Genomic DNA, 144,179 nt, shown 5'->3' with positions numbered 1-144,179 from the left:
GAAATGTTCACCCTGCCTGCTTAATAAGTTCAGATGTTGCCTTTGACACCTTTTCTGTCTAGAGAATTTTTTAAAGTTTGCCTATCCCCTGGACCTTCGTGGTTGCCCTTGTGTTTCTAGTGAGATTAGCCAAGAATCCCACTTACAAAACCATTTAAAATATGGACATATTCCCATCTGGAGCTGGCCAAGGACATTCTGGTTTGAGTCCACCTTTCGTTATATTCTTATGTATCAGAAAGGTGCAGTCTATTTCCTCCCTAGATATTTGCTAGTTTTCCAAATTAAACTAGAGCGAGTCTGCGTTTTTTTGGTTTGCGTCAAAATCTGTGTGACAAAATAGCTCCCTAAGGGAAACAAGAGGGTTTTTTTTTGTTTTGTTTCTCAAGATGAAAGAAGGGAACAAAGGGCTACCTTACAATGCAGACTTCTGCATGGAAGAACCATACATTGCCAGAAGGAGGAAAACATAGTGATTCAAACGGATTGAGACAATTGTGCTTGATGAGCTGTGCATTTAAACATGACTGTCTTCAAGCAGAGTCAAAAACCGTGTGAGATACTAGAATTTTAGCACAGTACCCTTCTATATTTTTCATGTGTGTTTCTTTTTTCCTCACCGACTCTCTTCACTCTCAGCTGAAGAATTCGGGATTTTTTTAGAAAGCTGACAATGAGTTACTGTTCCAGTTTGTTACAGAGCACCTCAGAACTATGGGAGACTACATAGGAACACTGTGCTCCTTCTCTTCATGTGGATAACTAACTGCCTCAACTACATTTGAGGTTAGTAATAATATACGTCTAATAATATACGTCCACCAGTAGCAATGAAATTCTTAATTTCCTGCCTGGGTTTGTTCCAGTGTAGGACTGTGGTTTGCTATCCAAAATAGGATATTGTGGTAAGCATGCAGTGTGCCATCTGCCCTCCACGAAGGGGCTGTGTTCAATACTCAATACAATTTTGAAGAACCCAATCCTAGGGAACACTGTCAAAGCCTTTTGCAGGACTGTCCTGTGTCCCAGAGGAAGGGAAATTCATGGTGCCTTTCCTCTTGTCAAGCAAGTTCTTCATCTTGGGAAATCTTTGTAAGAATTTATGACAGCTTGAAACAGTCTCACTTTGGGTGATTTGGTGAGATGATTTATATCTCAGTATGGGTTGAGCACTTCCTGCCTCTGATAGTGTCTAAGCTTTAGTTGGAGATGAGAGAATAATTAAGGTGATCTTTTCCACTCCAGCAATCAAAGCAGCTTTCCAAGCCCTTTTTTGAAGTAGTGTCTGTAAAGCACTTGAAAGCTCATAAACACAGCAAAAAGTTAAAAATAACTACTGTTGTTTCCTTATTGCTTTTTTTCCCAGTGCCTTGAATTGCGTGTTCTAATCTTCTGAATCTCTCCTCATAAGCCCTTCCCACAAATTTCCTTTGCACGCTGTTAAAAATGCAGTCTAATGCTTTACCATCATATCCTCACACCTTGCCGTATATTGGCTCATCTTCATTACAACATCTTTAATTGTCATTTGCAGCTGATCTTTTAGGCTTCCCAGTGGGTTCAAAGACTATTTCCTAACTTTCAAAATAAATTGTTTCCCAAAAGCTTCCTTCCCTTGCTGTGAATTCAATGCCACCATAGTCAGACTGATTTCATAATTAATTTCTTTGTCATTTGGGGGATGGGAGTTCAAGATGATCTATATTGCTTAACTTACAGGTACAAATGGCAATCAGTGTGGACCTACCCTTTGCTTATTATATGGGTGTGTACCTCTGCAGCTGGGAGAATGAGCGGATGTACGGGAACTGAGAAGCTCCTGTTTACTTGTGCCATGCCTTATTTTCAGCATAGGCCTGGACCAAGGATTGACCTGTAGATTAGAAACGTGGTGTCCTGAGGAAAATGCATGTTGTGATGGGAAGAAGGGAGAAATAAGCCATTTCAGCTGAATGGCTTTTTATGTTCTCTGTGTTTACCCGTTGTGCAAAAGGCAGGCAAATCTACCATCTAATCCTCTCTTGAGAGAGATGCACAGAATAAAGATGGGTGTTAGGCTGTGAAGGAAAAGGACAGTGACTTGGATCAATCCAAAAGCATTTACACGCTCCGAACAGCAGAGATAAGAACGAAAATCCCACATCACCTGACATCATCAGGTGTCAGTGGAGGCAAGTCTATGGCCGTGGCAAAAGGCGAGTGCCCTCCTTGCCTACCTTGCCTCCACAGGTGCCTCTGAGCAATAGATATGAAGCCCTAGTGGAATACAGCCGGTCCAATGGGGATGTGGTGGAGAGGCAACCTATATCAGAGGTCTCACCACAGTCAGAAAAACCTGACGGGTGTATAGCTACCTCCTCCACAAGGAAGAAGAGAAGAGTTTTAGTGGTTGGAGACTCCTTCCTAAAGGGAACTGAGGGCCCAATATGCAGAGCTGACCCCCATCACAGGGAGGTCTGCAGCCTGCCTGGAACCCGAATCAGGGATATCACCAGGAAGCTCCCCAACCTGGTGAAGGCCACAGACTACTACCCCCTGCTGATCTTCCAGACAGGTGGGGAAGAAGCTGCATCCCGTAGTCTGAGGGGGATGAAGAAAGACTACAAGGCCCTAGGACGGTTGGTGAAAGAGTCTGGAGCACAAGTTGTTTTCTCCTCCCTCCTTCCATTTTCAGGTGATGAAGTGGGATGGAACAGTAGGGTTCTCTCTATTAACGCCTGGCTACGAGACTGGTGCTACAGGCAGGGCTTTGGGTTCTTTGATAATGGCTGGTTTTATAAGACAACAGGTGTGACAGTGATACATGGGAAAGGTTTATGTCGTAGGGGCAAAAGGGTTCTGGGACAGGAATTAGCAGGGCTCATTCGGAGAGCTTTAAACTAGATTCGAAGGGGGATGGGGTAGTAGCTGGGCTTGCACCACTGGGGCAACGCTCTAGTGTTGAGGTAGACCAGGAGGCCTCCCATCCCCCTGGGGTGAAATCGGTGTGCCCACCTCGCTCCCTGAAATGCCTGTACACCAATGCACGCAGCATGGGGAATAAGCAGGAGGAGTTAGAAATCTGTGTTCGGTCGGGGGGCTATGATCTAGTGGCAATCACAGAGACTTGGTGGGACGCCTCGCATGACTGGAATGTGGTCATGGATGGCTATGTCCTGTTCAGGAAAGACAGGCCGCTAAGGAGAGGTGGTGGAGTTGCTCTTTATGTGAGTGAGCAGCTAGAATGTATTGAGTTCTGTCCAGAGGCGGATCAGGAGCGAGTTGAGAGTTTGTGGGTGCGAATTAAGGGGCAGGCTGGCAGGGGTGATACTGTTGTGGGTGTCTATTACAGGCCACTGGATCAGGATGAGGAGGGTGATGAGGCCTTCTACAGGCAGCTGAGAGCAGTCTCGCAATTACAGGGCCTGGTTGTTGTGGGGGATTTCAACTACCCTGATATTTGCTGGGAGGCCTACTCAGCCAGCCATCCCCAGTCCAGGAGGTTCCTCCAGTGCGTTGATGATAACTTTCTGATGCAAATGGTGGATGAGCCAACTAGGAGAGGAGCGCTGCTGGATCTGATCCTCACTAACAAGGAGGGTCTGGTGGAAGAGGTGAAGGTTGAGGGCAGCCTTGGTTGTAGCGACCATGAGATGGTAGAGTTCAGGATCTCATGTGGCAGGAACAGAATAGCTAGCAGAATCGCAACCCTGAACTTCAGGAGGGCCAACTTTGGCCTTTTCAAGCAATTGCTAGGGGAAATCCCATGGGACAGGGTACTAGAAGGTAAGGGGGCCCAAGATAGTTGGCTAGCATTCAAGGACTGCTTCTTCCGAGCTCAAGATCAGAGCATCCAACAGGTAGGAAGTCAAGGAAGGGTACCAGGAGACCTGCATGGTTGAACAGGGAACTGCTGGGCAAACTCAAGTGGAAGAAGAGGGTGTACAGATCGTGGAAGGAGGGGCTGGCCACTTGGGAGGAATATAAGTCTGTTGTCAGAGGATGTAGGGAGGCAACTAGGAAAGCTAAGGCCTCCTTGGAATTAAACCTTGCAAGAGAGGTCAAGGACAACAGAAAGGGCTTCTTCAAATACATTGCAGGTAAAGCCAACACTAGAGGCAATGTAGGCCCACTGATGAATGAGGTGGGGGTCCTGGAGACAGAGGATAAAAAGAAGGCGGAGTTACTGAATGCCTTCTTTGCCTCTGTCTATACTGTTGGAGGCTGTCCTGAGGAGCCCTGGACCCCTGAGGCCCCAGAAGAAGTCAGGATAGAGGAGGAATCTGTCTTGGTTGATGAGGGCTGGGTCAGGGACCAATTAAGCAATCTGGACGTCCATAAATCCATGGGCCCTGATGGGATGCACCCGCGGGTGCTGAGGGAGCTGGCGGAAGTCATTGCTAGGCCACTCTCCATCATCTTTGCTAAGTCGTGGGCAACGGGAGAGGTGCCTGAGGACTGGAGGAAAGCGAATGTCACTCCAGTCTTCAAAAAGGGCAAGAAGGAGGACCCGGGTAACTATAGACCGGTCAGCCTCACCTCCATCCCCGGAAAGGTGATGGAGCAACTTGTTCTTGGTGCTGTCTCTAGGCACATCAAGGATAGGGGGATCATTAGGGGCACTCAGCATGGCTTCACCAACAGGAAGTCTTGCTCAACTAACTTGATAGCCTTTTATGAGGATGTTACTCGGTGGATAGATGATGGTAAAGCTGTGGATGTGGTCTATCTCGATTTCAGTAAAGCGTTTGACACGGTCTCCCACAGCATCCTCGCAGCTAAACTGGGGAAGTGTGGTCTGGATGATCGGGTAGTGAGGTGGATTGTGAACTGGCTGAAGGAAAGAAGCCAGAGAGTAGTGGTCAGTGGGACAGAGTCCAGTTGGAGGTCTGTGTCTAGCAGAGGTCCGCAAGGGTCGGTTCTGGGACCAGTTCTATTCAATATATTCATTAATGACTTGGATGAGGGATTAGAGTGCGCTGTCAGCAAGTTTGCTAATGACACAAAACTGGGAGGAGTGGCTGATGTGCCGGAAGGCTGTGCAGCCATTCAGAGAGACCTGGACAGGCTGGAGAGTTGGGCGGAGAGAAATTTAATGAAATATAACAAGGGCAAGTGTAGAGTCCTGCATCTGGGCAAGAACAACCCCATGTACCAGTACAAGTTGGGGGGCAGAGCTGTTGGAGACCAGCGTAGGGGAAAGGGACCTGGGGGTCCTAGTGGACAACAGGATGACCATGAGCCAGCAGTGTGCCCTTGTGGCCAAGAAGGCCAATGGCATCCTGGGGTGTATTAGAAGGGGTGTGGTCAGCAGGTCGAGAGAGGTTCTCCTCCCCCTCTACTCTGCCCTGGTGAGGCCGCATCTGGAGTATTGTGTCCAGTTCTGGGCCCCTCAGTTCAAGAAGGACAGGGAACTGCTAGAGAGAGTCCAGCACAGAGCCACGAAGATGATTAAGGGAGTGGAACATCTCCCTTATGAGGAGAGGCTGAGGGAGCTGGGTCTCTTAGCTTAGAGAGAGGAGACTGAGGGGTGACCTCATTAATGTTTATAAATATGTAAAGGGCAAGTGTCAAGAGGATGGAGCCAGGCTCTTCTCAGTGACATCCCTTGACAGGACAAGGGGCAATGGGTGCAAGCTGGAGCACAGGATGTTCCACTTAAATTTGAGGAAAAACTTCTTTACGGTGAGGGTGACTGAACACTGGAACAGGCTGCCCAGAGAGGTTGTGGAGTCTCCTTCTCTGGAGACATTCAAAACCCGCCTGGACGCGTTCCTGTGTGATATGGTCTAGGCAATCCTGCCCCGGCAGGGGGATTGGACTAGATGATCTTTCGAGGTCCCTTCCAATCCCTAACATTCTGTGATTCTGTGATCAACAGCACAATATTAGAAGGATGATTAAGATTATGTACCTAAGGGAATGTGTACGGTGCAATACTGAACATGGAGTACCTAAGTTTCAGACTACCTAGAAAAACTGGCAGACTTGACCGACCTATGCAGGCTCTGTGTAATGCGTTGATGAAATGAAGGACCACAGACTGATAGCCATCGAAGTTGGGATGCTGTGCAGGTAACTGTCTCTAAAGCCTTGCCTCATGCTGGAGCAAGGGCTGGCTGGTGAGGCTGTCTAGCAAGCTGCTCTTGACTAGCCTGGACAGTAATCAATTTGCCTGATGGATAACGGGACAGCCCCGCAGCATGCAACCAAGCGGCAGCAGAAAAAGGACACTGCTTTGGAGTGAAGTAAATTTGGATTTAAGTTTTGACTCTTGGTTGCAAAATGTGCTCTTTGTGGCTGACAGCTCTCCAGTTAATACAAGTCCACATAGTTGGGTTTTTCCCCAAAAATTCTACCCCGTATCTGCACAACATTTTGCTTTGAATGAAGCTGTGCAAATTCTAGTGCCAATTACTACTCATCAACTTCTTAGATCCTTTACACAAATGTGCACATGCCATGTGCTGGTCAGCTCTATAACCGAATGCTGCTGCTTTGTACTGAAATGCTCAGATATGGCAGCCAAGGGAAATTAGCTAATTAATTAATTAGCCAAAGAATTTTTACCTCTGGTGTCTCACACTTCAGCTTTGCTGTTCAAAAAGGTAGCAAGGGAAATTGTTTAGATTTATAAGGAGGCTGGAGTAAAACTGTTCTGAATATCTACTTTCCAGCATTTACTATACACTTGAATGACAAATTGAGGCCAGTTGTCAGGTTTTTCTCCAAAGAGATGACAAAACTGATAAAATTTTATAAGCTCCCACTCCATATTTCTGTTTCTTGTGACTATTCTTAGAATGAAGGGGTTTTTTATGGGTGTTAATTATACCATTAAAATGTCAACTATTCATGTCTTCTCTAAGAAAAATGCTGTAATCCATGCAAACTCACTCACATCTCTTTGGATCCCAACAACGTGTTGGTGGGTAGATGTGACACACAGTGAGTGCACACTTGCTGAATTAAGGAGATCAGACTGAAGGAAAGAGGATGCAAGAAGCTCTCTCCTCCCTTCCTGGCTGACTAGGCTTGAGTACACTCTCAGTGTCAGCACAGGAACCAAGAGGACATTCCCTGAAAGCCCAGTCTGCATGCTGTGATGGAAAGTTTAGAGGTCTCTTGTTGTGCAATAGAGCATGAGTACATGCTAGGGCCACAGCTTGTACAGAGAGACTGAGTTTTACTCTTTCCTCTGTTCTGGATGAAATTATGCACGCAAATATCTTGTTCCTTGCACTACCTCTAAAATCTTGTGCAAAATAACATCCCAGCATCATTAGAAAGGTAGGACATGCTTCCAGTTCTTGGGATTGTTTCAAATAAGCCATGACATTTGGTGTTTCTAACCTAAATGTCATTAGGTCCTGAATTTGAGTCAACTTTCTTGTAGTCACCTACTCTTCAGTCTCTGACCTCAGCTTGACTGTTGAGAACTAAAGACTTTTCTGCAGAACTGTCAAGTAAAATGGGTGATGAAACAATGCCAGATAGATTACCTTAGTGTGGGCCTGAGACGTTTCTACTATTTTGGTAGGCTTAGGATCGAAACCATGATTTGCAACCCTGTTTGTGACACAGATAACCTCTTCAGTTTCTGTTTTTTCTGTTTCTTATGTAGCTTTCCTTGTTCTTACTGGATTTGCAGATAGTCTCCCTTATTTGTGTAGATGGAAACACATGTGAACAAATGCTACATATCGATGTAATGAGGCTAGTCAAAAAGAAGTTATCACCTTCACAAGCCTGAAAGATAATTTGAATTGAGAGGATGAACCCAGAGGAATGTGAGCTCCATTTTTTTAAAACACAGGGAAGTATGTGCAAGGTCTCAGGAGCAAAGAGTCTGAAAGGTAAGCCCATCTTTTAGTGACTCACTGAGAGGTTACATGGCTCAGCGAGGTGGCAGGGAACGGCAAGTTAGTTACAGCATCTGTGTCTCTTGAGAGTGTTTGTGCTTTCTTCTGTGGCAACGATACACAAGCTTGATTTCTTGAAAGCATGAAAAATAATGACTTATTCTATTAGATACATTCATGTAATGATTGCATGTGCTTAATGAGCTGCCTTCTCTTCCCACCTCAGACCTAGAGCAAACAGCAACTCAGCGAGTGATTTGGAGAGGCATGTGGGGGGACAAGTGCATGGCAATTTGCTGTGCAAAGTGGGAGTCAGGCTGTGCTGTTGGCTGTCTGCTACTCCAGCAGCCAGCCTGCCCTCCCAAAGCTGGTGCTGTTTTACATCTAGCCGGCTTTGTGGCTCCTGCAGCACTTTCTGCTGCTGCAATGCCATGTGGTCTCTTGTGTCACAGGCACAAAACAAAGCACTTGCTACTAGAGAAGCATCGAGAAAGAACAGCATTTTGAAACTCTGTGTTGTTAAAAACTGTTCAGCTGCTACCTGGAAAGGTGTAAATGGACCCTGCTCCTAAGGATGAAAAGCAGGCACAAGGGCAGCCTGGAGAGGAGAAATATTGTCTTTCCTTGATGTTCCTGGGTGAGTCATTCCCCCTTGGTCTGACTCAGCACTGAGCACTGCCACACTCCCCAGAACATCTCCCTGCGGACACCAGTCACTGCCCAAGACAAAACATGCTCGATCTGCAGGGCACACCGATGGCTCAGATGGTGACTTTAGCCAAGTGGCTGTGCTGGGGAGTGCGGGATCTGTGGGCTTGACCCTGGCATCCTTCTGCACCTAGCGAAGTCTCACTGACTCATGACTTGCTTTCCTAAGAAAACTTGGAAATGCTTTTCTGAAACCTTCTAATACAAAATCAAAGTTTTTGTATTAGATTTTTTTCTAGGGTTTTCTAGAATTCGCTTGAAATGCTCAACAGCAAAATGCCTAAATGAGAAAGGAAAACCTTTTTTCTGGTGCATAAACATGTTGCTGCTGTTTCCAAGTAGCAATCCAGATCTTTCCCGTTTGCCAAGAGAGGCTGTGTGCATCGTGCTGCGAGCCGCTACCCAGGGGGGCTGCGCCGGCTGCCCAGCTCCTGTACCGCAGGAGCTGCTCTTGCGCTGCAGCAGTGCCGTTGCTATGGCTTTGCCCCAGTGCAAATGAGATCAGAAGCTGGCTCCCTGCCACTGTATATGGGTTTTGTGAGAACTGAACTGAATTATGCTTGTCATTATTTGCTTGGGGTTTTTTTCCTAACATGAGTAACAATAGCACTGCTCACAAAATCCTCAGCTTGAGAAAGGTGTGATGTTGATCTTGCCTTTAAAAGTGAAAAATAAAGGAACTAAAACAAATGAGAGTACCAAACAGTCCCTTAATCTGGACACTGTGACTCCAGGTGTGTTTTCAGTGCTTTCATCTTCAGTGGTGTGTTTAATAACTTTTGTTATTACTTGGCTAAGAAGAGGGCTGGGAGGCAGGAGGTCCAAGATTTGACTCTTCAGATGTGCCACAGAGATTCTGGGTACAGCAGGGTGAATGGCTGAATCTCTTGATGCTATTGCTCCTCTTCCAAAAACCAGAAGTAACTGTATGTAACTTCTGCATTTTGGCTCTTTAGATGGCATTGACGGGGCCCCGGTGTGGCTCTGCAACAGCTCTCTATCAGGAGTATCTGGGGCAAAAATCTGTCTGATTTTTAAATTGGTAAGTGCACGAGTGGAGGTAGGTGATGTAGGTGTAAGTACAGTAGCAAGGAGAGAGACTTGATGCACAAAGAAGTTTTTCCTACCTCCTATCCCATTCTCTTTTGTGGCTGGGAATATTTTTTGGAACAGGGCTTTTCCTTTCTGTTATGTTGTATAGAGTACTTGTGTACTGAATGTGGCTACGTATCATATGTGCAAAGCATTCAGAACTTGTGTGCTATGATATAAATAACTGGGCTGTCTGAACAAAATCCCTTCCTTTAAAATGTTGCGAAGTTTTCTGAAAAAGTTAAAATTAAAATACGTTCATAAATGTTGTGCTTGTAGCCATTATGTGAGGGAGTGTCTTCCTGTAAGGGTTATTTTTTATTTTCACTATCCTTTTATGGAGGTTTAAATTATCTTGTGTTATTCAATAAAACCCACAAAATTGTTTTTATGCAATTACTCAGAGACAACGTTCCAATATGTAACAGTCACGCCACCACATTATGTCCCTTTCATCTTTAACTTTCTGTTACTTTTGCCCACTAAGTGTCTGAGAAGGTAAGACAGGCTTAAAATATTCCAATAGACCATGCTGGCCTGGGTGCTGCTGATGCCAAGGGAGAAAGTCAGCAGATTTCTGCATGGTCCAGAGAGGCATATTTGTTAGGATAAATAATGTGGATGTGCCCCATTGCCCTAAACAGGATTCTCTGGTTTGACTTGCTTTCATAATTTCAGAGCATCTCATTTCTTTTCTATCCTGAGCATTGACCTTCTGAGGGGTGATTTTTCCAGCACTCTGGTATGCAGAAGGTGTGACGATGGTGCCAAGCATTTGAGACAAACTTTTGGCTAAGGACTCAGTGGGTTTTCAGGAACACTTAAAGGTGTGAGTTTGAGGGCCTTGGTTTTGGAGCCTTTTCCTTATTGGTCCTGTGTTCTTCGATGGGTCAGATTCTTTAGTCTCTCTATGCCTCAGTTTCCAGACTACAAAAGGAAGAATTCTTCTCAATCCCAGTGCAGCACTGTGGTCATAAATATGTTAAAAATCATGAAGCACTCCAATGCTATGCTAATGGAGGCTATACAAGAAGGACGGACAGATAGCCAAGAAAGCTTTTTACATATTTCAATTTAGTTTTTCAGATCTGATGAGATTGAGCCAAGTCCTTGATGGTATAAATCAGAAGTTTCACTGACTTTGAGAATCAGGCTGGTTGAAAATTTTGTAGACATTTCTATGCTTAGAGCTTCCTAGACTTACAAACGCATCAGGAGAAGACTTTCCTGTGTGACTGTGAGCATGGTGTTCCAGCAGTAGATTGTCAGAGCTGTTTTTTTCATCCTAGACTCCAGCGAGATGCTCCAATATAGGCACCTGCTGCGCTTGGTCAATAGGAGCTTATAGATTTATTAAGTCTTGAAAAGCCCACAGGAAGGAAAAAAGGTTGAATATGTAACTACCTCTGAAAATATGGTATTTTAACATATATCAAAGCTTTCTTTAAGAAGACAGATTACATTTTAACTTTTTATGTCTGCAGGCTGAACTCTTTTCAGCCTAAGATCCATTAAAGAGCTTTTTGTGCAGAGCTGGCTGAATGAATGGTTTAATGATAAACAGTCAAACACAGCACAAAACCATGAAAAGCTGCAGGTGCAGGTCCCCCGGCAGGGCTCTTTGAAGTCAGACTCAACTCTGAAGTGCTCTTTAGGTTTTACTTTCACCTTCCAGCAAGCCTCCTGGCTAGCAAGGAAGATTTTCTGTCTCAGAGCTGTCTGTAGCCTGGTTAAGAGCTGGTGGGTGGGTGGTGAGGAGATCAGAGCTCTGGGAAGGCTGCAGAAGAGCTGTTCTGGCATCTCAGCTCTTCAGAAAACCTCCAGAGCAGTTTGGAGTAATGTGGCTGTTGAAGTATTTAGTGTCCTTATTATAGCTTCTAAAAAAATTAGGAGATAAAAATAGGTTCTCCCCAATGCACTTAATAGATCAACTTCATTTTGGGGGAGTTTTGGGTTTTGTTTGAAGTTTCCAAAGCATACTGCTCTGTTTAACTGCCTGATTAACCACTGATTGAAAAACAGAGGTTCATGGCTATGTCTACCACCCCTCTTCCTGCAAACCTGTGTCCTTTTAGCATGGCAAAAGCTGACGGACTTTGCTGGGTGTGCCGAACAGCAGCAGACTCATTTGAGCTGTTACAGAGCAAGCAATTCTTTCTGAGAGAGCAGACTTCCTTCCAGGCCCTTCCGCTGATGCTATCACCATGGCATGTGGATCCTGGCTGCTTTGATGCTCTGCTTCATGCAGATGCAACAACAACTGTAGCTGTCTTTGAATAAAACGGTACCTGGGAAAGTGAGTGATGGATGGATATGCAGAGGACAGTAAGAAGCCAGGCAGACATCAGTGTAAATTTTTTTGTTTAGTTCATGCAAATATGTAGTGTGTTTGTCTAATTATCAAAATTTCCAAGGACTGAGACTTCCCATTTAGCACGAGGTTTAATGCATACGTGGGACACTGTGAGCACCATCCAGCACGATATGTGCTCCAGTTGTTGTGTTGCCCCATCAGTGCTGCCATGAATAGAGCTGTGATTTCCATCTCTCCTTTCCCAAGGGTCAGAATTGAGAGATAAATAGGGATAAACAGTTGCATCCATGAACTCTATTTTCTTTCTACTTCCTTTCTGCTACTCAGGTTTCCACTGGAATCCTATTTAAATTCTTTATTTGGTACTCAGCCCATGGAGAAAGTATGAGCCACGTGCGCAGAAGCTGTAGGTTGCTGTGAATTTTCCCAGTCCTCCAACTGGAAATCAGTGCTTGAACCCAGTTACAAAACCTAATTTAGCAGTGGAAAATAATGGGTTAAGAGGGCCAAGGTCATCTTATTTTGTGATTAAGAAGAGTGTGAGATCTGAAGAGGCAGTGGGGGATCTCTCCTGTCCCACATGGAGGCTTTCAGCCATCTGCTTGCAAGAGCTTGTCCTCTGCAGAGCTCCAACAGGGCACCTGCAAGATAAATGGGAGTGGAGGAAAATGCACTTTGTTCCCATTCCCCCATGAAGATATGGCTATTTCCAGCTGGCATATCAAAGGAGAAAATACCATTGCCGATACCTTAGGTGCCTGCAAGCTGAAAACTCGGAGAACTTACTAGTGATAGAGAAAGAAAAAAATGAGGAGATAAAAGGAAAAGCTAGAACTCATGGCGGGGGGATGATTTTGTCCTGCAAATTTATATGCAAACCAGGAATTATTTCTCCCTTGAGCCAAAAATATAAGGAATAAAGTAGGAACGTGTTTTTCTTTTATCAGGATTAAAATGGTGGAAATTATTTCCAAATACGCTCATAGAGAGTGACACTTTTTTTTTAATGTTTCTTGGAAAAAAAAAAAACCAACATATTTTCAGGAGGCTGTGATCAGAACAAAACACTAAGGACAGGCATTATGTTGGATCACATTTACAGGTTTTTCATTCTGTACATAAAACAGGTCTTCGGAGTTTTCCTGCCTGCAGAAAAAGAAGCTCTTGTCTGTCTCTGTCTTGTTCCTTCTTTGCCCGACTCCCCACGAGAGCAGGCGCTGGCTCTGACGCATGTGGCTCTGCAGAGCTCCCTTCCTCCACAGAAACAAAGGTCTGCGAGGGTTACCTGCCATGCACGTGGAGACCCAGGGGATAAACCCAATTTGAAGGCAGGTCCGTTTTCTTGAGTTACTTGCACCCAAATGGAGCTACCTGAGCATGTGCCAGTAACAGATTCCCAGGTGTTAGGCTCTGCCTAGTCTTGTGCATCTTATCCTTATTGCTTCAGTGGTGGCCTGTTTCTTAGGAACAAATATTCACTTTTGACTTTATGTCAAGAATATTCGAAGTCTTGAAACATTCTTTGATGTTGAAACATACGTTAAAGTTAACCTTTAGCATGTTTGATTTTTCCATGAACTTTTTATGTGTAATTACTCATGTTTCCATGTGAGAATACTCACATGTGTAATAAAAGCCATTAGATTCCTTTATTTAATTCAGCAAGAATTCATCTAAAAGTTTAGATTCATATCTTTACATTAGGAGAAAATGGACTTCATAAATTGCAGCCCTTGATATAATCAAGTTTCCAAATGTCTTCAAGATCAAACATACCCAATAAACCATTTAGTCAAGCCTGTCGTTCTTCAATTTGGTGTTGAATGAGCGTGCTTTAATCTACACCCTCTCAGGGCCAGAGTTTTGGTCAGACGCATAAATAAATGCTTGCTCATCTTAAAGCAGAAATGTTTGTCACTGGATAAAAGTTAGACAATGTTAAAATGCAAAACCAAACTAGCAAACAAAAAAAAAACCCACACCAGAAAAGTGTTTTCCTTCCTAATTGTGATTTTATTTGTAATAAAAATTCTGCACATTCTGCAACCCATAATGATAAAAGTATTTGCTCCCACTGAACAGGACAAGCTGGGAGAGTTGGTCATTCCCTATTCCCTACAAGCCAGGTTTGCGAGTTCAGGTCAGCTGCTAGCAGTTAATTATGTCCTGGTGCTGACAGGTAAGCAGAGGAGAGGTGTTTGGAGGTGCAGGCCACTGCGGCCCTTCCCTGAGATGATTATCCCACAGGCAGCAGAGCAGATAATGAAAAACCTGGCAGGGAGGATTGGAAGTGAGAGCAGTGCAGGTTTACCAGTGAGTCACAGTGATTATAATGCTGGTAGCAGCATGGTGCTTGCGTGGTGTGTTTGTGGCAGGATGAGTCAGAGAAAAAAAGATGAAGTTACGGGTTCCTTAAGCTGGCTGTGGTGGTTAGCGCCTGTCTCAATACCCGTATGTGCATGTCCTTTTGCTGGCTCTTTAGAGAGGATGCAGCTGGGGAGTGTTTTGGTTAGGACACTCTGCCTCCAAGCTGACTGGACACGAGCACGCTCTGCGAGGGAAGCGGGTAGCACTGGCTTTAGCTTGGCTCTGTACCTGGGCTGACCACCCTCGGTGTGAGATGTTTCCACTTCAGACCTGATTTGCAGCACAGGCAGAGCCAACTTACATCTGTCTGCAGAGCAGCTGTCAGCTCTTTCCCTGAAAGAAGTGGAAAATTCAGAGCAACACACATCCTGCTTTATCTGTCTGTCAAAATAAAGCTACGGGGAACAGAAAGGCACAAACCTGGGGGGAGGATGATAGAGAAGCAATAACAATGCTGTCCCTCAACCTTCACCACTTCTTTTACAGCCTGGACACCACTTGGTTAGGAATTTGAAGTGACAGTGTTTCTTGCCTGCATTTCTACTTACCTTCTACCCATGGAGATGAGGGATTGCCTCTTTACTCATGCAGCACATCACAAATGCTACTGATTTTCTCTTTACAGCCTCCCTCTCATCAGAAAGGCAAATACTGCTTTTCTAACCAATAAAAGAAATAGCAGTTAAGTGGAGATACAGCAGAAATCGGTGGTAGGAATAGAGCTAGAGCATCTGGGCATCACTTTGACAGCAGTACACCAGAGACCATTGCCCGCTGGCCAGTGAGCAGCACGAGTGATGGTGCAGGATGGGGCTGGGGTCAGGGTATTCTTTCCACACGAAGCTCACAGGGCTGTTTTCAGTGTCCTGAGCCATTCTTCTTGTTTCTCTCTCGCTTAGGCAGAGTGGCTTCTGAGCCCATGTTGAGATGCTCCAGATCTCATCCCCTCCCCACTTTCCTCTTGGCTTCTCTTGTCTCACCCACTGTACCCACGGCCACAAACACCAGAAATCGTCCTTCCCTCCTGCCCCACACCCCGATCCTGCTGGAAATGCTCACCTATTAGTTACGCCTTTGCGGGAAAAGGTAAGTTGGGGAGGCAGGGTACGAGGTGACATGCCACGCAGAGGGACTGGGGCTGCCTCATTAGTGCCTCTGGCTGGAGCCGCTGCTGCTCTGCTTCCCTGTTGCTAAGGAAGGTTTCTATGGCGAAGACCCACCAAGAAAGTGAGAATTAGAGAGAGTTAATGTTCAAAACAGATGAGCTTGACATTGTCGGCAGCTGGCTTCTTCAGGGAAAACAAGCTTCTGGAAGGGAAGACTGGCCATCTAGGATGCTGTGCAGAGTGGGAGGTGCAGCTGGCGTGTTTGCCAGTTTGTCTCATTTTAACGTTGGTAGTTTGTGGTAAATGCAACCTATTAAATTAAATGTTGATTGAGAGATATTCATATAGGTGTGTTCTTGTAGGATGGTGAGCTGCAGACTTCAGCCACACAGGTAGGGATTCAGCCACCTCCCAAAAACTCTTGCTGTCCTGTAGGCATCTCCCTATCAGCTGACGTAGAGAGTGGGGAGGCAAATGTGGCTTGAATCCACTGGGAAAATATACACTGGTCCAACTGGGTCTCCGACTACATGAGAGACACCCAAAAATCCTGGCATTCCTGAGGCCGATGGATACCTAAGACCTGTAGAGCACCTTCCTCAGCAGCCTGGAATGGTCCTATAGTGGTGCTGGTCTATTTTCTGTGTGTGCTGCAGAAACCCAGAGGTACTTATGTCTCATCCCCAGTGCCCTGAGGTACTAATGGTACCACCAGTGTTGCTTTTGGGCATGCCACTCTGGTGTTTGGAGCACTCTGCAGGAGGCAGCTAACCAGATTCTGGCTCTCCCACACCTTCCCAGGGCTGAACACCCAGTACCTCTTCTCAAGAAAGCATTTCACCCTTGTTCCAGGTCAAGTTAATCTGAGAGGGACAGAGCTCCTGCACATGGGACCATGCACTGTTGGCACTGTTAAGTCCCTGGGAACAGGTAACAGAGAACAAAAGGACATTTGGCTGTCTAGATGATGGGCAAGACATTCACCTGGGGTTTGGTCCCACTTTGGAGGAACATTGTGGTCCATCTAAGGCTTGTCTACTGCATTTGCAATTCACTGCAAGGACCTGGTGGTTGATTGTTTGACAAATGGGGTTATACATAGTGGCTGCCTGGGACAGCACAGGACCGGGCTCAGTGCAGGAGGAATCCTCCAGTGCTACAGCCCGCATTGCATGAGACCTCAGACTCCAGCGAGTGTGGTGTGCCCCACCAGTGTCAGTATGCTGGTTGGAGCTCTCTCAGTCCTTTCATTGTTTTATCAGACATTGTTATGTACGGAAAAGGGGCAGATCTGGGTACAGCTTTAGAGACAGGCTTTCACACAGCTGCACAGCCCTTGTAGGCTGGAGCTAAGCCTGTATAAATGGGACTATAGCTTACAGCGCTCTCTCTGGAGTGGGGCTTCTGAGATTGAGGAGAGCTTCTTGACAGAGAGTATGTGAAATCTCATGTTACTGCTACTGGTTTCCCTTCTTCCTTTATTTCTCGATGCTGTCGATCTCCCCACTTTAACAAGCTTTACATTTGCCAGGGAAGAAAAACGCATTAGAAAATGGTATCGGCCTCTTTCTGTGACTGCTCTGCTTGCCTGCAGCCTGCCTGCTCTTTCAGAAAGCTCGAGCTAAGCTGTCAGAAGTTCCCCTCCTCATGTGGTGCTGCTCTGGTGATTTGCTTTCCTTCTGCAAGCCTATGGAAGGTGCTGCTAATTCACTTACAGCGTTAACCTGGCCAGAGGCTGTTCCTCTCCTCTCTCATGGAGGCAGAGTCAGAAGATTAAATTCTTGAGGTTAAATAAGTGACCTGGCAGTTCTGTTCAGTGTTTCTGTCTTGCTCTGTGATGCACGGATGGTGGTTGGCCTTTATGCAGCTGATTAGAAGAAAAGTGGTTAGAGAAAAAGCCTGCATTAAGGTCAGCTGTTATTTTCAGTCCATGTGATGAGAGAAACACCGGCACCACTGCTGTGTCTGCCCTCCAGCTCCCCCGGCCATGGGATGGAGGGAGGCAGGGGTAAGCAGAGCCACGGTATTTTTCCCACCCACCACTGTGGCCTGCAAGTCCCTTGCGCTCTCTGCAAGAAGAAACATCCCTGTAGTTGAGCCCTTGGTCCTGCCCCACCACGCCGGTGTCCCTGCCCCGTGCTGCCAGATTGCATGTTTGGGTTTAGAGGCCTGACTCCCTCCAGTGTCCCACCCCCGTGGTCTCACCACCATACTGTGGACCTAGCTCAGCCCCCGCACACTCTTCAGTAACGCTGCTTTGCTGGAGATGCCTCTCCACCTAACCAGCCTTCATCTCGCTCTCTTCCGTGCTGCTTTCACAGGCTCTGCGGGTGGGCAGCTGGACGGAGGCTGGCTCTGCCTCTGTGCTACCTGGCCTCGCAGGGAGAGGTGCTGGACCAGCATGAGCTGGTACAAAAGGGTGCCCAGTGTTCCTGCTCTCACTGAAATTTAAGGATAGATGCACCATGATGCACTTCACCAGAGTGAGAGTTGTTTGCACTTTAACTTGAAAGCTGAACTAACTGGCCTTTGGTAAATTGTCAACAAACTGGTACTGCTCAGAGGCTTTCTTTCACACACATCTTGCACTGCTGTGGAAATAAATGCACAGACACGAGCGTGGGTTCAGGGACACCAGGCTGAGGGCTTCCTCTTGGCTACAGGGACAGAAAGGAGATCATAGAACCGTTTTGGTTGAAAAGGACATTTAAGATCATCAAGTCCAACCATTAACCTAACACTACCAAGGCCACCACTAAACAATATCTCTAAGCACCACATCTACTTGTTTTTTAAATCCCTCCAGGGATGGTGACTCCACCACTTCCCTGGGCAGCCTGTTCTACTGCTTGACAACCATTTCGGTGAAGAAATATTTCCTGATAATCTAAACATCCCCTGGCACAACTTGAGGCCATTTCCTCTCGTCCTGTCACTTGTTACCTGGGAGAAGAGACTAACACCTTCCTCGCTACAACCTCCTTTCAGGTACTTTCAGACATTGCGTTCATATCACATTGTCTAAAAGTAAGTTACCTTGCTATAAAGTAAGTAAATCTTTGCCTAGAGAAAATAATTTTCTCAAAGTTACAAAGGACTTTCTTAAAATGCACATCCTACTCATTTCTCATACTCTCAGATGCTCAGCTGTAGACTTGGAAGGGGCTTAACTCTCTTCCTAAGTGGAAAAATCGTTGGTGGGAAGCACTTTGCAGCATGTTGGTTTGAAGAGGTGCAATAAACCATTATAACGGGTGCACTGATGCTACAAACTGTTCACAGGATGAGGACAGATACTGCATTCGTGATCTAGGCTCTAATTGTTCTGACAATGTCTTCACCTAGAGATGCTTACCACAACTAAGAGTTATGATTTTTTTAATAGGCATTATTCAAAATTTAAGGATGTAGCTTAAAGACATTACAGACTGCTGCCAGAGTTGTGATGTATGATCTGCAGAGGTTTACTCCCCATTAGATAATACCGTAGAATTGACTTAAATCTCCTCCCTCAGTTAAACAATACTCTAAATGTCATCCCTGTTTACACTACTAGCAGAGCACTCAGTAGCGATGATCTGTACTCTGGCAGTCCACGAGCGTCTACAAGCAGCCAGCAGATTTACACTGTGGTGAAAACTACCTCATTATCTCCAGTAGTAAAATTCCTCTCATAAATAGTCTTGTGTGCTCAAGCTTCAAATGGAGTTTGCGTATACTGTAATGAAATCTATTTCCTAAATGCTTTCCTAAGTGTTTTAACATCCCTAGTTCATTCTCCTTCCTGAAGGCGGGTGCACCCAGGCGACGGAGGCAGCCAGAGGCACAGGTGTGCGGCGCAGGCAGGCGAAGTGTAGAACGGGTGGGTTCATGGCTCTTGTTGTGCTCGTCTCGATGCACCGTAGGTGTACTGGGAATGTAACGGGGAAAAGGGCAGCATGTTGCTACAGCGAAGCAGGACCACGGCCTGTCTGGACAAATGGGTATTTGGCAAATGGGGAGCAACAAGCACCTCCCAGGCAGGCCTGGGGAGCCTTGCTTTCAGCTGTTATGGCTGGTCTGCATTTGTAAGAGGGCTTCTCCTAATCCTGACTGGCTTAAACTGGGGAACATACCATGTTACATCATCGCCACACACACAAGAGCACTAGCTATTAAAACTCTGTTATTCTCCCGCACAGCCCCCTGCCCTCCAGCCCTGTGGGCACACAGGAGATGCTTCACCAAAACGTCCCTTGGGAGTTGCTTCATCTGACAGATGTGTGCACACAGGCGTAGATCTCCCGCAAGTGCTGTAGCGTCAGGTTAGACTCAAGAACATAACATTCTCTGCAGATGCAGTGATCTGGCTTTGTGATTCATTTATCTCATGACTCGGTGCTAGCATCAGAGCTACAGCAATTTCAGGTCTAAGGAAGAACCACCCTATAAATAAAAGAATAATTTGCATTGAAGTAGCTAACTGGCATCTCAGCACTTTAATATATCCACTTACAATCACATTTTGTGTTAGAGCGGATTATGAGAGGTTGCTAATGCCGCTGTCTGCCTTCCTCTTCTCTTTGTGCTTTCTGCAATGGGCAGAAAAAAACACTGCAGAGGGATGGTCCCTGCGAATTACTTGCTAAATTGACTGTATTCTTGAAATGAACTTTAAAAGTCAGCTGAACTGCTCTCCCAACATTGCAAAATTGAAAATTACATCAAATTTCAAATCACAAGTGAAGAAAGCAAGCTGGCTTGTTCTGAGGAACAGAGCTATGGCTGCTATATGCTGTAACCATTAATTATCCCTGACAGACTTTTCTGGAATCACAATACTTTCTTGAAGGGGAGGGTGCTTCACTTTTGATGTAGAGTATTTTGTTTTGGGCTGTCGTGCTGTCTCAACACATTTGTATGATATTTAATTCTTCAATAATTCTCTTGCAAGAAAGAATGCAGAAACCGTGTTATGGATGCTCTTGGCCACAGAAACACCTGGAAAGAAGATCCTGTTTTCTGCTTCCCAGGTTAAAAGAGGTGGATGATCTTTTCTTTTCTTGAAACAAGATATTACTTTTCCTGAAAAATGAAAGTCCCCTTTGAGTAAAGCAGTCTGCAGATTCCTGAAAAGGAAAAAAACCCTCAGAAGCTAAGCAGAAAGGGAATTTTCAGAAAAGAATATACTTCATTTTGAGATGTTTCTTATCTTCAGCTTGTACTTCATTTTTATAGGAGAGCTTTAAACACAACTTCAAGATCTGTATAAAAATTCGTGTTTTGTGAAATGAAGGGTTTGGGTTTTTTTCAATTGGAGTGACTTTGTTTATGTTTTAGTTCATATAAGTGTTGGGGAAAGTGTAACGTAGATTGGCTATAAGCAAATCTGTCCTTAAGTGGCCCCAGCCACTACCTTCTATTTTCCCCAGACTTGGGTAGTCACAAAGCTAATCAGGCTGACGAAGACAGAAACCTTTCAGGGCCGGTGCAGGGGCACTGACCCATGCCAGGGAAGGGTGTGGGGAGCTTTGCCACCACGGCTGGAAGTGACTCTTGTCTCCCGGGAGCTCTCCCCATCTGCACTGCACCCAAGGGTGAGGCTCCCAAACTAAGAGCCCAGGCTTGTCCCGAGGTAACCCAGCTCCCATGGGCTTCAGCAGGAACAGCATGGGGCCCACAGGAGATGGGAGAGTTGGGCCCTACCTGTTCACGCAAGGTGCATAAACACTTAATGAAGTGCATTGATGGGTTTCGAGGAGGCACACGAGCATGTTCCTAGGGTGTCCTCTGTGAAACAGCACTGCGTCTGGTCTTTTCACAGAGGCTGCAGACATTTTCTCCTTTGGCTTTCTTATTTGGGTAAGGGAAGTGTGCTCCTGTCACAGCCATGTCCCCACGCCATGCTGGTCATCTACTGTCTGCTGCTTGCTGGGGCACGGGGAGGATGTGAGCTGTCCCAGGCAGGGACTGATGCTTACCGGAGGTGCTGGATGCACATGCATTTATCACATGCTGAAACACAAATGGACCTGTGGGATAATTTGGCGCTATGTAAATATTTGTTAAGATGGCTCAGTGTGCTCTGTGCTCAATGAAGGCAGCAGAGCTGCAGTAAATTACCCCAGTACACAGTGTGTCTATTTATAAGGAAAGGACAGTGCAAAGCCCAATGGTTTCAACATTTTCTTAGATTTGCCAAGACATAGTGACTTCAAAAGATGAGCTGTTTTAATGTGGATGCCCAGTTTTAGACAGCCAAATTATTTTCCATATCCAAGGGTCATAATACTTTCAGGAGAACGGTATCCGTGGCTGCAGTTTCTTTCAACAGAAACCTGCATAAGTAGTGGAAGCACTGATTAGCCAGGGCTGGTGCCTTCCTTGTGAGAAAGTCAAGCTGAAGACCCATCTCCTGCTGCCCAAGTCAGACCTGATGCCAGACCAGGTTCCCTCATGCCTCATTCCTATCCCATGAATATCAAGCAGGGGCTCGCTTGCTCACTTTCCATCTTTTTTTTTTTTTACTGTCTGTAGCAACAGCTTAACTAAAGCTGTTTTGTATACCCCAACAGCCTTTTTATAACATATGTGTGTATATACACACACGCTACAATTCCTGTGCTCACCCACCAAGAATTGATAAAGCAATGCATTCCTCATTCCTTGGCTTTTGGAAGACGTAAAGTAAGAGTGTAAGCTATAAATCCAACTTTGTAATCATAGGATATGTAAGAGGACAAATAATCATATCTTGTCAGGCAAATGACTGTTTAAATTATTTTTCCATCTCAATACATAGGCAGCCACAGTCACTGAAATGTATGACTCAATAGGTAAAATGTTCAACTAGCTTAGAATTATAGCACATCTATTTTCAGGTGCCACAAAACACATGTTCATCAAGAAGACCATTAAAAAATTCATTTCCTAAGCATTAAATTATTGAGGAGATCAAGTACTGGATAATGAATTGCACAGGCAGAAAAGTGTGCGCTATAAAAGGTGAGCTGCAAGGCAAAGTCATTTCATTAGGAAAAAGGCAAATGTCCCAACAGTCTTGGTGTAAAATAATGAAGTTCTACTCTATCTTTGCAGTTTGATATGTAAAGTATGTATTTTTTAAAAGGTCACATCCTTTATATATTTATAAAATAGGCTGCTGCTTCTTTTGGCTGCTTCTTTGGAAAGGTGCTGTAGCACAGGAGTTAGTTGTAAAAAATATTCACAATCTAAAGGTGAAGTCCCACTTTTTTTTTTCTGTTCTGGATATTTTAGCTGTAGGAGCTGGTCAGCAAGAGCTTTATCAGCAATGAAATAGACTCAGAATTTATGATGAAGATGATCAAGCCAGGCTTACTGAGTCATGCACTGAACTGAGCCAGGAGGACGGTAAATGGAAGAAAAGGAAATGATTAATGAATGAGTTAGCCAAAAAAGTAACCGCCGAGGTGTCAGCTCAGAGATAGAAGGCTCCCCAACGCCTGAGGTTGCCCAGAAGGACTGGGTCCCTCGGCACTCCTGCTGATCCGCAGGCAGCCAACAGTCCAGTTCCCCCAGACAGCTCCATCAGTGTGCGGCATGGTCAGGCTGCCAGTTACCATTGATCTTTTCTGGGGCAGGTGATGGTAGCCAAGTGATAGGGATGGGAGGGCTCCCCAGCCTCATTCATCACCTGGTTTTGGAGAGCACTTTGGTGAGCATCCAGTATTGAGTTAAAAATGTAAATGGTGCCTTTAGCAGGGTTAATGACATAAAGCTAATCTGATTTTCTGGTAGTCTACTTGTAGATTGGGTGGATGGGAAAAGGTGTTTGAGCACAGTATTGATTATATTGATGGCACTTCAGAATTTTCTTGGAAGGCTGCTGTCAAAATATTTTTCCTTAGGGACTCAGTCTGCCTGCCACAATTCATCTTAGCATATTTTTAATGTGCAAACTACTTAACATCCCCTCCGTTCTCTTCTCTGTGCTCGAACAGAGTTTTGTATTTTCCGAGTTGATACTTCAGCCTGTTTGAAGGCAGGCGGGGAGGGCTAAGGGGAATCCATAAATAGCATCTTAGTTTGGAGCCGAGAGATTTGGAGTCTGATGTGGCCATCTATGCATGAAGCAGCGATCAGCTCCACGGAGGGCATGTTAAGCTAACCTTAAAGGAACTTAATGGCCAAAGCAACGCTGAAGAAAATCAGACTTGCTGTGTGGCTCCCCATGTGAAGTGATGTTTTTTAACTACGTGTTAAACTATATGTTTTAGCTATATGCTTGTCGGTGTGTCTCAAATTATTTATACTGGTGTTCCTGATTTTCCCCACACTAGGGAGGGGAAGATGGGGCTGCAAAGATAGCACTGAACATTGGTCTGTCTGTGGTGGAGCCTGGGTTTCCGATTCCTGCCCCCGCATCTTCTCTGGGCTGGGGATGATCTTCAGCTTAAATACGGCCTCGTTACGTGGGACATCACAAAATTTACTGGCATAGAAACACATAGCGCTATACAGAATTACGTGAAGTTGTTAGGCCTACCTGCATTGTGTCAGATATAAATAAGACTGATGTAAAAGGTGTTGCCAAATTGGGAAGCAGCCAGCAGCTTTGAACTCTTGCGTAGGATCAGCAAAGCACAATGTGCTGACTCTGGCAGAGCAGAAACAGCATAAGACTAAAACAAAAACTTGTATTTTTGTAACAAGTAAGAAAGGCATTATAAAGTGGATAAATTTCCTTTAATTTTTTTTTAATTGTTCATAGTTATGGCATTTTCAACAGGGATTTTTTTCTGGAATAAAAATATCCATGAGCTCTTCCCAGCAGTTGAAGGTCCTTTGGATGAAACAACTCCTTTGTTGCAAGGGGGAGGCTCAAAAGTGCAGAAGGCAGAACCTTGTGGCATTAAAGCGGTCACTGTGCCCCAGCCATCCCTAAAGGTTTCTGTGACTGTGGTGGCACCAGCTTCAGACCATGCACTCTGGTGAGGAGGGGGCCAGGGGAGGCTGGATGGTTTTAAATAGAAATTAGAAAGCCAAAAACACGTGTAAACAAAGTTCGACCTGACTATTGCTCCTAGAAAGCAAAGTCCAGGGCCATGGGTGAGACTAAAGGACTTGTGAGTTTGTACAGTAACAACATTTCTGTTGTCTAAATTAACTGGTGGAATATTATGGTGGTTGCAGACTTATATGCAAGTAGATTTTTCAGATTTAATTTTCTTCTTAGTCTCCTTCAGCGTGCTAGTCACTAGTGCAAAGTCTCTACCTTGTTGCACTCATGTTTGTAAGAAGAAAATCAATTGATTTTATGTTGGATCTGAGTAAATTTAACCTTGCGGAAAACAGTTTTCCTGACAGGTTACATTTGCATCCCAAAACTGACTTGTAGGGATTTAACACATCTCCCCTTGTTGTGCCACATGACTGACAAGCAAGGAATGTTAGGTTTATCCCCTTTAATGATTTATCTTTATTTTTGTCTTTTCCATGTCTGTACATAGTGTTCCTGGCCTGGCTCTTACATGCTTAATACCAGGAGTACAAGCACTGGTAGTGTCTAAGTGGTTTGTTGCTCTGCTATGCCATTTATTAGCAGGTGGCAAAACACACAGCCATGGTAGAAAATCTGCTTGCAGAAATCACTTGTTATATCTCATCAAAACAGTCTAACACTTTCTCTCAGGTCAAAGAGGAGAGAGAAGAGTGGGGATGGGAGGTCTCTTTTTGCATTTAGGGACAACAGATTTACAATGTGAACCTAAATGGAATCTAAAATTTGAGCTGGAAAAAAGATCCATTTAAAGGAAGTACGGTTTTGGAAAGAGTTTTAATAGACAATAAAGACAGACCATGTGTTTCACCTAGAGATCTCAACAGACAGGTGCAGTGTGCCTCCTCTTCTGTGTGTTGGCATGAGATTAGGCAAGAGGAAAATAACCCAAAACAGCTTTCCCAAGGTGACCCTGAGCAAAGTTCTGGCAGGAGTGGATCCCACCATCTCCGGTAGATGAGACGCCCCAGTGGGGTGACTGCAGTAAGCAGGGTAGTAGGAGAACTGCCCTGATGTGGGTCACCCACTTGAAAAATACATGCTCAAATTTGCATAAATGCTTAGTTCTCATTTAAGCATTTAAATGGAGTGGTACAAAATGCACCCCACAGCTACACCAGAAGAGATTTACTCTAACTTAAGCATGAAGCCAAACAAATCTGGTGGACTCAAATTTGGTGACATAATTTGGAGCCACAAAGGTGGTATGAAGCTCATTATTTCTTTTAGACCCTGTCCTGGATCCTACTCATCTGACCCAGAGAACTTGGCTGCTCTGTGGCACTCCCACCGAGTCGCCCCGTCAGAGGCTGGCTTTTCTGCCAGGATAAAGCCAGGGGCTCTATTTTTAGGCAGATGCCAGGAAGGTTTTTGGGAAGCATAACACGGAGCAGCAATTGTAGAAGCTGGGAAGCTGCCAAACAACCATTTTCTAGCTCTCCTCTCCAGGCGCAAGGACCTGCATGGCTCATTGTCTGCAGGTTTTTGTCCTAACAGAGGAAGGCAGAGCTCTCTGCGTTGGACTGTTAGTCGTTCCATAGCAGATCTGCTGAATGGTTGTGGTGAATTTAAAATAATTGTACTATAGTTATTCGCCAGTGTACATTACATTTGGAATCAGAGGTCGCTTTTCTTTCTTTAGAAGGGGAAAACATTGTAAGTGAACCTGTAATTTTGAGTATGCTAATTCCAAGACATTTGCAGATACTGAGTGGTTTCCTGGAATAACAGCCTCTCTCAAGAGAAACGTCAAATGCATTTAATCAGCCACATTTAGAGCTCTGCAAGATCTGCAAATGAATTATTAACGATCTCAAATGTTTTCAAATGACCCAAAAGTCAGGAATAACGTGGCTCTTCAGATAATCAGCTCTGATTCAGGGCTTCTCCTTTCCACTTTATGCACTAGAGGCTCTGCACCTGCCTGCTGCTGCTAACTGGAGATCCTTGCAGCTCAGATAAACCTCTCTGGAGGTGCTTGGGTGGCTGAACAAATGCAAAGTGCAGCTGGTGTCCAGCTGTGTCTGTATAGATTTATGCAACATGTAGTAAATAACAACTGACCGGTGCTGTGGATCTTGGGGGGAGGTAAGGGATGCTCCAGGGAACGCAGGTCCCACATGGCTCTCATCACTGCATGTGGCTGTTGTCCACAGAAGTCCTCCAGGCCCACGATGCTATGTTTGACCTGAAGTAATGGAAGATTGGTTTGGGTAAGGTCTGCCCTGAGAAGCAGGTTTGAGTCACGAGTCTTCTCATTAGCTAGCAACAGCAAGAATGGCAGAATAAAGCTGTGAAGCAAAGCCCGGCTCAGGACATCTGGGTTCCAGCCTTGGCTCACCCTTTGCCATGTTAAGAAAATCATAGATGGCTCACGCCACTTCACCTGCAAAACAAGGTATCTTGTAAAGTGCTTTGAGAAATACTAACAACTGTCACATTGTATGTGAGTCAAACCCCTTCCACTGCAGTGTGGAAATACCCTTTCAGGAAAAAATAATTGCAACAATCTAATTTCTTCAGATGAGGTAATGCACTTACATTAATTTTTGAATCAACAAATGTTCTTGTTTAAGAGCCTCAGCTGACAAATTAATGGAGCCATCAAGATGAAGATGTAAACAAAACACTTGCAGTAGCATGTGAATTAATGAAAAAACAAAAAGGTATTAACTCTTATGGATACCAATACAATGAATTCTGGTATATGTACAAAGAACTCCCTCGGGTCTTGAGGAAGGTGTTCAGCAGCTTGTTATATTCAAATGCAGAATTTCTGTTCAATCTGCCTGTTGGGGAGGACCTTAAATACGAGGACACAATGAAGCTTACTGCAGGTTTTAAGAGGAAGTTGTGAGCAGAAATATATTTCTTTGCTGGACAAAACCCACTGATAAACAGAGAGTGCAAACCAGCTGTATCTGGGACGCTGTCAAATCATAGCACAAAAGGAGAATTAAAAATCTACTCCCTCCTTTGCCTGAGTAAAAATTGCAGGGTGGTCACTTTATTTTGCATATAATTATAATAATAAGCTTGATAGTGTATCCGTTATGGATTAAATACTCTCTGTGCATTATTAACAACGTGGCTGTTTGTCCCACTACACTCATAAGGAAAACATAAAACACAGACAGATGAAAGCAGAAGCGGCTGTGGCTATTAAGAACAATTAAGCACTCCACAGCCTCTCTGCAGGGGGCTGCTCTGGAGTGGCTTAATGGAGCAGATCTCCTGTGGTGATGTGCATTTTGATAATGCTGTCTTGCAGATTCAGGTAGAACTATCTGCTCTTCTTCAGGAGCTTCGGTTACATAGCAAGAAGCAGCCCTATCTACAGAGAGGGTGCTGCCTATTTAATATTTGCTCATTTCATTTCATTTCAAAATGGAGTTGGAGACTTGTTTGTTACAAATAAAATACTTCACAGGGAGATTAGCTGTCTGCTTTCTGTGGCTAGAAGAGGAAAGGATATTGATGTCACTTTTTAGCTTGAAATCAGCTTGAAACTTCCACGTAGTTCTGTTATACAGTGTGCAATTCTGTTATTTCAAGCTCAGCATCCCTTTTCTTATTTATGAAGATGAACCACAAACTAAGTCCCTTTCGGCTTGCACACCCTCTAAGTGAGATGATCTTATAAAAAGTGATGTAGTTCCTCGTGCCAAGGTTTGGATTTTCCAAAGCTTATTTTTTTCTTTTACACAGTGTCTGAAAATGTGTTTATGTCAAGCAACTCGCAGGGCTTTGGTCAGCTCGGGAACCTGGGCAGCCCAGGGGAAGGGAGTGCTATGGGCTGTGGTAGGAGGGGAATGAAACTAAGGAACTTAAAAACTACGACCAGTCATGCTTGACCATGTTTCCTTTGTGCAGTGTCTTTTCTAAGTCCACACACCTTGTAAATTAGGTATATTATTGCCTGGTATATGTTCAAGGAATAATGGCTGAAACAGGGACCCATGAACCTCTGTCCTCTCACTGGAATCATTCTTCTGAAAAGAATGAGATCAGCTAAAGAGGTAGGAATAAAAACAACATGCTATATGAACATACCTGTGGAGAAACATCATTGTTTTGATGCAGTCAGCCTTTTACATTGACTTTAAAAAACCCAAACCCCTTTAAACCATAAACCCCACTGCCTGCTGGTTTTGTTTTCCACTTGAAGAGAACATCGAATACACTCTGAGCTAAGTCCCTTAGGAAGCTCTCAGGCTTTCTCACCGTGTGTGTGTGTGTGTGTGTGCGCGTGTGAATAAGGGCAACAAATACAGCCTCCTGTTAAAATATGACCTTGGAAAGCAAGTATAAAATTGTTAAACTTGCTCACTGAAAACAACCACCATTCATTTAGCTCTCAGTGCTCTTGCCTGGACAATGCGCCTTAGTCATATGGTTTAGTCCTGTGTGGAGCAGGGAGTTGGACTTGATGATCCTTATGGGCCCCTTCTAACTTGAAGTATTCTATGAGTCTATGTTTTATAACTCTTCCTCAGTTTTACATATTATGTATTTATGTATTAAATGTTACTGATTTGGCCAAAAGAAAATTGCGGAATTGCTGGAGCAGTATTAGGATCAAGGAGAATAACAGTATTAGGAATTAAGGTCATAAATATTGTTATTTTTTTAAAGCACAATTTTGTTTTGAATCAAATAGTGATTCCAAGTTACCAGTGTCACAAGCAAGTGCATATCAATGGCAACAGGTTTGTCGTTCTTTGCAAAAAGTGAATTTAACTCTGGTATTTTTTCAGCTCTGTGTTTAATGTTTCGACTCATCCAAGCAACAGGAAACTAAAGGATATTGCTGTGCCCAAAGCAAGAACTCTGAATGCCTATCGTCTGCAATTGCTCAGGGTAATAGTGACACTGAAGATGAAGCCTTATTTCTGCAGCCTTTGTACTTTGCTTCATTAGACATTGCCTCGCCAAAAATCATCTCCCCGTGCCCCCCCCCCCCCGCCCCAGCAGAGATGAGTTGCTGAAGAATACCACAGGGAAAACCACTTTTAAACTATAATCCTGGAAGTGCTTGTGCCTGAGCTGGCCTAGTGAAAAACATGTCTGTCTCACAGAATTACACAAGCACATTTCGTTCTGTGAAAGAGCCGTAGCTTTTCCAGAACATCCACTGCAGCTCTTAACAGGAGGTCGAGACATTTCAAGTGTCCAGCCAATGTAGTGACTAATGAAGGTTCTGTGTATAATTATGTATACACATATACATGCTATTTCACAAAATGGGTAATAATATTTTTATTAAACAAAAAAGTGATGGTACCGACAGGGTGAGTTCTCTGCTTGCCGTGCCTTGGAGCCTGTCTCTTTTTGTGGTAGCCATTGTGATAGATGGTGAGGAACCCGTCTGCTTCATCAGAGATTCCCAGACCTGCTGCTACCCACATACAAAGGTCCGATTTTGTATTTTTTTTTAGTGCTTCACCACAGAGTCTGCGTTAGCTGGACAGATCATTTCTCTTCCTCCCACTGCCAAGAGATACATAATCATTAATTTGGGGGGGGGGGGGGGGAATTTTCAAAAAAGGTAATGCAGCTACTGCCCTGGTTGACTTCAGCAAGCTCTTCAGGTACGCACTGCCCTGAAAGATAATGTCAGTTGGTGTTCTTACAGCCCAGAAAATACAGAAGTGTAAGCTACCAACTTATTCTACAGTAAGGTAATAGACTTCAGAAGAATTGTCTGTAGATGTAAAACATACATGTTTCTGTTTCAAATTACTATGACTTTATCAACTGCCACAAAGAAACACAGTCTCTTGTCCAGAAATAATTTATTCATCAACAATAAAACACTGAATAGAAAAAGCCTTTTAAATAAAACTATATATAATGCTTTATTTTTTTATTCGATACTCCACAAAAAACACTACAGACAGTAACAAAATAATCCAATTAATCTTAAAAATTTCAAATTATAATTGTCACTCTTCATTAATCATGTTTTATTAACAATGCAAAGGTCATTTGTTTACATGTTATAGTTTTGCTTGGTTTCATTAAATTGTTTCTTAAAACACTCGAAGCAATTTGTTGTTTGCCCCATAATTTATAACATATATATAAGTATATCAATAAACAATATAACAGCTCTGAGAAAGATACGCAGACTGTTCAATGGTAAGCAGTCTACCATAGGTTGTTTAGTGGGAGAGCGGGAAGAAATCACAACTGAATTGGGATAGAAGTCAACACATTGAAGAGAGATAATATTTGGGGAACAATTACATATTTTCCATTGCCCGTTTATTAATGTGATCTCTTTCAAGCTCTGATTTCTCCTGGTTTAGATACTCTAGCACCTTTGCTAGCATATCCTCATCCAGATACTGCCTGTTTTGTGTGTCATCCGTTTCCCCGGCCAGGGAAAGCCTTTTGCCGAGTGAAGCCAACTTTGCAACCTCCTGTGGTCCCAGCTGGCTTAGGTGCTCCCTGATGGCCTGCTCCAGCCGGTCATCTTCCTGCAAGTCGCTTTCAGAAGCTGGCACTGGGACTCGTTTCATCTGGTTCATATTGATAACTTCAGGATATTTTGCCAACACCTTTGCCAAGTAATCAGCCAGTTCTTCATCCTTCTCGTTCAGTTTCTCATACTCCATTTGTCGCCTTTCCAAATCATTCATCCAGGCACCTTGAGGAAATGGGTGTCCTTTCAATCTTCTGGGAATGTAAGACAGTCTTGGCAAATCATTCTCTTGATTAAGACGATTTAGTAAGTAGGAGGGATTCTGATTAGCTAAATTGTCAGTTCCCAGAAGACTGACAATATCTTCAATATTAAGGTCTTCAGGTAGATTTTCTGGAATAACATTAAGAGGCTGCTTCATGTACCCATTTTTAGAGTTTACATTATTTTTAAATATATCGCTCTGTCCTAGATTAGTTTCAGTGATCTCGTCGAGGTCTTCTGGGAATTCTGCTTCCTGCTCAGCTTCCAACCTTTCACTCTGAAGCTGCTTTTTTTCTCCAGCTTTCAACATGTCTATTAAATCCTCAGGAGGAATTTGTAAATTCCTTGAGATTTCTATCAGCTGAGCTATAGACTGAGGATCGAGTTGCTTATCCAAAAATGTGGGTGCTCTTTTTTCCTCAAGTTCTCCTCCAGTCCTTAATTTCCTATTTGCAGCACTGCCCATCAGCCTCTTGAGGTAATAATTCATTAGCTTTGAAACATCCTCTGACGTTTGGTCTTTATTGTCTTTTCTTATTTCATCTTCAAGGAAGCTGAGTTTCCCTGATCTTTTCATTTCATCATCAATCTCCTCTTCATGTTTATCAATTTCCTCTTTGCTATCTTTTATTTCTTCCTGGGTTTGACTTTCCACTTTTTCCTCTATGGGATTCCAGTCTTCTCCTCCAACCACATCTTCATAGGCAATGTTATTCACTTTATATACATCATCTTCATCATCTGCATACAGTTTCTGGTCCTCATCCAGCCTTTCTTTCTTGTGGTTACTAGGTCCTGCCATCTTCCCCAACTCCTGAAACACAGACTCCAACGTAGCAAGGCTTTGGGGTGTGTATTGCTCTTCAACTATTTCATTAGTACGCTTGAAAGGACTGTCTCTTGAACTCTCTTCGTAGTGCCCAAGTGGCATTTTGAGATATTTCTGCCACCTCTCAGGCCACTTATAAGCCTCGTAATCATCAGTTACTCCAGCTGGAAAGTTGTTATCTGAACTCAGACCGTAAGGTTTATTCTCCTTTGGGCCAACTTTTGACTCTTTCTCAGCTTGCCGCAAGGCTTCCAACATTACCTTAACCCATTGGGACTCATCTTCAGTCAAAGAATCCCTTACATTATCTGGTAGGTGAACCTGATCTTTGCTTTCTTTCTGTTGCAAGAGATACGGGACACTTTGATAAGAGTTGTAATCAGGGCTGCTTTCTCCCTTGTTAGTTTGCTTGCGAAGATCTTCTATGTATTCCAAAGCTTTGATCATATCAGGATTTGGGAACCTTTGTAAGTTTTTCATTACATAGTCTGGATCTTTCTGAAGCAGCTGATGCTGCTGGAAGGAGGCTGCATCAACCCAACAGATTATGACAAAGAAAAAGGTGAGAGCACAGGCTGCTTCAAGCTGGAAGTTTTTAGTTTCTGCCATATTTAAAATATTTCCTTGAAATAAAGAAGAAGAAGAAAAAAGAAGCAATTAACATATGGAGACAGACTTACCAAACTGAGAAGCAAAACAGAGATTGTTATTTTAAACTGGAACTTATCACGAAGGGCACCACCAGTACTACACGTTTTTATTAAGTATGGAAACCTCATATAACTCATACATGAAAGCCATACATTTTGGTGGAAATCTGATATTTTCTGAATCTTTCCTATAATTCATCAGTTATACTGGAAACTATTGGCTTCCTATGCTAGAAATTTCTTATCTCTATGTTCAATGTACTTTATGAACATCAATTTTCCAATGGCAGAACCGAAGTATAAAATACAAATCCTATATAGCTCATGAAACACCCATAGAGGAATCTAGATGTCATTTTGATTATGAAAATGAAGGCTTCAAATGGTAAAATTAGTATATCCATATATTTAAATGCCATTCAAATTATTAAAACTGCATACAGAATTATTTTGTGAGATTGTTCCATAGGGCATCTCATTTCATGCCAGGGAAATACCACTGAATGGTGCTAGACTGCAATAAAATTAATGCAACGAAGTGGAGAACATGGCCTATAAAATGACTTGCAAGTTTGTTTCTGTCATTATTGTTAGTGTTATTACTTCCTTTTTTACCATTTCATTTTAAAAAAATTTATTTGTATTACAGGTGAATTTTAGTTAAGATGCTCTATGAGTGGACCATTTCCAATGGGAAATGATGCCATATATGAAGGCAAAACTATAATTTATCCTAAATGTACAATATAATTTTACTGAATCCTTTAAAACACATCTCAGAATGCGCTCAAATAGGTAGGTTCTGAGTGGTGATTTAATTCATTCATTCACTTCAGCAGAAATTGAATCAGGTCTCAGGACAGGCAGAAACATGACCATTGGCAAACGTGAGCTAAATTCAGTTAGAATAGATCAGTAGAAGTCCATGTCTAGTCAGTCTGCCCAGCTTACGCCAGCCAACAATAAACTCTGGAACAGAAGGGGCAAAAAATATACCTCCAACTGAATTACAAAGATTACAGCACTGCTGTGTACGAGGATACAGCTGCACAAGCCTGGTCCTGCGGGGAGCTGAGCACCCTCCACCCAGCAAAGGGTAAAATTGCTGTCACTTATTTCCTAGGAGATGCTCAGGCACTGATGCACTGGGGCTGTGAGACAGATTAAACTCTTTTCTGATCCAGTTACATAAATGAATAAAGTACAATAATGAGAAAGAAATTATAAAGATAGAAACCACTTTGATTAATTGACCTATTTTGGTTCCTTTGGTTTTTGGCTTGGTAAAAAGGCATCTGTTGAGGACGCTGGTGATTCGTGACAGACTGGAAGAGCTATGTATACCACTATTCACCCACTGCCGTAAGTAGAAAGTGAGCGTGAATATGCTCATTTCAGCTCACTTGTAGATTTTTCCGCTCAGTTTTTGTCGTAACATAATGTGACTTAACTAAATAATTAAAGCAGTATCAGTTCAGAGAGCTGCTTTTTTTCCCCCCTCAGTGAGCCTGGGCAAGCTAGCAGGCATAAGAGCAAACCATTTCCCCAAACATTTCTGACTACTCAAGCCTGGATACCTTTGAGCATTGATTTCATAAAGGATTAGTTCAGAACACTTGATTAGAAGGTCCCACCCTCCAGATCTGAGTTTTCCCTGAAACAAAGCCAACGCATAGCTTTGTTTTCTATCACTGAAATGGTACTAGTCTTATATATAAATGTATATCTCCACAAGAAAAAGGCACTTTGCTACCTATTGTAGCAAATAAATGAAATTAAGGTTTTATTTTCCAGCAGAGAGACTGGTTATTAACAATTAGTTTGATCAGTGCATGAGAAACTCTGCCCTTTCCGAGGGGTGGGGGAAGGGAGAGTTGTTCCATCATTATCTGCCAGGCACCTCCTGCTCACAGAGACCAGGAACTCAGTCTCCTTCCCTGCACACAATTATGTATCGTTACAGCCTTTGTAAGAGTCATCAGCATCCCACTAAAAGCAAAATGCGCTTAGCCAGGTAAAGTTTAGTTTAGTGTTCCACAAGGATACCGCTCAGCTGGATATTTCCTTTGCAGGAATAACAGGTCATTGGCTCCTCTCTGGATATTTTGGGTGTATTTGTCTCTAGAGCAATTTTTCTCTTCTAATTTATTAGTAGATGACACTTGAAAGTTTTGTCAAATGGCTTTGGGGATGATTTCTTTTAAAAGCTTTGAGTTCAGGTCATAAAAACTGTCATTAAATATATTGCATTACCTAGGGTAAGAGGACTCCTCCCCAATCTTTCAGACTTTATTCCTTATTTTTTTGAGAAAAACAGAAGACATTTTAGACTATCTTTAGGATCTATATCAACACATTGTCTTCTGTGCCTCTCAAAGGACAATACGCTAAAATGGCTGTTTTGTCTACTGATGGATAATTGTGAAGCCAGCCTAGATGGGGAGCATATTTTCTCCTCTATTAGCACCTAATAAACAGGAAAATCATTTTTTGGCCAACAAATGTAGAAGTTCCTATTTACAAAATGAGGCAATGGGATTCACATTTAACACGTACAAAGGCAATGCAGACCGACAGAAGCTCCTGAGAACACAGACAAAACAATAAATCTCCTTTCTGGGATGTTTCCATAGTAGCAGTAATTTTCTCTCCCAGTCTCTCTCAGCAGTCACCTCTGATGTGAACGTAATATTTCCAGTGAAAATTTGCTATGAAAACTCATACGCTTTCCTACAGAGGAGTCCCTGCCCTGAGAGTCTGAGGGGGAATCCAACAGCAGTTTTCCATAAGGAAAACAAGGAAATGCATCATGCACTCTTCCTCCCATTTAATTTTGCAATAAATAAAGTGACTGCAGTAAATTTGCTTTTGCTTTAAAGCATCTCCAACCCTTTATGCTCTGCAAGGGACTCAAAACATGAACAAAACAAGAATGGGATGAGGAGAAGGGGAAAAACACAAACCCCAAGCAGTTCTGAAAATACAGTGCCTGTTTGGATACATCTGGAGAGTCAGTCAGATTGTGCTTGCGTCCAAGGTAACCCCTCATCCTGTATTTTGACGCGGATGAAGTGCCAGGTCGGCAAGCCAGCGTGACTGAACGCAATCGCAAACAGAAACGTTATATGTCCAGGCTTCTGCCACGACCGAGGCTGATAATACATATTATATATAAAATATATATAAAATTTAGGTCTATATTTTAGGGACGTACTTCATCAGCTACGACCCCACCACCCCTCTGCCGTAACTTGCGGTTTACCCGAATCTCCTTTTTTTCCCCCGGTTGATTCCTCCTGCCGAGCCCCACCGGGCACCGAGGGAACACGGCACAAGGGCTCCCCAGTCCCCCGCCCCTGGAACCCTCTGCGGACCCCGGCGCAGCCCCTACCTGCCCGCGCCGCTCCCGCCGCCGCCGCCGCCGCCGCCGCCGCCGTTCAGCACCCGGACAGCGCCCGCTTATACCGCCCTCGCCGCGCCTGACGTCACCGCGCTGCCCCGCCCCGCCCGCGCCGCGCCGGCGGAGACACGGGACGCGGGCACCGGCACCCTCCGCGGGGCAGGGTGGGGAGCCAGCCCCGCGCTCCCCGCAAAGGGGCGGGTAGGCAAAAAAGGAAATAAAAAAGGGGGGGAAAGAGAAAAAAAAAAGATATAAAAGGAAAAAGAAAAAAGGAAAAAAGGGAAAAGAGGGGGGAGGAAGAAAGAGGGGGAAAAGGAAACAAGGGGTAAAAAGAAAATAAAACAGGGAGACAGGGTTCCCACAGACCGGGGGGTGGTGAGCAGGGAGGGGGGGGCTTTATTAAGGTGACCGACATGTCGGGGGTGCAGGCGAGGGCCCGGGCAGCAGCAGGGGCACAGGCCTGGGTCTGCGGGGAGGAGCGCAGCTGGGGGCACGCAGGTACGGTTAGCGGGGCCGGAGGGGAGCCTGACGCTGCGAGGAGGACCATGTGCCGGGGGAGCACAGTGCAAAGGTCCGTGTCGCATGTGTGTGCACCGAACTGTGGCCATGCCTGCTGCAGGAGCTACAGCTACAGTCTGAGCGGATTTATTTTTTTTTTTTTTTTTAAGCCTTTGAATGAGCCGTTGTAGCAGAGTTCTGGCTTTGTGACAGGGTAGGGACAATTCATAGCATCCATGATCTCTTCATCAAGCATGGGAGGCCCAGGAGCTTGGGCCAACTAGAGCATCCCGCTGAGGGCTGGGTGCTCTCGGGGGGGGCTGAGTGGGGGATGACACCCCTCCATTGTATGCCAGACACAGATGGAAAAACTGACACAGGTCGGGGAACAATAAGGCAGAAGGATCCCCCCACGGTAGCTCCCTGCCCCCCCTGTGGGCAGCAGTGCAGGAGGGGACCAGCACCCCAGCCCTGCAGGGCTCTGCCGGTGGCTGCGGTGTGGGACCAGGGCCAGGCTGCCATGCTCCCGGCTTTGACCCCGCTCCCCCGGGTGGGGACGCAGCCAGAGAGGGACTGCCCTCCCGTGGCACCGCTGCCAGGCACTGCTGGCGAGGCCCTTGCAGCCCTAACTCCATCCTCAGCCCTCCCCGTGCGCCTGCACGATAGCTCACTGGCGTGAGTAAATACCACTGTGCCGTAAATCAGAAAGCATGAAAAGTAACACGTCGCTTCAGCTGCTGCTCTGGGGTTTAGCTCATTCCTTCTGCTTCCTTTCTATTCCGGAAAGGTTGTTTTACTTTGGCTTTTAAATAAGAACTCCTTTTCCCCAAAAATAAATCTTTCCTGACAATTTTGACCTTTTACAGCACAAAATGCAAAAAACTAGGATGAATGTGCCTTCCAAACCAATAAATGTTACAAAATTAAATTGTCATAAGAACAGCAAGGTAGAAATAATTGCAGCCATGAACACAGACAAAAGGACTATCCTTGCTGCATTTGTTGTAGTTGAAATGGAGATCTGGAAGCCTCTTGCTTCAACTCACATAGAGTTATGAGTAAAATATAGGACCAGTTTTTCTCCTGAAACTCTACATCAGCAGCTTTATTCAGGCCCCAGATACAACCCAAAATGCTCTCTTTCATCCCCGGACCAGGAAGAAAAGAGCCAAAAGACAAATTACATTAGGACCCATGATCGTATTTCTGAAGAAGGGAAACAAAGGCGTCTGCTGCAGTAAGCAGAAAGCAAGGTCCAAGTTCCCCCTGAGCAGCTGGAAACTGTATTGCTGAACACCAAATCCCCCTTGAGCAATGCCCACAAAACATATGGTTGCAGACGCTGCTATCACTAATACACCTTAGTCCATGGAGAAAATAGTCATCATCACCAAAACAAACAAAAAAAAACCAACAACAAAAAAACCCAAGAAGAAAAATGCTCAATTCAGATTTTTCAGGAATTTTCTCCTGCCTCTGCACGTATTTCCAAGAGACTCTTCTTTTGTGCATTCTGCCACCAAACATCTATCTAGAAAATCCTTTTCCATGAAATCACCCTGCTGTGTTCCCCCCCCCCCCATCCGTCTATCCCTGATCTTCAGCATCGATGCGTATTTCAGGCAACCCAGATTAATTGGCAAATCAGCACAATTCCTTCCTCTGGTCCTTAATCGCTCACTTGAGATTTAGAGCGTGTGAAGTCAGGCAGACACTTGGCTTAGGTCTCTGCCGTGGCTATTTTGGGTTCAGTGGATAAAATTTACCAAAGGGTATCCACAATTCAGCTGTTGATTTTACTCCACATCAAAAAGCGTTGCTTGGACTTTGTGCTTGCGATCATTGATTGCATCGGCACAGTCCTATAAGGAGGGCCTTAGCGAATGTACTTGGATTTTTGGCATATCGAGTGAATGGCATTCTTTTCCTCAGAATGAGTCATGCAACAGAGAATTTGATCTGGTCTGTCATGAGAAGTTCCACAGCATTTTGTGCAAGAGTAAGATCACATCAGAGCATCTCTGAATTTTAGGAAATTGCATTAGAACTAGCTCAATATCAACTGTTTAACCAGAGGAGCTTGGTAATCTTGTTTTTCTGAGCGCATTTTGACCACGCTGCATCCTTTTGTGGGTCCTGGGAACAGACCAGGAATAAACATAATGGTTTCTCTTACCCTGTCACCTGCTCTACTTTACATAGTTATGCATCATGAGAAGCTAAAAGTTCATCAATCAATCAACCCTGCATTTTGCATGCTAACTTCAGACTAAGTAAAGCTTCAAAGAGACTTTTTTTTTTTTCATTTCATATACGAAAGAGGGCATGGGGTGGGTGGGGGAACTTCACCGCAGCAATCAGAGGCAAGAGGACTCCAGCCCACTGTGCCATACCCAGCTGGAAGATCATCATCCCTGAAGTTAAAGGAGAAAGAGAAGTCAGACACCTTGACTTCAGGAGGTAGCAAGGTCTGAAGTGGGGCTTGGTGTCATTGCCCTTGTGCCCAGTCCCCAGGACAGCACCAGCACTGGTGGGTTGATGGTGGCAAGAACCACCACTGTTCACAGACTGCATTGGTCTCCTGGTGAGACCTGCCTCCCACCACATGTCCAGCTTGCATGAGAGGCTGAAGCAGTGATCGTGATAGTACGGCCATCCCAGCAGCAACACGCAGCAGCAGGTAGCACATTTGTCTGGCTGTTGTGGCTCTTTTCTAAATACCAAAATAGTTTGCAGTTTGTGCAGTTCGCTTCAGCTCTAGCTCTCGCCTCCTCTAATTGGTGTCACCAAAGATCAGTACTGCTTAAAAATAAAGCGGGGTTGTGTCAATATTGATTATTTTTCCCCCCGCCTTCCTCTGTTTGTTTCCAGTGGCAACTAAAAATAACTTAGAATTCATTACAGACGTGGCACTTCTTGCAGAATAAGTGCCATTGTCACATATAAAATTCAGTCCGTATCTGACTTGAATATCTGCATTTATTCTGTATGTAATGAGAAGGGGGAGGTATTCTGTCCTCAGAAGAAGTTCATCTGCCATCAGAGATATAGATCCTTTTAAATTATTTTGATTTTAAAATACTTGAACTCTGCTTGGGTCCCACATTAGATTTGTTATTTTGTGCTTATTTTGCATGCTTGGAAGATCAAACATGTTTGTATGCAAATATTTTTGGCCTCCCTAAATTTAATACATAATAAATGGCTCAAATTTCATTACCAAAGCTGTAAGGGGAGGGAAAAATATAACATTGTAAGGAAAAGTGAAGGCTTTGCAGTTTGTAACCGCAGTCCTTTAAGAGCATGGATGTCAAGGGAAGCGTCTGGTGGCTGTAGATCACTGGGCTTTATGCCACGATGGAATGAGATTAAGTAGGTTCAACACCAGCTTGACCAACACACCTCCCTGAAGGTTTGCTGCTTGCTCCATAGGGACATTTCAAGAACAGATTTTGCTAAGAACAAAAAAAAAAAAAAAAAAACCAAACCAAAAAACCACCACCAAATCCTGACTTTCACCCCCCCATTTACATGTTCAGGATTTCATGCTGCCTGCATTTAAAAAAAAATTAAATAGTAAGAGAAGCCTTAGGGCAAGACTTGACTTCTACCTCTGAGACATGGGTGTATGTCCATTTTGCAATGTGGACATACCAACAACCTTGCGAGTGTCCCTATTATTTCAGCACAAGCCTCTCATGCCACAGGTAGGGTTTCCCTCACCCTCCTTGTGCCATCTGAGAGCCGGGTGCTCCGTATGCCTGAGCCTCCTTTACACCAGGGAGGGGTGAGCGGCCCCTCTGCAGGAGCCTGTGCGGGTGCCTGGCCACAGGCAGTGGCCAAGACAGCGGCAGCCTCGCTGAGGGCACTTTGCATCTTCTCCCTCTGTGCACACTCACCAGCCTGCCTACAGGATCTACCCTGGCCTGGCTGCTCAGCCTGGAGCACAGCTGCTTACGGCCAACTAAAATTGGTAGTGGTTTGTAATGGAAAACACTGCTCAGCCTTCCTGCACCAGGGCTGGGGTCACCTAAGTAAGTTTGCAGGTGACACCAAGTTAGGTGAGAGTGTTGATCTGCTGGAGAGTAGGAAGGCTCTGCAGAGGGATCTGGACAGGCTGGATCGATGGGCCAAGGCCAACTGTATGAGATTCAACAAGGCCAAGTGTTGGGTCCTGCACGTGGGGCACAACAACCCCGTGCAATGCTACAGGCTTGGGGAAGAGTGGCTGGAAAGCTGCCTGGTGGAAAAGGACCTCGGGGTGTTGATCGATAGCTGGCTGAATACGAACCAGCAGCGTGCCCAGGTGGCCAAGAAGGCCAACAGCATCCTGGCTTGTATCAGAAATAGTGTGGCCAGCAGGACAAGGGCAGTGGTCATCCCCCTGTACTCGGCTCTGGTGAGGCCGCACCTTGAATACTGTGGTCAGTTTTGGGCCCCTCACTACAAGAAAGACATTGAGGTGCTGGAGAGAGTCCAAAGAAGGGCAACGAAGCTGGTGAAGGGTCTAGAGAACAAGTCTTATGAGGAGTGGCTGAGGGAACTGGGGTTGTTTAGCCTGAAGGAAAGGAGGCTGAGGGAAGACCTTATTGCTCTCTACAAGTCTCTGAAAGGAGGTTTTAAGGGGGTGTGGGTCGGTCTCTTCTCCCAGGTAACAAGCGATAGGATGAGCAGAAACGGCCTCAAGTTGTGCCAGGGGAGGTTTCGATTGGATATCAGGGAATATTTCTTCACTGAAAGTGTTCTCAAGCATTGGAACAGGCTGCCCAGGGAAGTGGTGGAGTCACCGTCCCCGGAGGGATTTAAAAGACGAGTAGATGTGGTGCTTAGGGATATAGTTTAGTGGTGGACTTGGTAGTGTTCGGTTAATGGCTGGACTTGATGATCTTAAAGGTCCTTTCCAACCCAAACAATTCTATGATTCTATGATTCTAAGGCTCAGCTGTGCCATGCCTGCTTGAGTCCTACCCCAGGGCTTTTTCACCTCTGGAAGCGCCTCTTGTTTTCTCCAGCAACTGCTGGAGGAGCCCAGACCTGCTGCCTCGCTGTTCCTACCTCCCTGCCCAGTGACCTACACTTGCTATAGGATGCCTCGAGCTTGGGGCAATTGGGGTCCACCACATAGCACAGACCCTATGCTCATAGGAGGTGGATGGGATGGCTCAACTCAGCTAGGGCTGGAGGAGGAGAGAAGCCTCCGCTGGAAGGAGCATGTAAAAGTAGCAGATGCATCAACCCAGAGACAGTTTACTTTTATACTTGTTCCAGTGCAGCCTCCAGTTTGAGTACCACGAACAGGAATAGCAAAACACCAAGAGATTAAGGAATATATCTCTTCTCATATAACAACCAAATTATTTTTACCTCCAGGCCTCCTCCACATACGTACTCACATATTTTCTCCCATGGAGTTTCAAGGCTCTTCACAAGCCTGTGACATCTGCTTACCAACATTTGGTGTAAAAATATCAATATCTGCTCTGCATAGCTGTTCTGAATGCTACATTTACCAGCCAGTAAAGATCAAGAGCCTCCTGGGAGCTGGCTGGATCAAACTGTCATGATTTCAGCACTGCTTTGCGTCAGACGGCAGAATTTAAAGTCAAAACACAGATAGTTTAGGGAGGAAGACAATGCGAAGCCCTGAGTCATACCCTGCTGAGGGTGAGGAGAACAGATTAATAGACAGCAAACATGAATGAAACCGAACGGCTCATTTTAGTCATGCGGCTGCTTCTGAAACCCATAACAGGATTTCTTTTTAGTCGTTGAGCATGTAAAGAGGATTTCTTTGCACCTTACCAAGGAGAAGTTGAGAATAGAGTTTTAATTAGCATGGAGCAGGTGCCCCTTTCCTTGACCCCCGGAGGAGCTCAGCAGCGGGGCTCGCTGTGCGCAGGGAAGGTTTGCTGCTCACAAGCTGCTTTAACGATGTGTCACCCATGAGACTTCGCATGACCCGGCAACTTTTAGCATCGTTTGGATACAGAAGATGCAGCCCATACTCCAGCCCCAGCCAACTTTCTTTTGACAAAGTTGAGTCAAAAAAAAAGATGATGATTGCTTACAACCAGGTTGTATCTTTCTGAGGAGCTGCGCTGCTCCCCACTGCTGGCTCACAGTGGAAGGAGACAAAGCAACCATGGCTTGGCAGTTAGAGAAACTGCACAGGTTCACCCAAAATCATTGGAGATTACTTAACTGAAACCTCTGAGCCCTTCAGAGCAGCTGTGGCAACAACCAGCAACAGCAGACAGCAAAACCGGTTTGCCTCTGCTTTCCAGGGCGAGTGCCATCTGCCCGTGTCAAGCTCCTTGGGTGGTGTGAGGGTCTGACCTGGAGTATTGGCCATCTTAGGGTATTTGGGTCAGCCAAGATTGACCTTCAGTGATGTTTTTTCATGAGAGAACACAAAGGTTTTACATGGGAGTGAAAAAAGTTGGCTCAACAGTGATCTGTACACACATTTATGTGCTTTTTTGTTTTAAATGAATGGATAGAAGTGATTTCACAGCTGTGCATAGGGTTAGTTACATTATTTAGTCCTCTGCTAAACCATTTCAGCAATTCTGCCTTGCAGAAACTTCATGATCTTGGGGCAAAGCCGTTTCAATCCCTTACTTACATTAAAGCCTCATTAATTTTCACATTAATCACTCATAAACATGAAAAAGCTCAGTGATTTTGGATCTCCCTGTCTCTGGCAGAAAACCTCTGCTTTGCTGTCTGCTGCCTTGTCTGACAATACAGCATAGGACTCAGAATAGCAAAATTGCCACTCCAAAATTAACACTCCTGTTCTTACTCTTTTTTTTTTTTTTTGACAACCCAAGCATTCTCCAACCACGAACTCGCACGCTTGCGTTACTTCACATAGGCAAACGTTCTTCCATCCCCAAGCCATTAGGGCAATAGGTGCTTTAGCAACGCAGCATGCGAGAATCTATCTGCTAAAACTAGGAGGGCAAGAAGCCGTTCTCTGTTTCCTTGCCATAAGACGTTATCACAATTTGTCTCTCACATTGTCTTTGTTAGTGTCATTAGTTTCACCGGTGACATTACAGCATTTTTTTGTGGCCATAGGTTTGTCGTTCTTTGCTTAGTATGTGCCTACATAGGTGTAAACCCTATTGCTACAGTATCTTATATAGATCTGGGTCAAAACCAAATTTAGCATTTGGTCATGAACACAACAAAAATAGAAGAAAGAGACTCAGTGCAACGCACAGCACAGAGCCAACGTTATAGAGTTTCTTCCTGGAGACAACTTCTACCAAGAAGAGGGCAAACAGTTCGATTTGGTAGCTTGTGTGGACAAGGCAGAACCACTTTGTCATGTCCTTTTTTTAAAATGTACACTAAATTAAAAGTTAATTCAACATAAACGTGAGTGATTGCATCAAAACAAGAGCACAAATGCATATCGTCCCATGTGGTTAAAGGTATTAACATTTGCTACATCAGCATTAAAGTGGAGAGTTTATATTTTTAGGGGTGAACGATACTGACTTTAAATTTCAGGATATACGGCCAGGGAGAGTTGGCTGGCTTCAATGGCAGCTTCGCTAGTGTAGTAATTGTAGGATCAAGGCAAGTCCAGAACCTTGGTGCAAAAAGCAGAAGAGATACAGGGTTAATGATTTCCCCCCCAGCCTTGCAGCAGCCTCCTGCCTGGCCAGCCTCGCTGCTCCAAGCAGCCAGGCTGTGGTCAGGCGTGCTCCACGGCTCATAGAGTTGAGCAGAACTCCAGCACGGCCCATTTATCAACTGGCAGAGACGATCCCCGGATGGTGAGGATTTAATGCCATCGCCCAGATGTGCAGGAGCCATATTCTGAACAGCAAGAGACAGAGCAATCAAGAATGTAGTCTGGGAGCAGCGAGCTGTCTTGCTGCATAGATGCACATGGACAAGCCACCGTGCTCCATCCAACATGGGATGGGGTGGGAGGCAGAGGGTGGGTACAGCTGGGGACATGGCACAATGTGTCCATCCACTGAGAAGATTAAGAGCTCTGTTGACATCTGTATTTGCTTTTTCTTATCACTCAATCCTGAAAAGCTCTCTTGGGCTAGGGAAAAAGTTCTAGCCGGGCTACGCCCTTCTCTAGCAAAAGTCAAAATGTAAGCGGTGACACCGTTTCTCCAAACAGGCTGTAATCTACATGACAACTAGTAACACCTCTGCAAGCTGGGAAGAACATTTGCTTGGACCTCCAAACCGTTTTAAATAGCAGCCTTGCATCTCTCAGCTATCAATCAGAGACATGACTGGCAAGTAAAATCCGTATAATCAGGAGAAAATGTAGTGATTTTCCCCTAAGGCAAATACTTTCTGTCCAATACACCTTGCTGGTATCAGGTGCCCGAGAAGGGCTGAGTGCCCTTCCCAGCCCCGAGGCTCCTGCTTCTCTCTTCTTCCAAACGCTGGGCCAATCTGCCCAGCCACCCACCAGCTCGGTTGTATGGAAACCTGCTCCAGGCTGAGATCCACCACTGGGTGAAGGCAGATGTGCCAATCTACTCACCCATTTTTCCAAACAGGAGGAAAGCCAAAGAGGAGGAGATGTCTTGTGGTCTTCCAGTAGCAGTGCCCGGGTCTCTCGCTCCCAGCCTTTCCTGCAGCCTGTGTCAGGATGAGCCCTGTGGGGCTGGGAAAGCTGTAGGTTATAATTCAGGTAGGAAAATGGTACCATAACAAGTAAGTTGCGGAAAGGACAAATACCCAATGATAAAGTAGCCCATCCACTGTCTTGTCTGAATATTAGTCCAAACAGCTTATGGCTACAGGCATCTGCTGAGCACTCCCAGCTTAAGCACAAGATAGGACTGTGTGATATAAGATCATTTTTTTCCTGCCTCAGAATGAAAGAATTGAGCAAAAAACTGGATACGTGTTGAAGAATAGATGGAGAGCATAGATTCTGCACCAGCAAAGACAAAATACACAGCCTCTTTTTATAAAATATTAAACATTACCTATTTTTCCAATCGAATGAAATGTACTCAAAACAAGCCATTTGTATCCAGGGATTCCTGCAGGTGACAGAAGGCTTGTCATGAAAACAGCTGCTTGAGTGCTGGGCTCATAATTCAGATTCAATAGGATTCGAATCTGAAAGTAAACAGACACATTATTGTATCTCACCCCAAATCTGCAGCAGCCTTACTCTGGAAATTTTCTCCCGGATACATTTAAAAACCTAGCATGAACTCTATAGACACCGTTTACTCCTCTCTGGTCAGCCAGAATCTGCAGGCAGGGCCGTGGCTGCAGGAGATGCGCTTTCCCAGCAGGATGGGATGGAGTTATTGGCTCCCGTTTGCAAGTGCTCGCACTGAGAACACCCTCTTACTTTCACACAGTGCTTTTCAACTGAGTGGGGAAAACGGACTTTGGTTGCCATATGCATCACATGAGTATTGTGACGACTGAGATAGATAATATTATTTTGTCTTTGTCTGATGGTAGCAACACGGATTTACGTGGTGTTGGCAGTAGCTTCCGCAGTGCTGTCCTCATTCCACATCTCACGGCTTCAAGACTGAGCAGACTTCCCAGGCACAGGGACACTGCATAGGGCCAGATCCAGGGCTGCTCGTGAGCCTCAGGTCTGTTCATTTTTACTGTTAATGCTGTAATTTTTCTACCTCTTCACCTGTCCCTAAAACCAACACAAATTTCAGTGATGCTCTCCCCTGTACAAGGCAATGTGGTGGGGAAAGGTCTGGATCAGCATGATCTGTTTTCCACCAGACTTGGAGCTCTTAACTTTATTTTGAAGCAGTCCTGCTGCTGCTCTGCCATTATGCTGCAAACCATCACCTCTGGTCCATCCCACCAGCAGCAGGTCTGCACTCACAGGAAAGCACAGCCCAGGAGCTGCTCACAAACACAAGCTGCGTCCCCCAAGGACTCAGTGGCCATCTCCCAAAAAATGGCAGGTGTTCTGTCATCTGTATCTACTGCGTTTGGCGTGATGCTGGATCCCATAGAAGTGCCCTGGTACACCCAAAAGAATTGTTTGAAATTCAAGGCAAAAGCAATTCATTGCACCTGTTTAAAATCAGGTCACAAAGCACCGCAATGAATTACTGTCAGCCTTACAAGCGTGGCTTGCGTATGCTCCTGCGTAGATGTGGGGGTCAACAGGGAGGGTTTTTTGGCTAGCTGTGGTTTTCCACTAGTGTATCTCAAAGCTGAATCAAAAGGCCAGATACTACATCTGGCACTGGAGCTCTTGTCTGAAGAACTAAATGGATTACTTGCCCATGCAGGGAGGTTTTCACCATCTGTTGCAGATGTAATGTTGATGAGGTTCTCAATGTTACATAAATGTTTCACAATATTATTGTATGAAAAACAAACAAACAAAACAAATACAACCCTTCTGGGTTGATGTTTCTTGCTTTTAATTAGGAAGTCATGACCATATATGTGTGTTGAAGTGGTATCTTCTCAGCTTCTCCTGATGTGCTGTTGCCTGTTGCAGTGGCTGTACATCATGCTCCACACAGCATCGTACTGCTGCTTGGCTGCTCTCAGACTATGGCCACGGAAACAGTCCCAGCTCACTGGCTGTTTGCACAAGCCTCCACTGGCTGGTTTTCACCCTGGCACACAAAGGGCCTTTTCTCATTCCTCATCCTCTCTTCTGCAAGGACCCGGCAGTGGCTGGTGGGTACAGACCTGGTCCTGTGTACAAGCAGTCCTCCCTGAGCTCCCGTGGAAGGATTTCCTTTCTCCCTGCCAGGCACTGTGAAGGTTGTCAATTCCCATCTTATTGTATTTTTCGTAGAACAGAGGTATTCTGTACAGAACAGGAAGGCATGGGAAGGAAGAACTGTAACACGTGAGGAGACACAGCAGAAACTGGGAAACAAAAGAAACAGTTCAGTTGTCAGTGATGCAGCTGCGGTACGTGAGCCAGCACAGCTGAGAAGACGTATGCTCCTCTGGAGACCTCGGCCAGAGGCCCTGAGCTGGCAAGAGCAGATGGTGCAGGAGCTGAGGCAGGAATACTGAGTCTCTCTTTCAGGGTCTGTGCCACAGAGGTGGGACCAAAGGGTAATTAGGCTGATGAACAGTGATATTAAATGTATGAAGTGAGGCTTACAATAGAAGAGAAACCTCAGGAAAAATAAGTTGAAGTGAGAATCATAACACAGCAAATCCCAGCACATTTAACCTGCAGGGAAGCAGAAATACAGAACCTGCTCCCAAAATAAATCCATATATCCAACTGCAGTTATGTTCCCCAGTTTTTACCCACCAAGTACATATATGAATTACAGCCATTTATTTGCTTTTAAAAAAGCAAAATAGAATTCAAAATATATGCTTTGGTTGTAATAAGACCAAATAAATTTGGAATATGCACAAAACTAAAAACATACCTAAGTGCTTTGAGCAGCAGTCAGTGTTTGCTGAATGAGAGCCCTTAACCATAATTTTTAATTACTATTGACAACTCTTAATTCTAAGTTTATGTTGCTACTTCTCACAGCTGCTCAGACAGCCAGAGCGCAGAGACAATCTATTGACAGCGGCACCGAGACACAGTTAACTTGGAAACCAAAAAGAACTGCAGAGGCTTTTCTGTGCCAGGAGCATCAGACAAAACCAAACCAACCCTCCCTTTTATAATCATTACAACCAAGTCCAACTACTCCTGTTACCAACAATGACACTTTAAGAGAAAAGATCCCAAGAAACAAACAAACAAACAATGATTTTCAGGCAAACATCATAAAACAAACACACAAATTTGATTGCTACACTGAGCATTGAAAGCAACCTCTGCAAATGTGCCCACAATCCACTGATAAACATGGTGTCTTCCCCATGGCTATATTGCTTATTATCTGAAGACTTAACTGACCTGCGGAGTAGCTGTTGAATTCATACTTTGCATTGTGCTGATGTAAGTCCTGAATTCGTAAAGGAACATGGATTTTAATAATGCTGAGCAAGTCTTGCCTGACATATCAGCTGCATTAGCTTAAAAAAGATGGATCATCAAATACCACATGTGCAGAAAATTATACACACCCCAGAGGGGCTGTTTTATTAGGTTTTTTAGACAGAAAAGCAAAGCAAAGCAATTCAGCTATGCAATTTTCTAAGTCCCTGAATCCTTGGATACTGCCGACAAAAGTTCTGAGATGACCCCGTCTCTCAATGAAGTCTCAAAGTATTTCTAGTGTTATAAATCATTCCTCTCCAAAACTTATTTTCAAGTGTCTTGTGAATGTAGAGCTGTCTTGCAAAGTAGTTGCCATTCCTACACATTCCTTTCTGCCTTATTTAGAGGTTACCAACAGCCCTTAAAAAATCTGGAACAGCTGTGATATGAAAACAAATCCAGCTCTAAAATAGCATACTAGAAAGAACCAGGAGTCCTTGTTTTGCTTGGTTATAGCAAGTATATCCACTCCATTGTACAGATAGAGTGGGTAGACATGACTGTAATTAGGAACAAGGGTAGCACTTGCATGGGGGGCGGTTAAATTAACATTTCACAGACCACCTTAATGCTGACACTTCCTAAAGTCTGTTTTCCCTCCAATCTTAACTCTCCTTCGTGTTTTTGTAGTATTCTCTACTGTGTCCAACAGAATGAAACCCTGGTTGGGACCAGCAGAATCTGCTGTGAATTATTTATATTCCAGTGTTGCTGTTGCACAAGGATTAAGCCATTACACTAGTCTGTGGGAACATATATCGTCTTTTAGCCTCATTTTCTTCTGGTCTGACTTAGTTCAGATTAGAGAATAGAACCTGCATCTGTAAATAGGAACCTGTCCCACTGTTTCTTTCATCCTGATTTGTGGCACTTAACAGCATCCTACTACAATATGGCGTAAGTCTCCCTGTAGAACTACTTGCAGAGAAGAAAGGAAAAAAGCAACTTCCCTTGCAATTTTCTTACCAACCTTTCTGTGATCTTCTTGTAGACCTTCTTGTGAGCAGTCCAAGGCATAAGTCAAAGTCTTGGTGGCCTAGCTGCCGATTAACAGTAACTCTGGGACCATCCTATTAATATTATAAGAACAAAAGTTGTAAGATATTTGCCAGTATATTTTACCGTGAGGCATTTTGAATAGCTACCTTCACAGAAAAGTTGTATTACAGATACAAGAACATTTCCTTGACTGTTTGCTATTCTCTAGTGCAATGCTGAAATATTTTAGGGAGCTTTGCTTACTACTCAAGAAAGCAAAAAATAAATACATAAGAAAAAAAGGAAAGATTTTCATCAGAATCAAACATTTTGCAATTGATGCAGTCAGCTGACATTCATGACCTCTGGCGCTATTTTAAAACCTATATTAAAGGTGCACAAGACAAAGGTAGAAAGACAGCTAACTTGCAAGACTGATGAGTGAAATAGAAGTTTCTAAAACTTAAGTGTTCATTTTTGTACTGACGCATCGGCAGCAGAGAATTAGTCAGACAGCCAGAGAGTTTTCACCTAATATAGGTATATCAGCATGCAGCGCCTGACTACATTGTGATTTGAAGCTAAGCAAGGCCGGCTCATTCTTTCCAGCCAGTCAGACTGATGCATTCTCCCAAAAATCACACCGTACAGAAAAATACCCATGAAATATTAATAATTTCCTATTTAGAGCTACAACTGTCGCAAATTGTGTAGCGCTCTCATGTACAACCTCTGGCTGCAAAACTGCATAAGGACTGCAGCAAACATTGACTGCTAAACGGGCAGGGACAAAGCCTGGGCTGGATGAGTACGCACAAAGCTTTGTCTGAAGACAAGCAGCTGATTACCTTACAGACTAGGCAGCGTTCCCATTCCTTGCCAGTAATAAAACAAACATCGACAAGAACACGGTATGGAAGAGGAAAGCATGGCAAATGGGTTTTCATCCGGGTTTATGCTCAGAGCATGCATACAGCCCTGTTGAAAGCTCCATGTGAGTTTGGAAGCTGTTCATTCAGGGATCAGACTCAATGCCCCGTGACTTGCAAGGCCTGTCATTCAGCTGAAATAACAAATAATGAGAAATAATTTCTCTGAATAGCTGATAGGCAATCCAGAGTATGAAACCTATTTGCATAAAACAGTCATTGTCATTTCACACATGCAGATCTCCAGCAGTCAAAACCTCACAGTAGATCATTCAGGGACTGAGGGAAAGAAATTAAATCAGTTGTTTGCTACAAATAACTCATGCAGTTGTATCTGACATGGTACTGCCTCGTTACTGGATATCATCAATGCTCCGAGCTGTGACCTATAGCCAGGATCCCAGGACATAAAACCCTGTGTGACATCTTAAGATACACTCTTTGCTATTACTTGCTGCTGCAAATGGGCCAGGAAAATCAAATTGTTCACATGGGACAGAGGGGAAATTGTTCACATGGGACAGAGGGGAAAATGCACTCCCAAACTAACGGTAATGTTCATCAGACGGAATCGGGTGATCCAGATCACAAGAAGTGCACTGAATGTCTGTAACTGGGACACTTTTGGTTTCGATGACCATCTTTGCCTACTATCAAATACACTTTCAGTCATATATTTCTTGGGTATCTTCTGATCTTTCTCAATAACAATTGTATCTTTTGTCTGCAAACAAAGCCACCTTTTCATAATACAGCATTTGTTATATATGTGCTTTCCTGGAACTATCTGATTCTGTAGCATTTTCTCCCTCTTGATGCTATGGAAACTAGTTTTTAGACAGAATCAAAACATTCAGCTATTACCTCTGTTACCATCACCAGGAACTTCTTGGAGCCAGAGGGGGAAGCCATTTTAATGGAGCTGGCTTCAGTACCCGTAAAACGGTACCTAACTTTCAGTTTGAGTAATGGTTGTAAAACACTATCTTCAGCCATGCATTGCAACACCATCCAAGTTTATTGGGCTGGAAAACTTTGAAGTACTTGCTAGGACAACTACCAGTTGCTCTCTGATGTTTGAAGGCAAAGCATGGAGCTGTTCTCCATCAACACTCACCCATGTCCCAGCCAAGGGATTCAGACTGGACGGAGACTTTGAAGAAACTAAGCAGCGATTATAGCCCTTCTGCCTGTACAGAGCGCCTGTGAGTGTAAGGTCCAACAGATAGTCTTGAATACCTACAACCATCCTGCCCCAGTTATCTCCATCTCAGGAGAGAGAAACACTGCTAAGAGTTGCTCTTGCTAGGTCTCTGCTAACACTTGACAGTCTACAAGAAGAAGAGCCTAGACAGAGAGCAGGTTCTTCTTTGTAACAAAAACCACAGCAATACGTTTACCCAATCAGTGAAAATAAAACTGATGAAGTTTTTCAGACACAATGAAAGTTTGCTGTTTCCAAAGTGAGATTATGACGGGGCTCCAGGTTCTGCTCCTTTTTTTGCTGGCTGTGAGAGTGCAGCAGCAGGCTGTCATGTTACTGTGCTGGCTGCAGAGGCTGCAGGGGCACCCAGGGTATCTCTAACAGGGGGGAAAAGAGGCCACTCTGTCACTATTGCACTGTATCTGAAGGCACATCTGCCTGCAGTCGTGGGGTTTCTCTTTCCAGAATTTGCTGCATTTTGGTTGGGCATGGGGCTTGTTCCCAGTACCAGAGAGCCATGCTTTCAGCAGAAGGGATGCTTAACACACAAGTCCAAATAGCCTGTTTGAGAGCAAGGCTGGCCACGTGGGCTAGCAGGGCAGCCAAGAGCACATCTTCCCTGATCTGCCACGGATTTCCTGCGGGGACTTCAGCAGCTCACTCAGCTTCTCTGTTCCCAGTCTCTTTCTCTGAAGAACAGGTAAGTTTCCCTGCCCATCACAGCATTAAGCATTCAAGACTGGGAGGCCCCTTTGGTATGAAAAATGTTATAAAATTTTCAGTAGGTTTTGAGGGGGGTAGGAAGGGAAAGAACTCACAGGTTAGAAAACTGCTCAAAATAAACCACAAAAAATGAGAAATGTGACAGAACAGCCCCCTGTACTGTGCCTGAAAACAGTTTTCAATGGTTTTGTACGGAAGTCACCTGTAAAAATTCCCGTGTTCTATAGCATTGTGGCATTAAGGTTCACTCTAGCTCTGAAGCACGATGAATGTAAAGCAGTTTAAAATATGGCAGTTCACAGTATAACTAAAGAACTTCTGATCATCTCGTATCACGGGCTTTACATTTTAAGCTATACCATTAAACTCCAATGGTGAGAAAAGGCCAGGTTCAGCTGTTCAGAGCAGTGAATCTTTTTCTCCTGATGTGCCGTACAGTTAAAGGCATCAACACGGTAACGACTATTAAGAAACCTGTCACTAGCTGTCAGCTGACTGGAAAGAACAAACTCCCCAGGGCTCACAGTTGACAGCACTGAAAGAAACAGCCTCACCTGGAATCATGTATTAATTCATCCCCGTGAACTCTTCAGTGCAGCCCTTGCACTTCAGATACGGTCGACAGGCTGCCTTCTGCACTAATTAGAGGATGTTAAAATGAGATCGCCCACTCCTTATTGCCTGTCGCACATCTTGTGTTTGCAGATGTGTTCAAGCACAGTTAAGGGTAGCTAAATATTAACCAAGAACAAGTTTAAAACAAAAATCCGGACTTTCTAGATTAGTTGCCTTTTATTTCCCCATTCTAGTAACTAGCATTTCATGTGCCATTTTTTAATTCACCATTCACGTGGCTGAAGAATCCCTGGACCTAATGAATATCTGCACATCCAGATTTTTCCCCTAAATTAAAGATTTTGTGGGATATGGAGAATTTGATCCCTGCGGGCAGGTACAGAGTGTTTGCTGAGCAGCAGATCCAGCACGGTTCTAACAGCTCTGTGGACGCTGGACCAGAGGTGTGACCCAGGTCCACCCAACCTGGAGGGCACAGAGACAGGCAGGGGCAGGTTCCAGCATGCTCTCAGGTGCTAATATGCCCCTCACTCCTCACCAGGATGTTTGAGCTTGCTCTGCTCCACGGTACTCCTTCCCTGGTGCGGCGGGGAAGGGCGGGAGGGGAGAGGACAGCACTTTGCACATAGCCATGGCGTCACAGAGAGCCTAAGCCCCACGTACCCGATGTGCTCACGTGGGATGTCTGCGGGGGACACAGAGCTGATCCTAGTCTACCCTAAGCCCACGGAAGCATCCTAGCCCCTGGACTGCCCTTCACTCTGAAAGTCACATACCCCCAGGATGCACCGTGTGCTGTTACGGTTCAGTATCAAAGTTGCAGCATTTTTGACGCGCAGACTCTCCTACACAGACAAAACCACACAGCTCCTCAAAATCACGAGGCCTTCAGCTGCACACAAAACCTGAATCAGAAAGGTACAAAAAATCCCAAGCGCTTCCCCAATGGCAACCAGACTCATCCACACCTATTACTTTGCTACGGCCCTGCTGCCCACAAAAGTTCTGGCTTTACTTTGTTTCTCTTATGAGCATATTATTAAGTTGCAGGTGTGAACCCTTGCTGCCTCCCGGTGTGCTCATCAGTCTGGAGCAATGCCAGGGATCTGATTTCCCACCTCAGTGAGCAGGCAACGGGAGAGGAGCGGAGAGGCAGACGCTGCCCTCTCCCCATGGCTCAGCAGAGAGCTTGGGCACTGGTGCTTCAGCCCGTCCCTCCCCAGCCCCAGGAGCAGCACCGTACTTCTTGTTTCTCCTCTGGAGCACACACGGGACTGCTGGACTTGTTGTACATGAGCACTTATGTTACGGTTTCCCAGGCTGGTCTCTGCCCAGAAGTGAAGCTGGAAGCCCAAGTGCAGGATTACTTGCTCATGACAACCACCGCAACTCGCACGATTAACGCATGCAGGAGAGGTACAGAGCTGGGCTGATGATACATGCTGTCCCCACCGCGTGACACGGCATCCAGCACAGCACAACATAAATGGGTATTTCCTCTGATAGGCACCAACAGAAATCGTATTTCAGACAAGCCAAATCCATCCATTCTAGTGAAATGCCAAAACATCCCAGTTTGCCAGCTCCATCTCCTTACTGACAGCAGCAAAAGAAAACAGCTCAGATACCGGTGGCACAAGTTTCTTTTTGCTGCCAGTGAGTTAAGAAATCGTGTTCAAAACAGCAGTAAATAATCTGCCTAGTAATTCAGAAGTATCTGCATTGGTTCGTGCCTCTGTTACAGCATTAATCCCCCTTGAGATCTTTCTGTGGAATGGAGACCCACATGAAAAGCAGTAGTGCAAACACCACGTGGCACACAGTCAGCTTGTTTATCACACGGGCTGCTCTCTGGAGCTGAAAGTCGTAAACGCATCAGGAGAAGACATTTGGGAAGCAGAATCTCCAGCAGTTTCTGTATTCGCCTGATAGGAGCACACATAATATTACTGAATAAAGACCAAATAAGAAATGCAGGAACTACATTCGGGTATGTCATAGGAAAGGTTGTATTCACAGCAAGTTGTCATCTGGATTGATTCTAATGTCTTACAAGTCTCTGTTAAGGTCACAGAGTTAACCCACCTACAAACAAGAGAACACAATCTCAACACTACCAAAGTATTTCTAGCTCAGATAGTCTTCTCTATTGATGACAGCAGAGACACAAATGTGCTCAGGATGCTGCTGCACAGAGATTCCTGTGGATGCAGCAGCTGTTCTCCGCAGTCAACAGCCCCAACCCACTCTCCAGCTACCAGCATTGAGGGCCAATAGTTACAGAAACTAATTGCTGCTGCTGGAACACTGTGAGGGGGAGAGGTGAAACCCAGAGTGTTTCTTGCTCCAGGGGAATTCTTGCCTTTATTACCAGCCAATTTCACAAAGAGAGGCCATTGCAATTTAAGATCCTCTATCTATGCTTTAACCTCTATTCCCATGTGAGGTTTTTTTCCACTGCTGCAACTGAAAACCATGCTGCTCTGTCCCTGTTATTAAGCAGCATACCAAACTCTAGGAAGTCAGCCTTGTGGAAGTAACGCTACACAAGACACCACTAAAACCAGAGGGCTGGGCTCTTCTCACCCAGCACTCGCTGTAGGCTGGAGTGTCATAGTCTTTCCAGGCTGCCTTCAAAAGATGGCAAACCAGGGCAGTTCAGCCCACCCAAGGGTATGTTTGAAAGAGATGTAATGAATGACCCATCAATCAGAATTGCTCCTCTTGCTCTGACTGTAAATGGTTAGACTGACTCCACATCAGATTTTAAGACAGCTCAAGCTGGATGAGGTGAACACCATCCAAAATGATCATATTTGAAAAAAAGATATCAACCCAAGTGCTGGAATGTATTAGTAACACTATATGGAAAATTTCTGCACCGTAGTATCTGCAAAAGGGCGACACCAGGTAAAACCCAACACACCCACACGTTCTTGCTTATTAACACTTGCTGAATTTCAGGCACCTTTTAAAGAAGAAAATTGTCAGTGTTCGCGAGAGGGCACGGAGATACTGCACACAGACCAATATGATCATTAAGCAGATCTCGTTTATTTACGTATCTGAGGGTACATTTATACTATTCTATTGAGGGTACATTTATACTATTCTATTTTTGTACACACTCTGTGTACATGTCATTTCTATTATGATTGGTTAGTATGCTTTGTTCATATGCCTCTATATTAGTTTTGATTGGCTTATGCTAAAAAGTTATATTTTGCAGGTGCAGCATTCTTTCTTATTTTTCAACTTCCCCCATATCTTGTTGGTCTCATAGCCAAGGCCCTTGTTCTGTATTATGATTGGCTAGTTCATTACCACCCCATTACCACCCTCTGGACATGCCTGGATATAGCTCGTTCAGTACCTCGTTCCCACCATTGTCCCGTGGGAACCCCACAGAAAATTGAAATTTTGCAGCCCATCAACCTCAGAGATTAATTCAATTTTTAATTAAAAGGAGTGTTTTTAGACTGAAATGGCCTTTATGATTTCCCCATTGCACTGGAAGGAGATGAGAGGCGAAGAACTTCCTTAACTACAGTTGCTACCAAACTCTGCTTTAAGGCACTCTGTGCAAGAGCAATGTCAATACATGGACTCAGCCTTTAAACCTAGCAGAAGTTTTAGAAATACTTGAGTTCATATGAAGAAATAGCAGCAGCAGCATTAACCACCATCATCCCCAAATTATTTTTAATCACTTCTTACTCCATCTTTACTGTAATTATATGAGCCTTCCTTTGCAATAATTGCATGTCATACTATGGAGGAATGACTTTTGATTAAGCCATCTCCTTCAGTAACTAATGGTAAGATTAAGACGGTCCTTCATTTAACATTAATGATTAATAAAATCAATACATCCAGTAGCTAAAGATATTAGTTTCTTCATATTCAATTATTGTCCACAAAGATGCCTGAGGAGAGCTTCTGTACAAATATTGGGCAGCGCTGGGAAAGGGTTAATCATCTTTCACGAGTCACTAAGCAACGGGATTCTGCTCTTACGGCATGTTTTGCCAGCCAGAGCTGTGGCAATGATGCAACCTCTCTGCATCTGACCCACAGAGTTTTCTGAAAACTTGTCTGCAAGAACAGCAAACCCCTAGGCTGGTCGCAGGCTTAAATTTAGCGCCTGATAGCTGTTAGTTTTCAAATTGCTTTGATACCTTTAATTTTCTGTTCCAAAACATACATTGTATTTTAACATGACTTAAATGATGGAAAACAGGACTAACTAAAATCCAGCTATAGAACCAAATGAAGAAGCCCCAGTATTCAGTGTTATTCAATGCCCCACAACTAAGTCCCTTCATGAGGTGTCTCAAATACAAACAATAAAAGCAAACTTAAGAGAGTGCAGAAATTCAGAAGCCAGGTTCAGCCTTCAGAGATGGTCCTTTCCCCCTCCCAGAGGGGAAGGAGAGCCTCAAGGAAGGTACAAGCTCCAAGCAGCTCCACTGGAGATACAACCCAAACCACGCCAAGGCTGCATCGATCATCAGGGCTTACTGCAGGCTGGTAACTCATAAATCAATATCTCAGTTATTTGTGCTTATCTGACCATACATATCTCATAAACATGTTAATCAGGAGAGAAGGATGCATCCTCTAATGAGCAAAGCCAAACAACAGGGATTTAAAAATCCGTGAGCTCTGGGAAAATACATTACCAACCTTTGAAAGTTATTTTTCAGGGACTTGCTTCTGCAAAGTCTTTGGGAACATTTAAACTTGCACATGAACATCAAGATCATTTTGGACAGAGCACAAGCATACACGTCAATCCTTGCTCAGCTTCAGTCATTTAGTCTCAGCCAATCTCTGTGAAACAACACAAATAAAATCTTTGTGTTGCCAGCATTTTCTAGCAAAAACTACTAATCAGATTTTATGGAGCCAGGTTTTGCTTTGTCTTTTCCTAATTTCTTAGCTGTCTCACATAATGGGCCTACTTATGGTAATATTCTGGTCTGTGTGTTTATTACCAGGGGAATGTATCAACTTAACAGGGTAAACAAAGGTCTCAGCCCAAGCTCCTGGTCGCTGCCACTATCAGCCACAGCTGTGCAGCTGGTCAGGCACAAGCCCCAGCAGTGCAGGACAAGGAAGGCAGCAGCTCGGCAGCGGGTCTGACTCTCTTTCGGTCACTTTGAATGTTCAGTAGATCTTAACAAAGTCAAAAGAAAATATTCTGGACTAACAGTTGGGTTGATGAATGCTGCCAGGTATAGGGAGGGGGGTCAACAACTCTCATGACTAGGATTTCTTTTACTTGGGAGCAGAAAGCACATCTACATGAAGCAGGCCTCTGAATAACGAGGTTGCCTTCTGGCAGGTTGCTCTGAGCAGGGTGGGAGGTCTCCTTGGGAACTACTGGAACTAAATTCCAGGTCTGAGTGAATGAATGTTACATTGTGTCACATCACTATGTAAGGATTACATTAGATAACCAAATCACAAGAAAAAGGATGAAAACGTATGAATTTGGGGGGTTGGCTAGCCTAAAGTTACTGAAAAATAAATGATGCATCTAGCCTCACTTCAGTCTGTTAACGCTTCTGCTGGTATTTGTTCCCTGGGATTTATGAAGAGGTTTAACCAAGTGAGCCATTTTATCAGAATACTGGGATTTACTGGGGTAAATTAGTTTCCATCTCAAAAGAGAAAAATCTAAACTTCTTAAAACAGGATTAACTTAATACTGATAAAGAAAAAAAAAATCTCTGAGTGAAGAAAGAAAAAGAATCCTTAAAATAAACACAAGCATTTGTTTCAGAAAATTCTCTATTTTGCAATGAACTGTGTTGGCTTATAAAGCATCTTGGATCCCTTGCCACGTATGGATCACTTTACGTGGGCCAGAAGGAGAGGCTGAGCAGGCTCAGCCCCGAGACCACATCAGCACCTGGACTTACAGCAGGACCAGGGAGACTTGTGGGACGCAGCCAACGTGAGCAAAACCCCACAGCAGAGACAAACTTGTGGGGAGCAGGCAGCAGAGAGAGCAGGCAGAGGAGAGCTGCCAGGCTGCCAAACACGCAGGGTGGAGGCGTTCCAGGTGGCTCTTCCCCTCCTGCACAGAGGCACGAGCACAAAGGCGTGTGAACTACGGCTGGGCGCAGCTGGTAGGCCTAGGTCAAGGTCCTTGCTTGACGGTACACTTGAACTTGGTACTTGACTTACAAGACTGACAGTATTTAAAATCCAGATCTGAGTTCTGCTCTGCTCTGGAAACAAGCCCAAGCTACGAAACAGAATTTCAGCTCTAGCTCAGATTTGAGCCCCTTTGAAGTCTTTGTATTTGTGGTTCAGTCCTTTTCTAGCAACCACCTACCAGCCAAAGAAAACCTGTACACGTTTAAGCCAGGCTTTCACACACGCTTGCTAAACCTCTACCTATAACAACACAGTTCCTGGTGTTTTGGAGAAGGTGACAAACCCCCATGTCTTTAAGTGCCTCCCTCCACGTCTAAAGTCAGACATAACACCAAGTGCCCAGGAATCCATTCAGACTTCTTCAGGTAGTTTTTAGCAATAAGGACTGGCAGTGACTCAGTGACCGAGGAGAGGAAATGAGTCACAAAGCAGCAATTCTCGTTCCTGAGCTGGAGTGTCCTACGCTGAGCCAGGGCCTCTGAACGCCAAAGTGATTGGATTATATTGCTGCTGTGTTATTATCTGAAAAGAGCTAATGAGATAAAGCTGGAGGGGAGAGCTCTGAATGCCACCCTTGCAAAGGCAGGGCTCTCTGCACGCTGCCAGGGCGACTCTTTCGCACTGGGGTAAACAGCCTGCATCAGTGATGTTCACTGCTGGGGCCACCCGCTTCCTTGAAACTATAGAAAATAGAGCTGGCATGGGCCTCTGGAGGTCAGACGGTCCTCCTCCCTCCTGCACAATATTATTTGAAATAATTAATTAATATAATCTAAATTATTTCTTTGGGACCAGGAAAAGCAAGCAGACATCCTGAAAAACACAGGAAATCTCAAATAATGCTCTCTTGCATAAGGCATGTAGGTCACTCCCCTCTACCCCCCGCACCAAGCATGTTGCAATACAGAGAGAGAAGAATTTGGGGCACAATCTTTCTCTATACTCTGAAAAAATCCAAGCAAAACTGACAACAGCACGCATTTACTTGGGAACAGTAAGTTAGTCTTTCTGTGTCCAATTAATCCACCTGTACTCTCTCTAGCCACATTACCCATGCGTCGCAGTCAATCTCATGTGTTAGCACCCAGATCGGATCTGGTTTAGTTCACATTTCCTCAGAACCCAACAAAACCTCTCTGCTGGGGCAGAGGGCTCAGAATATATCAAGCTCTTCTTGTGCAGTTTCCTCCAGTCATCTTCCACTGAAAACCTTCCCCAGGAGGGAGTGGGATAATCTGTCACCTGCCAGCTTAGCTTAGTTTAAAGGATGACTATTGAAGATAAAGCAAAATAAGAACTTAAAGTGTTGAACAATTTTTTTTTTGGAAAAAATTGGTCATATTTTCAGCAGCTCTAAATTCTCCTAAGCCTGTAATTTGCTACTATACTTATAAATCCACATATAGCTGCATTTGATATTTATGTATAGTCAGGCTCCATTTAGCAGGGAAATGCCACTACATGGAAGGAAACCATCTGTTCCAAAACAACCACATTGACCTTGTTTTCCAGTAGGCTGGGATCTAAAAGAAAGGCACATCTTTGTCTCCCTGAGGAGATGAAGTGCCATGCTCTCGAAACACAGAACAGCTTTACAGGGACACTCAGAATCCCTGTTGCAATGCATGGAAGGACAGTGCTCATGAGAGGCAAGATCAGGCTGCCAGAGCAGGGGGTGCAACAGGTATTTCCACCTTCATGAGCATCGACTCAAGCTGTGACCAATTCTGAGGATGCCTGCTAGCCGCTTCTGAGGAGCAGGGAGTAGTTAATAACTGCACCAAGTCAGAACTACTCTTTTGCCTTTGGTACCATACCTGTGAGAACAGCTTATAGCTGATGCATTGGGAGTCAGCTGATGCGTCGGCTTACACAGGACACAGCCCTTTGCAAATCATGTGGTGTTGGGTCAAAGATGGAAGTTGGAAGAGAAACTTATTCCTGACCTTAGAGGAAAACAAACCTATCCTTCAGGTGTGGGAGAACAGGCATCTCTTTAAGGTTTTAAATTTTTTAAGTTTAACTCTAGAAACTATTCTTTTTCTTACAAAAGAAACAAAGAACAGAAATGTTACAATCCAACTTTTGAGTGCTCTGTCAATAATTAATAATGACTGTCATGGTTTAAAGCTGGGCCGGCTATTAAACCGGTGGCAGATGCTCTCTATTAACCCTGCCCCCCCCACCCAGAAAGGAAAGGGAAAAGGGAGAGAGACTTCCAGGTTGGAAAGTTAAAACAGTTTTAATAAACTATAATAACGAAAAAAAGAGTATAATAATAATATTGGAATAATCAAATATATACAAAGATATACAAAACCAAGATCGAGCTCCCCCGATGTCAGCCACATCACCACCGGCACTGCAGGGCAGGCTCCGGGAAGGCCCAGGCTGGGCCCAGCGATGGTCGAGAGCTGGATTCAGGAATGCATGGCTCGGGATCGGGGGCAGCAGGAAAATGGACAGAGTCCTCTTCGGACACCGGCCATAGCAGAAGGACGAGAGGGGAGAAGAAAGTGCCGAAGGCTCAAGCTGCCCGAAGGCTCAAGCAGCAGAAGCAGGCCAAAGCAGGAGAAGCCGAGACCCTCGTGATCCCCCCGCTTTATACCGAGAATGACGTGTATGGGATGGAATACCTTTGTTGGTCAATTTTGGGTCACCTGCCCTGTCCGCTCCTCCCTGCAGGTGCGACCCCCCTTCAGCTCTTCACTCGTAAGCAGTGAGGTATTTAGCAGTGACCGTGGGTTCTCTAAGAATAAGTACAGCAAGAGCCTTTCTGCATAACATCCCTACCGGTGCCTCAGTGATAACTACAAACTTCGAGCTTTATCAGTCCTGGAAGCAGACACTGTCTGCAAAACATGCACTTAGTTTCAGAAAGTGCAGTTACTTAGAAGAGACTTAGCTGAAAGTAAAATCACTGAAAGGAAAATTGGCCTGGTTTAGGCCAAACCAGGACAATGACATATCTAACGTTAACAGGCTATGGCATTACAAGAACTCCCTAATTCTTTGCCGTGTGAGTAAGTCGTTGACTGTAGCCCTGGAGAGCCAGCAGGTTCAACAAGTCCAGATGAGCTCTCCCGAGCCCAAATTGAAAGGCCAGAAGCGAGGGAAGAAATCCGATTATTTGACCAGCAACCAGTTGTGCTTTTTCCTACACCACCACACTGCGATCCCTAATGAGCGCCAAGGCAGGCAAGCATCATGCTTGTGCTCTGATGGGAGAGCCTGAGGGAGGAAACACCCACCCTTTAATGTCATAGGGCTGATACCTCCCCCTAGACACTGGCCCGAGACCACAATTTATGTCAAAACCCACTGGACAATTTCTGGTTACTGTTGACCTAGGCTGGTGAAATGTTCCAGAGCCCATCATTTAATCGCAGATAGTTTTGGTCCCTTGTGTTAATATTTCTCCAATTATTATTTTTCTAAACAAACTCACACTTTTTTGCTGGGTACAGAGAGCAAGAGATTAAATGGCTGGCTGAATCAATTATTTAAAAAAAAAAAAACAACAAACTATACTTGCTTGCAATTAAGAGAAAAAAATGTAGCTGGAGAATAGGGAAAATTTTCAAACTTGTTTTTAAACCTGCCAGTCCTTCCCACGGAGAATGCCTCCAGCCATAGAAATGCTGCAGCAAGGGCCATCGGCTTCACCCGCATGGCGCGGCCTCGGGGAGAGAGAGATCAGAGGCTCCCAGGTGCTCAGGATTACGTGCAGACTTAGGCTTTGGTGTCCCAGAAGATTTCTTGTTGCTGATGGCTTCTCAGTTTTGTAATACACCTCACATGGCCAGTTTTTCTGGGTGACTTAATAACCTCTTCAGGTTTTATTGCTTTCTTGCATCCACATCTTTCCAGAAATCCTTTTCTTTTTACTATCATATTTGACTACACAATGCATCTGATTTCTCAGGGAACAATAACTCTTCAGTAGGATCCTTTTTAATGAGCAACTGAAAAAAAGCATCTTTTGTAGAATCAACATTTGACATGAGGCCTCAGAAACGCTCAGAAACAGTGTTCTTTTTAGATTTTAACTGCTTTTCTCCCTTTTATTTTGTTTTATTCTGCTACTTCATAAATTCCTGCTTGATTTCCTCTATTTTCGATACTCCTCAACTTTTCAATAGCAACTTTGCTCTGAAAGATGACATTCATTATTATTGTATGCCATACAAAATATGCTCCATCTGCCAGCATCACGATTTGCTTTGCTGAGACCTTTTCCCCTGCTAGTATAAAAAACCACCCTAAGCTGTACGTCCCAGACTCGGTGGCTCGTGATGCTGAAGAATTCAAATCTCACAATATCTGGAGTTATTAGTAAAGCTAGGTATACTTATAATGTCATTAATTTATTAGAATCACAGCTTTCAATATTTAAGTTTCTCCAGGCCTTGAAATTAATAGGAACTCGAACATAGGAATCTCAAAGGCTCAGAAGGGAGAAGTCAAACAAGGAGAGCTCCAGGAAGGATGTGCCACAGGACCAAAGTTACAAATCAACCGCCCTTTGGCATCCTTTTTCTCAGGCTGTGATTCTATAGGGAAGAAAGACACTTCGGTTGATGATCTCCAATCGCTTGGGACAGGGTATATACAGAACCTCTCCCTGTCAACATCTGTAAATCGAGCTCTACCACTGCCAAAATCAATGCAAACCCCATTTCCTTCTGATCAAACCTTTCATGGGTTTGCATGGACAACACTACCCACTACAGCATGGCAGTGATCTGAAAAGCTAGATACAATCTGTTCACTTACAATTTCTTCAGTGCTTCTGTTCTGCCACGTGAAGTCCAAAATTTTCCCTCCCATATCCCCTGGTAGATACCAGGTCACCCTTCTGAAAACGGCGGAGCATTATTGGTTTTCCCATCCTGCTCTCCCACTTCAGCCCCAGTTTGTTCCCAGTCTCTCCGTAGCTAGTCTCCTGTGCTGTGCGATGACCCAGGTACACTCACCATCTCTCAACTACTTACAGACAGCACACAAACCTTAACAACCCCAAACTCACCACACTGACACATCAGCTATCCTGGTACCAGCGCCTACTACTTCTCTGGCTCATCTCTGGTTCTCTTGGGAAAGAGCCAGTCCAGCAGCCCTCTGAACTCCTCAGCGGGGACCTCCTGCTTTCTCCACCAACACCGGTTCCTACAGGTCTGCAGAGAAGCCTTTCCAATGTTCCTCTGCCCTTCGTTTATCCCTACTGCTGCTGCTCTTCAGAAGAGCTACAGCTCAGCTGCTTATTTAGCCCACCACTCTCCCCATCCTTCTGGCTCTGGTTTCCCAGCTCAGGACAGTCAGCCTGTTGCTGGCATCCCAGATTTCAGCCCATTCCAATGAAATCCCCTGCTGCCTCCGAAAGATTTCACATATCATCTCTGCTGGTCCTTCACTGTCCCCTCTAAATATATAAATAGCCACCCCACTCTCCTACCCCACCAGGAGGCAAGTACCTGCTCAGGGAGTGAGGCCAGCTCTTCTGAAAGGGTCCAGACTAGCCATCATATCTGCAGACTGAGAAGTGGGCTCTGGAAATCATCTAATTACAGAAATGGCAAATCATCAGCTACTGCATTTCTAGGACAACTCTCTCTTTCACAGTGATAATGTCTGGTTTCATCTATCAACATTTTTTTTCCATCTATCAAGAATAGTGTAGCTCATTGAATAAGTGCATTTTACTGTGGTAAGAAGCTTTAGAATTTGGGGCTAACGTGCATATGGAGAAGTTAAACTTTTCTACTAATCAATTAAAGAAGGTAAATCCACAGTAAATCGGCCACAGTGCTGAAAGAAAAAAAAACATATTCCATTTTCAACAAATCATTTAAAAGTTTGCTCTTTCAATAGCTGCAGCTAATGAGGTTCTGCCTACACATTGGTGGGATATCATAAATCCATGAAAACAATGCCCAAAGACAGAAAGGTTCTTCAGACTCAAATGGTTTCATAGTGTGGGCATTTGTTTTTTTTTTCATTATTCCTCTGTCAGCCAGAATAACAACTTTCTACTCACATCGTATAGGTAATTAAAGGAAATGTTTGTAAGCAATCCCACTCCCCTAACAGTCCCAGCACTCCAACTGTGTAGATGAAGCTAAATCTAACCTTTTGTCAAAGCCAAGCGGCATGCTTCTGTCCTAAGGCAGCTTCAGCTGACCACTTACAGGATGGGATTGCTTTGGGAGTAAAACTGCTGATCTTATTCTACCTCCAGGTAAAAGGCAGCAGCTCTTGTCTAAGACGCTTATCCTAGAAGAGGAAGAGCTGAGCAGTGAATAATTCACCATGTAGGAATTTATCCAGTTTGGACCTTGGCTGAAATACCAGTCCTACTCATCCAAAGCAGAGTCTGATGAACTCTCTGATCATTGCATACTGGCAACTGAAGTTTAAAGCTCATCACAATAAGGATGAGCGCAACATTATCTTGCCAAGATACTGATTCAGCGTTAACTCAAAATGATGGAGTCATTCCCAGAAGGTGTTTATGAGCAGGAGAACCATCAGTGAGCAAACCTGGACAACTCCGCTTCCTTCAAGAATACATAACTTTAGGCTATGAGATATGCCAGATCTTCAGCCTTCCAGTAGAATCCACATCTTGCCCTATCAAGGGCATTTACTACCCCAAGAACTCTCTTCTAGAAAATATGGGTACGGTTGAAATCGTTGCAGCAAGTGAGATGTAGCTGACAGTCAGAGCCATATTACATAAGCTTTGCATGAAATTGTTAAATCATGTATATGCTTGACTGTCACCGATGACTATCCAAAAGCTATTTATAGTAGTATCAATAAACCAGTGAGATCATTGCCCTCCTCCCTCACTTCCCAATACCTGGATTCTAGCAGATCCAGGCAAATCAACTGCGTCTTCATCATCAAAACAGAAATTTAATTATTCACAAGCATTCCCCTTGAGCTTTCTCTGGGCTTTTTGTGAATGATTAACAGAGCAGCTGCTCCAGACAGCACTCTCAGTCCCTGCTTGCTGGCCTGTTAAAAGCAGTGACTCATCAGCACCTGACGTCAAACCCTCCTCTCCTCTGAAATGGCAGGAAGGAGGTTTCATTAAAAAGATAAAAAAAGGTATCAACATTAACAGCCTGAACTTCCTCCCAAACACACGGGGTTTGGGCAGGGGTCATCTCTGCCGCTGCCTGAAGAGTTACACCATGCGTGCGCACCAACGGCTCCTTCAAAGCGTAGACTTTTCTGTTGAATACTAAAAGCATAAAACATACCTCCTCGGGAAAGCTGATTTATTAGATACTGACTCAAAACTCAAACCCCAAACCCCAGCATTAGGCCTTTTAGTAAACCCTGCTTGTGCATCTCGCAGGAACGCTTCCCCGCTCAGCAGAGCTCAGCAGGGCGCTGGGCACCCCGTCTGACCTCTCCCCTCGCTCATAGCGAGGTGGGAGTACTTTCACAAGATGTTCACACAACCCAAAGTCCTTGAAATTGCCCAAATAATAATTCCTGTTAACACCTGATAAGGATGCCCAAACAGACATGCAGAGAAGCATCCACAAGTCCAGTGCTGCCAAATGCAAGACCCAGACCCTCCCTTGCCTCCACACCTTGCTAAGGTTGTGCCGAAATGTGCAGACATGAAAAAAATCATACGTGAACGCAGCAATGCTTCCGTATCTTTGTGGAGAAACCTGGGCCCAGTGCCATGAAAGTCAGCAGCAGCAGAAGTAATCTAGAAAGGGTCTGTTTCTCTGTAGTTAAAATTCAGATTTTTACTCCAGACGACAAGTCTTTCTGTCGCACAGACAACAGCATTTTACCCAGAAAAATCTGCAAAGCAACGGAGAGGGGAACGAGCAGGGTAATTTGAGGTTTAGCTCTTACATGAGATTAATTACTAACATCTGTGATACTGTATTTCCTCGGCTCGCTTTAGGCTGCAAAGCCAAGCCTCAGCCTCCTCTGAGCCCAGCTCCGTGGCAGCACATCCCAGACAGCAGCTGCTTGCTCTTTAGCTGCGAAAGGCCGTGGCAGGGCACAGGAGATAAATATATGTGTATATCTCTCCGTTCCCGGCTGCCTGGAGGGCAGCATCGCTTACAGCCCATGACTCCCGACTTCCCCCGGCGTGGTGCTGGAAGCAGAAATGCTGCTGTTAGCTCAATCTCTTCACAAAAGGCAGTCAATTAGGGCGTGAAGCAGAGGTTTGGAAAGAGAGCGTGGCAACGTGGGGGCCGTTCGCACACGCGGGGTTTGTGCCAGAGCTGGAGAATGCTGCTTGGGTACGGCTGCGCTCCCACCTGCACCCCTTCCCCCCGACGTGGCCAGGCCACAGATACCGTATGAAAGCCCAAGGATGGCTGAAATGACTGATCAGACATAAGTAACATAGAAGGTGCTGGATATTCCATGAGCGCAAGAAACAGAGTGTTACATACAGGCCAAGAGTTGCCATGACATAAGCCTCTGCCCAACACATTTTACTATTAAAAAAAATAATCAACATTACGCCCCTTTGCAGAGCTGGGTTTACTGCCTGACCTTTTGGCTCTGTTAGTGTTCCTAGCCTTAACTTGGTTTGACTGCTTATTTTTCTGTGGGGTCTCTGTCTATCTGCAGTCTGAGTCAGAGTTTGTGTTCTCACATAGATATGCAGCAGAGAGATGGAAAGTTCACAGCTAACGTGGCCCCTGGGTGTCCGAGTTAACAGAGCACTCCAAAATGGGAGTGGAAATACTCTTATTGCTTATCTTTCTAGAATCAATTAGCAATGAAGCGCTAACGGACTTGAATTTTGCACGTGCCTCATAATCTCGAGTTTAGACCCGAAATACCATTTCCATTTGAAAAAGCACCCGGCTGCCATCTTACCCAGTGGCAGGAAGGCGCTACACAGAACATTGCTGCGTGGCAAAAACTCATCCGAGCTAGACTGAGCGCTGTAATTACTGAAGAAGGAGAACCGGGAAATACAATACCAGACACGTGGGCATTCCTCAACCAGGGCTTTCCAAAAGAGTTTGCATTCTTGACAGAACCAGAGAAAGGAAAAGAGAGGAAAAGGTCGAAGAAGTGCCGGGGGCCGGAGCTGAGGGCTGGGCAGGATACGGCTCCTGGGCTCCACCGCTCTCCCTTCCCTGGTGAGACAGACCCTTCCTTTCCCCCTGCAGAAAGTCAGTCAAAAGTGAGTAAAGGAAGAGACGGGAGATCAAGGGGATTTTACACAAGAGCAGACAGCAGGAAAAGGAAAGGAAGGAAAACAAGGTTGGAGAAAACAGGGAAGGGTTGTAAAAAAGTGGTAATGAGAGTGTGGGGAGGGCAGCCCATGCAGAAATGGAAAGCAGGAGTTGAAAGCTGTGGATAACACTGCTGAAACTATTCCTCTCCAAATGGTGCGGAGACTGCATCTGGAAGGACCTCTTTCTTATTCCTCCCTCTTGCAAAAAAAACCCTCCCTCCCTCCCATAGGGTGGCTGACCCTCTCTTCGCCCCGCTCCCTGCTCCCGCCGGGGCGCTGGAAGCAGGAGAGGCTGCCGGCATTCCCGACACCAGCGGGCACAAGGACTTCTCTAATGCTCTTGGCAGCCATCCCTGGCTGAGAGATCTCCTGCTTCCCCAAGCTGTGCCAAGAGGAAGCTGCATGCCAGAGCCTGGAGGTCCTCCCTCCTCCTCCTGGCCAGGATCACCTTGGAGCAGAAAGGGAGCAGTAAGCACTTTCACTGCCGTTTACTTGTGCCGCACTATTAGTGCTTGGCCTCACATACACAGCCTTCTGCAGCTGCAAACAGTAACTATTTAAAAAAATGACAAGAAACTCCTCAACAACCATATATTTGCCATCAGTACCTTCTTATAAGCAAATACGGTCCTTGTATCTTCATTAAGGAACAGAAGGAAAACTGAGGCTCTCATCCCTCTCCAAGCACCCCTTTGCTTTTCTGTTAGTTTTTCCTTTTACCTGAGCAATCTGCAAATGTTTGGGGTCTCAGATTTCTCCCATTCTTTAGGAGAGAACTTGATGCTCCAACTTGGCTATAATATTGGGGGCAACTTTATTAGCACAGGATGCAAAGGCTGCTCTGCTTCTTAGCACATGGCAGGACAAGTCAACCAACAGCAAAGCCTCGTGTCTCCCAGCCCGCTTCTCCACTCCTCCTGCTGTCCCAAAGGCCTTGGTCTCCATTTCTTCTGGAAGTCATCATAGCAGCTGGGGACACTGGGCACTTATCCGCTGATTGGGACTGACCTGACCACCACGCTCTCTCAGAGATCAGCTGTCTACGTGTGCTCTTAGCCCTTCCCACGCAGTGAAACACTAACAATTTAGAGTAAAAGCATTTTATATTGATATATTTTTTCAAAGCTGAGTCCTACACGAAGCATGGCCATGTCTTACTAAACCGCATGCCTGAGCTCCAGCCCAGCCCTCACTGCCATTGCAGAAGCCACAGCGAGTTAGACGTGAAGCTTTTGCACTTCCTAGCTGACCCCGGCGGTGTAAGCACAGGGACGAAGGACGAGCACGAGCGACTCCTGACCAGGCCTGCCGGGCAGCAAGCTAACCTGCACTGCATTTTCAGGGTCTGTCACAGGCTGAGCGCTGGCCCTGTCCGCAGGTACAGCTGTGCCCAGCCGTGCCGAAGCACATCACCAGCAGCCCCAGCCCTGCCTCCAGCACTGCCAACCCCAGCACCTGGCAGAGAAGCCAGGCAAGGCAGAAATCACCCCTTTTGGAATGTTTCACTTCACTGCTTGCCTTGGTTTCAACACATACCCAGTCTCGTATTTGAAGTTCCCCCGCTCCAGAAGAGCCCTGCCTGTGGGAGGTGAGCTCTCCTGCTGCTTTCCAGCTGGAAAATGATGTGCAGGAACCTCACACCTGCAGCCATCACCTGTTAGAATGTAAGCAAACTTTATTTCTCATTTATTTTATTTTAAAGCGTGACTCCAGACTTGTAATAGTGAAGAGAACTCCCCTTTTCTACATCTGAAAAGAAATAGCTGTTCCCACAGTGCGGAGCCAGCAAGGCAGGGGGCTTCCTTTAAACTTCAAAAATGCACGTGGCCCCGTTAAAGCAGTCTGAGCTTTCTTACATGCGTGTAACAGAGGACACCCCAAAGTACTTTGCTGAGTCCAGGCCTCATGCACAGTTTTTATGAGCAGTTACAGAGTGTAAGAAAATAGGAGAAAGGAATTGTGCTTCTGGTTTTCATCAATATAGCTGTTATTTAAATTTTCTGACCAGTTACCAATGAGCCACAACTGAATATGGTTCACGCAACAGAATCAAGGTTAAAACCACCCAATATCCCCATACTGAAGGCACAGTGATCCTTGTACTCCATTGCTCCCTAAGCATTAGCTGGGAGTTAGACAGTAAAAGAGAGAACCCCTTAAAAGGTTGCTTCAAAGAGAAAGGTAATAAAGTGATTTCTGCCCCTATGCTTGATACCACAAGTAGTACTGGGCTTATGAGGCAATCAGGAAGCTGGAGGTGTCACTAGGAAGAGCGTTTCAACTGAGAGGGGGAGTTTAGTTTCAAGGCAGACTGTCCCAAGAACATTTTGGCATCTCCACCACAGGCTGATTTAAAGAAGTTAGAAAACCACCACAGATACAATTTAAGTGCAACTAACCCTGCCTGGGACTGAAGGATGAACAAGACAATTTCTTGAGGCCCTAGGCTTTCCACTTTTATGCATGGCTTAAACATAGATGTTAGAATATACATTACTACATAACATTTTTGACATATTAATTATTTTTATCATCATTCAGACAGAACTGTCATACTAAATGTTGCGGTTTTCCCCATATTAACCCAACCAGAATGAATCAATGTTTTATCACTGTATTTAAAAATAATTTATAATATTTCATTGCCCTTGGCAGTACCTTTTTTTGCCAGCAGAACATTCTTGTCATTGCCAACATAACACTCTGTGTCAGTCCTTGCCAAACAAGAATGATAACCCAAGCCAGTTTTTTCTCTGAGAACAAGGACCACCTTGTCACTGACGACAGACACCAGAAAAAAATCCTCCTTCACCCCAAATGCAGCTGTCAGCTTACAAACCTAACCAGTTCTTTGTTCTTTTTCCTAGAATATTCCTTTCTTGCCACATTGTCAGATTGTTCTTTCAGAGCTGTTATCCAGCATAATACTCAACTAAAGCCCGCTCGAGAAATAAAAAAGAACATATTCTTTCACCTGAAACTTCTGTGAAGATGTTCCTCTCTGAAGATGTTCCTCTGATTTGTCATTGTCGGCTCTGCTCAGCTAAGACTGACTTCTCCCTGTTAGCTTCCAGAAGGACCCCAAATTGTGATCTCCACGAGGGAGGGAGACTTACACAGCTGCTGACAATTTATTCATGCAAGATCCTGGTCCAGAGAGCAGCTGAAATCCTCAGCAAGCCGTAATGAATTTGTCACCCTGTGTCACTAGGGATTCTACATTCAGCATTGTTTTTTTACAACAGACATACAAAATTCACCTTCGCAGGAAAAAAACAGCAGCACTCTATTCTCCATTGCAGGATCTGGTGTGTAATGATACATATTGGGTGTGGAGCAGGAAGCTCCAGAAGAGAGGAGCATTCTCAGCAGGAATTTTAAAAGGAGATGACAGAAGGGTCAAGTTTGAGATACCTTCTGTATGTTTCCCCCACTAAGTTTCCTTTCAGCATTAGAGAGCAGCAATCTTACCACACTGATAAACAGGGGCAACTGGATTTTTTTATATGGATATGTACACAGAAGTGTTCCCTACCTCATATACCTGGACTGTCTTTAAAACATACAGCTACAACCAAAGGCAAAAATCCTCAGCTAAACTGCTAACTGTCCCCTGGCTTACTGGGGCATTCCAGACCAGCCACAGGTTTGTTTTCAGTGTGTCCTTTCCACAAAAGTTGGACAAATTTTGTAGTGTACTGGGAAAGACGAATGCAAATAAGATGCTGTTTATTTCTAGAAGGCCAAAGGATTAGCTTTGAACTATTTTATAGCATTCTTTGTATGAAAAAGTGGTTACAAGAGCTGTTAAATAAGTAAATAAAAAGAAAAGGTTAAGTGGACTAGACAATAGAACTTGAAATAACTATAATTTATGATAATGTATATTGCTGGTCTTCCTTAGGGTTTGCTGAACAGTAATTTCAAGAATAGCTTCTTCCTTTCCCTTACCCTGGGTCTCATTAGTCATGTTCCAAGGCAACAGGTTTCCATGACAGCAAACATTAAGTCTCTTGCAGCACAGCCCGTTATTTCTGCTATAAACACTAAGCTTTCACTACTATACTTCAACCTAGACCAGCTATCTTAATGAAAAAAAATCCCTGAAAAAATCTAATAGATATTTAAATCGATAGCTATATTTTATTTGTACTACGTTCTTGCTAAGGAACACGCACGCTATTGAATTCAGTAGGAATGTCGTCAAATTCCCCAGAAGGATGTTTTTACCTGGTCTGAGCTCACAAGTTCTTGGCAGCCATCTAAAACAAAAATATAATGATGTAAGATGATGATGCAGACTCCATGCTCATAAAGGCATCAGACAAAATTAACAAAAACCCCACCATAGGGATTAACTGCAGAATTGTGACCTTTGGGTTTAGTCATCTTATGCAGGGCGAGAGCAACGTCCCCCTCACGCAGGAGCTGTGCTAACAGAAATATCTTCAAATGCATTTTTAGTGGAGCAGAACGTCATGGACAGGCACAGATAGTTGTTTTCTCTCTCCATGAACTGTACTGAGCCTTGTTATTTTGGGGGGACTGTTGATTGAATGTCTCTGGGTATCTTTGAAAGCCTCACTCACACTGTTAAACTCTTCTGATCTTTCCTCATAAACCAATCCCTCCTGACCCCTAATGTGCCATCACTGCATGTTGTATCACTCCAACACAGCACAGTGCTAAGCAGAGGATAAAAAATGTGTTATCTATTGAAAGGACTGCAAAATAAATGAAAAAAATAGTAATTCATCCTTTCATAACCACAGCATCGCTCTGTCCAACATAAATTCAGACACAGAACCATACCTAAACTTTACAGTAAGTTTCCCACCTGGGTTTCTGAAAGCACAGGGATTTTTTTGTAGGAGCAGCCAAGGGGAGGTGTTGAAGATTCACTTTCAGTGGCTTTTTGTTAAACAAAGGATGACAGGAGGTAACCTAAATGTCAGTTTTCCTATAGTCATTTGTAACAGTTGACACCTTTTAATGAGCCACAACACTCAGAAATGCATAATGAAAAAAGAAACAGAAATTATATGAATTCATGAATCCTGTGAGATCCTGCCACTCCTGCCTCTCACTCATGATGATTTGTCATACTTTTAATACTCCTTTTGACATTAATACACTTATTTTTATCCCAGTCTACTGTCTGTCTCTCTCCTTTTAATTGCCATGATATGTTCAAAGATGTCATAACTCATGAGTTGCAAATAGTTTCATGACAGAGAACCAGTCCTGTCAGAACTGGTAAGCAGTAAGATCTCAGTAAGAATCCTCCAGGCAGAGATGCTAACAGGAAAATCAAGAAGCTTTTTGCTAGGTGCAGCTGGAGAAAGCAAGGCAGGGAATCTAGGCTAGCAACATGACCATGATTAATGGTTTTTTTAGTAAATGCAATTTTGCAAACTAGGACATATGTGCTTGAAGCTTGTCAGCAAGGTGAGAGTTCAGATAACAGCAAAGGATGTTAACAGCAAAAGATGTGAGTGAGATTGGGAAGACTTAAAGAACCTGCTTTCTAATATGTTTTTGATAATTTCATAAAGTGATCTCAGAAAACTTTACATTGAGCATTTCCTAGAATAGTCAAGCAGGGTGGAAAGAGAAACATCAACTGCAAACACAAATTAAACGGGCAATGCTTCAGAGAGATTTGTGAATATATACGAAGATATATGTATCTCCTGCTTCAAAAAAAATCAAAGAACTAAGATATCAAGAGAGATGTAAATCTTCTGATGAGCTATATCTACATAGAGTCCTGTTGATGGCAATGGAGTTCCACAAAGATGGAGGCACAGGCATTCTGACACAGTCAGCTAAAGGTAACCTGACAATAACTGCATTTCACTTGGGTTTTTTCCCTTTGGAGAAAGAGTTGAGTTGAGCTGAATGCCATTGTAACACCAGTTAGGTGAAGGACCCCTTTCTCACTGAAGGTTCTAAAAAGTAAAAATACAAGTTTTATGTTTCAAACCAATCTGTTCTTAATATGCTATACATACAGAGTGACACTTGCAGACGTCACATTAAGTAACACTCACCTGCCTACTTTGTGTAGCCCATTTATAGGCAAAACAAGCAGGAATCTGTAGATGCTTCTTAGAGTACAAATATAATTTAGCAGTTCTTTACAGTGCTTAACACATACTTTCCATCCAACTTTGTAGCACAAAGGCAGTTGGCACAACAGGCACACCATATTCCAATGACCTCTTGCACTAGGGCAAGGGAACCATACTAATTCCTTCACACTTCTCAAGATGGATACATCACTTTGGCAATGCTATTTATTTCAGGTGCTATATTGGTATGGCTGGCATAAGTACCCCTAGCTAATGTATTATTTTTTTCCATAAGGAATTCTTCTTCATTTGAAATGAGAGAGAAAGAAGTCCTACAGCTCTTCTTAGAATGACTGAGGAGACAGGCTTATGATATCCTTATTCATACAAAGGAATCTTCTTTTTGCAACTCCTATTTTGATATACTCCAGAATTCAAGCAACGTGTCAGTTCCAAGAGACAGAGAATCACAGCATGGCTCCAAAAAGGAGTAAAGGCAAATGAAGCTACTGATGATTTCACTGAATATAAGTCACTTATAAAAGTAAAGAGCAGGAAGAGCCTCTTTGCACATTCTGAAGTGGCTTCTTAATCAATTAAACACTCTACTTTAAAAAACTTCATTTCAAACCATGAGAAAATAATATACAACTCATACAATTTCATTAATTTACTATTGAACTGAATGCCTTCAGAGCTATTAAAAAGCCCTTCAGCAATTTCACTATTTTTTCAATGCTGAAAGTATGCCTTTGACATCAATACAGAGAAAACAGATGGATAAAGTAATTATAAAAAGAGCAGCATGAGCTATGAACCAACTTGTTACAGTTTTACTAACAGACTAGAAAACAGGCAGAAAAGTGGGCTGACAATTAGCAAAGTTGTCATCTTGTGTCAGAGTGCTCCCACCCTCCAAAAAACCCCCCAAAACCCCTCCCCAGGAAGATACAAACAGACTGGGAAGGAAGGAGTAGTGAAAAAATTAGAATAAGGATGCAAAGAAAAAATTAGAATAAGCATGCAGGACATTTAAAAATTAGAAAAATCCCTGAAGGAAAATACTGACTGTACATCCCAGAAATCAAAGAAAATATATGTTGAAGGAAAATGCAGATCAATGCTTGGATCATTCTGGCATATTCATCTGATAACTCACATAATTTTTGTATAGGATAATTTCATGATTTGACAGAGACAAAACATCTAGCTCTGAGTTATGGGCTAAGATAAATAGAATTTCTCTGAGCTTTGAATTCTGTTAAAGGAGGAAATAATCTCTCTAAGGAAGCCAGTTCAATCAGTTTATAGAGTCCAAATTGCACTGACAGAAAGACAGGCAAGTTAACACTCCTGGCTCCCCACACACAGCTACAATGTCTTATAACACACAGTAAGATGCACAGCCCAGCTGATTCTTCTCCTCTCTACTATTTTACCCTTTTTCCCCTTGGGCAGCTTGCAGAGTTATAAAAGGTTGATGAAATTGTCCAACCTTCACAAAAACTGACGATATTCAACAACTAGAGAGCTGATCATCCCAATAGGTGTGTGAATTTGGGACTGGAAAACTCTACTGGCAAAGATGGTTATTGGTGGATACCAGAACATATACGAGATTATCTTCACCCTGAAATCCCAAGGACTAATCTCTTTTCTTCAGGATATCTCCTGCTCTCAAGGTGCACACTGCCAAAGGTTGTCCAGGTCCAGAGGATCTAGGAAGGGATGGGGAAATGAGAAGAAAGACAGAAACAGGCCATCTGCATGCAGCGACAAAAAGGATTCATTAAACCTGTAAGAAGCCTACCTCAACTCAGAACAGTCTTCCAGATTAAATGGAGGTGTGCAGTGTGCTATAGTAGCAGTTGGAGCAGTCTTATTAGCAGACCAGAGAAGAAAATAGAAGTAAGACAGTGAAAGAAAGGGGCTGGTCCAAAGAGAAGCATATTTCTTCTTGTACTAGATGGGTTAATCTTTTCAAAACAAGCTTGTGAAATTAGGGCCCATAACAATTTGGCTTTTAGAAAAAAAATTATTATTAGAGCAGAATAATCATTACATTTAAAATAATGGACATTTGTACAAAAGTAGAGTCATATGGTCAGCAGTGGACAAAAACTAGTAAAAATACCTCTTCAAAGTACTGTCAGAGTAACATTTTATAACGACAAAACCCGTAGCTAAAAGACATGGTACAAAACAAGTGCTTAGTCCAGCAAGAAGAGGAGAAACTAGATAAGAGTAATAACAACTCTAAGAAACTCATATGCAGAGTAATGCAAGTACAGAATTGTTAAACCCTGTGCTACATTAGCTGACCTTCATCTTCACCATTATACAAACAAACCGCTTTAAGTTATTGGTTTTTGGTATTTCTCTGAGGGTCTGGCACATTGGGACACAACTTCAGGAGGTACAGCAGTTCTCTCTCCAGGTAGTTTCAACATTAAAATGCAGGCTTGTTCATGTACTCTTCCACTGTCTGGGGAAAAAAAAAAAAAAAGAAAGAAACAACTGATGCATTACAGAGCGGTATAGTAATATTCAAACAAACTCTCTTGTCCTCTTTGAAGACAGTTGTAGTTTTGCATGGAATTAATCAGATTAATTAGAATGTAGAAATAATTCTGCGTTAAAAACCTTTAAGAGCATTTTAGGATCTGATCTTCAAATCTCGACGTACCATGGTTGTGGCTAAACTCATCACATCTAGCTGGCCTTTGTACATAGCTGGCTTAGTTTCATCTGCAAATGCCAGACCGCTGTGATAAACTGTTCTACTCACATAACGTGTCCCTAGCTAGTTCTACCAGCATGCTGTTTCCTTCAGTATTACAATGGATCCTTCACTACCTAGGAAAAAATGAAGTAAATCCATTACATTCAACTGCTTTTGCCATTCCTGGCTCAACGGTACGTGTTACACAAGAGAATTCCTGCAGGGTTCTGAATAAAGGTTACATATCTGTGCCCTGCCCAAAAACTACACAGGTGTTTATGAATGAAAGTGGAGTTTGCCAGCAGATAATCTTTCCAATTTTAAATGCTAATAGTAGGTCATCTGTTTCCAATATTTTAGTGAAACAGAATAGATTTTTCTGTGTTTATATATACACATATGTATACATAAAATATAATCTTAGATTATGGTCTTATATTATATAAATATCTTAGCTACATCTTAAACTGTTTCTTAATATAGTATCTGAGAAACTCTAGCAGTTGAACTGCAAGAGAGCAACAGCAGTACATAAAGAGCCTCCAGATGATTCTGCAAGGTGCCAGAGGGTTGAATTGAAAGCTTATGTAACTGCTACCTGAACTGCATTGTTGTACCTATTGAAACTGAATGTAAGACACATTTGGATAATTAAGTACCAGAAGTGCTTAGCTGTATTTTAAGCTCCTGTCAAACAAGGAAGATGTAGGAAGATCAGGTGTTTGCCTTTTGTCTTCCTCTGCCTTACCTCCTGCAACATGTCAGCGTCTTCTATGGCTTTCACTGCAGACCTCTTTGAAGTTTCTAGTACTTCTCCACCAATTATAAACTCATCAAGAATAAAATAAGCTTTTTCAAAATTAAAGATAATATCCAGCTCGCATACCTGCCAGAACAAAAGGACATCCTACATTTAAATCACTTTTACAGCATTATAGGCACTACTGGGCCAAAAGTTACGATGATCAAATGTATTCAACATATGCACTCTTGGGGCAGGCAGCAGGGTGAAGACAGACAATGCATATTATCTAACATTGCAGCTTCTGCACCTATTCTCTTCACATATATAGCCTAGACTTACAGCAAAGATATTCCACTTATTATATTTTATATAATATACTACACTCATACTGGTTTTCAGAGAACAAAGCTGACTTCCTAGCCTACTAACCTTGTAATACGTCTTGTATAACACTTGTAATATGGGTTACATACATTCACACACAGTTTCACAGAGGAAGACAAATTCCCTGTTGTAGTGACCTTACAGTCACCAACTGCTTTTTTGTTTTGAGGCAGTACAAACATAAGTCATGGCACAGTGATTTAAATAAGAGATGAATTAACATAGTGGGAACAATTTCAAACATATTCATGGAAAAGATGCGTCTCTTACAGTCTTTAAAGACTTACTGAAAGACTTACTTGGACTTTCTTCAGGTCTTTTCTTTAAAAAAAAACCCAATACTTTTACCTTTTTCCTCTTTATATGTCCTTAATTGTTACACTACATTATAAAACAAACAAAACCAGTGTATCTGAAGATGTCAGGAGAGAGAATTAAAGTACTGTCACACAGGGGTTTTTTAAGTAATTTTCCTCAACCTTTCCCCTCAAATTCTACTCCAAGACAGACACACAAAGCATCAAGATTAATTTTAGGGGGAGCGAGAAAGGATGGAAAACCAGTCTTGGATAGTTTCAGCACTATTTTATAATTATTCTAATAATGAATTTCACGCTGGATTGCGAGAGTCTACAGGGCAAGTAGTGCAGTGTCCTGGTTTGGCCTAAACCAGGCCGATTTTCCTTTCAGTGATTTTTGCTTTCAGCTAAGTCTCCTCTAAGTAACTGCACTTTCTGAAACTAACTGCATGTTTGCAGACAGTGTCTGCTTCCAGGACTGATAACGCTCGAAGTTTGTAGTTATCACTGAGGCACCGGTAGGGATGTTGTGCAGTAAGGCTCTTGCTGTACTTATTCTTAGAGAAACCAAGGTCACTGCTGAATTCCTCACTGCTTACAAGTGAAGAGCCGAAGGGGGGTTGCAGCTGCAGCAGGGAGCAGACAGGGCAGGTGACCCAAAATTGACCAACGAGGGTATTCCATCCCACACACGTCATTCTTGGTATAAAGCGGGGGGATTACAAGGGTCTCGCTCTCTTTCTGCTATGGCCGGTGTCCAAGGAGGACTCCGTCTGTTTTCCTGCTGCCCCTGATCCCGATCCGTGCATCCCTGAATCCAGCTCTCAACCGTCGCTAGGCCCAGCCTGGGCCTTCCCGGAGCCTGCCCTGCAGTGCCGGTGGTGACGTGGCTGACTTCAGGGGAGCTCAATCTTGGTTTTGTATATATATTTGTATATATTTGATTATCTCTATTATTATTATTATATTCTTTTTCATTATTATAGTGTATTAAAACTGTTTTAACTTTCCAACCTGGAAGTCTCTCTCCCTTTTCCCTTTCCCTTTTCCTTTGGGGGGAGGGGAGGGGATAACAGAGGGCATCTGCCACAGGTTTAATAGCTGGCCCAGCTTTAAACCGCGACATGCAGATAGAAACACAAAGCAAAACAGCTTCAGATAACTGTTTGTTTACCAGACAGCCAGGAATGTGGCTCATGGGAGAAAGTGAAACCTACGTTTCCAAAGTATCTGTCCAGCAGCTCTACGTATCGATGAACGACCTCTAGTGTCAGGAGCTCATTATCCTGGTCTTCTATTGCACAGCAGAAATACAAACTAGCATACCTAGGTAAACAAAGGCAAAAACGTGAGAGTGAACAGCTGTGAGTGAACACTTTAAAAGATCAGATAATTTAAACAAATTGTTAACTTAGTTAGTTAGAAAAAAACCCTCCACCCTTGGCAAAGTGAGATCCCTCCAACACTGGTTTTAATGAAACAAACAGTAAATCCATAGTACTTTAAGGTCTCCTTCACCTGCTGCAATAGCACAACAGTAAGTGGGGTTAATTAAACTGTAGAATGATAACTGCTCTTTATTAAAAAATAAAATAAAGGCAAAAATAAAGGTGGGAGGAGTTACACCTCAGCAAGCCTGCTGGCTATCAAATCACTGACAGTTTTTTACACAGGGCCAGAAAGCATGAAACTGCTTAGACCAAACAATCTTCATAACTAACTTGCAGCAAAACTTTATGTTTAAATCAGCCCAAGATGGGAGTAACGATCTACCTCAACTCTCTGGTGCTGTGGCTGGAGGCCTAACTTGTCACAGCATCTGGGCAGATGTTTACATCCATCGCTTCACAGCATGACTCAATTTTGGCTGAATGGGAGATCCTGCTTAATTTGTACAGCGTGCTATACCCTAAGGCTGCTTTTGTTTGCTACAACTTTACAAGAATTAACAGGCAGTTAATGCTAACCATCGTGTAACTGGGGAGCAGTGATTTGGTTGGGAAAGGAAATGGCAATTAACACTTCCCAGAGCAACAAATATTTCAAAGACAAAATCTGACAAAATGTTAAAGTGCCTCAGAACAGTTCCTGCAACCTCCCAAAGAGCCTGATAAAGCCCGACACACGTCTCAGCAGGCTACCTGGGGGAATTAGAAGGAGCAGTGAAGCCTAAAGCCTTCTAACAGAATTTCAACCACTAATACTTATTAGGTTACTCCCATTTTTCTCATTTGACAGATTGTACGAGGATTTTTCACCCCACAATTTACCCTGTCAATTTATCCAGGGACACTGTGCTGTTATACGCAGTCAGGTTGCTGATGGCAGGCTCCTACCTAGCTTAGTCTAGCACTTAGGGCTTTGTTCACTGTTTTTCTTAAAGTAAGCCTTTATTTTTCCTCTTCTAGCACGTGTGACTTATATGAATAGTAATTATACGTTCTCATAAAATTACTCACACCTTTTGTAAACAAGCTTGAGGTCTTTCCAGTCAACAAAACTACTTGTTTTTTGATTGCGAGACAAAATAATCTGAACAATTTCTCGAATGATCTTTTTCTTCTCTTTATCAGGTAGTGTCGTATACCATTTCTGAAGCCTTAATTTCCCCTGCCGACTGAACAGCAGTATAAAGTGTATCTAGAATAAACAAAGCAACATGGTTAATGCCAGGGCCCCAGCCAGAGAAGAGCATTCCTCTGCCTGACACTGGCAATCTGTGAGATCTTAGTGAAGGCGTCTCCAGCCCTGGCGTGACATTTGGACATGGCGTCAGTGAGGTCTGGGGGAGGCTGAGCGTGGGAGCAGAGATCCCTCCCCTCTCCTGTTTCTTCCCCCAGCAGCTCTCCCCTCCCTGTGGGACCTCTCCCCTTGGGCATCCCCTTTGCGTCCTCTCCCACCCGTCCTCCCCTATCTTGTGCAAACAGCAGCTTTGCTTCCTATTCTGCCACTTCCTTGGGGAAGAGGAGGAGCATCACCACTTTGGAGTGGTGAGAAGAGTGCCCGGGCCTCTCCTCCAGCAAGATCAGACACCTCAGTGAAGGGAATAAAGACTTACATACAGCAGGGTCAGGGTGATCAAGGATGCAGCATGGCACAAAACAAGAAATACGAATACCCAGATAGTAATCATTATCACTAACAATTCTGGTATTGCACTACTTCAGGTCACAAACAAAGCAGCATGTTCCTAGAAGAGGCTATAAGGAGCAGAAGAAACCAATTGCTTTGGAGAGGGAGCTTGACTAGTTTTACTAAAGAAATCACCAGATTATGAAAACACAGATGACTGTGATGACAAAGGACAGACCTCAGTGACCGAGGATATTATGTTAAATAGAGCACGACATGTACACTGTTCTAAAATTTCAATTTTAAAGCTATTCGTAATTTTACATGGTTTGACCCATGTTTTTTTCATGCTTAGCATTAGCAGTATTACTGAACTACAGAAGTGCTGGCTTTTAAATGCCAGTGGGCCTTTAAGAGAAAAGTATCAATTCACATTTATACAAATACTTCTATTAGCAGATTAAAATAACTGACCATACTAAGTCTTTAAGCAGTACAGTAAGTCATCTACCCACAGCATGGAAATGGCTTTAAGAACGCAGGAAATCTATTTGAGGATGACATCCAACTCAACGGGAATGGAAAAAAACCCCACCACTCGCAGGGACAGAGATGCTTCCAATGGCTGAAGACACCGCGAACTGCCCTGTTCTTGACAGGCATCCCCATCGCTCTTCTCACCAGACCAATGCTTGGAGGCCAGGGACTTGCAGGACGGATGTCTAACCGTAGTCACAGCCATGTGCACGATGACAGGCACACTGCCACTTGCTTACACAGAGACAAGGCTTCCCCTGATGCTGGGAGGACCAGGGAGAAGCATAGGAGACTCATTTTCCTCACTTGCTCCCAATCCTTGCAAACTCCCAACAGAAGAGCTGGCAGGTCCCTTGCCACATCCCCATTCCCATTAGCCTAGCCTTACCCTTCCCGATAGCTTCTCAATCTACCCCCTAATCCCTTCTCCCTCTTGTTTTCTATTCCAGTTTATTGCTGTACATATACTTCCCCATCCCTCCATCTCCCCAGTGAGGATTAAAGTTAATGTTCACAATTACTATCAGGATTACAATGCAGATTTCTGTAAAGACAAAATCATTCTACGCTCTGGTGAAGTCCAAGCAGAGAAGTGCACCAGAGAAGCTTCTACATAAAAGAAAAAAAAAAAAGCTACTGGATTTTAAACCAAGCATTCATTCATAATTCAGAACCATTCTCTAGCTATTAAGTCTCATAGTTGTTGAGTAATTCAGAGATAAGAGTTCTGACTGTATTGAGAAAGACTTCAAACGTGGGACCATTTTAGGGAAAGGTGGACTGTTTTATTCATATCTGCCCGTGGCAGGATCTTCTGCTGGAAATATGGCTCTTGCTATCATTAGTCTAATGTACTTGATAAAATTACAAGGGTTTTGTAGCTGCCTTGTGTTGAGTCCTGTAATACTCTCCAGACGAGCTTGCTAAATAAAAACAATTATGCTGCTGGCAGTACACATGGCCTGATTACAGTGAAGATCAAAGCACCATCCTCTTGCCTTTCTCTGTTCATATTACCAGCTGGGTTTTGACATGGTAATATTCCAGCTGTCAGGGTTGCCTCCTCCCAGTAGATGAAGGGACACGACTTATTGTCCATACACTTGTCTGCTGAGAGGAGCTGGATGAATGAAAGACTATTTTGCTTGCTGCACAGCACATTAACTCCAAAGCCTTGGTAAAGATGAGTGCATTTTGAAAAGCAGAGCATAGGTTCTGCAGATAGGAACAGCAGGTCATCACACGTCCATTTAAAAGCAATCAGGCACAGGTAGCAGCTATTTGATAAACAAATTTCTAAAAACACGGTGAATCAGATAGGAGAGGATGATCAGATTCGATTGAAAATACAGGGAATTAGTCAATGAATCCCTAGCAAAAGCTGACAGCATGTTCAGCATAACAAGATAGTGCTGTTTGAGACATCCTCAGGAAGAAAGAGATTTGCCTGCAGTGCTTCAATAGGGAAAGATAATGAAAGGGTATTCTGGTTTAGGTTCAGCTCTTGGACCCAACAGACCTTAAATCTGAGGTAAGTAACCTGCAAGTAATACATATATCTCCAGGAGAGCAACCTTACGCCTCGAAAAGGTTAAATACCAACAAGCCAGGGAATTACTGTGAATATTACCATCATTTTCTGCTCATTAATTTACTTCAGGATGTTATGCTTCACCCATAGAAAAGTGAGCTACTCTCCATTTAAAACTGCTTTGAAAACATCACTGTTTCTTATAAAGATGCAGTTGATGTTTCACCACCACTTTCATGAGCAGAGGCAACATTCTTTGCAATCAGAAAATATCCATTAACGCTCTTAAATACATCAAGATCCATACAGAAGCTTCAAAAATCCTATCTTTTGGGTCTCCCATCCCACACTGTTTCATATGCAGAATATAACTGCATACCTCATAAGGCAATTTTACTGTTATAGAAATATATATGGCTAGAAAATAAGTAAAAGCCTCTACTGTAGTCCATTTCTAATTTTATTGTCTGCAGCAAAAATAGCATACCCTCAAGCCCAGGTATGTATTATGGGCCGGCTGAGAGCTCCTGTAACAACATATTAGAAAGCTGCAGATACTTAGAAGAGAAAATATTGTGGGTTTTTTTCCTGTTTTTTGACTCCTTCCTTTTTCTAATTCTAAAGTCCATTCAATTTGGGGAACTGTCTAGGAGGTAAATAATATTACATTCTCAAGAGGTTACATGGCTTAATTCCTATAAGCGTAAGCATCCAATTGCTATAGATGTTGTTTCATGCAGTTCAGCTTTGCTCTGCCGAGCCACACTGGCCATGACCGAACACATTGCTCACCCATATCTCTGTTCATTACAGCTCACTGGAAAGATTCTGATGCATCAACAAACCTGGAAGTGTTAAAGTACTGCACAAACACAAATCTAACAGCTCATCTGTTCCTTGCTCCTTGACTGTGAAAACATATTTGCCTTCTTATAGTGCTAACGACAAGACAGATGTTGATTAAGGAATTTTTGGCTGGTTTTCATCAGCCAAACTACAAAAAGACTTGGATTATCCCGCAATGTTTTACTCATGTTTAAAAGTTCTAATTCAGAGGAAAACAAAGGGAAATTACTTGCTTCAAGCAAAATACCTCTGAAGCAGGGTGCTCGGTTTCCTTTCCTACCGTTCTAGGTGACTAACAATCACCAGACCCAGGGGCGATGCCAGAGGGAATTTTTAGGTCCAAGCCTGAGTGGGTAGGGATGAGGAGTGCAGTTCCCATGAGAGCATTGGCTGCCTTCACATGCAGAGTCTGTAGGAGACAAGCTCTGATCTGGGAGCAGAGTGTAATTTTATTAGCTTGTTTTACTGAATCAGACTCAATCACCTACAGCAGTGTGCAAAATGATCTCCATAAACGTCAGTAAGTAGCCCAAATGACCACATTTTATATTTATAGGCCATTATTTTCTAGTTGGAAAAATAGGAGTCTTTTTAAGTCAAGCATTTAAACCAGATTTCTAAATCTGAACTCCATCCCCTTTCTCAAGCATCTCTGAAGCCATTGCAGCTGTCAGTTATATAACAGGTCAGAAAGTTACGGGGCCTTGTGTTTTATCGAGATCTACAAAACCGTACCAGGATAACAAACACCCTGAGTTTCAGGGCCACGAAAAATCAAATGGTAGACTTTGACATGAAATAATTTAACAGTAAATACAAGAGACATCAAAAATACAAAATACAGAAGGTTTACATGTTCACAAACAGCAAATGTAAGTGAAATATGTAAAACCAACGCACACTGTGATTTTTTTCCACCTTCCTTGGGAGACCTTTCCCTCCTTTTGCTAATGGGCTGTCATGATCTGATAAGCAGCTCACCCAAGCTTGTCTCCTGGACCGTTCCCTGCCAAGACTGGAGGTCCCACTCAGTGCAGCCTTCCCCAGTGTTTGGCCGTTTCACACTCCAGACCGATCAAACACTTTACAGTTGGCTCACTGGTTTCAAACTCAGGTCATTTTTTGCTTTTACAGATGTTTTAAAACTTAACCTAACCTGTACTGCAACGTTTAGTACAACTGTCTGAAGGACTCCAGTCTATATTCTATTACATACAGAACAAAGACCTGTAGGGATATCAAATAAAGACGACTACACTGGAAGACAAAGCTGCTTCCCCGACTCCCAGGGTCATTTCTCCAGTTCACTGTCCAATGACATAAACATGTAAAGGATGCCACATTTCCTCCCGCGAAGTGAACTCCAGGGACCAACGCAGGAGGTTCTAATTCACCCCACTGTGAGAAGAACGTGCGCTAGAAATGCTTCTCCCCCTCCCATAATGCAACCTGCATAACATTTGCCAACTGGTTTCAAACCTGTTTGGTGGCGCCTGGCTGCTCCAGGTCCCTTGGTGGGAGAGGAGGACAGGGAAACAGGAGGACTCCAATGAGCCTAAGGGGAGGGAAGGCAGAAGAGGAGATGGTGGCTGCAAGACTGCGAAAAGCAAGCATCCTTCTCTTTCCTGGGTGCTTGGTTTGTGCAAGGATTTGCTCAGCCAGGCAGCCCTATCACTCCAGCAGCACTGGGTTTAGACTCTGCTTCAGCTGTAACCTTTCCGAATTCAATTAAGAGCCCTCCCAAATCAAAGTCACTTTTATAAAACCGAAAGGTACCTGAAATTCACAAGTTAACTAAAATTTGCAGATTACGAATTACTATCCTAAAACAGACAGCCTGGCAGGACTCAGAAACTCTAAGTTTTCCTTAAAAACTTTCCATTTAAGCCTGCTGCTGCTGGTGCGGCAACAGGCAATACATGACATGCTAATAAAGAAAAACTCACAGACCAGGTAAAAAGGGAAATGGGATGAAAAAAGCCACACCTTTGGCTGCTGACATGGCAACGGCTGCTGACAGAAGCCTGGGGAAAACCAGACTGACTTGCTGTACCTGGTTGAAAGGAAGCCACTTTTTATCATAAAGTTCTCTTTTAACTTATTCTGACTTCCTTTAAGTCTGCTTGATCTTCTGACATTGTTTTAGCCTAGCTGAGTTAGTATTCTGCTTATCTTTTAACTATTTGTCCTGCTTTCCTCCCATATGAAAGAATGTCCTTGCCAACACAGACAGCTGTCCAGAATTATTTTAGTACTTATTTTTACATCACGTCTGAAAATGAAACAAACCTACTGTCATTAAAATGTTTCTTTTAAAAAGTATTAGCATCCAAATTATTCTAGTCATTAGCTGATTTTTTTTTTTTGATCCAAAACGTTTGAAGAATAAAGAATTCCTTTTAGTTTTTGCTTTGTTTATAGAGTTTTTTTTGAAGGGAGAAGAGGAAATATTGAAATATTTCCAAGAAAAATGAATAGCTACTCTGAGCACACAGATGGTTCGGAATGCCAGGCCTTTAAGGTGAAATGAGAAAGACGTACCAAACAGACAACTATTGAACTAACATGGTAACAATCTAGCCACGCCAGGAAGAGACAGAATAACAACACACTAAAGTACAGGTATTTTGGTATTCTGCTGCTGTACAAAGTCCCCAGCTGGTCACTGACCTTTAATACATACCTTTGGGGATTTTAGGGACTTTTAAAGCAATTCTGTAAAATCCAAGAAACAGGCTACTTGACTAAAAATACTAATTTCCTTACTTGTTTACTCTGTTACTAAAACTTTTATTCACAGCAGCACAGAAGCTGACAGGTATGTTTGTGAAATACTGCGGAATCTCAGCTTTAAAATTTAAAACACATATTTAGTCTGTATGATGTAAGCAAATAAGAAAAAGAATATTAAGTGAAAAACAGCAACACAAAAATAACGAAGTAGCATATTGCTGCCTAACTGGCACAGAATTCTTTCTCGCTTAATCTCCATTAGGAACATTTCTGAACAATCTCCCCTAAACAATATATCCAAAGTCCGTGCAATAAAAGCAGTGCCAGATCATTATAGGCACACATGACTATAGTTACACATTGATTTTATGCTTTTCATGATGCAGAAGTCACCCTTATCCTATTACTGAAGATTTTAAATTGACCAGCATACTAGCATTTAAAGGATATTTACACCATATAGTACTGATCCAGCCAAGAACCTTCTTGATAGCCTCACTTGAGTTAAATAGAACTATAATCAAAACAGTACAGCTGAGCTCAAGTTCTGAACCAAAAACATCTTGAAGCTCCTCACTTATCATCCCTACCTAAGGATCAGAAAACAAAGCTCAAGGAAGCTGTAAGTGCCCCCCCCAAGCTCCCTCCAGCTCACTCCTGCTTATCCCTGCAGGTCTAGCCCTTCTGACCTTGGCTCATTTCTCATAAACCAGTAGCATTCCTTCAACAACGTCCTCCCTACATACAGGCATGCTCGTGCCTCCTCCTCGAAGGCTGCTGGGCATCCCACCAACAATGAAGCTGGGTTTCCAGCACCTCTCCGGGGAGGAGAGACAGCACAGCTTTTCAAGATAGCTCCTAAAATGTAGATGCAGGCAATGACATCCAGTTTTTACAGAAGATAATTATTTTCTGTTTTCTTAAATCAGTGCTTTTTTATTCCTGGAAGCGGAATTACTGCAGTTTCTAGGCAATAAGCAAGAACAAATCCAGGCAGGGCGTTTGCATGAAACCTGCCTTGAAGTCTGCAATTTGAGAGCAGGCCAGTGACTGCAGCACAGCCGAGTGAACCAGAGAGACGGCACTCACACCTCCAGCCCCGGCTCCAGGGACAGCTGCAGGGATGCTAGCTGGCTGCCCTTACAGAAAGCGGCACAATTTGAAGAGATGCAAAACAATTATTAACTAGGTAATCACATCCCTTCTGCCTCCTGGGCTGGGCTCTCAGCAGTGTTTTTATTTGTTTATACAGTTTTGGGAGGCAGTGGAAATCTTCATTAGGTTACTATGAGGAGACCAGGGGAGAGCTGAACAAGCTGCTGAGAGCTACCCCTAATTCACTATAGCCCCACTGTGCTTTACAGTCACAAGAAGCCATTTTCCCAGTCTGTTCCTTGAACACCTGGTGAAGAAACAGAGTTGAAATCTAGCCCAATGGACTGTGGCAAAAGTTGCAGCCTCTTTTATTCTCATTTCCAATTTGTCTTATCAGGTATTTGCAAAGCCCTGCTACATGAAGGCACTGCAGTGCCCTTCCCTTGCCTCTGACCTTTCAAGGAGCAAAGTTAAAAAGCTTTGCTATGGGAGGGGGCAGGCACGCCAGAAGGTGATGAGTTTCCCCTGGCTCCTCAGCCAGCTGACAGATAGTGCTTCAGCCCGGGGATGCCCGTGCCTGGTGGAGCAGGAACACCGCAGGTCCACAGCAGCCTCACACCCATTCCTCCAGCCCCCAACAAAGATGCTCAAAGAAAGCCTGAGCTCTGGAAGGACCGAAGATACACGTGAGTTAGGACCACATTTGTGAATGACTCTGAAAGAGCATGGAAGTAATTTTTTGGAAACACTGAAACATTTCATTTAGGCATTTTCAATAGAGACAGTCTCAGTTTTCCCTTTTAAAATGGTATTTTTTCATTAAGGTAAAAAACCAACATGGATTTAATAACCCGAAGATAAAAGAAGGAACCGTTTTTTACTGAAGGGCCAGAGCACAGAATCTCACAAAATGCTTTCTGTTGGCCCAAAATTTAACCTCCAGAATGAAAAAGTAGACCAAAAATTAATTCTGCTATTCATCCGGGTCTTGTCATGAGACTTGGAGGAAAGGAAATGCCTAAGGTACTGCCCCTTCCTCATCTCCTGAGCCCGGTGGCTGTTCAGCTGTGACAGTTTCATGTAGCCATTCCCACCGCTGCTCTGGAGCTCTGAGCAGACAGGCAGGCACTCACCCAACACTTCATGTGTCTCCTTCCAGCGTGCAGCGGTGCAAGACAATGCCACAACATGGTAAATTTCTGCATTTTCTTCAAACAAAAATGATTCGATTTCTCATCTCCTTGCGGTTTGTGTCTATTGCTCGCCTCAGGGGACTAAGCAGAGGGCGATGACCATACAGGAGTACCTGCGCTGGTTAATGAGCCATCGAGAGCTGCAAGTGTCTGAGCAAAACTACCTTCAAGCTCCAACGGCAAGTAGCAAGGCAACAACAGGCACTTACTGGCTGGTGAAGGGGGATTTAATGCCCTCTCTTCTCAGGTCTGAACAGAGGACAGCAGGTGGACACCCTACACAAACTCAGCAAGTTACAGAAGAAAAAAAGAAAAAAGACTGGTGCATAGAGTACCTGGGGTTACATCTGTGATACTGAGAAACACAAATCCAGGACATACTAGGCCAGAAAGACATGTCTGGCCAGAAAGGCATGTCAAGCTTGCCTTCGAACACACAAATGTAAATTTTAGTTTCCCACGCTACCCCTGTGGCTCTGCATGCCATATTCCTACTCACAAGTTAAATACCATTTGTGCATGACTGGATCTTGCACCTCTCATCTGCAAAAAAGCAAAGGCCCAGGGGCAGCTACTCAAGAAAGCATAGACCCAAAGCAGCCACGTAAATGCAGATGACAGCCTGTAGGAATAGGACAGTAGGGAAATGAATGGGCAGGGATGGTAATTAGTAGCTGTGCATATGCGATACAGAAAGAATTCTTTTCACAGCAGTATGGTTTTAATTTAGGCATCACTGGAAAGACTACAACTGGCTCACATAAATGCCTGATGTGTATGTCGAAGCATAAATCTTGTAAGTACTTCAGGGAGGAGCAGCTCCACCTGCCCTTCCTGACACATCAGTTTCCTCAGTACTTGAATAATTTTGTCCCTTTGCTGCTCTTGCACATAACTGATGCCTTCAGAAGGCAGAAGGTCTATGGGATGGTTTATAAAGCATGGAGTTTTGAAGTAATTAAAGATACAGAAAAGCAGCACAAATTTTACATGGTCCACATGCTTGGCAGCATTTTCTTGCCTCCTCATAGCCCTGACTGCCCATTACCCCTCAAGCACTCTTCCTGCATTTGCCTACCCCAGATGCCATGGCTTTCTCCAAAGCCATCCAGGTACTCCACATCGTAGTAACTCCTGGCTTTGAGACATGCCTATAATTTCCTTATTTGTGAGTGCAAATAGAAAAAAAATTACTTAAGGCAAGAATCAGCAGATGACCTATCATAACATTTCTTTTGCTTTCTGGAAATGAGCTTATTATGCAGAGATAGCGAAGTGAGCATCGCAATTACTGCACAGCCAGCCAGTCCAGAGCGGTCTCTAGTATAACAGTGACAATCTATAATGATAGTGAGTACTTGGGAAAGAATATCCAAAACTGGAAGAGGATCACATCAACAGTTGGAGATTACAGACTTCCTGAAAAGAACCCTAAAAAACATTTTTCCTAGCAAATCCCACAAAATAGTATTCAAAAGTCCAACCAAACGACAGGGAATGACTATCAGATTCCGGATCATCCCCTGAGCAGTACTTTGATCTGAGCAGCTTCCAGAAGGGGAGAGCATAAGTAACAGGGCATCTGTAAAATCATTCTGGTAGTCTTGTCTCTAGGAATCACAGGTTTAAGGATTCAGGGCCAAAAACTGCATCCAGACAACCCACCTGTGGACCCATCCTCTATGAACTGCCTAACTACGAGGGCACGCACAGCACCCTTGGGAGTGGATTAAAAACATTCATCTATGCTGTGTGGAAAAGCATTCCCTTTTGTTTTCTTTACATTTAGTGCCTAAAAATTTCACAGGATGTACCCTGACTCTTCTTGTAGCAACCATTCTTTATAGCGTTCATGATTTCATGCACTTCTATCACTGTAGTCATCTCTTTCCAAGCTGAAAAGCCTATCTACTCAGGATCTTCTAAAAAAGATGCCATTCCACTACCATTATCTACTCCCACACTAATAGTTCACTACAAGATAAATAAACAAAGAAATACCACATGGACTTCTTTTTTTTTTATTATTTTTTCATGTGGAACATTGCCGCAAACAAGAAGAATCATTTATTTGTAATTTTCCCTCCTCCTCTCATCTATTCTAATCTGCTGCCCTTCTTGTCTTTCAGAGGCAAATGCCTAGAGGCAAAGTTCGCTGTCTTTGCTAGGCCAATACACAGCTGTATCACAGAGTGGAAAAAAACAGCTATTCTTGAAACTGTAGATAGCAAATTCTGTGTAGCACTGGAAACATCTTTTGCAGATCTGTGTCTATTTTAACAATTAAGGGCATTGAGACTGTTGACGAGGTCAATATTCAGAATGGCTGAGAGTTCATTTCCAAACACCAGGCAGGTGTCAGCAGCTGCAGTCATTTTAACTAATATTTCCACCCAAGCTTCTAGATCAGTGACTGGTATCAAATGTCTTGTTAAGTGGAAAGAGTGCTTGCCAACTCCTTTTCTATTCAGGCCAAGTACATTTTTAGAGCCCCTGTGCTCAACGGGATTCTTTTGGTCTTTCTCCAGGGTTTCAGATCATGCCCGCAAGTACTAATTTTTCTCACTGTACTGATGAGCAGCACAGGTAGGAGGGAAGCAGGCCCTTTACTGTGCAGGCACCAATTCTGCACTCAAAGCTATGCAAGCAGAGCCACGTACTGTCATGAAAGCAACACTGACAACACTGAGGTGGCAGCAGGATCAAGGTGCTGCAACGCTTCCAGGCATGGTTAGCTTTGCTAAATGGACTCTTTCCTGAAACTTCCTTGGAAATCCGCAACCGAGCAAACAAGCGAAACAACCCTCTTGCTAAAACATGGTACCATTTGCACAAGTACCTTCCATTCAGATCTCAAAACACAGAAAAAAGGTGGCAAGCACAACCATGTCATTCCAAACCAGAGGGACCGATCTACAGAGAGTTTAAATGACCTGTTCAAAGTTCTTTGCTTATGAGCCTGAATAAGGCTTACTCTTGGTTTGTAACCCAGTAACCCTTATTTCTTGATGCATGACCCAGTGTCACAACCCCTTCACGGAGACTGGACGACAGACAGAGGAATTTTAAGCGAAAGAGTACCCTGACAAAAGCACCCTTTCATCAGCACTGATCCCACAACAGAACGGGGTAAGGCTGACAGCACTAGTTAATGTAATAACGCCAGCACGGGTTTGTACTAGGACCTCAGAAAAGGAAAAAAAAATTATTAATTGTAAGAATGCATGCTCACCTTATAAAATTATAACAATCAATAGAGCAGACAGTCTCCAAATTGTCAATGAGCAGTGCTGTTGTAAGCAGCGCTCCCCTGGGACCATCGTGAGTGCTTTGAAAACTGGTCTTTGTGAAGTGCATCAGGGAGAGTTCCGAGATCAGCTTCCCTGAAATCAGCTCCCATATTTACCGGCCTTCAAGGGCAAAATAGGAACTCCAGTTGTTTACATAAGCTTTACCCGAGGGACGTGGATATGTAGGGCTGTCTCAGGGTGTGACCAGAAAGATTATATCTATATGGGGACTTAAGGTGTGGAGACTGCATTGCCATCTGTAAATTCATTACTGTGCATATTCTGTTTGCAAATGTAATGACAGGTACACCTTTCTAAATACATTAGACTAACACATATTTAGCATTCTGGCTAAACCACTGAAAAGAAACAACATACCTCTGCCTTTGAGGATATAGACAACAGAACTTGGCCTCTGATGAAGGAGTCGAGAGACTTCTGTTCAGCTGCACTGCCAGTAACTGATATTACAGACACACACAATAGGCAAACTGTGCAAGACAGCAGCTAGGGGCATGCTCGCAGAACCTGCCCCCAGTCTGAATTATCAAGCAGCGAGATGGTTTCTCAATTAAGAGCCACCACTGACCATCTTATTGCTTGAGAGCCCACAGTCCTCCTTGGGGAAAATCTAGCCGTTGTTCTGAGGATATTGGTCACCACGCTTAACAAAAGAGAATAACCACGGCAACCTTTTCTGATCCCAGCAAACCACCACCCAGCACAGCACTGTAGAGCCACAGGGCCTCCCTCCCAGGATCCTGCCTGTCAGCCCTTTAACCGGACGGGCTGCAGCCCCCTTCCAAGCTAACACAAGCCACTGCTGCCGCCTCTACCCAGCCATGCAGCAGAGTTGCACACGTAGACTGGCTGCTAACAGGCAACGTACAAGAAACAGAACCAGACCCATACGCCCTCTCACAGCCACATCACTTGAAGGAAGGGCAAAGCTAAGTTCCTACAACCCCGCTGAGACCAGGCAGTTGAGCAGAGGCGCAGAGTTGGAGGCAAGGCTGACGCCTGAGCTCTCCACTTACCCGGCACCCCGCAATACACGTGGGGAAAAGCTCTTCCCGATGCTCCCATCACAAGACAACCCACTGCCCAACACTGCCCCAACTTTGAGACCCGAGCCAGCCAAAAAACACAGATCCATATGACACCACATTCGATCCTTCTCGAGGCACTGCAGTAGATTTGAACCTCAGCTCCTCAAGTTTCAGGAAGACTTTATAAAAGCTCTCTGTAACAGCCTTGTTTTCCTGGTTGGCTACGAAAGGCTGTCAGCATGACCTGAGCTCACCCCAAGGGTCAGAAGAGAGAAAGAAAAAGAATTTAACTTTCATTTCCTCCAAACAGGTGCAAACCTTGTTCAAGCCTGTTTGGAAACAGCATTTCTGCTTCTCGGAGCAGCCGGCACAGCCCTAGCAGGCAGGCTGGCATGCACTTTGCAAAGAACACGTTTTACCTCTACTTAAAGCCAACTCGGATTATTCCAGCAGAATGATTCTTCAAAAGAACCCAAGTTTCTTTTTCCCAAGCACAAATGAGCCGCTGGCGCACCACTTCGGGGCCTGCCCTCTCCCCAGGCACGCCAGGACAGGGGCATGCAGGCGGCAGAGGGTTCGAGCCCTGCTCCCCGGGGACTTCGCTTGTCCAGGCAGCGCACAAACGTTTCTGTTTGCTTTGGGCCTTGGAAAAGCAACGTCCCGGCCGGCCCCGCGGAGGGTCTCCTCCGGCCAAGCCCCGGCTCTCGGCTCCGCGTCCCGCGGGTCTAAGGGGCACGGGGGCCGCCCCGCTCCGCCCGGCCTCCAGCCGGCCCCGGCGGGGAAGCCCAGAGAACGCGCCCGTCGAGCGGGGCTCCGCCGCCGGCCGGGCCGGGCCCAGCCCCGGGGGGGTAGAAGGAGTCTGCGGCGGGGCAGGGGGCGGCTGCTCCCGCCCGGCCCCGGCGAGGTCCGGCGGCCCCGACCCACTTACCATGGTGCAGCGGCGGCGGCGGCTGGGAGCCGGCCCGGCCCGGCTGGGTGCCGGCCGTCCCTCCTGCCCTGCCTCCCTCCCCGCCCCGCACAGGTGAGGCCCCGGCCGCATCGCGCCTTCCCACAATGCCCCGACAGGGAACTCCCCGGGCGCCTCCTCCCGGGGGCTCCCGGCGGGGCAGACGGAGGCTGCCGCGGGGTCGGGACGGGCGGGCAGCGGCGAGCCGGCCCGAGGGCCAGCGTGGAGTGTGAGAGGCAGCGGGCTGCCCGCGCTCTTCCCGCCGGCACGGTGGGCAGGCGGCGGCCCCGCGCCCTCCCGGCCTGGGGGTGAGCGACGGCCGGGGGCAGCTGTGCGGACCGCACCGCTCCCCGTGTGCGCTGCCGGGAGCCGGGGGCAGAGCGCGGGCAGAAGGGCAGGTCTGGGCAGAGCCAGGGCAGCTCCGCGCCAGCCAGCGCGGCCTCCGCGCACGGCCGGCCCCCAGACCGCCCGCTTCTGGGGAGCGAGGGTGCCGGCGGCGGGCGGGGGTGCAGAGGCCCTGTCCGCACACGGGGTGACCCAGCTGTCGCCCTGTACGCGCCTTCGCCGCTGAAAGGGCGCCTTTCTCGCCCCAGCGAAACTGTAGTTAAATAAAAACGCAGCTCACGTCCTCCACTGGCTCTAGCTACTCCCCTTCCAAGCATTCATACCCTAAAGACACTCTGACAGAGCTGCAGGCATGATTGCTCTGCAGCCCATCTCCATCCAAATGAAACCCAGATAGTTTAAATACCTTAAACGGCTGGGCTCTGCTAACCTGTGCTGCTTGACAAGCTGGATGAGAGAGCAAGACATGAGCAGCTCTGCCAGTAGATCAGCAAATCCCTGTAACCTCTGGCAGGGATTTGCTGATAAGCAGCTGGTGCTAAAAGAATGTGCAACATCCACAGAGTCAGCACTTGAATCAAAACCTCTAAATCCAGGCCTAAGGCTTCTCAAGCTCTTACCAGGAGTCTGATCCAGGTGCAAACTACCACATGAGCATAAAAATGAGAAGACTTAGGACTTTTAAGTCCCGTGTTTGTAGTCTAAAGGAGAGACATTCCCCAGCACTCAGCATGCATCTAGCCTGGAGCGAGGTGTGTCTGGATTCAGGATACGGCTCCCACCTGCTCTGGGCAGAGCTCTGCCCTGCTCTGGCATGCAGCGCTAGATGCATCTGAGCCATCGGTGAGAAGGGGAAATCCAAAGGAGCTCAGGGATTCCAGGGGACACTGTGGTGTCAATGGCTGACACCAGCGGACCCCCTCTTCATCCTCTGGCTTCAGCAAAGGGGGAAGGTCCCTCAGTCAAAAGCAATTGTGCGTGCATGGCTGAGAGGGCAACTGGGCTGAAATCCGCTCCCAGTTGGAAATGCTTGTTTGCAAGAGCAGAAAGCATATGCAAGGGCGTGCTCCTTGCGCTCATTTAACAGTGTGGAGGTAATTTCTAGATTTCCCTAAGCAGGCATGACCCTACTCCTCTCTGCCCTCCAGACGCTTCGATTTGGTCTATATAGACACTCTGTTCATAGAGCCCTTCGCTGCTGCTTGCTCAGTTCTGGTTTCTGTATGTTCCAAACCTGTCCCGCCAAGCAGCACGATGTATGCTGTGCTGTGATGCTGCCAGCTGCCGAGTGCTCTGGTTTCACTTCCAGAGTGCACAACACAAGAAGTACGAGTCCCAGCTGCCTACAGATCTCACTGATGCTTCATCTGCTCGCTTGCCCCTGGCCTCTGTCACTTCCTGAGTACACATCCTGGGCCCATAAAGCAGCACTATCAACAGACTGCAAGAACATCCTCGCCCTTTACTGCACAGCTGTGGTGTGGCACACACTGTGTCACGCTGCCAGACAGCACTGGCCTCACTGTTTTTTTGCTGAGGCACTGTTTTGCCTTCAGTGAGCCTGCCAAATAACTGCTTACTGCTATCAGCATCTGTTAAAGTAGACCAAAACCTTTTGCTAGATTCTCCGAAAGATAACCGGGATGAGTAAAGAGGCCACACGAAGTGCCACAGTACCCGTGCTGCCTTCCCCAGGAGGTATACATCTGGCTTCCCCACAACCATGGCCATGCTCCTGTCCCTTGCAGCCCCCAGCTCTACCTACTGTGGCCTATGCAGAACAACAGGGAGCTGGCTGTGCACTTAAACCCCAAACATTCCTCACTGTTGGTGAACAGGGAGTGTCCATAGATACCACTGCAGCATCGGGAAAGCCACGTCACTGTGAACACACAGAATTGGATTTGCGTAACATGCGAGAATGTGGACACCACAGTGCAGCTGTACTACAGATGTGGGGCATCAACACTTTCATCTCCAAAACGAATTTGAAATTATGGGATAAACATTCCCCTCACACCCCCCACCCCTCCACCCCCCCAAAAAAAAACCCCCAAAGTTTCATGAAAACAGCTCTGTTCAGCTGCCTACATTTTACCTAGCTATGTAGTTTACTCCCTTGATGGACAATAATATTTTTTTACTTAACAACCGTTTCCCAATAATCTTACTTCTCCATGCAAAGACATTACCTAATTATGCCCATGAACCCAAGAGAACTAGCCTGCTGCTTTTGTGTTTTCACAAGTACATCAGAAAAAAAGCAGCAGCAGCAAACACATTGTGCATACAGTGCACATTAACAGCAGTGGCCAACGTCAACCCATTATGGCCAATCTTGCAGGTTAGCAGAGAGAATAATTTCCTGCCCTACAGAAACAAGGCTGCAGATATAGGATCATGCCTAAATTAGATGCTTTCCAGTACAGAAAGCCACGCTGTACTTAATGACTGTCTAACTAGAAGCAGTAAGGAGTTGGAATTCTCCCCTCCCTGCCCCTCTGCCACTAGCACTGTGTGCCTGCATAGTGTTGTGATAAAGAAGGTAGCTCAAACTTCCCAGGTAGGAACTACTGATGGTTATCAGTGTCACACAGCAATGGGAGCAGGGGGAGGCAGCTGTGGCACACAGTTGTGCCAGGTGAAATGATGGGGTGATCTTATGCCAGAAAAATGCCGTACCATGGACTCCTTTGGGTCCTTCCCTTAGGCCCAGTTAAGTAATCTGAACACAAAAGCTTGCAAAGTAATGCAAATTTATTTCTCTAACTCAAAACAGGCTGCAAAAGGCTTTGAGACTCTTCTCTTTTGGCTTCTGTCTCTGCCTGGAAGGAAATGCTCATATTCCTTTCTTGAGAGCCCTTTGAGAAGGCTTTTAAGTGAGGCAAACAGCTTTTTACTGCTACTGGATATTCCATCCTCTTTGCTTATTTTCGACTCTTCTAGCAGCCCATCACATTCAGAAGTAGAAAATGTTCACACCAAGAGTTATAGTGGATTCGGTGAGCCTGTGTGCCTACAGCTGCTGGTAAAAGCTTCTCTAGCTCCTAGGTAAAAGTTTTGGTGACTTTGGACATTACTTATTTGAAAAGAAGTCATTGCTAAAATATCAGATGCCATGGACTGATGGAGTCCTAAACCCACAACAAGCTTTGTCTTAGGCCCTCCTAATCTCTGCAAGCTTTATAGACTGCAGAAGCTAATCCTGGACCATATAGGTAAAGCTATATGTTCACTAATGATTTACAATTGATTGGGAAGTTATATTCACATACATTTCCAGGGAAACAAACAAATCCTGACAGCTCCAATTAAGAGACACAAACCACTGTCTAAAGAACCGAGGGAAAGAACAAAATATAACATTCTTACTTCCTTCTAAAAAAACTGCAAAAAATTTCGTTCTGGAAAAACCCCACCTTTTTATTGCAGGAAGAAGCCTTTTTACTGACATTGAGTACCACGGACAAATAAAGCAGAACACCGGCCATTTACACTGACTCTAGCCAGCACACGCCTTGGTGTCATTTTTCAGCACCTCACCTGAGCTGCTGCCAGGACACAGCCACAGACTACTTCAGGTGAGTAGCCCTGTGCGAACCAAGGAGTTCAGGCTGATGCACGCTTCACCTGGTGATTTTACAGGAGACCTGCTGTGCCGTTTTTTTTCCACTTGATACTAGGTCCGTAGGGGAAAGAGAAAACTTTAAAAGCCCAATCTAAATTCAGCTGCAGGAGGTAGCTTTTAATTGCACTTTGGATCAATAGAGAAGCAGTCTAACACTTGCTCTTGGTTACTAGGCAGGGGTTTGTACTTTTCCAGACAATTTTCCCCTGCTTTTCATATGTTCCCTTTTCCTTATTTGCTCACACAATCTGGAGTCTCCATAATTTAAGTGCAGAACAAAGCATTCATATCTCTAGAGAACATATCAAATTATATATCTGTGCCACAGATTTTGGTACCTTATCAGCAGCAAAAGCATGTTCAGTAAGTAGTCCCAACATTTAAGCAGTTTAAAGTACCAGAAAAGTGTTTAAAATAGCAGTTTCAAATCCTTATAGCCTATACTGAAGTGCTAGGTGTATACAAGTACTTAAAGGGTGTCAAGTAGCATTTTGTTTCATTTGCCAGCTGGATAAAACCAAGAGCAGGCCAAAAGGTAGACAGACATTAATAAAGCTCCATCCAGAATTCTATCAAGAGAAAATGTGTTATTGTAGCCCTCTTGTGTTCAGTAGGATTAACAGCTATTGGATCCATAGTGTCCTTCCTTGTGACCCCTTAAATCAAGGCTCTGCATGCTTTAACCACACTCCCATTCAGTTTGTCTCTTCACCTTCCCTCAGTTTCTTTCACGTTTTTCCTCCTTCCATCCTGGTTGTAAAATCTAAGCATATTCAGACCATGCTTCTGAAACAGCAGAGTGCTCAGCTGGTATATCCACACCGTAAAACAAGGGAACTGCTGTTTTGGAGTAGAAGGACTAAAACACCCCTCATTACCTATAAGCATGCTTATATTCCCAGCATTTTTTCTCCATAAAAGGACTGTAATGAATGCAATTTACAGCCTTGTTTCCCTCTTTTAGATAATGCCTATGAGATCAAGTTTTAAACTGAGTGTCCCCCAGACACCATTTAGACACATGCAACATTTCTCTACTCTTACAGAAATCATCCTGACATTCTCCAAAACCTCTAAGTACTATTGACAGTCCTGTTGATCCCCGACCTTCCCTACCAGTTACCAAGATTAAAATCTCTGGTGTCCACCACTTAGCTGGGACACTGCACAGTGAGGGTTGTAAGAGGTAGCGGCATTTACAGTATTCTCTTCCAACCTGCAAAGGCTGTAGCAAACAGCAAGTTATGGCTGCATTGCTATGGGTGCTTAATGGGATGGAGTCTTATAACTGAGGATGAGGTAATGGGTTGTTTCCTAAAAGACACTCACCTTCTACGTCTTCTGTCTCAGTCATCCTTAATTCGGCCACTGCAAGACCAGCTCACTCTTACAGATCAGGAGGCTCAGGCAAGCAGTTCAGTTGTGCTTCAAGAGCTGCTGTCACCTGTCTCAAGGAGCCGAACTCCAACATGGACGTGCTGCTGCGGAAGAAACCTGGAGAAGGAGCCATAGACTAAGAAAGAAAGAAGGAGAAATGAATGAGAACAGAGAAAAGACAAAGGACAGTACTAGAACAGAAAAATAGCTACAGCTTAGCAGCAACAACAAGGAGTACTAGCAAGCAGTGCCCGCTTGTGATCAGCAACACATGGGTGCACTTCAGTTCATGAAAACTTGAAGAGTTTTGACAGATACGTGCATATTGATTTTGAGAGCAGCTGAAACCATAAGGAAAACAGCCTTCAGAAGGAAAAATCAGTATAGATAGTGAGAGTCATGGTATCTTCTTTATGTGAAAGACAGCTATAGTAGCAAAGCTCAGAGCAAGATAAACCCTATTCTGTGTCTTTCCCTATAAACAAGGTAAAGGGGAGAAAAGCATGCACCTCCGTAACATTTGTTATTCCAAGCCAGCTTGCTGAAGAACAGGGTAACAGAAAGCATTTCAGAGGAAAAATTGAAAGATCACATATAAAAATACAGATGGGAAGTCCTACAGTCAGCCTGTATTTCTACATAAATTTATGTTGGTTTTGAGCTGGATAAATGCTAAGACATACCTAAGCCCCTGGGTGTCTCACAGAAAGCAAGATTTATAGCACACCAGGGTCTTTGTAAACAAAATTGACAGGGGTTACTTAGTAGTTCAGTTATAACAGCTAGATGTAAGGCAACCCATGGCATCTTTGTGACAAAAAGCCATTTAGGAATGAATGAACCAAATATTCTGCAGACAAGCCAGTCAATCCCACCCAAATTAGTATAACACCTTGAGAGTAAGTCAAAGAATGTGGTTCCACTTCTCTGTGTGAGCACAGATTATAGAGTAAAATGGGTAAGAGACCCTGGGTGCACAAGTGAGTTGGAGAACAATTAGTTATAGCAATCCTGAGCTGCCTGTATGTTGGGGGGAAAAAGGCTCACGCTATAGAAGTGGAAAGCAAAGTTTCTAATGACCCCATATATTCCAGTTTATTATTTGATAAAATATTTTATATTTAATTTTATTAAAAATAAATTGTATAGATTTTATTACTGGTATTATTTTGATACTTTCTTCCATTGCTGAAGTGGTAAGACCAATAACACTGTTTTTGAATCTGTTCGACTCTTAGCTTTTACATATCAATAGAGTTTAGTAGACCACACAGCTACGTAGAGACCATGCCCTTACTTCCTCCAAAGGGGAAAAAACTTTGCGGGATCATTTGGTAGCAGTTACCTAAGAGACTGTTGAGGCGGCTTGCCTTGCACCCACGAGAGAAGCAGAGAAAGCCTTCAAAGACTATGTTGCAACTCACCGAAAGATGGTTAGCTGATGACAAAAAAGTTTTTTAAATATGAAGCTGGCAGAAAGTCATCATTTTCTGTAGAGTTTGATCATGGATTTCACTGTTAGCCAGGCCACTCAGCACTGAGGACTTCATCTACAGAGACAAAAAGCCTTGGAGAGCTTTCCTTCCTAAGTATGTAGCAGTAAATCTGATCAATATAGAAATCTGTCCCTTTCCTACATCTAGCATATTCTAAACCTCTCCAATGAGTAAGATCAACACCACACCAAAAGACTCATTGCTAAGACCTGCCACACAGCTCATTTGAATTTTATGTGAAATTTGCAACATAAGGAACATGAGAAGTGATCAACTATGCACTCATTTAGAAAACCAATACCTGTATTTTAGTGCTTTCACTACAAGGACACCATTGGCAGTTCTCAAACATTTTCAAACTTATCTAGAGTTCATATGCCTTATTTAAAACATTCTATAAGATAGTCTACACAGACATCTAAACAGGCTTTTCTGACCACAGATCAGTAAGAGCTTCATTGTTTCCAGTCAGTTTTTGTTGGAACTAGAAAACAGGATATTTTGCCTTGGGAAAGGTGAGAAGTTTAAGCAGATCACAATGAGACATGTCTTGTTAAAAAAAAATACAGTATTATATACCACATGGGCTACTCAGCCACCCTTCAGAGGTAGAGTTTGTGAAACCTTTTCAGGTTCCTTCTATAGCTCCCGCATATCCTAGGGAGCAGTGAGCTACACCACATTAACAGGCCAACATTCAGGCATTCCAAGCGTTACAAAGCCAGCCAGTGCTGGTTTTGAGTCTGTGGAGGCTGTGAGTAGCTGTGATAAGGATGCTTCCCAGCTTGTCCCCATCCTTTCTTTTAAAGAAGGAAAAACTTCTTTACGGTGAGGGTGACTGAACACTGGAACAGGCTGCCCAGAGAGGTTGTGGAGTCTCCTTCTCTGGAGACATTCAAAACCCGCCTGGACGCGTTCCTGTGTGATATGGTCTAGGCAATCCTGCCCCGGCAGGGGGATTGGACTAGATGATCTTTCGAGGTCCCTTCCAATCCCTAACATTCTGTGATTCTGTGATTCTCTGTGAGAAAGTATCATGAGATAAGTGTAACCACCTCCTGCGGCTGCAAGTTTGTGTCCTCTGTATATATCAGATTGTAAACTCCGCTCATCCCATCCAGCATAAATTTTGTTTAATGTTGTAAGAACCTTTGCAGACCTCTGAAGGGGAACCAGAGAAGAGGTCTATACAAGCTGGCATGAAGGACACAGGATAGGGTTATACATCCCTGGCTGGGACCACAGAACAGTTGTTTGTCTTTCAGCACACTGGTTCACCACGGGCCTTTAACACCACTGCTGCAGCTCATTCAGGTCCAATGTAACACATCTGACAAGCTCTCCCTCCAACCTAGAATTTGGACATGGGCCATGTAAAGGAGGAGCCAGAGCATACAATGGGGGTTATGTATTCATGGAACGGAAAAAAAAGATGGATCATCCAAATAGACTAAGTGAATATCAAGAAATATTTTATTGTACATGTAATCAAAGTTTAAAAAACAGACAAGAAGGAGCAAGGGACAGATTTATCTAGCATCTCTTAACTATGCAGGGTACAGAAATACAACTAGTAAAGAATTAGCACATATTAGTACCCTTTGCTCCCCTTCCCTGCCCCAGTGAAGGAGTTTATACAAGTGAGATTAGTAATGCTTCAAATCAAGCCTTCTGAGTAATTGCACACTTGAGCTGACATAGTATGTTCAGTTTCATGAGAGAGCATATGCCTTCAAAATAGTTGTTTATAAACAAAAACACTATCTCTTTAGTGGTTTGTAAGCATTACTCATTCAACACCATGGGTATACTTAAATGACTAATGATTTAGCAGCCATAACTGTCTTGTTATATCTGAACTGACACTATCTTTACGTATATCAATTATAGAAAATAGATTCCTTAGGTTTAACAATGTGCAGTAGAGAATATATTATCTAGTGGCAAAACCGTAATGTAAAGAAGCAGAGGAAGTATTCACAGGGAAGGGGGGGAGCTTCATGCTGAGCAGGGGGCACGTTAACTAATCAGAACTAAAAAAGCTGAAGATCAGGAGTGCTAGCTGCAAAGGAGTTACACCTCAGTATCATTGGTGTAGTTTCAGAACATCTGGTTTGAAAAATAGACTATTCATCCCACATCTACATCAATCTCCCAGCTTAATTCATGACCCTAGATCCTCCTTACCTACCACAGTAGGATCTTAAACAGTTCTAGAAATGTAACTCATGTTCTGCCTTACACGCTGCGAGGAAGGCGGCTTCCATTCTCTTCCAGAGCCAGACAGGAAGAAGTCTGGAAGTGAATGCAGAGCATTATCAGGGCTTATTCACCCCTTCAACCACTCAGTTTTCTTCCTAATTTACAAGGGTAAAGGCCTTGAGAGCAGAAAGCTGCAACTTTTTTCCAGTACAAACTGATTTTCTCTCAACAGCTTAGAAATAAGCCTTTACAAAAAACATAAGCTATACAGTATGTAGCAAGGGGTGAACCAAATCAGTGTGACACGCGCTAAATCTAAAATTGAAGGCAAGACAAGATTTGGGATTCCCACAAAAAGAGGGATTTGTTTATTCTTCAGTGGCTCAATAAGCCTAGCAAATCAAAAGACTCTTCGCAAAACTTCCAGAGAAGGCCCATGGAAAGGTAGACAAACCCAGATCCAAAATAACAGTAACTAATATATTCTGGATTCTAATGCCCTTCGGAGACTATCAGCTTTTTGGCTTAAAATACAAGTGAATCGTGACGTATTAACGATACCATGATCTTCACCTATTTCAGCCTACAGCATGGTCCAGTGGAGATTATTAGTGTCAAGTTACACACCTAGGACTTGAATTCACTAACACTCATAGCACCACTTGATTGTTGCTGTAAATAAAGACAGGCTAACCCTTAAGTCCTCTGTCAAAAAGAGCCTATTACTTTTGACAGTTGTGCAACACCACCTATGCTGGGCCAGCTGACCTACCCACATTTTTTGTCCTCACACATAGGCATCTGTTTTCAGAAAACTCTAAAGAGCTCCACGCTTAAAACTGTGACATGTTACCTTAGCTTTCAATGTTTCAAAATAAGTTCTCCTTACAGTGTTCAAATGTAGGAAATTCACACAACTGACAGACCAATTTATTGACAATATCTCACTAGTTATTTCCTGTATGTGCCAACTGCAGTCACAAAAGCCTCCCAGCTCTTCTTACTTCTCAGCTATGAAACAGGAAAGGACCAACATAGATATCTCAGGATTAACAGACCTAGGTGCAGGGAAAAAAGCAGCTGTTCTGTGCCTCAGTAATTATTGCTCAGTATTTATCTGTTTTAAGCAACACCAAGGCAGTATTTGAATTTATGCTGCACTTTAGCAGAGACAGGTTCCCTATCATTAAAGAAACATCAGTCTTTCCACAGGAAAAAGTCTCTAAAATTTAGCTGGCCATTTTTCCTTAGCCATTACTTTTAACAGGGCAGTTTTGTTTAGCTTCCCATTCTAACAGCATTATAGAGTTGTCAAAGTATATGGCTCACACCTCCGGCCTGTCTTTAGAGTACCTGGACTGCACATTTTCGTAAGAACTACAGAAGTTTATTAGCTATGCTAAAAAACTACTTAAAGAGCCTAGAACTGTTCGAAGACTCACCAGCTACCTGAACAGTTGTCCCACAAAAGCGATTCCACTAATAACTAAACTTGAAGATAAACACTACAAGAAAGCCAATATAGGAAATCTTGTGTGCTCAAAAGTTCTCTTACTATCTCATCTGAAAACTACCTGCCACTTTGAAGTATCTCCTCCTTCCATAGGAATAACCAACATACCTTTTGGAGGCAGTTTAGACAGCGACCGCTCAAAAGTATTTCTGCAGAACTGCTTTTTGGAAGAGAGAATAAGTTATCTTACTATTTGCACAAATTGAATTTACTATGCTTATTTTACTCTGATAATGTTTTAGCTACAAGGTATCTGTACAAGATAGATCAGCAGAGATAGCACATTGATAACACTACATATGTAAACTGAGAAACAACAGGTCCTTTCATCAAGGTGTCATATTGCAGGTAAGCCATTTTACGTTAGTCCAAGAGGCTGCGAAACTGCATTTCTGCACCAAGGAGATTCCTGGTAAGCCCAACAGACAAGCCGTGCTCTACAAAGGTGACTGTCCATCCTGGAACAGCAGCAGGAGAAGAATCAAGCAACCAGTGTTTGCAGTAATATTCTTAAGAAGGATTCCATTCATTCGGTGCATATTGCTGTACATAAGGTGCATAAACCTGTCAGGTATGAGATCAGCGCGAAGAGAAGCCAGTTGCAAGGCTGCAACCAACTACTGGAGTCATGTCCCAGATCTGGAAGAAAATATTGTGGAGAATTACATAGCATTACCGTAAGACCTAAGAGGTATGTATGTATTTCTGTGAGAGGCATAGAAGCAAACATAAAGACCTCCCTGGACACAAGGTAACAAATCCTGTACTATACTTGAGGAAAATGTTATGAAGAGTTATACTGGCCTTACAAACCAAAAGCCAAACTTAGGGCTCAAGAGAGTCTTCTAACAGTTCTCTGTAGGTCTGTTTTAAAAAGTGCTGTGCAGTTTGTTATAAGCATGCTTACAGAAAAACAAGGACAGACTGGAACAGTCTCAGTTCTGACATGCATGGCGGATGTGGAACTTGAGCACAGCAAGATTCTACATCAGTCTGATTTCCATGTCACTGTCTCATAACCAGGGCTCTTAGGGGCTATGCTCCAAGAAGCCAGGGAGCTTGAGTAAAGGAAGCCTGCACATTTCATCGTGTCTGTGTCTTTAAGGCCAGTGGCAGATTCTCCTATTGCTGATGCCTGCTACTGAGGACACCAATAGTAACCAGTTCTGATAGCAAGACTCCATACAGTGGAGTTACAGGTCATTTCCTCATTCCGCTGTAGGAAGAACAGTCTGTAACAAATACGATTCTTGCTGCCCACAACAGTTAGCTTTATAGCAACAGTTGTCAGAAAGAAAAAAGTATATACAAACATTAGTTCTCTATTAAATATATCTCATAAATGCAGAAAAGAGGTACATGAGTACCTTCACAATCCGGTCGCTCCCGCAAGTCACCATTAGTCCTCTGGAGATGTCCATGGACATGTGTGAAATGTTGTGTTTTCCTTCATGAAAGGTTGCCAAGGAAGTACGGCTGCACAAGAACAATTCAAATGAAAGGCAGCCATCAGATGAAGCTTGATGGCATTATTATAGCAGCACAAAATAAACTTACAAGAAAATTAAGTTCCTCAAGTACTAATAAATCAGTCCTGAGAACTGCAGTGCCATATTAAAGGAGACAGAATTAAATTAGCAAGTCATGCTAAGGCATTGCTTGTGTAGTTACACAGGTGTGACATCTCCTGGCTTTCTGCAGCCTGACTGTTAATAATACTAGAGCAGAAGTGGGACACTGCATTAGTAAATAATTCTGCTCTTGGTTATAAAGTCAAGCTCAGCTACATTTTTTCCTGCTGGCTATAGTGAGTCAACGAGGGCACAGCACAGCACCTCCCTTTTTCAAAAAAACCCAGACAAACAAAAAACCCCCCCCCCACCAACAACAAAAAATCCCTAACAACCCCCAAATCGGCATCTGATTACTTTGGTCCTTTAGCACTCAAGGTGTCCAAGGAGGTGACAAGACAGTGAACAGTGAAGTGCTGTTCATACCAAGATAAAAAGGGGGTTCTCCTTCATTGCTAAGAAGAGTTTAATGAGACAGCAAATGACGCTTAACCCAATTTGCTTGCATGGGGAAAATAATGTTGGGCTGTGAAGAATACTCCTGTAGGAACAGTTTTCAGTAACCGTACATGAACATATACATCCTGGCAGCTGTGCTGCGTTGTCAGGTGCCCATTTAGCAATTTTAAGTGCAATCAGTAGCCTTTACCTAAACAGAAATCTTGAGACAAATATGTTTCAACTCCAGATCTGGGCTCATGGAGAAGAAATAAAATGGATAAAAAAGTTGTAATACCACAACCGATCCAGATCAGCTTGCAGAGCCAGTTGAGGGATCTCTGCCGTTGTAGTGCTTTGAGTGCCCAAGGCAAAGGTGGCCTATTAGCACAGTCAGCTTGGCATGTTTGTGTAGCACTGTGTGTGGATGTGGAGTAAGCCCAAGTGTTTCTGCACCTCAGCAGGATTACTTTATTATTCCCTAATACTCACTCTTCATCCTTGATTGACTCAAAACAGGAATCACAGACTCGGACCTGGAACTCAAATCCCATGATTGGGTAACTTGACCGTTTGGTACTGCACTTGCCACACACTGCTTGCCCACATTTTCTGCAATGATGCTTCATGAAGGAAGAAGAAAACAAACAAATCACTATGTTGTGCCACTTGATCACCTTATCAAGTGTTCACTTAAGAACAACAACAACAACGCTTCTGTTTTGCACCCTGTTAGGAAGCAATCTGTTAGGAAGTCATCTGTTACTTCAACCAAAGACCAAGAACTCTGGAGGTCTGAACTGTCATCTTGGCCATTAATGGGTTTACCTCCATATTCTCCCTGTCCATTCTCTTCCCCTTTTGTAAGCTCCTCCTGGGAGCAGAGGAAAAAGAGGGTTGAACAAGCAACCAAGGAAGTAACAGTCTAAGAAAGCCAGAAACAGATGAGTGTCTTGGCACCTGTCCAGTCCCTCCAAAAAGAAAGCTAACCGGAAAGCTTTCACATTCTAGCCCAGTAAGAGCAGGGCCATCACTGCTTCACGGAACTGAGTACCCTACAACATGTTAGGCTGCAATTTGCTCAGTTACGCAACATTGTGCGCCACTTTATACAAGACTTGAGGATTAGCTGTCCACAGCTCCAGTGCATAGAAATATTCAGAGAAATCCAACAGAGCACTCCCCACACAGCCTGCTTTGCCCCATGATACAAGTTTGATGCAACATTTCCCATAGACTTTGGAAATTTCTTAGCACTGCCTAGAAGCTGTAAACTCTCAATAAACCCCCACTTCAAAGCAGCAAAAATACCAACAGTTTAAAACATTTAACAGCTTTAGTGGTTTTCTGTTTGCATTTTTGCTTAAGTGCTTAAGTACAGCTAAGCACTCAAACCAACGATCTCACCTGTCTCAACCCTAATGTCTTTGTGTCCCACATTTGCTTTATATTCCAGAAGAAAGGTTGTTCACACTTCTGACAGGAATCACTTTCTAGCCATTGAGGAGCCTACAAAAGAGCAAGAGATGCAAGCAATCAGAATTATTTTTCCTCATACAACAGCCAAGGAAGTTTGTTTTAAGAACCCAAAGTAAAGTTTTACTTGGAAAGATGCCCTGTCTCAGCTCTGGACATTACAATAGATTGCCTAGGGTACAACACATAGGAAGTTTAGTACAAAAACCCCCAAACCCAAGACTGCAGTTATTTGTTACTTACACACCTCCTATACTTTTTAAGCCCAGAGCAGTATGTTATGTTACTGCCTTAATAAGAAACTAATTCAAACATCTAAGTTATTAAACTTGCTCCAGGCATTCAAAGACTGCTGCTCTGGTTACCTCAATGATTTTTAAGGGCTAGTGTAATCCAAGTTGTAGAAGCTATGAGGCAGTCATCCCCTCTAAGAGGTGGGGACCAGAACTAAATTCTGGACATAAATATATTTTCTGCTTCCCTAGGATTGCAGTTTGAAATAATGAAGAACTCATCTGCATTTTCCATCCTGCCCACATCTTCATTAAGCATCCCTTCTCCCACCCACATATTCTTCCTGCCATACATGGACTAGCCAAATGAAAATAGCTAGAGCTTTCACACATTTCAACACTCCCATACTTCAACTGAGCATTCTTGTAAGGGATAGAAAGAGGCACAATATTTGTAGTACATAGACTTGAATTAGAACATGTATATTCTATACAACTTTATACATCTGATGGGGGAGTCTCCCTGAAACCCGACAGGAAGAAAGCTGGAACAAAGAAGCTTTTCTCCTCAATTCACTTCCACCCATTGTTGACAGTAATAAAACAATCGTATTGTCAGTTGCACCACCATCTCACCATGAATATTTATTAATACCAGATGTCCAGTTCCTACATCTTCAACCTTGATTGCATTCCCTTCCTTCCCCCATTCTAGTAGAAAATATTATAAAGGATAGTAACATGTCCAGTGTGGGGAGGAGAGCAGAGGAAACGAGTCGTCTCTCCACCAAGTGAGATGTTCCATATTGCTTCTTTCAGTTACTTACAACAGCAGTTTTCACTTAGTAGCATTTTTGAGAAGACACTCTACTTTCTGGCTCCCTCTAATAGAAAAACAGGATATCTTCCTATTCTTTTCATCTTAATTTTAGGCATTAAATAGGAGGTAAAAACCCACCAACACTACCAACACTATTATCAATATACAAGTTGGAACTGCCCAAGATCAATAGTACAGCTGTCAGTGGAGTTACCATTCCTTCTAATCAAAAATGTCTGTCTTCCAGTCTTATGTGCATTAGTGCATATTTGAAGATACCTTATAACGTGACTCTCTAGCTAATGCTTCAGAAGCAGTATGTTCATCATTCTTCAAACATTTAGTTTCTTTGCTTTTGGATTGGGCTTGATTATGTTTTTCTAATGAGTTCTGAGACATCATGTCTGTTCTAAGTTAACCATATTATTTTAATTGTATTAAAACTGTCTATTATTTAGAAGATCCCTTAATTATTGCGCGGAGATCCAGAATAGAAACGGCCACGTCTTGTTTTCCCAACTGTATTATAAGTCAGTTGCTTGCAACTACACAGTTTCACAATACCACAGAAGTTTTGAAGAGAGATCATCATGCTGAAAATGTTAGGAGCATCCCATACAGCATTTCAGTGTGTTTAAGGTGACAGCTCAATACATGTCAGAAAGCAGTTCTTAATCATGACACTTGCATTTAAGGAAAAGCAACAGGGCAAGGAAGGCTGAGCCTTAAATGCTGCTTTATGGGGGCAACCAAAACTAACTCCTATAATTATGGTTTAACCAAAGATAGTAGTAATAGACATCTTTTTCAATTCCTACGATGGACTTGAACTGATGCAGAAAGAATGTGCATGGCAGGCTCAGTTGCTGTGTACTGAGGTCTTTAAAAAAAAAAATATTGTCTGGCAACTGAATCTCTACATTCTGAACTGCATCTCAAAACCAGCATCTCACTTCTTTACCTGCTCTGACATCAGTTGAGAACTTATTTCAAGACTGTTGAAGCACAGTCCATTGGTTTCTTTACTCAAAAGCTTGCCTGCTTTAGTGTTCCAGCAGCAAGGGCTGTAGGCGTTCCAGTGACCATGTTGTCTCATTGAGATAAGACTATAAGCAGTCCCAAGCCTGTCCTGCACTTCTCCTGTCCTGGGAATCTATCTACTACTATGCAGTATGGACAGCCACTAGAACAGAGCAGGTTTTAATAATATCATTCAGCCTTAAAGTTTCAGCCATGTGAGGAAAACAGCCTGCAGAAGTGACTAAGCAGAGCCACATCAACCTCTGAAAAGAGAAAAAAAAATTTTTTAAATCTTCGAGCTAGGATATGTTCTTACCTCTTCTCGGCTGATATCCATGTTCCAAACAGCAATTCCCCCATCAGCTGAACAAGATACCAGCTGTCGTGTCAGCTGGATGTAACAGATAGCCTGCACCTTGTCACTGCAAACAAAGTAGACAGTATTTACCCACAGGTATTTAAACAAAGCTTAGTTTCCAGCAAACCCCGATTTATCCTTGTAAAGCTACTTAGAAAGCCAAAACTGATTTCCAAACACTTTGCTAAGTCTACTAAGCAGAGCTATGAAGATGAGTGAACAGATGCTGTCACCTAAGCACTACCCTAGCATCAGGTTGGTGCCTAGAACAGTGTTCTTACAGGCTTGACCGGAATACCAGAGGTACAGTTCCATGTTAACATCTGATGGCAGTAAGCACCGACTGTGAGCTGAGCGTCAAATTGCTCAGAGTGTGTGTGTAAATACTCTTCGGTGTTGGCAAGGAGAGCAAGTTATCAAAACAGAGACAACAGCAAAATTAAAGAGAAATATTTGTTTCAAGATACAGCTAGGAAGCAGACAGAGCTTCCACTTTTGCTAACAAATCACAGTAAGTCTGTAGCTGCAAAGCATGTATTTACCAATAAGACAGTTTAATCCAAAATAAAGTCATGGCAAAATAAAAGTATAGCCTAAGAAACTAAACAAAGGATCTCAACATTGTTAGACTGCTTTGCAACATCTAAGTTGAATTAAAAAAGCCATTCTGCCTCTCAGAAGAGCTTACTTTCCCATGCAGTAGGAAGTTTGATGCTAAGTGTGATGTTTGAAGAGAAACTAACAGTGTTATAAGTCTTCACCAGGACACATGACGCAGCGGTAACAGTAGTGTAAAGTCCTCAGTCACTGACTTCAGTTACACTTTTGTAACCAGTACGCTATTATTAGTCCTTTAGACATAAAACTAAATCCTCAAGATTTAACAAGAGTTCTAGGACTAAGGCTATCAGTCTTGATCAAAGGTGGATGGAGGCATCTATGGAATTAGACAAGAGGAGAATGCACTATACAAATACATCTTTAAACATAAACAAGATCTCTACCACCACTGCATTTCTAAATAGAATATATCTGCAGTGGTGAACTGCCTGTCAGACTAAATTAAGGCCATAGATTTAAAAATGGCAGCTAGTGTTGTGTCTCTGTAAAAATAAAGAGTTGATTAAATACAGACAACTAACTACCTAATCCACAGAACAGTGGAGATGTGACATGCTTTACTGAAGTCAAGAGATCACCCCTGTAATTTAGCCAATCAATTTATCACCTTGCTGATAGAAAGAGACAGAGAACAGGAACATATTGAAGCTTATTCTACATGGGTACACAAACATGCTTATACATTAAGTTTCTAGCCCCACTCTCACAGGTAACTCAGTGACCTATTTGCAGAAGCATGCAACTTTTGCATAAAGTCCAAGCAAGATGATTTAGGATTTTTACCCACCTCTTTCTATAACCTACTTTTATATTATGTTCTCATTACCCATAGTTTAGAAGTATCAAACATGAGCAAAAAAAAAGATTTATCAGCAATGCTTTCCTAGTACTGATTATCCTTCTTCCTCCTCAAAGTCCTCAGAGTTCTGCAAAAAGTTATTTTCTCCCATTATTCACAAAGACTCAAATATCTTGCTATGACGTTTAGTCTTCCTGGGACTCTGTGTTCACTACAGAACATGTAGGAAAAATAAAACACCATTACATACTGATGTCCCTGGAGCAGCAGTGTTCGCCCCTTCCTTCCACCAATATCCCACATGATAATGCTGTGATCAGAGGCACCTGAGAAGAGCAGTCGTTGAACAGGGTCCCACCACAGGGAAGTAATACTTCCTAGGAAAGAAGATTCTGCAGTTAGATCTAAGGGAGCCACTCCCCAACACAATGATGCTCTTCTGGGTCATTAAAGTGAAACCTGAGGTACTCCCTGACTACAGTAACAGATATTGAAATCCTTAAGACAAAGGACAGCATGCAACAGCAAGATACAGTCCTGCTAAAGAGGCAAAGAGCATTTGACAGAACAAAACATCCTTAAGAAGAAAGTCAGATGCAAAGCATAAGCCAGAAAGTTCAAGTTACTAGCTTTCTGCCTCTTGTATTTAGGTAGTTGGTTTTAAGAGTTGGCACGCTGCTATGCAATCTTTGGAAGATGAAAAGTATTAAAACTTGTCAAGCAGAGACTAGTATCTACAATACAGTAAGGTGCTTGGTCAGTGGCTGCAGGACAGCATGCAGTGTTCACAGGTAAACCAACTCCCTTATATAACCATTTACAACCTTAAAATAGTTGGAATAAGAAACTAAGTGACAGTTTCACTGCTCTTAGCAAATCTGGCCACTACATACTAAATTACAAAACTAGATTTCAGAAGACCCAAACCTGGCTGTGCTTCTCACTAGTCAGACATAGAAAGAAACGAGCCATCTGACAGTAGCAGCCTTATACTAAACCCACATGCATGGTTTTGTAGACAGGACACTAAAGAAGTAATTTTGTCACTCATGCCACCCATAGTTTTGAAGTTGCAGGAACATTTTACTCCTTTACAGACATTCTTCCCTTTAAAGCATCCTTCCATTCCTCAGTTGTCAAAAGCCTTGTTAGTCCGAAAGCAAGAAGAATGGTAATTACAGCCCAAATCAGTCTTTTCCAGCTCTCTGGAGCAAGAGATTTTTCTTGCCTACTTCAGGGCTACACCATTTTCAGACTGACCCATTTGGGAATAGTTGTCTCAGAGAACAGTGAGCATCTGCACCATAAAAGGCAGTTTGAGTATTATCTCAGCATTACACAGAGTAGGCTGTTAAATATGGAAAATTCTGGAAACTGATTGTTGAAGGACAAGCTCTAAACCCATTTAAACTGCAAAGCAAACACTTCTTCCTTATGAAGTCACAGTAAGGCAAGAGCTAGAAAGGAAACAAAATGAAGTCAGATTTTTGAAGACTGGCAAACACAGCTGCACTCAGAGAGGAATTAGATGCCATTTAAGTTTAGAGTTACCAGGCCTTGAGGGTATTACACAAACACTGTGGAGGAAACAAAGGTTACACGTAATCGAGTTTGCTTTAAAAAAAAAAGGAAAAAAGATGAAGTAGCTACTATTACACCAATTGAAGAAAAAACTGTTTCTGCCCCTCAAATTTAATCATCTTTTATACTAGATCAGTTCTTGATTTAAGGATCACAATCCCCTCAGGGAACTTATATATAAGCCAAAGTTGTCTGCTATGTGGACAGCACTGCTGAAGTTGGTGCTTGGAAGCCCACCGCAACTCAATAGACCAAATACGCTCTATATGTAGTGCCACGTCGAGACATACTGCTTTCAGACTAACAATAATATATATCAAGGAGTTGCATTTGAATACAGACTAGTGCAAAAGCATACAGAGGTAAAGGAGTCTCTAGGCTCAGAAGAATTATTTTGCTCTTAACTGAAACAACCTGAAATTCTGCTTGAAAGCAGAAGAGACATTTATCATTTGAAAATCTCAACTTGCCTCCTGCATTCACAACCAGCTTTATCATTTTACAGTCATCTGTAAATCAGGAGTCTACCCAGCTTTAACAAAGTCTACTCTATACTTACAGCTATTAAACAAGGCAGCCTTTTCCAGTGGGTCAGAGACTCATGACCCAGTAATTGAGCTCTACCCAAACGCAAACTAGTCAGCTGATTTGAAAGTTGCCAGGTACCACATAGGAAGAGGCATTAACTCTTGTTTATTTCTCTCAGCATATTATTAAATTACACATTCTTCTGTGATTTGCATTCTTTCCTTACTCGTTACAGCAGACAGCAGCTCTATATCATGTTACAGACTATCTGGTTCTTCATTTGATATAAGGACTTCATCTGTACTACACAGGATGAGACATTTGTCTTTGACTAGAGAGTTTTGATTCTAAAAGGCACTCTAGATTTCTTGCATATAGCTTAGTTTCAGCTAAACATAGAAAACTGAATTAGTTTCATAAAGACTGATCAGAACAGCAAAGTCTGCACTGGGAAGAATTAAGTGGCTTTTTAGAATCTAGACTGGGGGTTGCTAAAGCTGCTCTAGGTATTATTATAGTACTACAAGGTCTCCAGAAAAAAAAAAAAAAGTAACACATTCTTGTCCTTTCTTTTCAATGTTAAGGAGACAAAAGTTTTTAAAGGTGGCCATCTAGTGGATAACTTGTGTTTAACTGAATACATGTATTTACCTTTATTTTTCATCCATAATAAAAATATTTGTCAGTATTTATAAGGCTAAGATTTCCCCTCAGCAAGAACATGTCTGTTCTTTAAAAGACAGTCATATGTACAGCTTTGAACAGCTTTTGATAACTACTACCCTGCATTAGTTGTTTATCCAATATCTATCCTTAAGAGGTAGATCTCCAACTGAACATCTCATCCCAATTTACAAAGAAATACTATAATCTGGGTCAAGTGGAATTAAGAGGAAGAGTTACTTTACCTTCATGTCCTTTGAATGTTGTGATAACTGAGCATGTATTCTGCTCAAGCTTCAGGAGAGTGATCTGTCCAGAATAATCACCAACAAATGCATGCCGAGTTTCATGATCATATCTGAACACCAGTCAAGGAGCAGCCTCATTTGCTCTTAAGAGAATTTTACAGGACTGAAACAGATTGCTATCTGTCAGCTCAGAGTCTAAACAAATTGGAAAAGAACATTTTAATATGCCAGATAAATATTTACATAACTACATCTAAAGAGGTTGGAGACTGTAATAGTTAGACCTTTTTCAATCCTCTCGTCTCCTCACACTTCCCTATACGTGTAAGTAAGACAGTATGGAAAACAAATGAGAAAAGTTTTAGAAAGCCACTGGAGAAGCCATGAGATAATCCATCCCCTAGTTTAAGGCAAGCCAAGTAGATTTAGACCATTTCTAGCAGATATTTACAGAACACACTCATGATCTTCTGCAAGAGATGCCAGAACTTCTCGGGCTACTTGTTGCAGTATAGAGCTACCATAAGGAGCATCTCACTGGACACTGGGTGGCATTCAGTCTTACCTGTAAACTCTTAGCTTTCTAGTATGTTGTATCAGTTGATGCCCCCCAGGATAGGAAAACTAAGATACAAGGATGTTGACCCTCTATAGCTAGTTTACCTTACAGTGGAAGTATACTCCCAATGTTCTAGCTACTGAGAAGGTGAGATCATCTGATTTCTTGTTCTGTTCTCTGCACTTTCAAGTTTACTGATGCAGGGCCTTGAGCACAATATCAAAGACTGAACTGTATTTCAGAAAGGGTTCTGTCATTTAACACTGACATAAAAGCCACACCACATGCTAACACGGGATCTATTAACAAGGTGGCATGTTTGGCAAAAGCATTATAAATCATACCGGTTTTCTGATATTCAGTTTTTGTCACTATGTAACTACTGTAACTACTTTTTTAAGAAAAGACTGGACATGGCACTTAGTGCCATGGTCTAGTTGACATGGTGGCGTCAGGGCAATGGTTGGACCTGATGATCCCAGAGGTCTCTTCCAACCTGATTTATTCTGTGATTCTGTGATACTGTGATACTGTCTCCAGAAACTAAAGCATAGCAAGCTGGATGGAACGAGATGATTTCCTGCCTTTAGAAGACTTTTGCTGTTCAGGATATAAGCAAGAGCTACAAAAAAAACCCATACAGCTGACACCACACAACCCAAGAGCTGCATATAAACTCACCTGTCCTCTTGGAGCCACACAAAAACACAAGCAGCACCTAGCAAAGTAGCCTATTCTACGCAGCAGAAAAGACTAACTTTAAAAAGTCAATGTACCAAAAAGCCCACCTCCGTAAGTGAAAAAACAGAGGTTTTGCCATCTGATGACATTCTGAAATCTCTTAAGCCTTCAGAATCTTGAGGTGAACAATTCTCTTTCATCAAATCCATTAAGTCCCTGAATACGTGATCCTTTCCTCATCTTGGAAGTTCAGGCTAGCATTATCCCCACTAATCCAGTAAAGAATAGGCACTCTGCTGTGTTTTTCAGAAGCTTACACATAGGATCATTAACAAATAACTCCTAAAGAACCTCCTGATATGGAGACCAAGCACCTAGTACACACACCAGAAAGCTAGTTCTTCCAAACACAAGTCCAAAGGCAGGATCAATTACAATGCATTTTCAAATGCCATGGAAAATACCAGTGGAAATTTATTTTTATCTTGATAGAAAGGTCATATTCTTTTCTCCATTTTCATAAAAATTGTCCCATTATTTGTAATAGCATTAGCTACAGAACCCACTGAATTCAAACAGTGAGCCTCAGAGGCACTGGACTGTTCTGTGAGCTAGTCTCCTAGTACACACACACACCTCCCATATTAACCCTGTGCTGCATTCAGCTGAGGCGAGTTGTACATGAAGTGTTTTGTTGGACACAACCCCCCAAACTCTAAAACAAGGACAGCAAAAAAATGCAACAGTACAACAATACAAACCTGTCAGTGCTTCAGACAGTAAGGCAGTGTCTGCACAGATGGGAGACCTCAGAAGGCTAGACATGCTGCTGGCAACCAAGCAGTTAGCTTTCTTCCTTGTTTCTTAGCACTACACAGGTGTATAGCAATTCTAGAGAGGTCTATATTATTTCAAGAGATGTAGTTGACCTCTCTAACCTTTTGAATCATGCCACTTCTACAACATTACTGCCATTAATCCTCATACACCAACCAGTACCTCCAGCTGCTGTCCAGCCACATCTAAACTGACACCATTAACAAGTGCTAAAAACTAGTTTTAAAATTTAAAGTATTTAACTCGTGTTCAAAAGTTTTGATACATGAACTACATTTTAATCTACTGGGTTTGTAAGTCTTACATAGGACAAAGAATGCCCTGAAGTACTTACAGCTGAATAGACAACCAGAGTTCTTAAGCTACAAATGCTGCAGTTAAAAGCAATCTGCAGGAAAGAAAACTGCATACAGACAAATTACTACCAGTAATGAATAGTTTCAACGTACCCCATAGCTTAAAGATAGAAAAGATTAACATGAGCTAAGACAGAAAAATTAAAGCAGTCCAAAGGGTTTTCATGACGTTTTATGCTCTAGAAGGACTCAAATGCTCACTGGCATCTGTTGAACAAAGTGACTTGCCTAGGAAGTATACAGGCCAGGCTATAGATACAGTTACTAGTCACTTCCATAAGATGTTACAGACAAACATCTCAAAATTAGGAACTCTTACACACTGTGATTTCTGTAACTCAAGGTCACAACATCCCCTTCTACTATCTAACAACAGCTAACAGAAATAAAGCTATTAAACATCTAATCAGAATAAGGGTTTGCAGACTTGCAAGAGATTTCACTCTGGCTTTTTACATGAAAAGGAGGGAACAAATTGAGCTAAAGGAACAAAATATTCTTCCAGTTTCAGGGCAGCAATCATTTTTCAAAGAATACTGTAGACATGAAGCCCAAGAGGTGAAGTAGTGTCTCCCCAGCATACTCCCACTCCTGGTGCACATCCAGCTGATACACTTGTCGTGACCAGTGCTGATAACCCACTCTGATGTCAGGCAGAAAGTAATAGCAGACACTCGATTCTGATGAGCTGTGGGAAGGAAAAGATTCTGGTTAGTTTTTCTTAAAAATCAAAGTGATGTGTTCTTATGTTCTAATTCAGAGAGACATAGGTTGAAGATTATATCTAAGCGATGCCCCAGGGAGACATTTTTACCATCATATTATACTTGCCTCTAGGCTGAATTAAAAGGTTAGCATTGTTCTGTTTGGTATTTGCCTTCCGAATAGCTTAAGTGAACCAAACACATCAGTCAGCTAATTTAAGCCTTTCTCCCACAGAGAAAGATGCAGAGTTCAGCCCAGATACCCAAGATGCTCTGGTTAAGGAGCAGGCAAACCCTCAGCTTCCTCTAGTTAGGCCAGGACTTCTGAGGAGTAATGTAACACATCTAAAAACCTTAATTGCTTTCTTAAAGTGCCTCTTTTCCTGACCCCAGGGGAGCTATACTCAGAGTCATGCTTTTAAGCACCCGAAAGCCTATCTAGTCCGGCATTCAAACCGCTACCTGCAACAGCAACCAAATCCCACCCAGCTTTGTTTAGAATGCTGCCACTAAGCAAGAAGTTACATGAGCATTAGGAAGAAGCTCCCTCTGCCCCACAACATGCAAGTACTTCCCTTGACCGAGTTGTCAAGTCATCTTTCTTAGGATAAAGGGGGGTTTTGTTGCTTTAAGAACAACGTCTTTTTCTCCTAAGCAAGATCATTGCTTCTATCAGTGCCAGGGAGTCATAAGACAAACTGCACTTTGTTTCACTACATAATCTGCCATCTTTAAGAGTCTCCTTCAGGCCTTTCACATTAATATTCCAATTTTAACCAGCAATTGAGTATTGTATTTCTTTTAAGGATGTGCAGACAAATGCTGAAATTAGCATCTCCATAAATATTAGAACAATCCCTATTCCCAATGTACCAGAAAAATAAGATGTTTCATCCATACTGCTCTTCTAAGATGACAGAGAAGGCAAGGACTCTTATCTTTAGCTAGAAGTAACCAAGCCCAGTGATTACAGAAAGTAAGGATGGAAATTGCAAATACCAAAATGCACCTTTAGAAAGCTCTTACCCTAACATCCATGCAGTATAACTACTCCACTTGAAGAGCAAAATCGGAACTCACTAGTTCTGGCACATTACACTCAGAGGCTAATGATGTACTGAACTTCATGATAATGACTAGAACTCAGACTCAGCTGACTGAGGATTACTCAATAACAGAACATTTATCTTATGGCAGTTATCCCCAACTAAGTGACAACTAGAAGGTCACTCAGATTTAAAGCATATTTGGACTTGATTAATCTGTGACAGTGTCCAGTTTCCCAAGCATTTTAGATGCCTCCCCTTCACACGAATGTTAGCGTAGACACTGGTTAACAGTTTACCTGGATAGGTCTTCACAAAGTTCATCTTATTAAAGTCCTCTGAAATATGAAACTCCTAAAAGTAAAGTGGAACCGTTAGAAAAGATACCACAGTGACATAAGCAATATTGATACCCAAAAAAGAGCAGTAACCTCACAGGCCAAAATTTGCATAGCAACAATATATCTCACTAAAAACTAGCAGTTTCTCAGGCTGGAGCACAGCACACTGACACACTCACTGTAAATTAAGGTTATTAGTGAACTACATTTTCAACAGGGAGCATCCCTTCAGAACCGAGTATGCTGAAGGGAGATTATAGGAAGAGAGAAGATCTCATTTGTCCCCAGCAGGAACAAATAAAACTGTATCTTGTAGTATTTAGGACTTAAGTCATAATGGACATAAGTGAGAGTATTCTCTATTTGATCCTTTAGGCTTACTTTAAAATTTAAAAGTCTCAGTTTACAATTTCAAGTAATTCTCACTAGAGTCACTATTCTGTGTAGTTCTGTGTAGGCTATTCACAGTAGGTATCAGCAGAATCACTATTTATGACACTCATGCAGTACCCTGGCTCATTATAGAACAGTTATTATTTTGACGTTCTTTTCATAGAGAAAGGAAACCACTAAAGCATCTGAGAGTCACAAGATTCCTCTCCTTTGCCAAGAAAAGAAGGGAAGAATACAGACCCACTTTCTGTTCTGCCATATGTATCTGCTCTCCAGGAGAGGGACAGCAATTACAGCAAGAGTATAGAAAGATAGAGGAAAGAAAGAAAAGAAACCAACTCTCCCTCTTGAATTTTAGAGCTAGTGTTGAAATTTCCACATCATAAAAAGATCTGCAGCAAGAAAATCCAGAGATACATGCATGGCGAGACACCAGCAGTCCCATACTTCTAGCCAGATGCAACCCCTGCCCAGCTTAATGTACTCAAAATAATTGCTTGACAAACTGTAATTGTTTGGGTCCACTGCTACACTAATGGCTCAATGACTTCTTGAGGCTAGCTGGCTCACATCTAGCCAGAAGAACCCTTGCTTATTTACAGTCCTCCCATGTACATCTCAGGTGAACTGCCAAGAAGTTCAGCCATTTAGTAGTAGCTGCATTCCAAAATAGAAGGGAAAGAAAACAAATTATCAGCTGCCAGCAACACCTGGTGCTCACAGGCAATCTAAGCAATTCTAATCTACATTCTGAAGAAAAGTCACAGCAGCTTACCATGATAGCTCCATTATCCTGGCCTACAAATATTCGTCTGCAATCATGATGATATGCCATGGCTGAACACGGCGCTGTCAAAAAAAGCAAGCACATCAGGGTTATTGAAACAGAGGTAGTAGGATACACATGACTTTTAATAAAAACATTTTTTTCACTCAGGACAAAAGCTGTTTAAGATAAAGTAGCTTGATAGAAATTAGTCTGCATAGATAATGCCCCTTGGTAAGACAGTTAAATTCCCATATGTGAAGCTGAGGAAAGGTACACTACCACAGTAACTCAGATATACCATATCGTTAGAGAGAATAAAGTGCTAGACAGAAATACGTAATTGCACATCAACTTCAAATGGAATCATGTCTCAACATCTGCAACTCTAAGGAGATGTGCGTTTTTGAGATTACACGCAATCTTTTGGCAGAAAACCTCTGAAGACCTACTTCCCTTTTTGAAATTAAGAGCTAAAAAAAGATGTGAAAAGCAACCACAACAAAACTACAATAAAGTGTCCTAATGAGAACTTCACAAAAAAATTTCACTGAAGAATGTCCTCATTAAACTTGCAAATTACAAGGATGAGAAGGATACAGTGTTCTAACTAATACCTTCTTCTCAAAGACCCTCAGAAAATGTGGCCTTGAAGGTGTTTTTAGAAATTTAAAGCCAGGAAGGACAGTCTGGAATATCACAGTGGTCGTACTACATAAGGACAAGTCCATCCCCTGGAACTACCTACAGGCACACTTTATTTTGTATAAACCTTTTTAGAGCACAATTTGAATAGTCTATTTAGAAAATTGATAAATGGAGCAACTGCTGTAATTTAGACCTACTATTAAGAAAAAAAAGATTACAGTTGGAATTTCTAATCTAGATCCTCAGCTACTCAGCCTGCAGCTGAAAAGACACAGAACATCAGAGAGTCCAATCCTTTGGTCTTCATTTAACATTTGTATACAACTTACTGCAGAAATTGTCATTCCAAAGACTATCCATTGTTTGTATGACATTTCATTTTGTCGTTATATTACCTCTTTCTATATGCGGTATGTGTCTAGGTAGTAACTCTACATTAAAGAAGTTAGAGCAAAGCACCCAGGCTGAGTGATATTTCGAAATCAAAAAAGCACACTGACACTCAAGATCTACTCAACACTGAAGCCGCTATTCAGCATTGCTTTCTTAGTAATCTAAATGCTGGAAAAAAAAAAATGCACACTTTGGAAAGCAGAGAATATTCTTATGTCTGAACCTTCAGCTATTGGTTTGAAAAGCTCACTTACTCGGCAAGACTAGTTATTTGCCAGCATTTGAGACATCTACAGCTGCAGATCCACACAGTGACTTACCTAGTGAAGGATCTGGTTCTGGCAGAATGCTGCCTTAGATCTCACCCACTATGCAGCTAGTTTCAAATTAAAGTCTGAGCTAGAGTTGCTGCAAAGTTCCAAATTCAAGATCATCAAGTGCATCCAGCGCTTGGGGAAACGGAAAGTAGGTATTCCCACACATAGCATAGGTATGAAACCCATGCTATGCTTGGCCATCACTTACCCTCTCCAGCATTGTACTTACACGACATGGTGTGATAGATGCTGGGCCAGTATTGTCCACTGTCTCTCTTCAGCCATACTCGTATTGTTCTGTGCCATGGGAAAAATGGGAAGAAGACAGTTGTAAGGAAGTGCATCATCCCTTGCATCTGAACCAGTTCATTACTTATATATCAGCTCCAAACCTCTCAGCTTTTGTGCTACTCAAACATAATAGTTAGAGGAACAACATAACAGAAATAATAGTACTCTAACATAACAAGAATAGTAGTACTAAGAATAGCTACTCTGGTATTCCAAAGAGTTTTCTTCAAAACTATTTATACATTGAGTTTCAATAAATACAAAATGGAAGTAACTACTTCAGCTCATCTCAGAAATTGCTACATATTGCATCCCTTTAATTCCTTCTCTTTGGCTGATTTAAGTCAAATTCAAGTTGCAGGAACTTACCAGCTTTGGCAGAGCAAACCATAGCTTGTTTTATAGCAGATTAAGTGTTTGATATGTTTAAAAAAAAAGAATTGCAAATCATTCCATTGTGGAAGTCTGAACTTTTGAATATTTACAGCTTCTCTGTGCAACGCATCCTTCAGCAAGCCAGATACTGAATATTAGTAACAGAAGCACCTCATCTTCCAGACCAGCACATTACTGACACCTTCATTCCCAAATACTGATGTAAGGATCCACAAAGGACATAATATCTAGTTCAGTATTATTTCCACTAAGCCATGCCTCTACTCCCTCATGTACAAACACAAAGGACAAGCAACAATAGTAGCACTGTTACTTTGCACTGCTCCTCTGGCCTAAATATTAACAGGATTGATTAGCCAGTCAAATGGGAATTGAAAGTTGACAAGACAACTTGGACAGCATGCTAAGGCTCTTTATAAAATTGTTTTTAGTTTGTAACTTTCCAGAATCAGGCCTTGGAAGGAAAGGAAAAATGATCTCGAGAACATTTAGCATTATATCACTCTCATGACTGTCAAATACTGGGAGGAGGGATACAAGAGAACCAGTAAGGAAGTGGGAAGTTATTGTCAATTAAACATTCCTACAAGAGGCACAGTTGAAGGGAATCTACATCAAGAAATTAAGAGCACACATGTAGACAGTGTCAAGGTTATTTTAGGTCTACTTGAAATTTCCTCTCCAAACCATTGTTTGCCTTCTCGTTACTGTTTAAATCCAACTTCCTCATTCCTAAATGGAAACTTAAATGATCTGTAAATATGTGTACCTGGAAACACTGTCAACAGACTTCATTGAGATGAGTTGTTCTATTTATTTTTAGCTTAAAAAAAAGGCCTGGTATTTAGAATTTTTTAGAAAAAAAAACCCTAGGGGATAGATTTCCTAAACATCATATAGGATTGCCAGTAAGAGTTTAAGAAAAAGAGCACAGGAGGGAACTGGTACCTTGCATCAGAACTAGAACTTTTCAGCTTGAAGATATAAAGGTAGAATTCCAATTTTGTAATCAATTTAAGGGCTTTTCTTTAAAAGACCACTCAAAAATAAAGCAGACAACACCCACTCTTACTTTCCTCTTCTAAAACTTGAAATCAATACAGCTGAGTACACACTGCCTCAAAACAATGATTTTCAGCTTTTGAATCAAGTAAAGTTTTCCACCAGTTCAGCAGCAAATGCACATTACTCCAGTCCATTAACTATTTTTGCATTAAGACTGTCTCTTAAAAGCTATCACTTCCTCTTTACCATAATCGAAACCCTGCCTCATGGTCAGAAAGTTAACACTTCAGAAGAGCAGTTGCTATTTCGTGGTAACAGGAAAAAACAAAAACAACGCTTCCAAGTCATTCTTTTGATGCAAATGCCAGTGGTAGCACAGGTTAGCACCTATGCATTTTTAACGGCTTTTTAATCTGCTTTTTGAAGCAGCTCCATCATACTCAAACTGTTCTGAACGTTTCAGATGGTAGCTTCCACCCTTACTAATTCAACTCTTTCACTTCTAGCCAAAACCACGTAATTATTTTTGACATAAAAAGACTAGGAGTTATGGTAGATTATGCATTGAGATTATGCATTGCTGATTTTCCCAAAGTAGACTTTTGTTTTCTCTCAGTCGATTATACTAAACTAGGAATTAATATAAAGGAAGCAAGGATTTGCTTTTTTCTAAGCAAATTATTTCCTGGAAGTATAATTTGTGCACTGATCATCAACAATACAGTCCCTTACTAAAGGTGAGAGCCTAAGCAAATAGCTGCAAGAGTTAGCAAAATTAACTTCTAAAAGCTTCTTATTTTGGTTTAAGTAAGATTTAGACTTCGCTAGCCTCATGCTTGCAAAAGTAAGCTGTCAGACAGCTTTATATCTAATTATACAAAGCTCTGACTGAGCAAAATTTGAAGATATTGTTTCACAGTAGCCATCAAATAACGTGTGCCAAAATCCCACTTCTCCTCACCTTTCTCTCCTACAGACCTGTTGTTGAGGTGCATCTCCTTTTGTTAGGATAAATTAATTTGTGAAATACCAGTTCTAGCTTAAAGGACTAGAGAAGCCCTCCAGTAATGCCTCTTCCACAGTCTCCTTCTACCATGAAATTTTATTTTTTTTTTTCAGAATATAAAGAAACACACACAAATGCCATCTTTAAGCAATACTGAGTGTGGCCTTACCATTTTCTAAGGATTTTGATTGTTCTTAATTGCTGCTTCTTTTACAGAGTGAGTAAGCACCCAACATTGCTGGAGAAAAAATTTGGGGTTTGAGAGCAGAGAAAATCCTTCATCGTTCCAACTGTATTTGTGCTTATGCCACATAAGCTGCCCTCTAAAGCCAAATGCACGTATGTCAGGGAGAAAGAAGTGACAAAAGATTAGCAGGCAAATCCAAACTTGTTACAATACAAGCACCGCTGCAAGTACTACACAGCTACACCAGCCCTGTTCCAAGAACTGCATCTTCCTAACACCTTCAAACCACTAACAATTGCTTTCCTATCTGAAATCAAACACTAACAATTGCTTTCCTAGCAAGAACAGAAGAGTGCATTTTTCTGGTAGTCAAAATAAACCAGAAGTATTTAGACTGCTATTGACCATGTGCCCAAAACAGCCCTGGGAATCTGGTTCAATCACCATGCAATGCAAGCTCAAGGACACAGCTGGCAGTTGATGCTTTTTATCAAATTTCTGCTCCCAAAAACATTGGGTTTGACCAATATTTAAGTTCCATAACCGAAAAAAAACATAATACCACAACTTAAGCGGCAGTTCCAATGCAATAGCAGCTGCTGATGGTCGCAGACCAGCAGCATTCAGATGTGCTGGTGACTCCAGAGATCCTGTTAGCCTGTGGGCAATACAATACCTTCATCTTGCATTTAGAGTATTGTACACTAGCTTATGATCCCTCAGCATCCCCAGCTACGGCTGGGAAACACTCATCTTGCCTTAGTTATTTATCTGCTGAGAACAAGGACAACAAGGCTAAGTCCAGAGATTGGACTGCACCACAGATCTGTGCAGCCCACACTGGCCTATCTCATCTCCAAGAAAACACCAGCCAGCCTTGAGCAGGCAGATCTAACTCACAGCTGGTACCTGAGCTGGCTGCCCACGCTGAGGGACACACGGCAACAATTCCACACATTGTCTTGGAGCCAGGGTCAGGCAAGATGCCTCTAGGGACACAGAGTCAACCATCCTTTCCAGGTAAGTTCTGAGAAAGCTTCACATATGGCAAGTATTCTGCTAAAAAATCAGATTGGGAAAATTAACTGTTTAACTCCTGTAGGTATTCTTGCTTCCTTTTTTGGCTTCAAAACTTTAAAAGAAAAAAGAGCTAGATTTTTATTGGTATTCACAGATCTACTATGGAATTTTTTGTACCCTCAAAAAAATAGAACCATTACTCCTCATTCTAGGAAATATAATGTAAAATAGAAGGAACTACAATTCCTCTAACGAGAGAATAATCTACAACATTCCCAGAGAATGTTTGTGTACCGTTTTCCTCACTACCTAACTTGTAAACACATTGCTCTGACTGGTTATTATGAAATACTTGACAGCCTTATCTGTATTAAAATGTAATCAAAACTACTTTGACCCTACTCCTTTGGTGTACATAACAGCTCTTTAGCTTCTTGAACTCTGCACTTTGCTTGCTGCTAGCAGCATAATCGGTTACGCTGTATTAACACCTACACTTCATTTTCAGTGAAAAAACAGGAGAGCAGTAAGTTTGATAACACGTTAAATTGTAAGTGAAGGATATGTGAGCGAGTAGGCTTTGATGCACTGTAGGAGGTATCCCAGATTAGAGGTAATACAGTGCAACAGTTTCTGAAAGTTTAAAGATCTAAGCAAACTCCATAGTAAGGCAGGCTACATGATTTTAGTCTCCAGTCAAAGCTTCTCTTAGAAATTTACACACACCAAAGGTGGGTAACGGCCTCTGCCCTCCTTGCACAGGTCTGTATCTGACATCATAACTTGCCCAGTTAAAGATGCAGCTGCATCCTTGGCTCTTATCAACACAGTCTAAGCATACAGACTGCTAACCTTCATCATTAGACCTTTAAGTTTAAGGGCTGGCATTGTCTGCTACAGGCAAGCCTCCGCAAGCCTGAACCATGGAATTCTGTTCAGGTTTAACTCAGAATATGAACTCTTAAAAATTGCTGTTTCCTCTTCTCTCCTTCAGGAAGCACACCAAAACAAACTGAACATGAACACGTTAAGATTGAGCCCCCACTGGCGCCCAAAAAGCCAACTTCGTCCTGCACAGTACTAAGATACCAGAACAACTGCACCTAAGAGTGGAATAAAAAGGAAGCTGCTCAGTCCCATCCAAAACCTGTTATCCAACACGTACTACAGAAAGTCATTTCCACAGGAAGGGAAGAGACCAACCAAGTCTATCTTTCATTCAAAGCCAGAAAACATACCTAACGCATCCCAGTGTCACTGCTTGCTGCAAGCCAAGCACAATCACTGCCGTGGTTCAACAAGGAGCAGTACATACTACTGCTTCAAAGTGTCAAGATTTAAGTCCTGCTGCTTTGACATAGGCATTGCTACTCTGTAGGAAGCTGTTTACCACTCTATCAAGCGGGAAATGGCATTTTAAACTCTAAGAAGCCCTGCTAAGTTGCAAAATCAAGCTCTGAAGAGGCAGGTGCTGTTCTGTGGAGTCACAAAACAGTTTCCCACTGTTACTCACCTTTCAGTGCACACATTGCACAGTATGATGTTCTGCAGCCTAAGAGCATGAAAATATTTAATACATCAATATCTAATTGTACAGTTTGACAAGCACATGCACCTTTTATCCTCTGATCCTGCTAATGCTGTGCGGAATGCTTCCAGCACTCAAAACTCCTGCATTCTGGAAGCCTGGGAAAGAAGACCAAGGTATCTGCCACATGCTGGAAGTTGATGGCATAACCCTAATATTAATGCACTTAAGAGCACTTCTTTGATGGCCTATTACAACAGGCAGCCAATCTGACAGCTGAAAAAATATTTCTGAGGAACAGGAGTCTGACTCCAAGTACTTCAGAAAAATATTTTCAAATAGCCTTTAAACAACATATGGAAATCTTTGCCTTCAGTTACTCCAAACTTACAGCATTTGTACTTCAGGCTTTTAGAATTCAGTGATGAGTTTTTACTCCAGTCCCAATAATTGATAGCTCATCTAAGAATTAAGCGCACTAATTTTCAGAGGGAAAAAAAAAAAAAAGGAGAGGTGGAATCCAATTAGCCACTTTGAGGAACTACGTATTAAGTCCAAATTCAACTAGTTATACTGCCTGTTTTCTAAAGAGTTAAACTGGCACTTGAAAAGAATTCTTAGCATGCCAATGAAAAACACATTCTCACCACCTCTCCCCAGGAAGGGAAAACAGACTAGCACTTTCTGATTTCTAAGAAGTGCTGATCATCAGCACCAGCAAGTGAGGCTATAGCGTCACATTTTTTTAAGATCAGATTTATGTTGCCAGGTCACTGAGAAGTACGACAAATTTGACAGTGTTTCTACCTGATCTGCATAAAAGTACCATGACATGTCCTACACAAATTTTGTTGCTTTAATGCCAGCTAACAAAAAACTAACAGTATCTAGTAAATTTCACTTAAACCAGGACAAGTTTACATCCTTTGCACTTGATCTGTTCCCCTCCTCCCCAAATCCTGAATGCCTTGGCTAACAGTAAACTAGAATGTGCTATTGCTAGCTGGTCTGTTTGCTCTTTTTGACCTAAAAATAAATGCCAGAAAACCTCGTTTACCAGTTCATGTAACACCACAGCTCTGCTGATCTTCAGCACACATACCCTATTGTTTCTCACAAGGTCAGGCTTCTCAAATGAGAATTCGTACAAAAATTAATGCAAATTCAGTTTTAAATGGTTTATATTATAATAGTAAAATTATCCCTCCACCAAGCTACATCTCAAAGAATGCACTTTCATACTTTAACATGCTCCTTTCAAATACTGCCGCAGTTTCTGGACAGAAGCTCTTAACAAGCACCTCCTACCCCTCTCCACATTTAAAAGTCACTTTCCACACAGAACAGGGGAAATTCCAGCTCTCACCATTACACTGCAGACCCCTCACCTCTCTCCTAGCCAACGACCCTCTGTACTACTTGCTGCTTCGTTTCCACTTTTGTTTCATCTGAATAACCGCTTAATGACATTACCACTTTTGTGACAGATGTTTCACATGCTCTGTGAGCCAGTGCCAAGGATCAGGATTAGACTCTGAAGACATTTTCACTTCCAACCAGAAACCAGTGTCCTCAGCAGCTCATCACCACCTCTCCCCTCAGATCTGCCAACTCACTTCCTGAACTGTTTCAGCCAGAATGAAGCAGGTTGTGAGCCATCAGAACGGGCCTGTTTTGACTGAAGCAGCTCGGGGAGCTCCAACCCTCCTGACAAACCTGGGAAGCAGTAACGTACCTACAAGCGATTCAGCCAGCACAGCTGAAGGCAGAGGAAAACATACTCCCACACTTTTGGTTCTGCTCATAACCACTGCAGAACCCTTTTACACACGCAAACGAGCTGTACTTTTCCATCTGCCTCGCAGGGGCCGGGAAGCACGCATGAAGTACAACAGCTTCTTCCCATCAGCGGAGAAACGCCGCCAGCTCTGCGCTGCCGAGCCCCGCTCCCCCCCGCAGCCCTGCGAGAAGCCGGCTCATGTTATTTTCCTCCCTCGAACTGCAGCTTCGGTTATTTCCTTATGGCTCCAGGCAAAGAGTCATGCCTGCGCGCCTCCTGGCAAAGTTATAGCCCCAGAAGCGATTTTCCCCCTGCAGGGCGGCTCAGCCAGCTCCCGCCGGCTACCACGGCCCCGGCTCCGGGGGCTCCGGCACTGGGGGGCTCAGCCCCAGCTCCACACGGAGCGGAGACTGCCGAGGGAGGGGCGTGGGCCCGATCCTCCGCCAAGGGGCCGCCCGGGCCAGGCCTGCCATGCCCGCCCGGCCCAGCCCCTCGCCGAGCCCCCGGCGGGGAGCGGGCCCTGCGGAGCCCCACCGCCACGTGAGGCGCCTCGGCGGGCCGGGCCGCGGCCGGCGGCCTCCACTTACCTGTCCTCGCTGGCCGTGATGACCCCGTCCTCCTTGGGGATGAGGAGCGCGGCGCTCACCACGTCCTGATGCCCCTCGACCTTGCTGAGGAGGACGGGCCGGCTGCTCTGCGGCCGCGAGTGGATCTCCGCCGCCATGTTGCCGCGGCGCCCGTCAGCTGACGGCGCGCGGAGAGCCCGGCGGCCACCGTAAGGCTCCGAGTAGCGGCGCGGCCCCGCCGGGCCGAGGTGCTCTATGTAGCGGCGCAATGGCGCAGGGCGGGCCGGGGGCAGGCGTATTCTCTCGAATAGAAGAGCCGCCGGCCGTATGTCGTGGAAGAGCGGGGAAGCCCCATGTGGCGGGGCGGGGCCGTGTCACCTCCGGGAGGCCTGTGGCTTCCCCGGGAGGAGAAGGCGGCCGTGGGCTCACACGCGTGTCGCCGCGGGGCTGGCTGTGCGCTGCTGCAGGCACACCGCGGGGCTCCGCTCGGGACCAGCACTGCTGTGAGACGCAGTTAGGGCCACCAGCCCGGGGCCCCGGGGAGCCCGGCTGGCCTGGGGCCGAGGTGAGGCAGCGAAGGAAAGGATACTCCCCCTGGAGTAATTAATGGAGGGGTATGGGCTGAGGAAGGATGTGTAGTCACAGGAAATATATCAACTAGTTTCTTTATGCCTTTTAAACTAGAAGCAGCTGTAAGCCTCTCTCCTTGAAGTTCTTAAGCAGCTGGGTTGTGCTGGTTGTTGTCTTCATGTCCCATGGACGTGAATGTTGTCCACATGTTTGGTCAATCAACAGCAGAATTCCTCCCCTCCCCTCTGTGCTGCTCTTTGGGTAGCTGCTCTGACAGCAGCGCCGGGAGGAAGGCAGCAGGCAGCAATTTTCATTCCCCTGACCTGCCCCAAGAGAGGAATTTTATCTGCCTTACTGGCTTTCCCAGCTATTTGCTAGACAGCAAAGGGAGCAGACTCAAACGAATGGGTTCAGCTTTAACTTTTTCAAATACTTGTGGTTAAATACACTCTGCTTTGCCTTCAGCTTTTCCCTGTTCCCTAATCTTTCTTCTGTATTTCCAGAGTCAACCTTTCTCCCACCCTTCTTCCCTCCTGAATCCTGTCCACTCCCCACTCACGCAGCTCTTGCCTGTGTCATGGTGCTTTTCCTCTGGTGTTCCTCTCTCAGTCCAGTTCCTTAACTCACAGCCTGCTTTTTTCTCTCCATTTCTTAGTCTTCCTCAACCTATTTTTTCCATCACCCTGTTTGCACCACCATCACAATCAAACCAAGCAGCAAGTCAGTCCAACCCTGCACTACCTCATGTCTGCCGTGGCTCTGAAGAGGCTCACCTATAAGACAACGTGGCAAGATAACAGTCCCTGTAACAAGGGACTGACTCTCTCAACTTCTTCCAGGGTTGTGCAAGCCTTCACCGAGGCTTCAGACAGAGAGGTCAGAGGAGGACAAACGGAGGAAGTAAGTCTTTCCAAAACAGGTGACCCTCTGTGCAGAGCTACCCCAAGAGCCCAGCCCAGAGGGATACAAGTACCTGAATCCCCTTTGAATCTCAGGAGTTAAACATCTGTCTCCTTTTGAGGCTCTCAGACTCCACATCTAGAGACCTTACACTTGCTGTACCCTACAGGGAGCTTTGGGGTTTCTCCCAGTGCTTTACCACTCAATACCTGCTCCAGAGCTGAGGTCCAGCAGACAGCAGAGCTGCTTGCTCAGCCCACTGCACTCGGGGATGCTGGCTGCATACAAACACACTTGTACAAGAACAGCTGCAATCATTTACCTGCTCCTCACACCAGGACCACCTTTACCAGAAGCTCCATGGCTAAGCTCAGTAGTTTACTGGGTTATATGCTGGTCTACAATGCTGTGAGAATCTGGCCTGAACCCCATTTGTAAGGGGGGACCTGGCATGTGGCAGTCTGACTGGGTCACCAAGGTCAAGAATGATACTCCAAGTCTAGCCTAACAAATCAGCCCAGTACAGACAACAGGCAATGACTAAGTAAGTGAAATACATAGCACAGCTGGATCTAAAGTCCTTCAAACACAGTATTTCAGGCCTTGACCACATTTGCTGTGCAAGGTTACCCCATGCTTGCAAACAGCAACACCATGCTTAGCCCAGTGGACATACCTATAATCAGAATTAATAATTCTGTCATTATCCAAGCAGCCACCAAAAGGCACCTCATTGCCAATGTTCTTTTTTTTGTTTAGCCTCGTACATACCTATTCCTCTCCTTTTTAAACCTGACCTGCTTAACTCATGCCAATTGTCAGAACTGAGATTCTGACTCTTCACCCAGCAAGGGGAAGGCAGTGCCCTCGCCATACGGAGGCTTCACAGCAGGGACTCTATGAATGTGCAGCTATAGGATGGCATATCCACAGGGAAACATGTTCAAGAACAACTATCCAAAGACTTTATCTGATGACCAGTGGTTATGAGTTTTATGATTTTTTTAAATCTTCCTTTTTTTTTAACCTTCCTTTCTTATCACATAAGACACTCCCTCTGGCCTCATCATCTGATACTCATTCTGCTGACCTTGACTTGGGATTATGGTGGAAATGCGTTTTGGTTCAGACGTATATCCTTCTACTAGCTCTTCCATCTCCTGAGCTCCTTTGCAGGAGCAAGGGGTATGAAAATATCTTACGTTTTCTGCCTTCAGAATCACAGCTTTCTGGGTCCTCCTCGCTAAACTCTTCCTCCTCCATTTCTCCAGCTTGCCTCCTATTGCCTCCCATACAGTCACAAAATACAGCACTGTCATTTCTCCCCATCCTCCTGTGCTCCACAGATCACTCACGCCATAGCACACCATAAAGGTGATTCTAGTTTTAAGGCATATTGTTCCAGGCAAATAATGCCACAGCCACGTGGCACCTTGCACTGAAGCAGCAAAGTCCCCATTTGCATGTTCACAACACTTAGAAAGGTGCTGTGAGGCATGCTTCTTAGGCTGGACCACATCAGCTCTTCTCCCACAGCAGAAATCCAGCAAAAGCTGTTCTTTTCTCAATAGAAGTCATTCCCAGAGCAGACCACATTTGTATTGCTGCTCCTCATGCTTCTGCCCCTCCGGAGGAACGTGGCACAGCACATTTCATCTCCTTTGCCCTTAGCAGGAACACACCTTACCCAGGCAATTCTTTGCCAGTGTACCCTCCAGAACGGCCTCTGTTGTGGGGCAGAGGAGACTTTATTTTCCAGCCCATTTTAACAGGCAAAGAGCCATCAGCCAGGTTAACGCTCCTCAGCTTTCCTAGTTAAACCAACACACAGAGTCAGCCATCAGGCGACCATGAAAACGAGATGGGAAGATAAAGGATCCCCCCAAAATCAGCTGCCCCTCTCCCCCACATGCCCCACCTCACCGCAGTCCCGCAGGGGACCGGTGCAGGTGGCAGCGCAGTGACGGGGGCCACGGGCACCGGGGAAGGGCAGCGCTGCCCGGCGCTTCGGCGTGCGGGAACGGGGAGAGCGGGCGGGCGAGGGCGTTACCGGGGGCACCCGAGCCACCGGTAGCCTGGCGCAGGGCTCTGGCTCAGCTGCCTGCCTCGGGGCGACGGAGCCCGGGTCTGAGCTCGCGGGGAGGAGGAAGAGGCCCTCCCGACAGAGCTGGGAAAGCGACCTCCTCGCCTGGGAAGGGCTGGGAGCATCCCCTCCCCTCCGCAGCGGCAGAGCTCGGGCACCCCGGGGCTCAGGCTCCGGGGCTCGGTGGCTCCGGGTTCAGCGAACGGCCGCGCAGCAGAATTCGAGATGCGGGTGTGTGTTCGGGCCGCGGCCGCGAGAGGGGGCTGTGGCCCCGCCGTGCCCGGAGCCGGCCCCTCCGCGTGCCGCCGGGCCGGGGGCGCCGCTGCTGCCCCCCGCCGCGGGAGGGGCCCAGCGGGCAGGGCTGTGCCCCTTCGGCCTCTGCTGCACCCGGGCTCTCCGAGGGCAGCCCTAGGAGCTCCCAACAGAAGAAAGGTGACAGGAAAAACAGAACAAAACTATTCCAATCCCATCATTTTCCCTCAGAAGTTTTTTAGGTTTGTTTTGTTGGGTTTTGTGGTTGGTTTGGGTTGTTTTTTTAAGTACAGAGAGGAGCACTGAGGGTGCCACCACTTCTCGAAGTGACACGCGCTGACCCTGGTCCACCAGCAGCCCCACAATGCCTGCTGAGGATGGTAGCCACCAGCCCAGGGCAGGGCAAGGGGCATTTTGCAAGAAGGACCAGAGGTGACACGGGACTGTGCCAGCGAGGCCTTGAACACACGGAGAGCAGGGGTGTTCTCACCTCAGCCGTTTCAGGAAGGTAGAAGAGGCCAGGCTGGTCAGATACAGCAAAAGACACAGCACTGCCTTCCCCACTCTCCTCCACCTGTTTGGTTCCTAAACCAGCCAGCACAAATTAGCCTGGAAGCGAAACAAATGCTGCCTGTAAACCAAGGAGACGTAACCAGCCCTTTGGTCTAGGGCAGGGTGGCTCACAGGGGTATAATTAACCGGTGCCCATAGACTCCAGCTGCTTGGTGCCCCAAAGAAAAAGCATGTGATTCACTCCCACCACTGCACAAACACCTTTCAGGAGCTGGTACACCTAATAACAGGGAACTTGGTGCGTTAGGAGCCCAGATCCAATATTCAAGGGAGATTCTGTAGGCTTACAGCCAGGAAAGGCTCGGGGAAGGTAATCCTTGGCTCAGAACTGATCATGCATTAGAGGTATTTCAGAATGGAAATGACAGCATGTTAATGCACATACATGTTACATACATCCCAGACAGGGTCCAATCTTCCAGACTATAACAATTATCCCCACCCTGGCCTTGGAAGCAAAAATGGCACCCCTGGGAAGTTCAGCCTGATCTGAGGACTGAAGACAGTGCAGCACTGAGGGCTGTGTTACTGTGAGCTAACAGTGTCCACCCAACATGGTATGTCCCTGCAGCACACAAAAAGCATCAGTAGTCAAAGCTCACAGAAGATTGTTATCTGCTAAGTGAACAGTGCCCACCTGGCCATAGCAGCAAGCCTAGCAAACCAAGAGCAAGGAGATCTGCATGCTGTTATCAGCTTTGGCACCAACCTCCCCAGGAGGAGGGCAGACTGCGTCACCCTCTGCTGCCCCTACCTTCAGGTTCCCCTACTGCCTTTGGTAGGGGCTTGTCTCCTCCTGGGTGTTACATCCAGCACATGAGACTATCGTGGCCTCCTGCTATCACAGTAATAATGGAAATTATTAGTGTTAGACAGGTTTCAACCACTACAGGTAGTAGTAGAATTACTAATAAATACATACAGTTTAAATTGATGGGGCTAAGCTAAATGGCTTTCTCTTTCTTTGAAACATAAGGGAGAACTTTTAGAACATTGCTTACAAAGAGGTATTTGAATTTCTCTTTTTCATCTTTATTAACCCTGTCTGCTGCTGGGAGGCAACACAGCCATGTTTTTAAAGGCAAGGCTGCTGTCATAAGAGGGCTGCTGGCAGGGAATTCAGTGTGATGCCAAGAGATGAACAGCAGTTATCCCTTGATGTGAGCTGAGGATCTGGCCCCTCCCTACCCTCCCCACTCTGTCCAGCAAACAAGATTTGAAAACTGCAAAGGGTTAATGAAATGTGAAAGTTGTAAAAGAGAAGCAGCCTTTTTAGAGCTCTCTGAAGTTAGGAAAACAAAGTTGAGACACAGTTCAGCAGATTAATAGCCTGCTATTTTTCCTGTTAATTACTTCATGAATAACCACTTTCTTCATTACAAATCTGAATCAGGAAATACATGGTGAGTTCTACCAAACTCTTCCTCCCTACTTAGTCTTTCAGCTAAAGCAATTGTAACCACAAGCATTTTCCATGATCATTCCCTGCCCAGGGCTTCAGTCTCACATTACTGAAAAGCAAACAGTCTCTCTGGGCTTTCCACCTCAGAGAAGTTTACAAAGGATGTGTTACTTCCATTTTTAAAGATGGAGAAACTGAGGCACACCCATGGAAAGCAGCCAGTAACAGCAGATAGAGAAGATCGTCTGAGCTGCAGTTCTGCACAGAGTTACACTCCTGCTTGAAGTTACTGATCCATCATTAAGTTATGAGCTTTACACATTCATCTCACTCTCTGCTCCTCCTTGAGGAGGATTCCTCCCCAGCCCTCCTCCTGATCTCAAGCAGGGTGCAGGGCTGCCTGCATCACAGGGTTCAGGGGCCCAAAACCACCTCAGCTGGGAGTAAAGGAAGAACAGATTGAAGCAGACCCAAGTAGCATGAGCATTCACCTATAGATTTGACATTCCAAGAGACAAAGGAAAAGATTAAAAAAAAATTAACAGACCACCTTCTGCAGATTGCAGGCAGATTCCCCAAAGCCTTTCAAGAGCAGCTAACAGACTGCTACAGTAAGGGTTAATAAGACTACATTAAGCACAGGCCCAACACTAAAACATCATGCTGAACTCTAGTTACTCTGTTGAGCAGGACTGGAAATTTGATATGAATCAACTCCCAGGACTGAAGAGCACAGACAGTGTTTTTACAGCATTATTAAAAAGGAAGTTTTTAGCAGCTAACCTAACCCTCTCCTTCCCACGCTCTTAATTCCCTTCATCTTGATCTTCTTTACCCAGTTTATAGGCAAATACCATCAGCATCTTAGTTCAAACCTGCTTTTGCTAAACTTTTCTTTCCTAGCACTGAAAAAAAATACTGCTTAGGAGTGTCAGAAGTGGTAGAGCGGAAAACCCCCTTTTTCTGAGCAGTGACGTATTTCACCCACATACTGCAGAACCTTGAAACTGCCAAGTAGCTGCTACGTGTGACATTCCCCATCGGTTTGCTCAGAGCTCAGCTTGGGCAGGTAGTCCCGGCTCCATCACGCAGAATAAGCCCATTCACATTTGCCAAGGCAGTTTTGGCCTGGTTATGGGAAAAAGAAAATACCCAGTTACTCTTTGTTCCGTGCTCTAAGCAGTCATGTTATTTTGCAAATTATTTCAGGACTAACAGAAGGGACCAACAGATGTTTACAGAGAAACTGTGCTAAGGCAAACCTGAAAACTTACGTCACTGCATGTTTTTTCTTGCCCAAATCTAATCTCAAACCTGCTTGCTACACAGAGCACACACTGCTGCTGCGTGCAAGCCCTATGGGAGTTTAGTTTGAGTGCCAACCCCTTAATATTTGAATTCTTACCACAAATATCAAATAGAAGCAACAGGAAAATTAATTCTTGTATTGTAATTTTATTTTGGTATGCAAAATAGCAATACTGTTACTCTGAAACAGAATCCCACACTGCTCCAGAGCCCTAAGAAGGTGCCTTGCACCCCAGAAGTCACTTCTCACATACATCATGCCTTCTGAAGTCCAGCTTAGGTCCTAGTTATATAGTCTCTGTGAGGCAACATTTCTCTATTTTTGCAGGAGAAACCATATCCAAGCTAGATGCAAGACAAACAAATCAAGTGTCACCATAATTGTACAAAACTCAGTAATGACTCTGTTATTACTTTTGCTCCTCTTACCTCCATGAGATGCAAGGAGTTAAATGCAAGGCTGGCTAGGCTAGCCAGGAGAGCTTCCCTGCTCAGCACCAGAATCTTTAGTTGTATCAGTCACAGACTTAGAGGGTTAGTTTGTTTTTGTTGGTGGTGTTTTTTCCTTCTTGTCTGCATGGCTCACTTTCTCTTCAGTGAGACAGGAAGAGAACTAGATCATGCTAGTTTCTCCATTCACCTCTTTGCAGTTGAGTGCAGGAGACCCAGCCCTCAGCACACAGCACCACAAGAAAGCATGCAGCAGGAACACTTCTCTCCCAGCTTATGAGGATTTGGTGGTAGGCAGCTAATACATCCCATAAGAGACAGACAGCCAGATTTATTCTTCTTGATGTCTGCAGTAATCAACTCAAGCAGGAAAAGAGAGGCCAGCAGTTAGACACAGACATTCTTCCTATAGAACTGTTTTGTTACTCCTCTCCCCTCCTTACTAAGTTAGTACCTGTGCGTTATCTGTGGCAGTATATTATGAGATCTCATCCTGGGTTTTGTACTGGGTTAGGACTGGCCATCCATGACACACAGGTATTTTCTGCTGGAAGCATTTTCACTTCATCTGTATTCTTACCTAACAAAGAGGGTCAATGCTCATTCATCTTCCAGCTTGTGGATACATGCAACAGACATGTGCTTACACCAGGTCTGAGTCTGTCAAACACTGCAGGAATTCCTCCCCTCAGACCATTATCAACCAGCCTCTTCTCACTGCAAGTGTGCCCTTAAGAGAAGAAGCTAATATCAAAGATTTACCTTCCCCATCCAAATCCCTTGGTTGCCACAGGAGGAGTACAACATGCAGACAAAGAACCATCTGTGACGAGCCAAAGGGATTTACTGCTTATCTTCAAAAGAGTTTTGCACTCGGGAGAGTCCTGCAAGACATGCAAATGTGCATATAACTTACGCCATAGGGAGCAGGAGGGAAGGCCCTGAAGGTGCATTGAGATGTCCTCACATGGCAGTTTTAGCAGTAACTTGGGCATAGCAAATACAAAGTGTTTGCTCTTCAGATACTGAACCTATGGATAATCCATCCACTGCAGAATGGCTTCAGCACAAAAGGTAATCAGCAGCAGGCAGGGGAAAAAAAAAACCCCACACTAAACTATGCAACAACAACAACAAAATCTCACAAAAACACCTTTCTTTCACCTTCCTTAGAAGGAAGTCTCAAACAAGTACTTCACAGGGCTCTGGACCCAAATACTCATCAGCACAACCATGATCCACGACACTGTTCATAATGCAGTTTTATTTTTTCCTTTGTACAAAAACAAATATAAAATTTAAATCCAATAGAAAGTGTGTACTAGCATTGACAAGTTTACATTACAATAAGACACAACAATGCGATGTGTATCTAACACCACATTAGTTTTAAAACTCTCAGTGATACATGCATTATATAAAATAAAAATTGCTAGAACATTTAATCTATTTCTACCAAGAATATCCAGGTACCAAGATACTCAAGAACCAAAAGTAATCTTGATAGGCGGTATCTACAAAATTAGACCTTTTCCACACACATGAAACCAACATTAATAGAAATGTTTATCATTCTTTGTTAAAATCCTCTCACAAAAGCCATACGTTAAATTCTCAGTAGATACAGAAAAAGCTCAAAAGTTTGTTAGCATAGGTAACCATTCAGTAGTTTAGAGAATCTTTTAGACATTTTGAAGAGATACTGTAGTTTTCAATCTGAATTTTTCCCCTAGAGCCAGAACTACGTCGACTCCCATTTCAAAACCTAGTCAGTGGTTAAAACTAGCTCTTGAGTGAAGTCAAAGAGTAGCGTACAAAATATTTAACAGAACAGGGGTGTATCACATGAGTGTTTACTTCTTGAAGAAAGGCTTTTCCACATTCAAGGTTTGTTTATTTGTCCCATAAACAAGATTATACCTGAGGGATGAAATGAAAACAAGGATTACCATAGTCTGTAAATACAGTTAAACTTTTCCATGTCCACAGAGCACAGCTGAGCCACCTCGTCACAGTCTCATCTAGCCTCCCTCCAGTTTGTGAGCCCAGGGAAGTATATGTTTGGATAGGTGGCCAGCTCATATTTCTAGAGACACACAGTTCTGTTGACGCTCTGTGAAGCCTTGGGATGGGGACTGCTGCCAGACGCCTACTCTTCCCCCAGTCCTGGCAGCTGCATCTTGTTCCCTACTAATCAGCATATCTACTATCCACATGTCACTGCAAGAAGCAGATGAGTTATTCAAAGTAACTGGGGCAGCTCTGCTCTAGGAGAGTCAGCCCATACTGCAAAGAAACCATGATCACTATGTTTGAACACTCACTTCTGCTCACAGCAGGCTGGGGCAACACCTTAGATCCCCAAAGCCCCTGCTCTAGCCTTTGCCCTAGCACTATTTTACTTTCCATCAGAAATCTGAGTCCTATTCACCAATTCACTATCAGTAACAGAGTTATTTCCTCTGCACTCAGGGGAAGCATATTAAAGACTGTTTCTGTTAACTTGGCAGCTAATACTTCTATTTTTTCCTGAACCAAGTTGTATTCCAAAGAAAAAAAATCTAGTGTTAAAGGCATAAAAATATACTTGCAGGATTTTTTTTTTAAAAGCAATAGTTATTCAGTAGCTCCTGACTTCATTTGTCTCTATTGCATAGCTGATATTCAACTAAGCAAAAAAGAACACAGAAATGCTGCTTACCTGTAGGGTTGTGCCGGATGAAAAATACAAACGGCCTGTCTACTATGAACCAAGGAGGGGATGACCTGGCTATTAAAATTGCAGCTTGCAAGAAAGATAAAGGTTTAAAGTTAGACAAAGCAAGTACCACAACACATTATATACTCTATCAAAGTGAAGTTTTCCTAGTGTATACTAGAAGCTTACACAGGTAGAGATAAATGCCCAAAACCTACCAACTAGGACACTTAAGGCTGCATAGGTCATGTGTTATTCTTATAGGAACCGTATTGAAAAGACACAACACAAGACCCACAGAAAGCTAGAAGGAAGCCTTGGGTTGTCATACAAAGGATGTAGTACCTTAGTCCTCTTTGCCACCTGGATAGTCAGGAATATTACATCGGTGGCCAAAGTGTTAGCTATTAGAAGACACTTCCCTAGAAATAAGCCTGTTTATGTTTCTTACAGTACACCAATGGTCTGATCAATATTGGCAAGTTGAGATCTTCCTGAGAAATTACATAAAATCCATCAACTCATCTGATCTGATGTCAGAGCATGTTCCCCGCAATGGTCTCAAAGCAGGCTATCTTTGCTTAGTGGTACAGCCATCTAACACAGTTTTCCCGAGTCTGACAGTTATCAGTACAGTTGCTTACTTGTTGCTGCAGAAGCTTTGGTTCCATCTTCACTAACTTCAATTTTTGTCTTTTGCAGAACATTAGATACATGAAGACCTTCTGTTCCTGAAAAACCCAAGAACAGTATTTTCAATAAAACAAACTGCAATAGTCCTGAAATACCTTGTAGCTAGCAGCTATGCTAGCATGGCTTAGAATAATAAAAGCTGCTACAATCCTGCTGAAATCCTGAAGTTGCAGTGAAGAACACTACTAGTAATATCTTTGAACACAGTCACTAAGTTTGCAATTACAAAAAAATAGGGAATAACCTTATTCCTCCCTCCTCTCTATTTACTAGGTTTTCTTATTTGATGGTCTATGTTAGAAGTGTTCACTTGCATTTTTACTTTTAAATAAACACATGACTGAAAAAACATGCTATCTGAATTTAAGTTACACTCCCATTTATCTCAGTGTCAAGGGGGAAAAAGCACTTAGCAAGACCCCTTGCTTTCAATGAAACACAGGAATTGGTTTTCAAATTAAGCCAGCACAAGGCAGGCTTTTTTGTTAGATCTCTCTGTAGAAGCTAATCAGGAGTTTAATGGAAGCAGAAAACAGAAATAAGATGGCATTTTAGACCAGTAAGTTCAAAAATGTCTATGCCCCTTTTTCAGATACTAATATTTACAGCTCTGGTTTGGTGCAGTCCCTTAAATTAGGAATTTAGTCTTTGTGCTTTCCTACAGCTCAAGAAAAGTTAAGTCATTAAACACATAACTTCAGTGAAAAGGTAAACACTGCAGATGCAGTATTTGTTACAGTCTAAGGTATGATATTGTTAGAAGTCCTGCTATAGATTTTTAGACAATGCTTGAGACCCTCAGGTTGTAATATCAAATCTTAAGAAGCTGACCAACATAATTTACTACTGTAATGCAAGACAAGGGGGAAAAAGCCACTTGCAGCATTCAATAGAAGCAAGCAGCCATGCTTGGCTGGCTACAAAAATAGAACTTTGCTCCAATGTCATGGTAACACTTATCCAAGGAAAAAAAAAAAAAAAAAAGAGACAACTGCATTGGTAAACCAGCACTTTATTCAGTGCCAGAAACTACAAATAAGGACCACCATAGATTCAAAAAAAAAAAAAAAAACCAAAAAAACAAACTTACTTGTAATTTTTGCAAAGTTTGCCTTTGACTGGTCAAACATATCTGTAATACCAAGTGCTTTCAGAGGGTCCTTTAAATCTGTTTCTGCTACTGCTGTAAATCTAGTTGAAACAAACAAAAAAGAAGGCATCAGTATTATGCAGGAAAGTTGCCTCAAGCACTCTGTTTCTCCTGTATTAGGGAAGATATACATATATGACTCCCAAAACATTTCCTGAAGGAGAAATAGATTATATTAGCACTTACTTCGGTAAAATAACCTGCACTCTTTTTGCTACCATGGTTGTCATCCAGCTTCCTATTGTTTTTGTGCTGATGTGGGGAATGATAGCAGAGAGTGGCGTCGTGCTTTCCGTAGGCAGAGCAATTAACATGCTTATCATTTCACCATGGTATGGTAATTCAATGATATTATACCACAGCTCATTCGGAGTACTTGTAGTGCCTAAAAAAGAAGCAAAGCTAATGAGCCATAATTCTTATACCCTTAAATCTATTTTACCTTTAGACACCTACTGCTGTAAGAGTCTGTTTGGAAAGCTTTACCCACATCTTAAAACTGACTCTGATGAGTCACAGACTGCCTGCCTTCCTGCTAGGCAGCCCTTCAAAAGCAGCACAGGGTCTGTACAGATGCTAGTTTGAAAAAAAAAAAAAAGCACAGACAGGATGATACCATGAAGCAAATACTCACTTGAATTTGATATGCATACTGTTTCTCAAGCCTCATCAGGCCAGAGTGATAAGCCAGCTATGTTAGAAATTACCAGGTCTGTGAATCAGCTGGATCTCTACTTCAGATCTCAGCTATACCAGAACTGACTGAGAATCAAGAAATAAAAACCAAGAAAAAGCAGCAGACTGTCCTTCCAAACTGAAGAGATCTTGTAGACAAGCTCTTTTTCTTCCAAGAGTTATTGGAAGAGCTCCTGCTTGAAGTAGTCTGTTGCATTTAATTCATTTTATTGCTTAATAAGCATCTCATTAGGAAGCACTCTTAAGTCCTTCAAGGTAGTGGAGAGCAGCCACTTCGAGGCAGTGCAGGAGGCCAGTTAGATGAGGAGGAGTGAGATAGCAACGCCTCCATAAGTTACAGCAAGTGCTGAGAAGACTGTCTTCAAGCAACTCCAAGTTCCCTTTGGTTACTGTGGGATTTCTGGCACATGACCCAGAAGCAAGTCCTTTTCATAGGAGTTTCAAGTGAAAACTTGTCAGTTTAACTACAGACAGGGTTTCTGGGAAAGTTTTTGGATAGCAGTAACATCTTATTATCTTTCCCCTTTCTTCATGTAAGTCTGCACTTGTCAGCCCAAGCTGAAAAGCTACACTTTCATTAGAAGTTTAATCTTGTTGCTAGGGCCATGCAACCTGCCTTGACTGAGCTCATGTTGCTCGAAGACTGGCAGTATTGCACTTATTTTGCACGAATTGTGTCAAGCTTGCCAGTTTGATTATTTCCTTTTATTATGACAGTGGTTCTCAGTCTAGGGCCTACAGATCAAAATACTGGTTGCATAAGTTAGCTACAGAACAGTAACAAAAGGTAAACCATCCAACAGTGAAATACTACTTTCCTGATCTGCTACATGCTGTTATCATTACTACAGAGGC

At 43.6% G+C, this 144,179-nt stretch overlaps 4 protein-coding genes across 4 annotated transcripts in view; all 4 read right to left on the bottom strand.

The window, feature by feature from the left end:
* Positions 1–30,692: 30,692 nt before the first annotated feature.
* Positions 30,693–32,579, bottom strand: SCG2 (secretogranin II). Its single transcript, XM_068406957.1, has one exon. The coding sequence runs from the start codon at positions 32,574–32,576 to the stop codon at positions 30,693–30,695; it is 1,884 nt and encodes a 627-aa protein (XP_068263058.1). The 5' UTR covers positions 32,577–32,579.
* Positions 32,580–76,769: 44,190 nt separating this feature from the next.
* Positions 76,770–83,290, bottom strand: AP1S3 (adaptor related protein complex 1 subunit sigma 3). Its single transcript, XM_068406890.1, has 5 exons — positions 83,213–83,290; positions 80,982–81,160; positions 79,738–79,846; positions 77,841–77,978; positions 76,770–76,855 (listed from the first exon to the last, which is right to left on the bottom strand). Exons 1-5 carry the CDS (start codon positions 83,288–83,290, stop codon positions 76,820–76,822), a joined length of 540 nt encoding a protein of 179 aa, XP_068262991.1. The 3' UTR covers positions 76,770–76,819.
* Positions 83,291–103,109: 19,819 nt separating this feature from the next.
* WDFY1 (WD repeat and FYVE domain containing 1) lies at positions 103,110–130,782 on the bottom strand. Its single transcript, XM_068406227.1, has 12 exons — positions 130,571–130,782; positions 123,000–123,067; positions 121,422–121,495; positions 120,212–120,266; positions 118,700–118,850; positions 115,727–115,839; positions 112,960–113,086; positions 111,248–111,353; positions 108,790–108,891; positions 107,875–108,005; positions 106,741–106,849; positions 103,110–106,012 (listed from the first exon to the last, which is right to left on the bottom strand). The coding sequence occupies exons 1-12, from the start codon at positions 130,705–130,707 to the stop codon at positions 105,953–105,955; spliced, it is 1,233 nt and encodes a 410-aa protein (XP_068262328.1). The 5' UTR covers positions 130,708–130,782; the 3' UTR covers positions 103,110–105,952.
* An 8,549-nt stretch (positions 130,783–139,331) lies between these two features.
* The window catches only part of SERPINE2 (serpin family E member 2), a 24,360-nt gene continuing 19,512 nt past the window's right edge, over positions 139,332–144,179 (bottom strand). The window contains exons 5-9 of the mRNA XM_068406637.1: positions 142,815–143,013; positions 142,569–142,669; positions 141,430–141,516; positions 140,789–140,872; positions 139,332–140,007 (exon numbers count right to left, since the gene is read on the bottom strand). Coding sequence (XP_068262738.1) covers positions 139,970–140,007; positions 140,789–140,872; positions 141,430–141,516; positions 142,569–142,669; positions 142,815–143,013 — 509 coding nt within the window. The 3' untranslated portion in view covers positions 139,332–139,969. The remainder of the gene's footprint in view (positions 140,008–140,788; positions 140,873–141,429; positions 141,517–142,568; positions 142,670–142,814; positions 143,014–144,179) is intronic.

This window comes from Nyctibius grandis, chromosome 8 (genome assembly GCF_013368605.1).
Source record: "Nyctibius grandis isolate bNycGra1 chromosome 8, bNycGra1.pri, whole genome shotgun sequence".
Classification (NCBI taxonomy): Eukaryota; Metazoa; Chordata; class Aves; order Nyctibiiformes; family Nyctibiidae; genus Nyctibius; species Nyctibius grandis.
The sequence above is the reverse complement of the archived record's forward strand: the minus strand, read 5'-3'. Positions and strand labels throughout refer to the sequence as shown.

Excerpts from the sequence above, each read along its gene's own strand:
- WDFY1 (XM_068406227.1), bottom strand. The coding sequence starts at position 130,707 with ATGGCGGCGGAGATCCACTCGCGGCCGCAGAGCAGCCGGCCCGTCCTC. Across the intron at positions 118,851-120,211 it reads CTTTGTGAAGACCTATCCAG|CTCATCAGAATCGAGTGTCT; the intron begins GTAAACTGTTAA and ends TCCTTCCCACAG. Across the intron at positions 108,892-111,247 it reads TGGATATCAGCCGAGAAGAG|GCTCCTCAATGGCTAGAAAG; the intron begins GTAAGAACATAT and ends GCTCTTTTGTAG.
- SCG2 (XM_068406957.1), bottom strand. The coding sequence starts at position 32,576 with ATGGCAGAAACTAAAAACTTCCAGCTTGAAGCAGCCTGTGCTCTCACC.
- AP1S3 (XM_068406890.1), bottom strand. The coding sequence starts at position 83,290 with ATGTGCTGTGCAGCAAGCAAAATAGTCTTTCATTCATCCAGCTCCTCT. Across the intron at positions 79,847-80,981 it reads CTCAAGCTTGTTTACAAAAG|GTATGCTAGTTTGTATTTCT; the intron begins GTGTGAGTAATT and ends TTGTTTACCTAG. Across the intron at positions 76,856-77,840 it reads ACGCTGACATGTTGCAGGAG|ACAGTGGAAGAGTACATGAA; the intron begins GTAAGGCAGAGG and ends TTTTTTCCCCAG.